Consider the following 144,179-nt stretch of genomic DNA (forward strand, 5'->3'; position numbering starts at 1 on the left):
GTGATTTATATTTTGTGTAACATTTGAGCAGGGTATTATTTTGATCAATAATAAGTAATGAAAAGGAAAAGTTTATGCTATTATGTCCAATATTCTTGATGTATGAGGTGGCTTGGTGATAAACAATCTGCCTGGCAGTGCAGGAGATTTAAGAGACGTGGGTTTGAGCCCTGGGTCAGGAAGACCTCTTAGAGGAGGAAATGGCAACCCATTCCAGTATTCTTGCTTGGAAAATTCCATGGGCAGAGGAGCCTGGCGGGCCACATTCCATGGGGCCACAAAGAGTCGGACACAGCTGAGTGACACTAAGCACAAGCACAATGAGCATTATAATGTATGTACTGGACCAAATGGAATGGGGAAAAAAAATTAGGAGAATAATGGGGAAGTTCAACTGTAAACTGTGGATGTAAAATACAGAGAATATTAAATACCCCTTGAAAAAATTAATAATAAGAATGCTATCAACATGCTAATGTTTTAGAAATTCTTACAATGAATGATCTTTGAGCCTTTACAAGGAAACGTGTGCTTTAGAACTTCAGTGGTTTCCATTGGTTTAAGCGAAGAATATAGAATTCAGAATCTATCATGATTGAGTTCATTCTACAGCCAACGAGAGAAGTCACTAAAACTGCAAATAGGACCAATGCACTTGCAGTAGACCTGTGATGGTTAATTATCTTGACATTATTATGGTCATTATTATAATTGCATATCAATTGTCACTAATCGACTCAGTCAGTCTAATGAAGCAAGAATGTAACTGGGAAGCTGTCAGTCAAAGGCTTTCTCTTGGGACCCAGGCTCTTGGAAGGATCTAGAGATGGTGAGGCCATAATCATCTCAGCATTTGAAATGGCAGTACCGAGATCAGATGCAAATGTGAACAAATCAATAGGATTTCTATTATAATGGCAGGAAAGAGGTTTTGAACAAGTGAGCAATTTAAGTGTAAACAAGTGCTCTGGAGAAGGCACTTAATGTGTAGAATGACTTAATATAAAATTTATCTCACTATGTAGAATAAAGACAAAATAAACAGACTTATGCATATAAAATAAACTGCTACATGACAGAAGAAACAAATGGAGAAAGTGTGGCAGAGTTAATATGCATCATTTGAAAATTGGCAAACAAAATGGAAAATAAAACTAATTTTACCTCAATGATAAAAAAAAAAAAAAAGAAATGGCAGTACCTTCATGGGAGAACTGGAGGCTGAGTACTTCTCAAAGCACCCAGAGAAGGGAAGGGTATTAGCTTAACAGTCTCAGGATTCCCCGAACTTTAACTCAACACTTGACTCTTTACTGCTAAGACCTTCAGATACAGCTTTTATTTTCTTACAACTCAGTATTATTTTAGTAAATTTAAAACTTGTTTGTCACTCCTCTAAGATCTTACAAGACCTCACTATTACCATCATTGTGACATCTACCTGACAAGTCAGATAATGCATTTAGACTTCTCTTATGAAAGTGTCTGGGACACAGTAAACACTCAAGGCACATGAACTATTTTTTCTAACTATTATTGGCCACCATTTGTTGATTGTCTACTATAGGCCAGGCACTTCACCTCCATTTTGAAAATGAGGAAGCAGAGGATCAGAGAGTCTAAGTAACTTACCAAAGCTCACAGAGCTAGTGGTTAGAGGGATTGATGGTTCAAGATTTCTTTTTTAAAAAATATTTATTTATTTGGCTGTGTCCAGTCTTAATTGTGGCATGTGGGATCTTTCCTTGATGCGCATGGCTTAGTAGTTGGAGCAAGCAGGCTTAGTTGCTCTGCCAGCAAGTGGTGTTTCAGGTCACCGATGAGGGATCGAACCTGCACTCCATGCGTTGCAAGGCAGATTCTTATCAACTGGACCACCAGAGAAGTCCCTGGCTCAAGCTTCCTCATACACTATTTCTACTTCTGAATATTATAATCTAGTACTACTTGGCATCGGATATATCATTGTCCACATAAAAGGTAATTTGGTTTTATTCATGTACATGTTTACATAACGTTTTCATTGTTTCTAATTAACTATAAAAGATAAAATGACAGCTATTTATTATCCATTTCGGAATTATTTTGAATGACTGTGTTTCTTTCAATTTTCTACATTTTTCTATTTCAGGAAGTTTTTCTTTCTATTGAGTGTTTTGGATAAATCTTCCTTAATCGTATTTTGACTCATCATGATTATTATCCAAAAGTTAAATTGAGGCACCTGACCTGCCTCTTGAGAAACCTGTATGCAGGTCAGGAAGCAACAGTCAGAACTGGACATGGAACAACCGACTGGTTCCAAATAGGAAAAGGTGTACGTCAAGGTTGTATATTGTCACCTTGCTTATTTAACTTATATGCAGAGTACATCATGAGGAACGCTGGGCTGGAAGAAGCACAAGCTGGAATCAAGATTGCCGGGAGAAATATCAATAACCTCAGATATGCAGATGACACCACCCTTATGGCAGAAAGTGAAGAGGAACTCAAAGGCCTCTTGATGAAAGTGAAAGAGGAGAGTGAAAAGGTTGGCTTGAAGCTCAACATTCAGAAAACAGAGATCATGGCATCTGGTCCCATCACTTCATGGGAAATAGATGGAAAAACAGTGGAAACAGTGTCAGACTTTGTTTTTTTGGGCTCCAAAATCACTGCAGATGCTGATTGCAGCCATGAAATTAAAAGACGCTTGCTCCTTGGAAGGAAAGTTATGACCAACCTTGATAGTATATTAAAAAGCAGAGACATTACTTTGCCAACCAAGGTCCGTCTAGTCAAGGCAATGGTTTTTCCCGTGGTCATGTATGGATGTGAGAGTTGGACTGTGAAGAAAGCTGATCGCCGAAGAATTGATACTTTTGAACTGTGGTGTTGGAGAAGACTCTTGAGAGTCCCTTATACTGCAAGGAGATCCAACCAGTCCATTCTAAAGGAGATCAATCCTGGGTGTTCATTGGAGGGACTGATGGTAAAGCTGAAACTCCAATACTTTGGCCACCTCATGCGACGAGTTGACTCACTGGAAAAGACTCTGATGCTGGGAAAGGTTGGGGGCGGGAGGAGAAGGGGACGACGGAGAATGAGATGGCTGGATGGCATCACCGACTCTGTGGACATGAGTTTGAGTGTACTCCGGGAGTTGGTGATGGACAGGGAGGCCTGGCGTGCTGTGATTCATGGGGTCGCGGAGAGTCGGACACGACTGAGCGACTAAACTGAACTGAACTGAACTGAAATTGAGTTTAAAATGTCCCATTGTTCTTATGTTTCCAGGATAATAGTAGATATTGTTTGAGAGTTACTTTTCCTTTCAAATAATAAATCCTAAATAAGCATTTTATTTTAATAATCATTCCTTTAACAACATTTTTCTTTTACATCTGCAACTGCCACTTCTGTTTTCAGATCAACTAAAATTCTGATGCTTCCATGACTACAATGAATAATTTCACTCCAAACTGCCATATCACATTTTCTGTGTGCCATATGAGAGCTCATAGAAGGCTTCCCAAACTACATCTCCTCAAATCTGACAGAATATATCATGATGACTCTATATGTCCTTTATGAAAAAACAATTCAGATAATGAGTTCTTAGCAAACGAAGATCTGCAAATGTTCTTGCTAGGAAAAAATATTCAAAAAGGAATTTGCATCAAGATATGGAAAATGAGGCTGTGATGACCGTAGCAGTAGGTGGTGCAGGCATTCAGGCTCTCTTTCCTGCCAGCGCATGGTCCATGGTGATTTTAGGACCTTCTTTAAGGACATCCACACAGCTGTATCTCCACCACTGTTATCTAATAGTTAAAATCTCTTCAAAAACTGCCCTTCCATCCACCATTAGGCATGAGTGTGTGTGTATAGTCACGACCAACTCCTTGTGACTCTATGGACTGTAGCCCATCAAGCTTCTCTGTCCATGGGATTTCCCAGGCGAGAATACTGGAGTGGGTTTCCATTTCCTCTTCCAGAGGATCTTCCTGACCCAGGGATCGAACCCATGTCTCCTGCATTGACAGGCGGATTCTTAACCACGGAGTCTCCTGGGGATGACATAGGATGAGATGGTTAGATGGCATCACTGACTCGATGGACATGAGTTTGAGCAACCTCCAGTGTTGGACAGGGAAGTCTGGCATGCTGCAGTCCATGGGGTTGCAAAGAGTCAGACGTGATTGAGCAACTGAACTGAACTGAGCCACCTGCTGCTGCTGCCGTTGCTAAGTCACTTCAGTCGTGTCCGACTCTGTGTGACCCCATAGATGGAAGCCCACCAGGCTCCCCCGTCCCTGGGATTCTCCAGGCAAGAACACTGGAGTGGGTTGCCATTTCCTTCTCCAATGTGTGAAAGTGAAAAGTGAAAGTGAATTCGCTCAGTTGTGTCCAACCCTTAGCCATCTCATGGACTGCAGCCTACCAGGCTCCTCCATCCATGGGATTTTCTAGGCAAGAGTACTGGAGTGGCTTGCCATTGCCTTCTCCTGGGAAGCCCACAATTAGACATACCATGTTTAAAATGTAGGGCTGTTGAAAGAACACTTAGGAGTGAATGAATTTTATTAAAGGTCAATGAGTCCACCTGTCTCCTAGCTTGTGGCAGTCCCGATGAGAGGGAACAGGAAGCAGAGGGATCTTGAGTGGAAGGAGAGAAATTGGGATAAAAGACACAGTAGGAAAATTTGCAGAATTATTACTAGGGTTTTGCCCAGTTTCCTACAATAGGACTAGGGAAAATAGAAGCCATAGGCAGAGCAGAAGAGGAGGGAATTTTTGACATCACCTATGATCACAGATACCTTCACTTTACATAATTTAGATTTTTCTTTTTCTAACACACCTAACTTCTAACAAAAACATCTCTTTTCCAGGGAATTTGTTATTCAATTGATAACTATCTAAGTAAAGACTAACATTTATCTGAGAATGTTAAATATATTTAAGTTAAGATTTTTTATAGCTTGCTGTTTATTTTTCTTAAGTTATCAGAATGCCAGTCTTTAAGTGGATGGCATATCACATAAGTTTTCATGCTCCTGATTATGTTTTTAATTTATTTTGAAATAGTTGCAGATATTATAAAAAAGTTACAAAAATAATACAGAGAATTTCTGTATATTTGCAAAATATCCTAAATGTTAACATTTGTTGCTTTTTCTTTCTCTCTCCCTATCTATGTAGGTTGTATTAATATTAATAATTAATTGACATACATTATATACATACACACCATTTTGAATCATTTTGTTGACAAACCCAAGTTTATGTAACTGATATACAGTGAGGCCAAACAAACCAAAACTGCAAAGGCTGGAGCAGAGAAAAGTTTATTGCAGGGCCATGCAAGGAGGAAAACTGGGTGGGTGGCTCATACTGAAAAACCCAAACTCACTAGTGATTTTCAGGGAATGTGATATTCAGCTCTAGCACTAGCTATGTGGTCTTGTGTAAGCCATTTAAACCCTCCAAAACTCAATTTTCTCAACTGTAATATGGAATAATCACATGAAATTATTTCCAAGTTCTCTTTCAGCTTAAGTATTTTAAGATTCTAAGATCTAAAGAAAAAATAAATAGCACATTCGGAAAAAAGCAAAGATAGTAAGATATTAAAATGTGACTAGATGCAAGAGCTGCTGAGCCAAAAGGAAGATAAAGTTTGAGACATAAAGAATCATCATAATTTTTAACATTTAAAAATTCACTTTAATGAAAACTTTAATGGTATAGAAAAATGGGTAGAATATACAGTTTTGCAATATTTTGGAACAAAGAAAGTAAAATCGAGGTAGTCAGTAAACTAAATATGACTTGCAGTTACTTAATAAATATATCTTGTGCTATGATGTCCATGAGAGGCAATCACAGCTTTGTACAAAGAAAATTCCTAAATTATAGTGCATAAGTCAAAAAAAAAATTAAGTTTAAAAATCTCTATCTACTGAGAGCCAATAAGTCATAGAAAAAGAATAAAGAAAAAAATATAACTAAACAAAGTCAACAACTCTGGAACAAACTCAAACAAAGAATAAGTTGATTATTTTAAATTTAACAGGAAAAAATATTTTCATTCACTGCTTTAAAAAAAAATACAGAAAACACTACTGATCATTATTGCATTTATAACTGGCTTGAATTCAAGCAAACCAGGCTTCGATCCCAGCCCAACCAAAGGACTGTGTGATCTGACCAACCTCTTAAACAGAGCAATAATTCCTTCCTTTGTGGCTTCTTGTCAAGATTGATTGTGATAAGTCATATAAAATATATCTCTTAGTGACTGGCACGTAATAAGGGTTCAAAAAGATGTTAACTGTCACATCAACCTTTCCATCATTCATATTCAGTCTCCTGCTTTGAGGAGGAAAAACAACAGCTTGAGTGGCAGGGATAAGTGAGGATGGGTTTACCAGAAGTCTAGAGAAAGAGCAGAAAAAGTCTGACAGATACTGGGGGTGCTGCTAATCCACCTTCCTGGACTAGTTAACAGGCCCCATTTCTTCAATGCGATTCTTTGAAAGATCACCTGACTTTCTAGCAACTCCCTTTTGGTTCTGTGTTAATAGATTTTTTTTCTTACTTTCAAAAAAAGAAGTTAATTTTTAAAAGAAACATTTACTTTTCTGTAGACCTTAATTTTTAGAGACTGAACAAGAGTCAGCAGTGATGATTAGCTATTAGCCTAAACACTGCTTTGTCATGAATAATACATTCCTTTGCCTTTCTCTTGTTAGGTGAATAAATTTCCTTAAAAGGAAAACTGAAACAAGGGTTTACGGCATACTTTTTTTAGGGATTTTTCTTAGGACCTATGAAATATTGTTTAGTCAGTGTCAGAAGAGCCAGCTTATTGGAAAAGACTCTGATGCTGGGAAAGATTGAAGGAAAAAGGAGAAGGGGGCGGCCGAGAATGCGATAGATGGTTAGATAGCGTTACTGACTCAACGGACATGAACTTGAGCAAACTCTGGGAGGTTGTGAAGGACAGGGGAGGCTGGCGTGCTGCAGTCCACGGGGTCACAAAGAGTCAGACATGACTGAGTGACTGAACAACAGTATCAGAAAAAGAGTCACTCTCATTGATTAAAGCAGAGCTATCATCTACTGAACCTATGCCATGAACTGCATTCATAAAATTACATATATCCTCCTAATGAGTCTATGAAATAGGATTATTATCACATTTTACAGACAGGAGCTCAGAATCAAAATGACTAGTTTTAAGTTCACAGAGACAAAATATGAGAGACTTAGAACCCAAACCTAAATCACCATGAACTCATCCACAGAGCTTCCACTGCCCTGGCTAAAAGGGACATCTGACTGCAGAAGAGAAATGATATGAGATGCAGTTTGCAAACCTAAACCCAGGCAATATTTCATAAACAGATTTTTATTTTGAATTTCCTTGAGACTTATTTTCAGGGTACATAATCAAGGGAATGAAAATAATGAAGGGAAAGGCTTATTTTTCCATTGCCAGATTATATTTGGTCTGGGGTAAAGGTAACACATTTTATTTTCAAGGCCTTGCTGAGAAATAATACACAGTATTTTAACTATATTTTTTATAGAACAAAGAAAATGGACAACATGTTGCCTATTTAATATTCTTGGGCTATTAATCACATGTGATTGATTTAAAGTGAATTTTTAAGAGTTTCTTAAATTTATTATTTACTTTTATTTTTGGTAAAATCCAGTAACCATATTTTCTGTAAAACAACAATCTCTAGCAGTATCTTTCCTTTTGCTATAAAAAACACGCACAAAATAAAATATGCACATCAATTAGACAAGGCAAATTGTGTAGCCTCTTAGAAAGACTTGAGTTAGATTGGACCTTCTTTTGATTAATGGGCATTCTTTAAACGAATTAGCCCAGATTCTGCCCAGGAGCATAGTATGGGCATCCCAGGGGGATGCAGTCGAACAAGTCTGAATGCAGAATATCTGTCTTCATCATCAAATACTGTTCAAAAGCAATTGGTTTTGAAGCACCGTTAAGACAGGGGTCACCAACTCCAGTGCCTCCAGGAGATAGGCAGGTGATACAAATGAGTCAAGTGGGCTGGATGGAAGAAAGCATCTAAAACATTGTGGTGACAAATGGCACCTGACACTTGGCCATGGTGTCAGGGGGGTGACCTGGAGCCACGTGATCATGGCAAACTGGCCATCAAAAGGGGCAGCTGCTTTTCAGTTCTGGCAGACTGAGGCCATCTGGGAATCAAGGGCCAATGCTCTCAGATCATCTGATTTTTAAAGAGAAATTAGAATTTCAAATTTTGATGTATCATCTTCTAATCTTTATGTTGACAATTAATTTTAAAAATGCTATTTGGACCAATTTAAAAAACCACCCATGGACCACATCTGGCCAGCAGGCTACCAGTTTACAGATTTAAGCAAGTAAGATAATAGTAATAGAAATAACACCTGAAAATGATATCATAGTTTTGAATTCTCATATCCATATTAGATTTCATATACACTAAAAATACACTTAAGTTGTACTTTCCCAAAAGAAACAAAAGGATGGTATAAGCCTAGGGTTCTAGGTGAAACCATAACGTGTATTTCTCAGTATGTAAACTATACACTGTCTACTCCAGAATTAACTAAAGAGCTTATTTAAATGTGCATACTGGATTTGCATTAATTAGGTCTCAGGTGGCTTCTAGCAATCTGACTTTGTTCAAGCACCCTAATCCCCAGATGATTCTAATAGTTGTTAATGGAGTTCGTCCCTTGGAGAATTTGCAGGCTATGTGGTCATTTTACTGCCAGTCGTAACTTCTGCATCTTCCCTATTTTCCCAGGCAGAGACAGCTGTGATTTAAAGAGGGTTCGGTTTTGGATCCTTTGGATGCCTGCTTAGTTGGATGATCATAACACATCTGTGCTTTGGGGTCATTCAGTCCCATAGTTACAGGTTGATACCTCATAATGACAAATGTCTACCCCATTAGCCTGCAGTTCATGGTTGCTCAGTTTATGTCTTCATTTAGCTAATGTCTTAGTGGGTTATTTCCTCGTGGCTCCCTACTGAGTTTCAGTGTAATGTACCTGATCAGTGCCCAGTAAGTAATTTTTGATTGACTATTATAATGCATTAATTAGAACATTGTCAACGAGGCCTACCAGATCAACTGTCTGTGACTGAACTGAATAATCATTTACTTTAACCCACCAGGCATTTTAGTTAAGCCAATAATTTGACTAATTTTTAGCTCTCAGAAGATTGTTTGATGACATTTGACCAAATGAACCCATCCCCAAATGATTAATATAACTTCTGACCTTGCCTGCTCATACCTTCACGGAGTAAACATATTATTAGGAGTATGTAACTCACTATGTGCTGTCATACAGGACAAAAATAGTATCATCAAAGTGGTATTGTCACACCATTTCAGACACTGAAAACAATAGCTGTAGAAAATGCTGATAGAATGACATGTTCAATGAGCTCCACATTTTAGCGTGCCTAGGGAAAACCACAATTGAAATGTAAATTGTCATTTTGCTTCAGTGAAAAATCAACCAAAATGCAAATTTTCTTTTAAAAACATTGAGAATGGGGAAAGGTATTAAACCTGTGTTTTCTGTCTCGTGTTCACACCCTGTAAATGACAGCATCTTGGATACAGGGCACAGTTAAAAAGATTATTCATTCCTTAGCCTGGACTATAGGTAGGGACGTTTCTTTATTCCAACATTGTTAAACAAAAGAAACATTCGACCTCCAAGATAACCTTCGCCAGAAGATAAACTGATAATTCCTTGCACAAATTGCCTTTTTTTTCATCATTTCCATTCCAGTCTAGTTAATGCAACCAGTTCTGCAGTTCATAATATTCAAATATGCTACTTGGGCTCTGGACACAGTGATAGGTCTTGAATTCTCCCTTGCAAAGGTGAAGTGACATTGAATCTGTCACAGTCTCGTCTAAGTCAGCAAGATGGCACTGTATAATATCTTTAGAAATACTAAGTTAAGAAGTCCATGGGGAAGAAGGTGAAAAGAAGGTCAGCTACTGACATAAAATCAGACTTCAGATGTGATGACCTTTCATCAGAGGCTTTGTAGCCTGCAAGTCAGCATAACATTATTGAATCCACCTCCTAGCTGAAGCCAGATACGTTGATAAAGACAGCCCAACCTGCACACTAATAGAGAAGCCATCAGCATTACCTCACAAATGAGACACCCAAAGCAGTTCTTTTTGTAAAACAAACAAAACTTAAAGCTATAAATGCCCACTTTTATTTTTACTTCCTTCACTTCAAAGTGTCGACTTTTATTTTAATGTCTGAAGAACCCATGAATGTATTACAACTTAGAGAAAGATAAGAATTAGCCTTTGGTAGCCAGAGTCTTGAAAGTTACACTTTGAAGAATTCCTGGAAAATTCAGTCTTCCAACTGACAAGCAACTGGACTAATAATAACAATAAGCACTTTAGTTTTGCTAGAGACAAATCTAGTGACAACTCTTCAAATAACCCTTTTCCTCCATCAAAAAGAATTAATGAAGTGGAATAGAGATCGCAAGTTTTAATTTTTACTTTTGCCTCATGTCATGTAAGTAGAGTTTATGGTCTTTAGAATCAATTGACCTTGATACACTTCAATTAATACAATATAAAAATTCCCCAAAGATTTCTACGTTACCTAGAGGAATTAAACAGTAAAATATTCAATGCATTTTTAAAGCTCAGATGAAATGTTTCAGTTCAGTTCAGCTCAGTCACTCAGTCGTGAGTGACTCTTTGTGACCCCATGAATCACAGCACGCCTGGCCTCCCTGTCCATCAACAACTCCCGGAGTTCACTCAGACTCATGTCCATCGAGTCGGTGATGCCATCCAGCCATCTCATTCTCTGTCATCCTCTTCTCCTCCTGCCCCCAATCCCTCCCAGTATCAGAGTCTTTTCCAGTGAGTCAACTCTTTGCATGAGGTGGCCAAAGTATTGGAGTTTCAGCTTTAGCATCAGTCCTTCCAATGAACCTCCAGGACTGATCTCCTTTAGAATGGACTGGTTGGATCGCCTTGCAGTCCAAGGGGCTCTCAAGATGAAATGTTTAGTAACTGTATTATCTGATGTGCTGATCCTTATTTTAGAAAAGAATGTCCAAACTAGATGCAAAGAAGGATTCCAAAAGCAGATTCTAGGAAATTGCTCATAACACACCATTATTTTGAGTTATAAAAATAATCTTCACCATGCTTATTGCAGAAATTAGCTTATATAATTACTGATGAGAAATTTCATGACAAAAACCAATGTTACTTACCAACAATTTGAATTAATAATGAATAAAGATTAAGAGAAGAAAAATTAATTAGGTTAGAGTTTGAGCAAAGAAAAGAACTTCAAGCCAGTTTTCCTTAAAACTGATCCAATGAGTACACTTTAAAAAATGGCATTGGGAGGGACATCCCCCGTGGGCCCAAAGCAGTCTCTGAAAATTGTGTCTTAGTGTCCAGCTGGTATACAGATCTGTCTTCTGACGTTGGGCAGTTTCTGTAGCTAATCATATGAGCAGTCAAATAGATCAAGGAGCACAGAGTGACTGCCAGAAACTGCCCACTCCCTGGAGGATGGCAAGGATGCCCACCTGGAGGGTGGCTTTTTTGCTGCTTGTGAGGCCTGTAGCCCTGGACTCCTCTCTATATTCTATGCAAAATTTGTATCAGCCAACTAAGTCACCCTTGTGGGCTTGAGGGATTGCGAACTGGCACAAACATGCTGACTTCCAGCTACTACTTTTTCTGTGCATAATATAGTCTTCCATTTCTTTAAAAAAAAAAAAAATTGTAAAAAGTAGTCAGACGTCCCGCCACCCTCCCAACTGCTAAGGATCAAAATCCCAGTCATCTTTGACTTCTGTCTTACAACTGTTCCAAACAGCTGGCTGTTTTCAAAGTCCAGTATCCCCACCTCTGAGTTGTTTCTCTTTTTTTCCCCCACATATGTTCCTTCCTCCTCATTTCTATCACCATGAACCTAACCCAGGCCCTCATTATCTCATTTGATCTTTTGAAACAGGTTTCTATCTAACCTACCTTGCCCAAGATTTCCATTTTATTCTGTTTTCAGATCTGCTCATGTTAATTCCCCTGTTTATCATAAGTACTCCTTATTATTTGCCAAGTAATTCCAAACTTTTTGATCTGCATTCCAAGTCAGCCGTGTGGGCCCTCGAGGTTAATGTAAAAGCATTCAGTTCTACAATGGGGTACTGAGTGCTTGCTATGAGTGATTCTCAAATGAAGAGGAACCTCTTCTCCTCAAAGAGTTTATAGTCCCTGCTTCTCAAAATGGAACTGTGATGATTATGAGGTGATTAATCCCTTACATGCATGATCTCATTTATAGACAGGCGGTGTATTCCTTTTCTTCCAGTCCACAAAGAATGCCTGCTTTTCTTCATGACTTTCCCACCATTGTTCAAATAGTTATCCATGCCTGGAATGCTCTCTTAAGCCATCTTTATTCAACACATATTTGTCTGGAAATATATTTAACTTGTGCCTTCCCAGGTAGTGGCTAGTGGTAAAGAACCCACCTGCCAATGCAGGAGATGTAAGAGATGTGGGTTCGATCCCTAGGCTGGGAAGATCCCCTGGAGATCTTCAGTATTCTTGCCCAGAGAATCTCATGGACAGAGGAGCCTGGTGGACTATGGTCCACAGTGTCGCAAAGAGTTAGACATGACTGAAGCACACATGCATGCCTATTTAACGTATGTAACTTGTGATACTTAAGAAAAATAAAGTAAGTTAAGGTGAGAGTAGACCTAGCAAACTCTTACCCCTTCTTGAAGGATAAAAGTTCTATGATCCTCACCACTATATGGTAGGCCCCGTTCTGCAAGGGATGAGGGATTAAAGATGAGACAGATGACTGCTGGGAGTAATCCCATTCAAAATACATAGCTAAGACAACAATAATGATGGTGACTAAGATTTATAAAGCATTGATAATATAGGAACTATCTGTTTAAAATCTCACAATGGCCCAATGAGATAACCATTATTATTCCCATGTTTTTAATACTTGAGACATGAGGCAGGTTAGATAAATTATCAACATTTACAATGATGGTAAACGGCAGAGCCAATTGAACAAGACAATTCAGTTCTAAGGAAGGCTTAATTGTCTTCTATGAATTAATCCACAGAGGATCAGGGTGCTCTTGGCACCTGATGAAGAAAGTGAATGCTGTGTAAATGCCTAGTAAATTTCCATGTTGATTACCTCTCTGCCTCCAACCTTTTCTAAGTCCATCCTCCAAAACTACAGAGTGATCTAACTACAAAGTCCAACTTTGTCATTACCCTGATTAAATAATTTAATGGCTCCAAGGCAATGGCACCCCTCTCCAGTACTCTTGCCTGGAAAATCCCATGGACGGAGGAGCCTGGTAGACTGCAGTCCATGGGGTCTCGAAGAGTTGGGACACGACTGAGCAACTTCACTTTCACTTTCATGCATTGGAGAAGGAAATGGCAACCCACTCCAGTGTACTTGCCTGGAGAATCCCAGGGATGGCAGAGCCTGGTAGGAGGCCGTCTATGGAGTCACACAGAGTTGGACACGACTGAAGTGATTTTGCAGCAGCAACTGCCGGATAAACTATTATCATTCATTGCTCTCTAGTGAAATTCACAAAGTTTACCTTAACTCTCAGTTTAAGAAAACCTCTACCCCAAATCTAAGCACAAGGGTAAGCTTATTCTACTTTGTTTTATTAGTCATTATGAAGAAATCCTTCAGTTCAGTTCAGTTCAGTTTAGTTCAGTCGCTCAGTTGTGTCCAACTCTTTGCGACCCCATGAATCACAGCACGCCAGGCCTCCCTGTCCATCACCAACTCCCGGAGTTCACTCAAACTCATGTCCATAGAGTCAGTGATGCCATCCAGCCATCTCATTCTCTGTCGTCCCCTTCTTCTCCCGCCCCCAATCCTTCCCAGCATCAGAGTCTTTTCCAGTGAGTCAACTCGTCGCATGAGGTGGCCAAAGTATTTCAGTTTCAGTTTTAGCATCAGTCCTTCCAATGAACACCCAGGACTGATCTCCTTTAGAATGGACTGGTTGGATCTCCTTGCAATCCAAGGGACTTTCAAGAGTCTTCTCCAGCACCACAGTTCAAAAGCATCAATTCTTCGGTGATCAGCTTTCTTCACAGTCCAACTCTCACATCCATGCATGACCTCTGGAAAAACCATAGCCTTGACTAGACGGACCTTTGTTGGCAAAGTAATGTCTCTGCTTTTTAATATACTATCTAGGTTGGTCATAACTTTCCTTCCAAGGAGTAAGCGTCTTTTAATTTCATGGTTGCAATCAGCATCCGCAGTGATTTTGGAGCCCAAAAAATAAAGTCTGACACTGTTTCCACTGTTTTCCCATCTATTTCCCATGAAGTGATGGGACCAGATGCCATGATCTTTGTTTTCTGAATGTTGAGCTTCAGGCCAACCTTTTCACTCTCCTCTTTCACTTTCATCAAGAGGCTTCTTAGTTCCTCTTCACTTTCTGCCATAAGGGTGGTGTCATCTGCATATCTGAGGTTATTGATATTTCTCCCAGCAATCTTGATTCCAGCTTGTGCTTCTTCTAGCCCAGTGTTCCTCATGATGTACTTTACTAGATGTCATTGATAGACCGTCTACAAGGAAGTTCAGTTTTTTATCCACAGAAATCTGTCCTTGGGTGTATTACAGGAAAGTCAGGAGCAACTCATGGAGGCAAAGGGGTAGAATGGTTAAAGATAAAGCTCTGGAGCCAGGGTTTGGAATCATGGCACTTTGAATTAAGATTCTTTGAGCCTTATTTGCAGCAATGTCAAGTGCAATTTGAGAAACACATTTTTCTTATAGGGTTGCTGTGAGGACTGAATGAGAAAACATATTATAGGGCTTAAAACAATGGCTATATAGAAATTCTGAAGCAAGTGATAACCATTACAAGTTATTAAAGTTCTCCTTGTTCTACACTTGTTATATTAAACATCATGGTTTAATTCCAGTAGTAATACAAGAATGTAGTTGAAAAAACAAACAAGCACTGTAAGAGAACATGGGAAAACAGAGTCCCTTTCCCAGAGAAAACCACTGTTAAGATTTGTTTGCCCTTCGAGAGTTTCTCTATGTATAAACATATACCTGAGATTTTTAAAAAACACAAATGAGAGCATTTATAATACAGTTTTGTACCCTGACTTTTTTTCCTGTGAGAATTGTTTCACAGTGATACAAATAAATTTCCTAAATTATCTTTAATGGCTATGCAGTATTTCAACATGTAAATATGGAATAACTTATTTAATAAGTTCACTATTGATGGACATGTATGTTGTTTTCAGTCACTTTCTATGACAAGACAAATTTCAATGAATATCCATGAATGATTATTTCCATAGAATTCACTCCTGTAAGTGGAATTGCTGGATCAAATGGCATATACATTCAAAATTTGTATAGCTCTTGTTCAACTGCCTTCTGAAGAGCTGAAAGATTAATATACTCTTATTCAGTTCTAGTACAGAGAAGTTATTTAAATACATTCCTTATAAACCACTTCCATTTTCTTAAGCTCATTTCCTCACTGTCCCAGAAAATCCCAAGTTACATTCCTTCTTCCTTGCTATAAACTTGTTTTGCTTCTAGCCTAGAATTACGTTTCTTCTCATTTATCCATCTCATCCTACATACCTGCAGTAGTAGGACACACTCGGTTGCAAGTAACAAAGCTCAAATGAATCCAGCTTATGGAAAGTAAAAGGGGAGAAGAGGAAAACTACTGAAAGGATTCTAGGTAGTTCACAGAACTGAAGGACAAGCTGCAAGTTCCCAGGGCAGTTCCAGAAACAGAAGACTGGAGCCTTCACACACTCCTCTAATTATCCATCCTCAACTTCATGTATCTCTGAATGACTTCATTCTCTTCTACGGTAGACGGGTGAGGCCCATAACTGTCAAAAAAATGTGAAAATTTAAATAAAAGGCTGCACATCATAAACATGAAACTTCAAAAGATGTTTTGCACTGGTAATTTCTGGTTCTGTTGACTTCTGGTGTCTTCTTGTCTTTCATTATATAGAATTCGATGAAGTTTAGAAAACACTGACACAATGTCCAGAAAAATAACTTCTCCCAAATATCAGAGAATCAAGATTCCACTTTTCTTCGTTACAATAATGTCCTTTAAGTGAAAGCTGTCCAGCAACTATTTCAGGAACATCTTTTCCCCACCTGCATGACTAGAATATGTTGGTCGTGCCTCTTCCTCACGCTCTCCGTGGTCCTGAACCATCTGGTGGTGCTTCATTTTAGAGTCAGTTGAAATGTGATAGGAAGGGAATTAGGGAAAAGAGAAATTGAAAAGGCTGTTAGGGAGACAGAAAAGATTTTTGTAAATTTTATTGCCAATAAATAAATCACAATTAACCCTGGCCAAACTGAAAGAGAATAAGCAATTTTGGTGGGAAGCATTGCAATCTGTGCAAATATTCATATGCACAAGCAAGATTGCATGGTGATATTGTCACCGGGCTTATTTAACTTAAATGCAGAGTACATCATAAGAAACGCTGGTATGGATGAAGCACAAGCTGGAATCAAGATTGCTGGGAGAAATATCAACAACTTCAGATATGTAGATGACACCACCCTTATGGCAGAAAGTGAAGAAGAACTCAAAAGCCTCTTGATAAAAGTGAAAGAGGAGAGTGAAAAAGGTGGCTTAAAACTCAATATTCAGAAAACAAAGATCATGGCATCTGGTTCCATCCACTTCATGGGAAATAGATGGAGAAACAGAGGAAACAGTGGCTGACTTTATTTTTGGGGGGGGGCTCCAAAATCACTGAAGATGGTGACTGAAGCCATGAAATTAAAAGATGCTTGCTCCTTGGAAGAAAAGTTATGACCAACCTAGACAGCATATTAAAAAGCAGAGATTGTCTAGTCAAGGCTATGGTTTTTCCAGTAGTCATGTATGGATGTGAGAGTTAGACTATAAAGAAAGTTGAGCACTGAAGAATTGATGCTTTTAAACTGTGGTATTGGAGAAGACTCCTGAGAGTCCCTTGGACTACAAGGAGATCCAACCAGTCAATCGTAAAGGAAATCAGTCCTGAACATTCATTGGAAGAACTGCTGTTGAAGTTGAAACTCCAGTACTTTGGGTACCTGATGTGAAGAGCTGACTCATTTGAAAAGACTCTGATGCTGGGAAAGTTTGAAGGCAGGAGGAGAAGGGGACAACAGAGGATGAGATGGTTGGATGGTATCACCAACTCAACGGGCATGAGTTTGAGTAAGCTCTGGGAGTTGGTGATGGACAGGGAGGCCTGGTATGCTTCGGTCCATGGGGTCGCAGAGTCAGACACGACTGAGTGACTAAACTGAACTGAACAGGCAAGATCTCTGATGCAAGTGGGCAGATCATCACTGAGCAAGGGTGAGATGGCTCAACTGCCATTCTCAGTTGACCCAAAACAAATTATACATGGGTTTTCTTGATTTTTTTACTTTTATATCATGATGAGAAAATTGCAGAACTGAAACAATAGTAAAGTCTTCCAATTCACAGATATATGTGTTTAAGTATATTTAGTAATTCTCTAAATATTCAAGAGTTATGGATTTTACTCACTGGTAAATTGTGTGTCCACCAATGATATAAAGGGCTTCCCTTGTGGCTTAACTGGTAAAGAATCCACCTTCAATGGGGGAGACCTGGGTTTGATCCCTGGGTTGGAAAGATCCCCAGGAGAAGGAAATGGCTACCCACTCCAGTATTCTGGCCTGGAGAATTCCATGGACTGCGTAGTCTGTGGGGTCACAAAGAGTGGGACCCAACTGAGCGACTTTCACCAGTGATATAATCATTTCAGTTTTACATAATTATATTGTTGGGTATTGATTAATTTTACATAAGATTTTGTTTCTTATTTTTCCAGTTTAACATGAAATGCTGATGTTGATATTTGTCCTCTGAACATGCTAAATTATTTTCCATTAATCTTTAAAAGTAATTCAACCTTTTGGCTGGAACTGCCTTCTTCCAGCAATTCACCAAAATGACCAGCACGAAGGGAAAGAGGAGGGCACCCTTCACATGTTCTCTAGGACTTTTGGAGAACTTGGAATTGTTCCTTTGGCTGCTGCTTCTGCTACTGCTACTAAGTCACTTCAGTCATGTCCGACTCTGTGTGACCCCATAGACGGCAGCCCACCAGGCTCCCCTGTCCCTGGGATTCTCCAGGTAAGAATACTAGAGTGGGTTGCCATTTCCTTCTCCAATGTGTGAAAGTGAAGTCGCTCAGTCCTGTCTGACTCTTCGTGACCCCATGGACTGCAGCCTACCAGGCTCCTCCGTCCATGGGATTTTCTAGGCAAGAGTACTGGAGTGGCTTACCATTGCCTTCTCCTTTGGCTACATACATGCAAATCTATAAGAAGGGTGATATGGTAGATATCAAGAGAATGGGTAATGTTCAGAAAGGAATGCCCCAGAAATGTTATCATGGCAAAACTGGGAGAGTCTATATTACCCAGCATGCTGCTGGCATCACTGTAAACAAACAAGTTAAAGGCAAGGTTCTGGTCAATAGAATTAATGTGTGTATCAAGCATATTAAGCCCTCCAAGAGCCGAGATAGTTTCCTGAAATGTGTGAAGGAAAATGATCAGTAAAAGAAGGGGCTTGGGTTCAGCTGAAGCAAGTTTCCTCCACCCAGAGAAGTACACTTTGTGAGGATCAATGTTAAGGAGTTAAAAACAGTTCTAACAGTTGAACTGCTGGAGCCCATTCTCTATAAATTCATGGTATGATGGGTGTAAAAATAAAGACCTGGACTGTATAAATGTTTCTCTTAATTGAGGAGAGGTGTTATGTCCTCTCCCCAAGGAAATACTTAAAGCACATTGTAATTGTGTCCAAATTCAGTGGGTGCCGTCTTCTCACATTTAGTTATTTTCTTCCTGAAAGATATAAAACAGTTTGTTGGTTGGTATGTTCTGTTGGTTAATAAATTGTCAGATAGTATTTATATAAAAAAGTAATTCAAGATAAAGAGGAAAGCTGTTATTTGTTACTGGGAAAATTTTAAATCAGTAAAGTTTAATAAATCTAGAAGTAGATTTCTAGAAGTAAACTGTCATCTGAAACTATTTTTTAAAAGGATAGGTAAAAATGAGGACATATTATTTTGGAAATCTTTTCTATAAATTTCTCTATCCCTCTCTCTTCCCCTCTCCCCTCTCTCAAAACTTTAAGAAATGTCTAGAAGTTTACATTACAGGCACCAGAAGGTTAACAGTCAAACTTTTCACAGTGTAAGTCATGACACCTGAATGTGCTTGGAAATTAATTTAGTAGATCTTATCAAGCTTTGGAGAAGGAAAAGGCAACCCACTCCAGTGTGCTTGCCTGGAGAATCCCAGGGATGGGGGAGCCTGGTGGGCTTCCGTCTATGGGGTCGCACAGAGTTGGGCACGACTGACGCGACTTAGCAGTAGCAGCAGCAAGCTTTGGAAGAAAAAGAGCCATGGGAGCAAGAGATGGGGACAGAAAGAAATTAGAATGATCTGAGTGCATTACAAAGAGTAAGAATAAGTTTGTTTTGGTTAAGCGTACCCGTGGACAGGGCTTGAGGTACATGATTTGTAAATGTATTTTTGCTGTAAAGTGAAAAGTGAAAGTCGCTCAGCCATGTTCGACTCTGCGACCTCACAGGCTACACAGTCCATGGACTTCTCCAGGCCAGAATACGGGAGTGGGTAGCCTTTCCCTTCTCCAGGGGATCCTCCCAACCTAGGGATCAAACCCAGGTCTCCCACATTGCAGGCAAGTTCTTTACCAGTTGAACCACAAGGGAAGTCCTTTTTTCTTTTTTTGCTCTGGGTCATGATCAAAAGTTTTTAAGAAATATGGTAGAGTATTTCTGAATAAAACTGTTGACAGAATGTAGCAATTACTGGAGTTCAATCCATAGGAGTTTCATAATATCCTCATTTAAAATACACAGTCTAGATGCAGGCTAATGAGTAGTGTTCAAATCTTAGCACACATAAAATTCCTGGGAGTAGGGGTAGGAAATGGGGAAGGGCACGTGGACCTACAGAACATCCAATTTTGTGACCCTGTGGGGAGAGGGCTAGCGGGGGGTAGTTAGGGAATATGTAAGCTTTGAGTTTAACAAGCACCCAGGTGATTCTGATGTGGGTGGTCCTCTGCCCATCTGAAGAGCCACATCCTGCAACACCGCTGGTAGCTATGTAATTACCCTGGTGGCTCAGAGGATAAAGCATCTGCCTGCAATGCAGGAGACCCGGGTTCGAGCCCTGTGTCGGGAAGATCCCCTGAAGGAGGAAATAGCAACCCACTCCAGTATTCCACGGACAGAGGAGCCTGGTGGGCTACAGTCCACAGGGTCGCAAAGAGTCGGACGTGACTGAGTGACTTCACTTTCACTTGAGTTCAGATTAACTCCTATCTTCCTAATCCACACATAGCAAATATGTCTAAACTTCTAATCAGCTGGTTTTTGTTTTTTAAAATGAAGGACCTGAAGTCATGAGCCCCAATTTGAAGTTTGAGGAACTATTTTTAAAAAAGAGAGAGAGAAGAAAAAAAGATGGTTTTTAATCTTGCATTTAAGGAGAGAGTGTGAGAAAAGTGAGGGTCATGTGGATCCAGCAATTCTTTGTTAGTAAAACCTATTAGTTTTTACCTCTAGAGTCCTGGGTACGTGGATGTTAAGTCACTTCAGTGGTGTCTGACTCTTTGCGACCCTGTGAACTGTAGCCTGCCAGGCTCCTCTGTCCCTGGGATTCTCCAGGCAAGAATACTGGAGTGGGTTGCCAAGCCCTCTTCCAGGAGATCTTCCTGAACCAGGGATCAAACCCCGTGTCTCTTATGTCTGCTGCACTGGCAGGTGGGTTCTTTACCCTAGTCACCTAACAGAGGCATTGAAAATTCATCACTGCTTCAATTTCTGTTAAGAAACAAATATTATTTTGAAGACATTTTTTAGTTATCATGTTTTATGCTGAGTACACTGCACCAAAAAACAAACAAAAAAATCACAACAACTTTAAGGTGAAAGATAAGGCAAAATCAACAAGAAGTGTTATAAAGTTTACAAACCCTTCTAGGCATGTACTTTTTTTGCATAAAACATATGTCTCTTTAAATACAAGAAACAGCTGAGGATTCTCTCTTTAGATTAACTAACTTATCAACAGATTTGATGGCACTATCTAAGATGACAAATTGCCAGACCTCAATCCTCACCAAAGAATGCAAACGAAAATGAAAACATATCTTTTGGATAAGTGTCAGTTATTAAGGACTAACCTAAAAAAAATCACCAATTGGTAAAATTTGTGAAATGGAAAAATTAAACAGTGGCATAAAGTTTTCACCTCCTCCCTTTTCTTCAACCTCATCCATCTACTTATTTCTGGCTTAGTGCTCAGTCATGTCCGACTTTGTGACCCCACCAATCTTCTCTGTTCACAGGAGTTTTCAGGCAAGAATACTGGAGTGGGTTACCATTTCCTTCTCCAGGGCAGCTTCCTGATGCAGGGATCGAACCCTTGTCTCCTGTGTTGGCAGGCGAATTCTTTACCACTGAGCAAAGCCCCTTATCTCTGGTTTAATTTATATCAAAACCAAAAAACGTCTTAAATTGTCTTTTGAAAGTATTAGTGTCTTTCTGAAATCCTGTTTCCAAAGTATTTAATTTTCCTGTGTGCCTAAACCAGTGATTCTCAAATTTTACTGTAAGTAACATTCTCTGTGGGGCTTCCTCGATGGCTCAGGGGTAAAGAATGTGTCTGCAGTGCAGGAGACTCAGGTTCGATCCCTGAGTGGGTAAGGTCCCCTGGAGGAGGAAATGGCAACTTACTTCAGTAATCTTGCCTGAAAAATCCCATGGACAGAGGAGCCTGGTGAGCTACAGTCCCGTCGTCACAAAGAGCTGGATCATCACTCACAGTGCATTTATAATCACACTTTGGAAAACACTAACACAAATGTTTGAGACAGAATTAACTCTTCCCACTTGTCAGAGAGATTTGATACTTGGGATTGAAAAGAGAGAAACCTCCATGCTGTATTGTCCTAGTTAAGTAGATTTTTTTTTTTTTATTGCTGTTGTTCTTGGTATGCATACAATCCTAAAATATAAGTATCTTGCTTGACTTTCACAGCATCATATTACTGTGCCTTTAACGGAACCATCAGTCACCTAGAACTTCACTACTGAAAGTGCACTGCCCACATCTACCCTCTAGCAGAATCAGCATTACTGGGAGTATGTAAAAAATGCAGACTTCACCCTGCCCTAGACCTTCTAAATCAGAACCTGCATTTTAACAAGATCCTCAGGTTTGAGATGCATTGATCTTGCACATTTTGCAGCTAAATGTGACTTTTCAGCTCACTATTTTAATTTCACTATTTCACATTTTTAATCTAAAAGGATGAAAGATATTAATTACAAGAGAAAATAAGGTTATTAAGGAGAGAGACAACTGAAGGGCCCCAAGCTGACTCTGTGACTTATGACTTTTAAAATCAGAAGGCAGTTGGTTTTTATGGAATCTCACCTGAGATCATGGTGCTCTGTAGATCACAGAGGCCTGAGACCCCAGTGCCCTGAACCGTATTCGTTTGTCTCTCTTCACTGTAAGCTTCTCGTGGGCAGGATCCTCTTAGGGTATTTAAATCTTCCGTGGCCAGCCTAACGCCCAACCCAAGGAGGTGCTCAAAATGCCTGAATGGGAAAAAAAAAATTGCCAATCACTTATGAATTATATTCACCCTTCAGGTTCAAGCTTAAGGTTCCTTTCCTGCAAAATATTTCTTTAGTTATTTTACCTAGCATAATCTCCACCTTCTCTAAGTAAATACCACTTATTTGACATTTAATGCTAGTGGTAAATAACCCACCTGCCAATGTAGGAGATGGAAGAAATGAAGGTTTAGTCCCTGGGTTGGGAACTTCCCCTGAAGGATGACATGGCAACCCATTCTAGTATTCTTGCCTGGAGAATCCCATGGACAGAGGACCCTGGTAGGTTACAGTCCATAGGTCCCAAAGAGTCAGACACGACTGAAGTGACTTAGCATGCTCATGCATGCACACGCGCGCGCGCACATACACACACACTTTAGTTATCAATTATCTTTATTTTATGTCTCTTATTAGCCCACCAAAACTGTAAAAATCTGCTTCTTCTTATACTTTTCATACTGTCTTGCAGAGTAGGCATTCAAATATTGTTTACTACTGAAAGCAATCTTAAAATTTAAAAAAACCACTAAAGTTAGAAAATCTACACAATTTTATTTTCCTCCAGGCATCATTCTAAATTGTCCAAACTAATTCTAGAGTTGGTAATATTCAAACAGCTCCTCCAGTTGTGATCTATTTCACTGAAGTAAAGCATCACTTTGATATAAGAAATTCTCATTTCAGTTATTTTTGCCAGTAACTTATACTTCTGTATGTCGTGGGTTCGATCCCTGGGTTAGGAAGATCCGCTGGAGGAGGAAATGGCAACCCACTTCAGTATGTTTGCTTGGGAAATTCCATAGATGGAGGAGCCTGGCTGGCTAGAGTCCATGGGGTCGCATGTCTCTCAGACATAACTGAGAGACTAATCCTGTCACACTTTAGCCTGTTATGCAAGTGTCCTATAGATGGCAGCATTGAGCAATAGATTAGTATTTGGTAAGGATGCTGTTTTGTTTTCTGGGAATTTTCAGTTGGGAGTCAATTTTTCATACAGTGTATTTCATTATAGTACACCAAAAGACTAATTTAACATAGGCTGGCAGGATAATACTTGTACCTGCTCAAAATTATTTCAGTTAGTTTCCACAAAAGCATCCTTTCTATTCTGTATATAAACCATATATGCATTTCCGGAGTTAGCGCAACCCATTAACAAAAGAAAAAAGTAAAGAAATATGAATTACTACAGTATAATTTTAATTAACTATTAAACACCTTTAACATTGGTAGTAAAACATCAGCAAGTCGGAAGAAAGGACAAGAACATCTTACCATCAGTGATTATCTATGATGGGAAATCCATTGATTTGAAAAAAAGAGTCAACAATCTGACTTATTTCATGATTTCTAATGAATATATTAGCCACTGAAGTTGTGCTTTTAAAGTAGAGATCCTTTCTCACAGTTTTTTTAAAAAAGCTTTTATAATAAAAAAAAAACATTTTTATATGATCAAAATTCTAACCTTTCTGTGAAGATTTTTCTAAAATATTTGCAAATTAAGTTTATCTTTCAGACCTCTCTTTCTCCTAGAAAAGAGTATTTTGTTTCCCATAGAGGTATACTACCTTCATTTAGCTTTATTTTTGAAGGGGGGCATAATTTCTAGAGTAAATGGGTTTGGATTATTTTTCCTACAAAATGTGAAATAGTCCCCACCTCCACCCTGCGCTAAACATCAAACCTGTAAAAAGCCCTTTGGCCTTAGATTACACTGTTACTAGTAAACAACACTTTTACCTTTTTTGCCCTCTCTTTCCAAGGGTAAAACCCCACAATTACTTTACTACTAACTTCAGACTTCCCTATTCGCATTCCCCTCTTCTGCTTCCCATAAAACACGCTCTTCTCCCAGAATCCTGGTCACTGTCATTGCCGCCTAGTTACCGGATTACATCTGCTATTTATAGCTTTGCTGTTGTGGGCACGTGTGCCCACATCACCAAGCTGTCAGAAAGAGAGAAGGGCGGGCTTTCAATTCAACAGCGTGTACACAAATTACAGATGAACGAGGCTCACATGAGGCTGCATGATGGCAGGGAATAAGAAGGTGAGGGAAGAAATGAAAAGCTCCCAGGCTTTGGTGGGGTGTAGCTCCTCTACAGATACCGGCTACCCCAGTTCACGTATCACACGCTGCTGAATGGCGCCTTTGGTTCTTTTTCATTTTTTTTAACTACGCTTTGCAACCTACCTTGGTACCCTCACCCACCCTCCCCACCTCCCCTCCTGCAGTGCAAGGTTTGAAAGACAGGCAGCCCCACCAATCAGCAGGCTATCCTAAGAAACTCTCCCCGCCCCTCAGCCCTGTATTAGGCCCAGGCTGGCTCCTCCGCAGCCCAGCGGGTTCTGCCCAGCGCATGCCCAGCGCCTCCACTGCCGCGAGGATCGGGCAGTGCTTGCGAGCTGGCGACTGCGGAGGGTCTCCTGCGCGGAGGGGGTGGTGGAGACCCCCAAACGGGCCAGGACTGGGGTGGTAAAACAATATAACGTGAAACAGATGAGGAGTCATTTTTTAAAGAGTCCTTAATGACCTGTAGATCACCTTAACAAACAAAAAACTTTGGGGAACGTTTGCTTGTGGTGATTGATACCGCAAGCTAACAGCCTAAGAGTCTCCGCAAGTAGACCCAAGCTGCTGACCTCTGCTACCCACGAAACACCCATTTTCCTGTACAGCTCAGCTGGCACCGTCCTTGTTTTCTCCGATTATCCTTGTAGTCAAGGGTAAAAATTTTATGGGGTGGTTCGATGGGTGTGGAAGCTGTGTGTGAAACAGACACTTCGGCCAATGTTTACCCAGTAGGGTTTTGCCATTACGAACCCTCTGGAGGTCCCTAACATTTTTTCTTTTTTAAAAAATTACAAATAGGTTTCCGAATGTGATAAGGGGCGTCTCATTTTCTCCCCAAGCCTTCACCCCCAAGGTATGACTCCCCGACCGCTCTCTAGGATGAGGCGGGAGTGGGATGGGGTGGGGAGAAGCTGTGATATTTACATTCTCTCCCTGATGGATCAGCAGCTAACCCCACCACTCCGGACACACGACACTTCCCCGGGCTCCCTCTTCTTGTTTGGGAGTGACCATAACCTCCTCCTTCCCTCCCCCAGTCGCTGCCCTTGGGCGTCCCTCTATTCTTTCAGGGTACTTCACTGCAGCAAATTTCGGGGATTCCAAGGTGAAAGGCTGGCCCAGAAGTCCTTTAGTAAAACCTCACGAAAATGCAGATCTCACCATGGCCTATCACACTAAAACTGAAATCCAGCTTTTAGATTTCCTGGGAGGGAAGAAAAAAAAAAGCGTTGACTGGAAACACGCTCTCCGGAGGGGCTGCTCTTACCTGTTAGGTAAGATCCAGCCCAGCTCTCGAGTCCCCTCCTCCCCGGGCCCTCCCACGCAGGGCCCAGTAGCCGCAGTGCCCCCCCGTCGCCCCCACCCTCACTCCTGCGTCTTCCCGGGTTCGCCCCCCTCCCCCGTTTTCCCAGACTCCCCTCGCGCTTTCGGGGAGACACCCAAACACCCCCGCCCGCGCCCGCGGCGGGGATTCCTGCGGGCCGGGGGGCGCCCTGGGTGGCGCGCGAGGAGGCCGGCTCTGAGCCGGGGCGGCCGGCCGCGTAGGGGCGCTGCCCGAGCGCGGTGCCGAGGCCGGGCGCGGGCGCCTCTGCGGCACGGCCGGGGGGCGGAGAGGGGCGGGCGCGGGGCGGGCTCGGCCGGGAATGTAGAGACCCGGGCGGGAGCCTCCCGGCGGCGGCGGCGGCAAGGCTGCGGAGCGCGGAGGCTCCGTCACGTGTTTTTTTCTCCTCCCGAGTGAGACGGCGGCGCGGTCGGCGCGCAGAGCCAGACGCCGCCGCTTGTTTTGGTTGGGGCTCTCGGCAACTCTCGGAGGAGGAGGAGGAGGAGGGAGGAGGGGAGAAGTAGCGGCAGCGCCTCCCGGGGAACAGGCGTCTTCCCCCGACTCCTTCCCCAGCCTCCCCCTCGCACCCCCGATCCCCCCTCCCGCCTTCGCCTCCCGCCCTCGTCCCCTCCCCGCCTCCCCGGCCGACTGGAGCGAGGGGCAGGGATGAGCCTGTCCCTTCGGCGCGCCCCCAGCTCCCCAGCCTGCCTAGTCGCGTTTCGCGTGGAAAAGGCACTTTCTCCGCCCGCCGACATGGGCCCGATCGGGGGCTGCAGAGGACGCGTCCGCGGGCTGCGGCAGCAACAGCAACAGCCGCAGCGTCGCGGTCTCCGCGATTGAACTGGTATTTGGGCGGCTGGTGGCGGCGGGGACGGTCTGGGGGTGGGAGGAGGCGGAGGAAGAGGCGAAGGAGGAGGAGGAGGGAGAACCCCGTGCAACGTTGGGACTTGGCAGCTCGCCTCCCCCTGCCCAAGGATATTTAATTTGCCTCGGGAATCGCTACTTCCAGAGAGGAACTCCGGAGGGAAGGCGCGCGCGCGCGCCTGGAGGGGCCAGGCGAGGACCCCCCACCCCCACGCCGCCCGCCCGGGCGGCCGCCTGCCAGCGCCGGACTCTGGCCCCGGCGGCGAGAGATGCATCTTAGCTTCTTCCCGATCGCGGCGGCTGAGAAGAGACTTGGCTCTCGGGGGATCCGGGCTGCACTCGCGCCGGACGCGTTGCCTCCCCCCCAGGGCATGAAACGCCAGTAAACTCGGGTCAGGGCTATCTCCTTGGCGCAGCTGCTGCGTCCTCCCTCGACCGCCCCTCCCCAGCGCAGAGGGCGGCGTGGATTTCGGAGTCCGGGTTTCTGCCGCCTCCAGCCCTGTTTGCATGTGCGGGGCCGCGGCTAGGAGCCTCCGCCCCCCACCCGGTTGTTTTTCGGCGCCTCCCTCTGCTCGGCGGCGGCGGCAGCATGGCGAGCCCTCCGGAGACGGACGGCTTCTCGGACGTGCGCAAGGTGGGTTACCTGCGCAAACCCAAGAGCATGCACAAGCGATTCTTCGTGCTGCGGGCGGCCAGCGAGGCTGGGGGCCCGGCGCGCCTCGAGTACTACGAGAACGAGAAGAAGTGGCGGCACAAGTCGAGCGCCCCCAAACGCTCGATCCCCCTGGAGAGCTGCTTCAACATCAACAAGCGGGCGGACTCCAAGAACAAGCACCTGGTGGCCCTCTACACCCGGGACGAGCACTTTGCCATCGCGGCAGACAGCGAGGCCGAGCAGGACAGCTGGTACCAGGCCCTCCTGCAGCTGCACAACCGTGCCAAGGGCCACCACGACGGGGCCGCGGCCCCTGGGGCGGGAGGCGGCGGGGGCAGCTGCAGTGGCAGCTCCGGCCTCGGGGAGGCCGGGGAGGACTTGAGCTACGGGGACGTGCCCCCAGGGCCCGCCTTCAAGGAGGTCTGGCAGGTGATCCTGAAACCCAAGGGCCTGGGTCAGACAAAGAACCTGATTGGCATCTACCGCCTCTGCCTGACCAGCAAGACCATCAGCTTCGTGAAGCTGAACTCGGAGGCGGCGGCCGTGGTGCTGCAGCTGATGAACATCAGGCGCTGCGGCCACTCAGAGAACTTCTTCTTCATCGAAGTGGGCCGTTCCGCGGTGACGGGCCCGGGGGAGTTCTGGATGCAGGTGGACGACTCGGTGGTGGCCCAGAACATGCACGAGACAATCCTGGAGGCCATGCGGGCCATGAGCGATGAGTTCCGCCCTCGAAGCAAGAGCCAGTCCTCCTCCAACTGCTCCAACCCCATCAGTGTGCCCCTGCGGAGGCACCACCTCAACAACCCTCCACCCAGCCAGGTGGGGCTGACCCGCCGCTCCCGCACCGAGAGCATCACGGCCACTTCCCCGGCCAGCTTGGTGGGCGGGAAGCAGGGCTCCTTCCGCGTTCGTGCCTCCAGTGATGGTGAAGGCACCATGTCTCGCCCCGCCTCTGTGGACGGCAGTCCTGTGAGTCCTAGCACCAACAGGACCCACGCCCACCGCCACCGAGGCAGCTCCCGGCTGCACCCGCCTCTCAACCACAGCCGCTCCATCCCCATGCCTTCTTCTCGATGCTCGCCTTCCGCCACCAGCCCCGTCAGTCTGTCGTCCAGCAGCACGAGTGGCCACGGCTCCACCTCAGACTGCCTCTTCCCGCGGCGGTCTAGTGCTTCTGTGTCTGGTTCCCCCAGTGATGGCGGCTTCATCTCCTCCGATGAGTATGGCTCCAGTCCCTGCGATTTCCGAAGTTCCTTCCGCAGCGTCACCCCAGATTCCCTGGGCCACACCCCGCCCGCCCGGGGTGAGGAGGAGCTAAGCAACTATATTTGCATGGGAGGCAAGGGGCCCTCCACCCTCACTGCCCCCAACGGTCACTACATTTTGCCCCGGGGTGGCAATGGCCACCGCTACGTGCCAGCTGCCGGCTTGGGCACGAGCCCAGCCCTGCCAGGAGAAGAAGCAGCCGGTGCGGCAGATCTGGATAATCGGTTCCGAAAGCGGACTCACTCTGCGGGCACCTCGCCTACCATTTCTCACCAGAAAACTCCGTCTCAGTCCTCTGTGGCTTCCATCGAGGAATATACCGAAATGATGCCCGCCTACCCACCAGGAGGTGGCAGTGGAGGCCGAGTACCCAGCTACCGGCACTCCGCCTTCGTGCCCACCCACTCCTACCCAGAGGAGGGTCTGGAAATGCACCCCTTGGAGCGGCGTGGGGGCCACCACCGCCCAGACACCTCCAGCCTTCACACCGATGATGGCTACATGCCCATGTCCCCAGGGGTGGCCCCAGTGCCCGGCAGCCGGAAAGGCAGTGGGGACTACATGCCCATGAGCCCCAAGAGCGTGTCTGCCCCGCAGCAGATCATCAACCCCATCAGACGCCATCCCCAGAGAGTGGACCCCAACGGCTACATGATGATGTCCCCAAGCGGCAGCTGCTCTCCTGACATTGGAGGTGGGCCCAGCAGCGGCGGCAGCAGCAGCGGCGCCGCCCCTTCTGGGAGCAGTTTTGGCAAGCTCTGGACAAACGGGGTAGGGGGCCACCACTCTCACGCCCTGCCACACCCCAAACTCCCGGTGGAGAGCGGTAGTGGCAAACTCTTGTCTTGTACAGGTGACTACATGAACATGTCGCCCGTCGGGGACTCCAACACCAGCAGCCCCTCCGACTGCTACTATGGCTCCGAGGAACCCCAGCACAAGCCCGTCCTCTCCTACTACTCATTGCCAAGGTCCTTTAAGCACATCCAGCGCCCTGGGGAGCTGGAGGAGCCCCGGCACCACCAGCACCTCCGCCTTTCCTCAAGTTCCGGTCGACTCCTCTACACTGCGGCCGCAGAAGATTCCTCGTCGTCCACCAGCAGCGACAGCCTGGGCGGGGGATACTGTGGGGCTCGGCCGGAGCCCGGCCTCCCGCATCTCCATCATCAGGTACTGCAGGCCCATCTGCCTCGAAAGGTGGACACAGCTGCCCAGACCAACAACCGGCTGGCTCGGCCCACGAGGCTGTCTCTGGGGGATCCCAAGGCCAGCACCTTACCTCGGGCCCGAGAGCAGCAGCCGCCGCCCCCCTTGCTGCTCCCTCCGGAGCCCAAGAGCCCAGGGGAGTATGTGAATATTGAATTTGGGAGCGATCAGCCAGGCTACTTATCGGGCCCGGTGGCGTCCCACAGCTCGCCTTCCATCAGGTGTCCGTCCCAGCTCCAGCCAGCTCCCAGAGAGGAGGAGACGGGAGCAGAAGAGTATATGAACATGGACCTGGGGCCAGGCCGGAGGGCCACCTGGCAGGAGAGCATGGGGGTTCAGCCAGGCAGGGTGGGCCCGGCGCCCCCTGGAGCTGCTAGCGTGTGCAGGCCGACCAGGGCAGTGCCCAGCAGCCGCGGCGACTACATGACCATGCAGATGGGCGGTCCCCGGCAGAGCTACGTGGACACCTCACCCGTCGCGCCCATCAGCTACGCCGACATGCGGACGGGCGTCGTTGTGGAGGAAGCCAGCCTGCCCGGGGCCACCGCGGCCGCTCCCTCCTCATCCTCGACGGCCTCTGTTTCCTCCACTGTGCCTCCGGGAACAGGGGAGCTGGCGGCCCGTTCGGCCCTGCTGGGGGGCCCGAGCGCCTTCACGCGGGTGAACCTCAGTCCCAACCGCAACCAGAGTGCCAAAGTGATCCGTGCCGACCCGCAAGGGTGCAGGAGGCGGCACAGCTCCGAGACCTTCTCCTCTACGCCCAGTGCCACCCGGGTGGGCAACACGGTGCCCTTCGGAGCCGGGGCTGCCGTCGGGGGCAGCGGTGGCGGCAGCAGCAGCAGCGCCGAGGATGTCAAACGCCACAGCTCTGCTTCCTTCGAGAACGTGTGGCTGAGGCCTGGGGAGCTCGGGGGAGCCCCCAAGGAGCTGGCCCAAGTGTGCGGGGCTGCAGGGGGTTTGGAGAATGGTCTTAACTACATAGACCTGGATTTGGTCAAGGACTTCAAACAGCGCCCTCAAGAGCGCCCACCTCAACCGCAGCCTCCTCCACTACCGGCCCCTCATCAGCCTTTGGGCAGTAGTCAGAGCGGCCCCACCAGCCGCTCCAGCGAGGATCTAAGCGCCTATGCCAGCATCACTTTCCAGAAGCAGCCAGAGGACCTCCAGTAGCTCAACTGGACATCACAGCAGGTGCGTTTCATGGTGACAAAGTCAGAAGACAAAACTGCTTTTAACCTGGTGCTCGAATTCTGTGCCTCTGCCCCAGGGCCCTTCCCTCTCCTCCTCTGCTTTTGTAAGGAGTGCACTCCTGGGAAGGAGAGGTTTGGGCACAGGAGGGGACATGTGCCTGATGGTCAGATAAATCTATAGGAGCAGCCACTCCAGAGGGCTTTTCCCCTTGAGTTTCGCAAGTGAAGTACTTTAGTATTTCCAAGACATATCCTGTTAATACCAGTTCTGAGGTTTGTGAAGTTCGTTTGTAAGAACCTTGCTCTCCTTATGGAAGTTTTCTTTTGACTATATACTGAGGTCAGTCTCTAGAAGGGACAGTTCTACAAAAATATTTGTTAATCCAGGGGCTAAGCCCTGCATTTAAAGGTAATTTCTCAGAGCTCTTAAGGATGATCTTACCAAGTTTCCCTGTGTACTTTAGTTCTGTGATTTCACAATACCAAGGCAAAATAAGTAGCAGTGGGAAACATCAATTTTTATTCCTGTTGCCCTAAAAAGATTCAGAAGAGCTTGCTTTAGACTTACAGATTTAGAGAAATAGCTGTCTATGACTCTCTTTAAAAAGTAATTATTGGTGACATTTTGTTTCTGAATGAAGATTTATGAAATATTACCCACACATGGACCCATCACCTCACAGGCATGGCTGCTTTTACACAGTGAAGTCTGCATGCATCTGGGACCCATTATTGAGTTAAGAGTTATGAAAATTCATCCCACCGTGTCAGCCTTACAGTTGTCTGTTCTTGCAAAGGCCTGTACAGAAACCCTCACATAGATCATATGGGGGCTACTGTACATCTTCTGTAAAATTACTTAACATTTTTACATTGAAAAGAAATATTAAGTCAGGGAGATGGAAGAGTTTGGTTTTCATCTGCATTGAATGTAAGGGCTAAACCTTGTCCTCTTCCTTTGTATATTTACTGTTTGCCTTTTAAGTTCTAGAGTGGATGCCTCACTAAATGTTGAAAGTTGGCTTCGGGTTTTCTGTGGCTAAGGCTGTACTGAAAATGAAAAGCATTTCTAATAGGAAATTAGCCTGCCCTTCATTCTGTTGAGCCTTTTTTCTGGTGGTCATAATTGTGGGAAGAGGAGAAGAGTGTAGTTTGCAAATAATGTGATGAGTTGGCAATGTAGAGTTTCCAGCATTTGGAAACACTTTATTCTGACAAACATTACCTTGTGATAACCTTCTTATATATGTTTCATCAAATGTGCTTTTACATTATTCTTCTTAATATGTGCCCATCCATAAGAAATTCATGAATATATTGGGTTCCTATTCCTATTGATTCTAATATTTGACCCATATCATTTGCTGTTTCCTGGAACAAGGTACAGGTATACAAACATTCAAACTAAGATTTTAGGGGATATATATTATGCAAAACATTTGGTTAGTATTTAGATTTATTTTCATGATTCCTTCTCTAGAAGACAGATTTAATTGTGTGCATCAACAGTAAAATTTTTGGTTGTTTTCAAATGATTTGGGACATGTGGATCCCTCTAACACTTTTAACTGTTTGTGTTGCAAAGTTTCTCATTTATAAAGGAATGGGAATTTGAAGGGGGGATAAATATCCCAGCAGAACCAAGATTTTGGTTTTAAAGAAGAAAGAAGAGGCTAAGAATAAGTTTTCCTCACCTGTCTTCTTAATTTGATCAGGGTTTTTTGTTTTTGTTTTTGAAAGTAGAATAAATAATATTTTGCTTTGAAGGAAGTTGACCAAATAAAAGTTTTCATTTTTCACAATGGCTTTAAAATAAAATCCTCCTTTTGTAGAGGATACATTGAAAACAAACCAACCAAAACAAAACAATCTTCTATTCTTAACTTTCTGAGGGAAAATATAGTATTCTGGAACAACCATATAATCATTCCTTAATAATTTTGGAGCAGCAATAGACCAGCAATGGACAGCACCATGCCAGAAAAATTCTACAATTTGTATTTGTAAGATGTAAATGGAGAGAGGTGAGGGTCTGTGTATTTTAAGTGAGGCAACAAATGCTACTTGGCACATTTACATCCTGAATTCTGCTGGTTTGCCTTTACCCTGTTGCCTTTAAAGATGTAATTTAATAGGTAATTATCATATGAAACTAAAAGAAATCAAGCCTGTCTGTGGCAAACCCCTTTGCCTGGGAGTGAGTATGTTACTTTGTGAAAACGTTGTTTTCCTAACTTCTCAGCAATTGCTATCTTTGCCTGTCTTTCCTATTTCTCAGGTAAAACCTAAAACAGGAAAAGGAATGAGGGGCTTGGAGATGCGTGTGCGCTCTTTGTCTTAACCCCTCATTTTAAACGTCTCTGCTTGTTGAATGTTTTTCACCGTCTGTTACAGGAGAATGTTTCGGAGGCATTGAGCGCAGGTGCCCAGGAGTGTTGGTTGCCCTTGATTCACCTTCTGTCTGATCACCTTTTCTGTTTCTCTTCTCCGTGTCTCTTCTGGGTTCTAACCTGCTGGATTTTTTTTTTCTCCTACCCTCCTCTCCCATCCCCCTTATTTCACACCTCTTATTTCTTGTTCCTGCCATTGTCTTTTTTTTTTCCCTCTCTTTGGCTCCATTTCAGAATTTCGCAGTACTTGTGGCCTACTCTCCCCAGAGAGTTAATGGAGAGCCCCAAAAGCAGGGCAGAAAGGGCACAGCAGCCAGCTATCTTCAACCATTGTTTACCTCAAGTTTGTTTTGTTTGGAAACTGCAGCTGGGCAGGTAGAGCAGGCTTTGGCAAAGACATAGGCTCCTGCCATTTATTTTAGGTTCCTTTTTTTTTTTTTTGTCATTTTGTTCTGTCCCCTTGGAAAAAAAGTCCATTTTTCTTCCTTCCACTGCATTTCCTAGTTGTGATTTCCAGGACTCCTACCTCCAAGTCTGCCTCTCATCTCTCCTTCCCTGTTCCTCCCTCCTGTCACCTCGCTGTGTGGCCTTTTTGTCTGGCACTTTCTCATCTCCACGGTCACCTCTGCTTCTTGCATGCCTCTATTTATTTGGCGCTTGGCTTCCCCTCCCTCCTTCAAGCCCCTTTTGGCCCGGGGTTAGGGGGTTAGTATCGAGGCGGAGGCTGATACTAAGACTCCCACCCGGTCCGTCGCCGGTCGCCCGAGGGCGCGGGGGCGGCCGGGCCCCTTTCCGCGCGCTGCGCATGGTGGGCGGCGGCGGCGGCGGCCGAGCCCTCGGCCCCAGCAGAGCGGGGCAGAGACTGGCCCCGAGTGGGCGGAGCAGCCGGGCGCTGATTGGCCCCCGCTAGAGCCAATCAGCGCGAGCGCAGGCCGTGCTGCAGCAGCGGTGGGGAGGGGCCTCGGGTGAAGGGGGTCGACTGGGGGGCCTTGGACCGGGGTCCGGCCTGGGCTGCGGGCCGGGCATCGGGCTGTAGCCGACCACTCTCCCGCCACCCCTTCCCTCTGGAGCCGGGAGAACGGAGCCAGACACACGCCCCCTCCACCCCCTTCCCGGAGGATGTTGTGCACTCGGCCCTATTAGTGTGCGTCCAGACCAGAATCCTAAGAATGAGAAAGTCCAACCAGCCCACTGACAGAGGCCGGAAACGCACACTTCCTCTTATATTTAATTGAGAAAAATCCAGGCCGTGACCATGTGACGTGCCCCATTTTGTTTCCCTCCTCTCTTTACTACGGTTTACTACTACGCCACGTTCCTGTTCCTGTTCACCTTCCCAGGAAGCTACAGCACGTGCCTTAGGATTGATTGGGTTGGCCCAGGGGTTTTACATCTACTTCTCTTACTATTGGGAGGGAGGAGAGAAAAACAAAACATTGGAGTAGAAAATACAAGTGCTGTGGCAGGCACCGTGTGGGGATCATTCGGAAAACACATTTGGCTTGAATTTGCCTTGGAGTTAACACCTTACTGAGTGCTTGCAGTTTGCAAAGCACGAAGCTAGGTAAGATCAACAAAAACTGACCATCCTAGGCCCTCGGGAGTTCCCGGTGAAATGAAAACATCTGATATATCTTTGCCAGTCGTGAGAATCTAGAGATTCATTATAAGGGCTTGGGTAGGGTTCCTTACTGATCTTGGAGGTAATGCAGCTTGCTTCTAAAAAACCGATTCTTTCTCCCCACCAGTGACAGCTCTAGTGACAGTTCATCAGACTGGCTGGACGAACTGATTTTGAAAGCTTGCTAAATTTATGTTGTGCTCCTTCAACATAACCAAACTTCTGTGCGCTGTATAACCAGATGAGACTGGAAATTTGTTCACATTTGTCTTTTCTACAGTGAAGAGGGAAAATAACAAAGAGAAATTCCAAGGAAGTATTTTCTTCTCTCCATGCCTCTCAAATAAGTATTTCTCAGCAGCCAGCAATCACTGTTGCAGTCGCTGAATCATAAGCCCCAAAGGCAGCATTTTTCCTTAGGTGTCGATTGAAACATCACAGGTGAAAATGTAAGGAAGTAATTCTATGCCCCCTGAGTAATTCTGTACCCCAATACTGTGTCTGAGCAGGTGCGAGCAAGCTTCTCTGTTCCAAAAACTGATCATTTAATAATTTTCATAATTTCTACCAATGTTTGGGTAGCTTTTTATTTAAAAAATAGATCCATAAAAATTTCACATATTGTAGTCATTTATCTGATTGTGCCCCCCACCCCCAAATAAACACTATCTATAAGATTGTCTTAGAGTAAGAGACTTGGAATTCAAAAGGGCATACTTCCCTCCCCTCTCCCTATTCTTTTTTTGTTGTTGTTGTTTATCAAAATTCCTGGAAAATAATTTAACGCCATCTTGAATGATACAATGGAAAAAACAGTTTCTGAGACCCAGAGATCTTGGTTTTTAACACAGCCTGTGTCCTTTGCTAAGCTGGGTGACCTTGAGAAAGTCGCTTAATTTCCCTGGACCTATTTCCTTTTCAGTAACTTGAGAATTTTGTTCTAAATTATTCTAACCTCTTTTGCAGCTCTAAACATAGTGATTTTTTGTAGAAAATGACAGATATTCTTTAATGGGTCAGTTGTAATGAGGGTTCTTTCTGAAGAAGCTGTTGTTGGGGTTGTAATGAAGTGCTTTAGAATGTCTTCTGAATCACTGTTTTGATTTGATTCAGGACTGATTTCAACCTTTCTTATTTGGATGGAGCATTTTCAGGTTTTAACAGACCTTAAGACAGACCTTCCTGACTATACCAGTCTAAATTTTTGGAACCTTCTCTAAACTCAGTTTGGCTCCTCTCCCTCCTCCCCTTTTAAAAATAAAATTTATGTAAGGATGTAAGTTGGAGAAGACTCTTGAGAGTTCCTTGGACTGCAAGGAGATCAAACCAGTCAGTCCTAAAGGAAATCAGTCCTGAATATTCATTGGAAGGACTGATGCTGAAGCTCAGTACTTTGGCCACCGATGTAGAGAACTGACTCATTTGAAAAGACCCTGATGCTGGGAAAGATTGAAGGCAGGAGAAGGGGATGACAGAGGATGAGATGATTGGATGGCATCACTGACTTGATGGACATGGGTTTGAGCACGCTCCAGGAGTTGGTGATGGACAGGGAAGCCTGGCGTTCTGCAGTCCATGGGGTCGCAAAGAGTCAGACATGACTGAACTGAATGAAGGATGTAAGTTACCTGCTGATTCCTTCACTTTAAGGTCAGCTGTTGGAAGTACCCCTCCCTGCCTGACAATATGCTGTTTTTTCGTCACTAAGTCTTGTCCCACTCTTTTTTGCGACCCCATAGACTGTAGTCTCTGGTGGCTCAGTTGGTCAAGAATCCACCTGTAATAAGGAGATCCAGATTCAGTCCTTGGGTGGGGAAGAGCCCCTCTAGAAGGAAATAGTAAACCGCTCCAATATTCTTGCCTCGGAAATTCCATGGACAGAGGAACCTGCTGGGCTACAGTCCATGGGGTCACAGAGTCGGACATGATTTAGGGACTGACTACACCACCCCCAAGACTGTAGCCCGCCGGGTTCCTCTGTCCTTGGGATTTTCCAGGCAAAAGTACTGGAGTGGGTTGCCATTGCCTTCTTCAAGGGATCTTCATGACCTAGACATCAAACCCCTATCTCCTGCATCGTAGGAAGATTCCTTATTGACAGTTTAGGTCAGGCTTTAACAAGTCCATGTCCATGATGTTATTCTGTTGGAACAGAGCTGGTGGTCTGTTTATGGACAATATTTCTCAGTTGTTCCATCAGAATCCTTCAGTGAGGTATCCACTTGAATGAGTGGAGAGGAAATCAGAGAGTCCAGTTGGGAACTCTAGGAAGTCATGCACAATTTTTTGTTTAGTCTTATTTTTCTTTGTTAGGTGTGTGAAAAAGCTCAAAGCTTCTCTTGCTGGTGGAAGTTGGCATTGTCCAGTTTTTGTGCTTCAGATTTTTGATTGGTCATCTGAGCTGTTCAGTGCTTTGCTGACCCAGTGTAACCCTCCCTGACCAGTTGCCAGTGCTTTGAGACGGTCCTAGCCTTTGGGCATTTCCATGTGGATTTCATAAATCATTAGAATAGTCTATTGACTCTTTCATTCAAAACTTCATTGACCTAATGCTTTTCCAGTCCTCCTCCTATGATCAGATATGTTTCTTAGCTGTATTGTATATAAATGATTCCTTTTATTTTGGTGGGTTGGTAGTTTTAGTACAATGGAACGCTTCACCATTTTAAGGTTTTGTTTTGCTTTGTTTTAAAGAAAACCATTTCCTCAATTATTTCCTCATGTTACAGAGTTACTGGAAATTGTATTAAAGGAAAATTGTTTCTGGTGGATTAACTTGAAGTCAGTTTCTCACTAAATATACTGTAACTTTTTTCATACTAGTATTTTTCTTGTATTTAAAATTATAGATACTGTACCGCATTTATAATTATGTAATTGACATTATTTCATTACCTTGAAAGTCTATAGCTATGTGGCAAACTTGAAAAGTTCTCTTAAAAATGTTGTTGAAATAGGCTTAGAAGTTGTAATCACTTTGAACTTGAACAGAATTACGTTTTAATATTAGTATGGTATCACAGTATACTCATTTCAAACTATGGTGAAGTATGGCAATAAATAAGTTGTAAAGCTTTTCAAAATGATAGACAAGTATATCTTTTTTTTTTTTATTTTCTTATCTTCCATTATGAAAATGGTAGTATTTCTCCCATTCTTAATTTAAGGGAATAGGGGGAGAATAGAGCAGATAAGTATAAGGTACTGTCATCTATGGGAAGAGGAATATTTTCCATTTTAATAGTCTTGCTGCAGGCTCTACTGTGTCTGTTTGTTAAAACAAATTTGTTTGGCTAAATGTTATTTGTGCTTCTTCAGTGAGTCAGTGATCTTTGAATAACACACTTTTAAAAATGATGCTTTTCTTTTGCAACCCCCTTTCTGCATTTTTGTTAATGATGGCCATGGAATTGAATATGGGTCAGAGTATAATTTTAATTGTACTTATCTTCAATCAGAGAGGAGAGTTTTGTGATTATTACCCTAGTTTGAATATTTTACTGAGTAAACTGAGTTGCATTCATGGTCTTTGCCATCTTGTCATTTTGTTGTTTTTGTTTTCCATTCTATGTCACCCTGTCCAGCATCACCGTGGCTGTGTTAGAGCCAAATTCACATGATAATTGGTCAGGCTGAAGAAGATGTCTATATAACCCAAGTTGTAGTAAGGGAAAGACTGTAGTAAGGAAAGACTTTGATAAACTACCTTCCCCTCTTTTTTTCTTTTGACCAAAAAATTCTTAAGTGTGAGTTCTCTGATTATCCTTGACATATTTAGGTCATGTAACTGAGCAGTATTAGTTCATCTTGAGAAATTGATAGTTGTGTTATGTTTGTTGAAATGATCAAAGAGGCATTCTTTTTGTTGTTTTCCTTTAAATGTATCTAGTGTGGCAAACAAATTACATTTTGCACAGAATCGTGATTCTTACTTTCAGGAAGATTATGATCTAAATGAGACTGGCAACATTTTTTTAAAAAAGACATTTGCTAAAAATAGAGCAGTTGAAGGTCTCTGAAATATTCAGTAATTACTTTGTTGTTTTGTTGCTGTTTAGCTGCTAAGTCGTGTCCAACTCTTTTGCGACCCCATGGACTATAGCCCGCCAGGGTCTTCTGTCCATGGGATTTCCCAGGCAAGAATACTGGAGTGGGTTGCCATTTCCTTCTGCAGGGGATCTTCCCAATTACTATGTATTTAACTATTATTCAGTATTCTCCAATAAAATAATCTCCATTTTCTTTTTTAAATTACTGAAAGGGCTCTATGGAATGTGAGGAATAATCAAATTTATCCTTGAGTCTAAGGGATTGTGGAAATAATCAGAAGAACTTTCCAAATCTATAGAGGCCACCCACCTCCCTTCCTCAATGTCAGTGATCTTTGGCCAGACAAACCCTAAACTACAATTTCCTGTTGGTTTCCCTCCCCTTTTGCCTCAGTAAGTACCATTGAGCACCTATTGTATTCCAGATAGCACTTGTTTTGCTAAGAGGGTGGGGATGGAGACAAGGAAATGGGGATGAAAATGGGAATGAAAAGAGTTTATCCAGGAACTACCAAATTTCTTCTGGCAGAACTTGGTGGGGCAGGAGGGGGTGCTGGGGAAAGGTAGAAATCAAGATTTAGAAGGTGTGTGTGCATGCACTTGGTCGCTTAGTTGCTCAGTCATGTCGGACTCTTTGCGAACCCATGGACTGTTAAGTCCACCAGACTCTTCTGTCCATGGGGATTCTTCAGGCCAGAATACTGGAGTGGGTTGCCATGCCCTTCTCCAGGGGATCTTTCCAACCCAGGGGCTGAACCCAGGTCTCCCGCATTGCAGGCAGATTCTTTACCGTCTGAGCCACCAGGGAATATTCAGAAGGTGTAATTCATGAAAATTAGCATTTTTTCCTACACTTCAGGTGTGCATCTACTTTAAAGTTTTGTACTTTTCTTAATCATTCTAACCTCAGCTTCCTGCCTTACCATCACACTAGTATATTGAAAGAGTTTATAAAGCTGTTGTAACTCTCCTTTGGAAGAATGGTTCATTTTTGGCTCTTTCGATAGCAAACATAACATTTGCAAGAAGCATGAAAAAGTTATCCTTAGTCTAAGTGAAGTAGCCAGGAGAGGGCTGCAGGTGTTAAATGAGCAGAGGTTTAGTGAGTACTTGTCATGGGTTCTCAAGGCAAGTATACTGAAGTGGTTTGCCATTCCCTTCTCCAGGGGACCACATTCGGCTGTGGTCCATGTGATCAGATCAGCTAGTTTCCTGTGATTATGATTTCAGTGTGTCTGCCCTCTGGTGCCCCCTTGCAATACCTACCGTCTTATTTGGGTTTCTCTTACCTTGGTGGTGGAAAATCTCTTCACAGCCACTCCAGCAAAGTGCACCCGCTGTACCTTACCTTGGACGAGGGGTATCTCCTCAAGGCCGCCCCTCCTGACCTTGAGCACGGAGTAGCTCCTCTCGGCCCTCCTGCGCCCACGCAGCCACCGCCTGTTGGACGTGGGGTAGCTCCTCTGGGCCACCGGCCCTGGCCTCAGGTGTGGGGTAGCTCCTCACGGCCGCACCTCTTTGCGTGGTTCGTTGCGCCCGGGCCGGTGTCTCTTGCGTCGCGTCTGCGCCGCCGGGGCCGGCGTCTCTCGCGTCGCGTCTGCGCCGCCGGGGCCGGCGTCTCTCGCGAAATGCAGTACTTGGATGCAATCTTAAAAATGACAGGATGATTTCTGTTTGTTTCCAAGGCAAACCATTCAATATTACAGTAATCCAGGCCTATGCCCCAACCAGTAATGCTGAAGAAGCCGAAGTTAATCGGTTCTATGAAGACCTACAAGACCTTTTAGAACTAACACCCAAAAAAGATGTCCTTTTCATTCTAGGGGACTGGAATGCAAAAGTAGGAAGTCAAGAAACACCTGGAGTAACTGGCAAATTTGGCCTTGGAGCACGGAATGAAGCAGGGCAAAGGCTAATAGAGTTTTGTCAAGAGAACGCACTGGTCATAGCAAACACCCTCTTCCAACAACACAAGAGAAGACTCTACACATGGACATCACCAGATGGTCAACACCGAAATCAGATTGATTATATTCTTTGCAACCAAAGATGGAGAAGCTGTATACAGTTAGCGAAAACAAGACCAGGAGCTGACTGTGGCTCAGATCATGAACTCCTTATTGCGAAGTTCAGACTTAAATTGAAGAAAGTAGGGAAAACCACTAGACCATTCAGATATGACCTCAATCAAATCCCTTATGATTATACAGTGGAAGTGAGAAATAGATTTAAGGGACTAGATCTGATTGATAGAGTGCCTGATGAACTCTGGACGGAGGTTCGTGACATTGTACAGGAGACAGGGACCAAGACCATCCCCATGGAAAAGAAATGCAAAAGAGTGAAATGGCTGTCTGAGGAGGCCTTACAAATAGCTGTAAAAAGAAGAGAGGCAAAAAGCAAAGGAGAAAAGGAAAGATATAAGCATCTGAATGCAGAGTTCCAAAGAATAGCAAGGAGAGATAAGAAAGCCTTCCTCAGTGATCAATGCAAAGAAATAGAGGAAAACAACAGAATAGGAAAAACAAGAGACCTCTTCAAGAAAATTAGAGATTCCAAGGGAACATTTCATGCAAAGATGGGCGCGATAAAGGACAGAAATGGTATGGACCTAACAGAAGCAGAAGATATTAAGAAGAGGTGGCAGGAATACACAGAAGAACTGTACAAAAAAGATCTTCACGACCAAGATAGTCACGATAATGTGATCACCGACCTAGAGCCAGACATCTTGGAATGTGAAGTCAAGTGGGCCTTAGAAAGCATCACTAAGAACAAAGCTAGTGGAGGTGATGGAATTCCAGTGGAGCTATTTCAAGTCTTGAAAGATGATGCTGTGAAAGTGCTGCACTCAATATGCCAGCAGATTTGGAAAACTCAGCAGTGGCCACAGGACTGGAAGAGGTCAGTCTTCATTCCAATCCCAAAGAAAGGCAATGCCAAAGAATGTTCAAACTACCGCACAATTGCACTCATCTCACACGCTAGTAAAGTCATGCTCAAAATTCTCCAAGCCAGGCTTCAGCAGTATGTAAACCGTGAACTCCCAGATGTTCAAGCAGGTTTTAGAAAAGGCAGAGGCACCAGAGATCAAATTGCCAACATCCGCTGGATCATGGAGAAAGCAAGAGAGTTTCAGAAAAACATCTATTTCTGCTTCATTGACTATGTCAAAGCCTTTGACTGTGTGGATCACAATAAACTGTGGAACATTCTGAAAGAGATGGGAATCCCAGACCACCTGACCTGCCTCTTGAGAAACCTGTATGCAGGTCAGGAAGCAACAGTCAGAACTGGACATGGAACAACCGACTGGTTCCAAATAGGAAAAGGTGTACGTCAAGGTTGTATATTGTCACCTTGCTTATTTAACTTATATGCAGAATACATCATGAGGAACGCTGGGCTGGAAGAAGCACAAGCTGGAATCAAGATTGCCGGGAGAAATATCAATAACCTCAGATATGCAGATGACACCACCCTTATGGCAGAAAGTGAAGAGGAACTCAAAGGCCTCTTGATGAAAGTGAAAGAGGAGAGTGAAAAGGTTGGCTTGAAGCTCAACATTCAGAAAACAAAGATCATGGCATCTGGTCCCATCACTTCATGGGAAATAGATGGAAAAACAGTGGAAACAGTGTCAGACTTTGTTTTTTGGGCTCCAAAATCACTGCAGATGCTGATTGCAGCCATGAAATTAAAAGACGCTTGCTCCTTGGAAGGAAAGTTATGACCAACCTTGATAGTATATTAAAAAGCAGAGACATTACTTTGCCAACCAAGGTCCATCTAGTCAAGGCAATGGTTTTTCCCGTGGTCATGTATGGATGTGAGAGTTGGACTGTGAAGAAAGCTGATCGCCGAAGAATCGATGCTTTTGAACTGTGGTGTTGGAGAAGACTCTTGAGAGTCCCTTATACTGCAAGGAGATCCAACCAGTCCATTCTAAAGGAGATCAATCCTGGGTATTCATTGGAGGGACTGATGCTAAAGCTGAAACTCCAATACTTTGGCCACCTCATGCGACGAGTTGAGTCACTGGAAAAGACTCTGATGCTGGGAAAGGTTGGGGGCGGGAGGAGAAGGGGACGACGGAGAATGAGATGGGTGGATGGCATCACCGACTCTGTGGACATGAGTTTGAGTGTACTCCGGGAGTTGGTGATGGACAGGGAGGCCTGGCGTGCTGTGGTTCATGGGGTCGCGGAGAGTCGGACACGACTGAGCGACTGAACTGAACTGAACTGAACTGAACTGTCATGGGTTGGTCAGTGTTAGAAAACGTGGGGTGAGGATGAGAACTGCAAAAAAAAAAGTGAAATCTCTATTTGGTCTTAGAAGCTCTATTATTCAAGGACATTTCCCCCCTGCCTTTGGGTGGGTGGCTTTTATTTTTAGTAGTGAAAACCTCTAACCCTCTGATCTCTGGTTCCTGAGCTTGCTTCTGGTGGGAAGTAGAATCTCTTTTGAGATTTTGTCATTGCTCTTTTCTCTCTCTTTCTTTGTTTTGATGGTGTGCAGTCATTCCTGTTTTTAAGCTTATAGTAGTTTCTTCGAGAAATATTAAAAAAGCATTTTTAAAAAAATGTCCACCAAGTTTTATGATGGTTTGCTATATCCAAACTTTTTTTTTCTTCTTCACTGTTTTGGTATAGGCAATGTATGTAACGTGCTATAAGTTTCCAGTGGTTTACACATTTTTTAGAGGTATAGAGTGACCGTTAAGGCTTCCTCCCACTCCTGTACCCCAGTCTGTCTTCTCAGAGGTCACCACCAACACTGTTTTTTATCTTTTCAGAGATGAGCTGCTCATAAATCTTGAAACTTAGTTATAGAAAGTTGGTTACATGCCCAACAACTCAGTCTTCCACGGAAGAACACGCTCAGACCTCACATTTCTGCACGAAAGGAACACAACAGACAAGATACCTCTTACAGTGGATTCAATGCTTTGTTCCTGTTAAAGGGGGAAAAAAAAGTATTTTCCATGCCTCCTTTGAATTGCCAGGTTAAAAAAAGCACGTAACCCAGGAAGGAAGAAAAGCATTGGTTAAGAAATGGTCTCTTTTTCTAACTTTGGAGCATTTCTCCTAATTGATGGAGTGGGGAAAGGTATCTAAATTTTCACATACTATCATTTTATTGCTTTCTTTAATTCCCTGGTTCACTTTCATGGTAGTACATTCAAGCATTCAACACCCAGCCCTCAACCTCTCTAAGACTGAATGAATAACTAGTTCTTAATATAGTGTAGTAGGATTAAGTATAAAGGTTAAGGACCTTTCTGAAGAGTTTCTGGACACCAAAGTCTCATAGTTTGAGAGTTCGAAAGAATTAATGCCTCTTGCTAGATGAGTGAAAGCTAGAAGTTCACCTCTGAGAAAAACAAAAAACGTGACTACTGGGGTTTCTCATACCAGGCTGTTGTCTATATTTTTAATGCCATTGGTGATTGGTAAAAATATTCATGGTGTTTTCCTAGACTGGAGAATTTTACTTTCTAATAGTCCCCAGATGGCTCAGATAGGACTGGACATGAAATGTGGTCCTGGAAAGGCATCCAGAGCCCAGGGGGGCTTGAGATATCTTGAACAATCCTTCCTCTACCTCTTCACCAAAACTGCCCTCTCCCCACAGACCCCGGAAGCTGAAGAACTTAAACTTGAGTGGGGAGAGCTGGGGAGCCATGACCGACATAGGGTCAAAGACTTTTAAATGGCTTAAAAGAGGTTTTCCCACCTGAGTAAAAGTCCAGATCTGGGTAACAAGAGTTGCTAATTATCAGAAAGCAAACCCTAAGTGTTGGTAACATCCCACTCAAAGCCAAGGCAGAGTTGTAGCTCTTGGCCCCAGATCTTCTACCAGTCAGCATTTACTCTTTTCTTTTACTAGAATCCCCCTGCCTTAAATGTTCCCAGGGTTGCAGAACAAAACAAAATGTGGCCACTGTAGGAAGTATGTCATGAAGGGGAAGGGGAGGGACTTCCTTAAAGTGTTTTGAGGGCCTGGCTGAGTGGGGTATCTATAACCTACCTTTGGAAACTCCCACCTAACCCCCAAATTCTCCCTTGATCACTGTTTTTTCCCCCTGTCCAATTCCAGTGTACGCTTTAAACCACAGCTAAACAATAACTTGCTTTCAAACCTGATCGCATTCCTCAGGTTAAGAAATATAAATATTGCATTTTTTTTTCAAAAGAGTAGGTAATGACTTAATTTCTGAAAATACTTTACTTCCACTAGTAGCGCACCCTCGATGTCATTGAGATTGTAATTAAGACTTTCCCTTTTGCCTCAACTTTACTCTCTGTGTGTGTGTAGGTGGGGAATGGGGAGGTGAAGCAGAGGGTTATGGAGAGGAAACTACAGTCTGATAAAAAGCGTTCTATTCCTAAAACTGGGCCTTTAAAAATATCTTGCAGGCTTGGTCCCTCACAAGTCCCCGCAAGGGACGACCTTCAGAAAGTGTGCAGGCTTGTTGTTTCTTGGGCCTTTGAACTGGGTAAGGAATGTGTCTCAGGACGGAAAAATGAATGGCTGGTGCTTTTAGCCTCCAGCTTGAAACTCGCTGGAGGAATGTCATTGTGCCTTCAGAGACTGCTTCCCACCCCACTGGGCTCTTGGAAAGTGTCTTTGCAGCATCAAGTACTCAACAAAACCCCATGCCACCCAATTTGATCTAATTCACTAGCTACTTTTTGGTGGATTTTAAATGAATGTCTTTTCTCTAAGAATAGAACACCATTCCATGGTTACTCATGAGATAAAGAAACTTCAGGCTTTTTCTTTTTTTGTCTTGCGGAATATTATTTAAAAAAATAGTGGCAGGAGGTATTTAGGGACATAAATGAAGAATTCTTAGCTCTGATGAGTTTAGAATGGATTTTCACCATCTATAAAATTGCATTTGCAGTGTAAAATAAATTCACTGAATTGATCAAAGGAAATATCTAGAGCCTTTGGTTTCCTGGGTTTCAGTGTACCTAGCATGCTGTCTCTTTCCTTTCTTTCAGAAAGTTTACCCCTTCCTGAGAGATGCTGGAAACCCTTTTCCTAGCTCGAATTACTGGTTTCATGCTCCTCTTTCCTCCTAGAAATTGTAAGCAATTTGAGAGTAGTCTCACTGATTATTTAATGACTCCAATATCAGTGGAGGTGCTCACAAAATGCTTGCCAAATTAAAAATTTGTTTATCAACGGTTAAGGAGAGAGTTGTTGAATCCAGGGAGAGGATAGCTTTAGAAAAATCCTAAATGAAAACAACATTGCGGATCTATTTTGAGGCCCTCAAACCCTATCTATCATTTGCCAAATATTTTAAAAATCAAATTCAGATTTAACAAGATATTTAAAAAATCATCAAACAGAATTACCGGAATCTTTGCAGTCTGATATGACCGGATGTGAAAACTTGGGGAAAATTAATTACAGCTGCATCATTGCTGTGTCTGAAATCCTTGCATACTTCCTCTGCTCCCCCAAACCATTCTTTGAAAGACTGACAGAAATTTTGCTTTGTTTTGACAAGATTTATTTCTCTGCTTCCAACAGTAGTTCATCAACTTTTATTCTACAGAGTTCTTCTGATGTTAATTGTAGCCTACTGATCTAGGTCAAAGCATAGAATTTTTACTGAGGTTTGAAGATATCAAAAGCAATGCAAAAAGTATTTGAAAAATAATTATCGTATCATAGTTACCTCTGTTTTTCAAAAAGAGGCCAGTTATTAAGTATGTGATTCATAGAGGACCCTTCTAATTTGTCCCCATGCTCATCCATTTTTTTCCTCTTGAGTATATTGTTGCTAATTAGCCTTTCTACTAAAATATGAATAAGGTCCAGGAAAAGGAATTAAATTTAAACGAGTCCATTTTGCCAGTGTGGTACTAGTTATTACTCTGCTAAAAAGTTACCTTGGTCTGAACAGTTGACCCTGATTGCCAAGATATGAGACTTTCCTCTTGTATTCTGTTTCTGTACTTGGTTGAAGCTGGGGCAGTTTGATGTCCAAAGGATCAGACTGTATGTTCTAAACTAGCCTATCACCTATTATAGTAATTTTTTCAACATTACTTGAAGTTTTAAGTATTATGCTAACAATTAGCATCCAAGCAATTTTATATATAGCAAACATTTATTGTTTTTAACTAAAACCCTACAAGTCCCCAAGATCTGTAACATAAATATGTTCTATTTTATTTTAAATAGGACTTCAATTTTCTTGGTCCTACATAGTCACGTTGGCATTTATACTGCTTTCTAAAATGTGAAAGTATTTCCAATGGGCATGTGTCTGGTATTGAATTAGGCTATTTTTCTCTCTGCCAGGGTGGTTGACAAGGTTTACAAGCTTAGTGCAATGCCTCTGGCATTTGGTCGACACTATTTGTTGTAGATACTGAATGAATGAATGTGGGACCGTATGTTTTTAAACCACAGTACGGGAAAGGTGCCAACACCTCATTTATCTATAGAACAGAATCATATTCTATTCAGGAGGACAGAGAGTTAGAGTTTTTCTTAGCTACATTACCACTGTCTGACACTTGGTAAGTACTTCTTAAATGTTTCCATTCATTCCAAAATTAAGCTGTTGTAATTACTGAACCTGGAGATTTGAAGAAATCATAACCTGACTTGGAGATAGCTGTGGGGAGGTGCTGAAGACTCAAACATTCTGGTTAATTAATGCAACAAGGAGTTAGTGAGTTTCTCCTGAGTGCCAAGCATATCCCTAAGTTCTTGAATTACAGCTGTAAAGAAAACAGGTGAAAATTTAGGCTCTCATAGAGCCTTTTTTTGTTTAAGGACCCGCTGAAAGAAAGGCTAGAAAGGATCAGCTTCCTTGGGGGACAAATAAGGCCCACTGAGAGAAGGAACAAAAACTGCCAGCCCTTTTCATGGACTTGAAGGGTTCACATTGATTTGTTCCTGTACTTTTACTCATCACATCCTTTTGCCTAGATCTAAGTATGTTTTTTATACTCCTTGCGGCTTTTCAGTTGTGATCAAGGTTACCTTGTGACTCACAAATGAAACAAAGTCACACTTTTCTGACCTCATGGGACAGGATATGAAAGAGAAGGAATTAGACTTGATATTGGTATGTGTCTGCTTGGGAGAGATTGCCTTATGTGAAAGGCAATGTCTGGAACAGATGACACTCAGGGAAGGGGTGTGAGGGGTGAGTGAGATCTCCAGGAGGCCCCAGAAAAGACTGGGACTGTGTGTGGCCACCGCTGTGTGTTGGGCCACGTGTGTATGTTGATGTCCTGAACCTCAGCTTATGTCGTGGTACTGGATGGTAGTAGTTTTCACTGTTTAAGAGGTTTCTTTTGAAGACTATTATGCAAAACTGGTTATGGGTCATACCAATTCTTTTCTGAAGTTTCGTTTGAAAATTCTGATGGAAAATTATTTAATATGTTTACTTTTCTCTGCATCTATTCTTTGTATAAAATGTTTGGGAGGAAAGGCCAGTATCTTGAAACTACTTTTTAAAAAAACACTTTTATTTTTATATTACTGTGTAATTTACTAATAAGGATATTCGGTATGTTCCTGGTATATCCATACATCACAAGAGTAAATTCCACCATTTTGAGATGACTTTTTTAGTGGTTACCAGTTTTTATGGTAAGGAAATGTGAGATTATTTCCCTCACTCTGATTTTAGTAGTGATGACAAGAACCAAGGCCCCTGTCCTTTTTATTTTTAAATTAAAGATTTAAATTATATTTTTATCAGAATATTTAAATTTATATATATATATAAACTTCTGTAAGGTAGAGTAAGGTTCTAAAAAACATTAAAAAATAAAACAATGCATTTAAATATGCAGAATATAAAACAAGAAATCATAACAACATTGCTGTTGTTATTAATCAGTTTACTAAAAGAGGAAATGAGACTGGAAATAAATTGAAACAGAAATTCTTAGAAGACAATAGCCATAAACATGAACTGTTTCATCAGTGAGTAGACAATGTTCATTAAACTGAATATGACTTTCTGGGTTTCAAATATATATTTATTTGCTGACATTTAATTGCAATCAGTTTCCTCTGAAAGAAATTTTGCATCATCCTACTTTTCTATAAAAAAGAATTCATCAAATACAGTTTACCATTTAGGGTTCTTTAAAGTGGCCAGGAAATTTCAAAGTGTTTGAAAACCATTTAGAGAGCAGAACACATGAATATTTTTATAATCACCTAACCTTCTTTTTTCACTCATTTTTAACCCAGTAGGAATGTTTTAAAACATTTCTCTACTTTCTATTGCTATAAGATGCTCCATGATTATCTTATTTATTTCCTGCCCCTCTCCTAATATCATCCATTCCTCTAGGGAGCTCTGATTCCTTTTACTGGAGAATTGTGTTAGAAACCAAGATCTTGGCACTAGATTTGTTTGTTGCTACTGGAATGTTATTTCTTTTTTGCTCTCTTAGCTGTCAGAGCAAGGAAATGTTATGTGTGTATATTAACCTAGATAGATATAATACTATATATATGTTTATATAATAATATATACTATATATAATATATAGTCTCTCTTTCTCTCTCTCTCTCTATATATATATATGTTTACTCAGTCGTGTCTGACTCTTTGTGGCCCCATGGACTCTAGCCTGCCAGGCTCCTCTGTCCATGAAATTTTCCAGGCAGGAATGTTGGAGTGGGCCGCCTTTCCTATTCCAGGGTATCTTCCTGACCCAGGGATTGAACCTGCATCTCCTGCATTGCAGGTAGACTCTTTTACCACTAGCATCACCTGAGAAGCCCATGTGTGTATATATACATTCACATATACATATACATACACATATACCCATATACATATACACACATAAACAGTCAATTGGCAGACTACAATCCAAAGGGTTGCAAAGAGTCAGACACGACTGAGCAACTAAGCACGCACATATATCTATAAAAATTTCTGCATGTAACCATCTGTAAGTAACTTAAGCTAATCGTGGGTTCATACTAATGTCTGAACTTTGATCAATGGCTCATTATTGATCAGATTATTGGTGGATTATTCTAGCCTCTGCCCTTTGCTTATTATCTTTACCTCCCACCCCAACAGGGAGAAACTTGGCTGTCACCATCCTTCATCCATGTACTTACTGGTTCAATTCCACTGTGTACGTGTATGTAGCATTGTTAGAACTGTTAGCATGCCCTATAGGAAATGACTTTATCAACTAGAGTGCAGTTTCTTTTGCCTTTAGTTTTGTAGATTTTTGCCACATTTCCAGAGTAACTTAGGTCAGCACGTCATGTCTCCACCTGCCTCAGGGAGATTGCCTCGTGCATTTGTGATATATCTAGATGCTTCCATCACATTCTGTATTCCACGTGTAATCAATGACCTCTGGAATTTAAAAAAAATTTTTTTTGCATACACTTAAGGTTTATTCTTTTTGCTATAAAGTTCTAGGTTTTGACAAATGCTTGTTGTCTTGTGTTTACCATTACAGTATCATGCAGAATAGTTTCACTCTCCTAAAGATAAGCTGTGCTTCCCTATTTAAACCTTTTCCTAATACCCAGCATCTGGGGGTACAACCACTGATCTGTTTAACATCTCTGTGGTTTTGCCTTTTCCAAAATGTTATATAAGTGGAATCACACAGTACATACATTTATTTGTCAGACTATCTTCTGTTGCTTCGTGGTATGCTCGTTAAGATTTATTCATGTCCTGTTTTGTGGCTTGATAATTCATTTCTTTATGTTGCTGAATAATATTCCATTATATGGATGTACCGTAGTTTGTTTATCTAGCCCACTGACCTCTTATTGGATATTTTCTTACATATGTTTGAAGACCTTTGTGAAGTCAGCTTTTAGTTTTTTCCTTTATATTAACCATTATTAGATTTTAGTTGGCATTCTGGTTTCTCAAACCTTCAGTCAATTTTGTGGTTCGTCCCAAAATCTATAAAATATCCTGCATCTTTTTTCTGCCAAGAATTGGTCAGTATTCTGGAGTAGAGTGTTTCAGAGCAACCCGGCATACAGTTGGAAATTTGCTTCCTGATTTCTCCAGTTCTTTCCATTTTAATCGGCTCTTTGTCAGTGTTTCTTTGTTCAATGAGAGCAGACCATTATAGATTTTTTCCCCCAGACTTTAAGCTTTTTATTTTGTATTGGGCTATAGCCAGTTAACTAAACCCTGAACTGAACTGATAGCCAATAAACAATGTAGTAGATTCAGGTGAACAGCGAAGGATTCAGCAATATATATATGCATGTATCCATTATCCCCAGACTCCCTCCCATCCAGGCTGGCGTATAACATTGAACAGAGTTCCATGTGCTATGCAGTAGATTCTTGTTGGTTATCCATTTTAAATACAGCAGTGTGTACATGACCTTCCCAGAGTTCCTAACTATCCCTTCCCCTTGGCAACAATAAGTTCGTTTTCTGAGTCTCTTTCTGTTTTATAAGTAAGTTCATTTGTGTCATTTCTTTTTAGATTCCACATATAAGGGATGTCATATGATATTTCTCCTATGTCTGACTTACTTCGCTTGGTATGACACTCTCTAGGTCTGTTTTTGTTGCTGCAAGTGGCATTATTTCATTTTTTTAGTGGCTGAGAATTTATTCTGTTGTATATATGTATCACATTTTCTTTATCCATTCTTCTGTCGATGGACATTTGCTTCCATGTACTGGCTATTATAAACAGTGCTGCAATGAACATTGGGGTGCATGTATCCTTTTGGGTTATGTTTTTCTCCAGATATATGCCAAAAAGTGGGATTTCAAGGTGACGGTATCTCTATTTTTAGTTTTTTAAGGAACCTCCATATTGTTCTCCATAGCGGCTATACCAAGTTACGCTAGTACTATCACTGTAGGAGGGTTCCCTTCTCCACACCCTCTTCAGCATTTGTTGTTTGTGGATTTTTTGATGGTAGCCGTTCTGACCAGTGTGAAAGAGGATGTACAGGTGGCCAATAGGCACATGAAAAGATGTTCAGAACCGCTAGTTATTAGAGAAATGCAAATCAGAACATTACAGACTTTTTATCACCTTGGAGCCACTGTGATCACCAGCACCTTCTTGAGCTCTCTTCCTCCAAGGACCTAGTTCCTTGGATTTTTTAAAACAGTAATATGAATCCTTCCACTAGTAATCTTTTAAAGAATATTTTATGATATTGCCTTGCTATAGATATTTTGGTGGTGCTAGTGGTAAAGAGAAGGAAAAGAACCCTCTCCAGTGTTCTTGCCTGGAAAATCCCAGGGACGGGGGAGCCTGTTGGGCTAACATCTATGGGGTCGCACAGAGTCGGACACGACTGAAGCGACTTAGCAGCAGCAGCAGTGGTAAAGAACCAGTTGCCAATGCAGGAGACCTAAGAGACGTGGGTTAGATTGCTGTCGGGAAGATCCTCTGGAAAAGTACATGGCAACCCACTTGAGTATTCTTGCCTGGAGAATCCAATGGACAGAGGAGCCTGGTGGGGGAGGCTATTGTTAGGGTTGCAAAGAGTCTGACACAACTGAAGCAACTTAGCATAGATATTTTAAAAACACATTTTTTTTTCTTACCATAATTCTTTCCCAGGTCTCAAAGAATCGAGTTAATAATCCAGATCATGTGAGCACGGTCATCATCGATTCGGCAGTAGGAATCTGGAACTGGCCAAGTCTGGGTGCAGTGTGGTTCACACAAGATGTGGTTCACACCAGACATGGATTTCACAAGACGGCCACAAAATTCATTGCTGTCTGGACCTGTAGTCTGGGGATAGGACTTTCCTTCCTGGATTGCAGAATTGTTCCTAGACTCATAAAGGGGCCACTCTGTGGGAATCTGTGCTTATCACTTGGGCTTAAAAAAAGGCAGTTACTTAACAAATGTCTGAAAGGGGCTTGAAGAGCATACTGAAGAGTTTTTCAACACTCAACAAAAATTTTTGAGCATTTACTGTGTTCAAGGTGAAATCAATCTTAAGGCTACTCTTGTAGATTGACTTCCATTGAGAACAGTCAAACCCCTTTTTACCCACCTGGGGCGAGTGTGCTGTAGGGCAGGTAATCATAGCACAGAGTGATAAGAGGGCCATAAAGGCGTAGATATTTTGCTCAAATATCTCAAGGACACAAAAGACAAGTGATACAGTCCCAGGCCATTTATGTTATGTGCCATAGTTCCTTTTTTTTTTTGGGAAAACATTGATTTTTTTTTTTTTTCCTCTCTCTCTCTCTGAAATGGTCTCAACTTGCATAATTCTGGCAATAGAATTCCTGACATACTAGATCATAAAGATTATAGCTCAGCATCTTTTTTACTGTGTATGTGTGTGTCTGCATGTATTCTTACCTTGGGTTACATGTGTAATTTTTCAAGCACATTCCCATATAATCAGTTTTGTTGTCTGTACTTGTTGACTAGCAAAGCTTCTGGAAAAGTTGTTTAAAAATATAGGACCCAAGGGTTTCCTTAAACACATCCTTTTCATCAAAATGAGTCTCTGGGCAAAAACTATTTTTAAACTTGTTTAAAAATTAACTGACCTGAAATAAATCTTCGTTCTTTTATGAACCAGATATTAAAAATAGGGATCGGTGTCTGTTAATGGCTTTTGTTTCAAAATTCCAAAAATATCCAAATAGAGGTCCATAGGTCATTGACTGGGGACATTCATGGGATCCTCTGTAGAATTTCTGGGGCTGCTGGATTTTGCACCTTCTCGATTGCCACCAACGTCTAAGAGGAATTGGTGTTACTGGACTATATTTGCATTTAGAGTGTTAGCAAGCCTCCAGAGTACATATGCTGGGCTATTTATGAAACAATTTCAGCTGACAGCTGAAGATCAGAAGCTCCTATTTTGGGACGTGTCCTAAATGTGAGGTTCTGTGGTAAAAAAAAACATTTAGTGTCCTCCAGATAAGAATACTTAAAACAGGAAGCAATGGTAATTTATTGCATCCTGTGTAAGTATGTCCTTATCAGTGAGATAAGCTTTTGGTTTCAGTTCTGCTTTCCTGATTTCTTGTAATCAGCTTCTGTAAGAGGATTTTAGAAAGGGGGGGTAGGGGGGCTTAGGGGTCTGGGGAGAATTTGCCAGCATCATTTTTCCTGTCTTGATAAGATTCTTTCATTTCCTACTACTCAATAGTATTTACTCTGCTAGGAGAAGAACCTTGTACTAATGTTCACTCATCCCACTGGCTCACCTACTGTGTGTGTGCATATAAGGTTGATTCTGTATATGTTTACAGAACAATCTACAAGGCAAGGCCAGGCAGACTATAATACATGAAGGGTTGAATGATATGATAGAACCAGCATGGGCAGGAAATGAGGAGATGTGAATTTTATTCCTGATTCAGCCACTTCCTGGGATCCAACTTTCTTTGACCTAATTTTCTGGTCCATAACATTGGCTATAGTGCTGTTTCCCCAGTCTCACAGTTTTGTTTGAATCAAGTAAAAGTGCAATTGGAAACTATGAATTGCCTTTTGAGCCTAAGATTTGCAGTGGTTTGAGTTTAAATCCCTCCACTTCCCTTTTTCCCTTACAACACAAGGATGCTTTTGGTTTGTTTGTTCCTTATTCAAAATGCTTTTCAAGTTCAGTCAGCTTCCTATACATCTTGACTGGAAAAGTATATTGTGACTGAGTGCCTGAAAAGATACATTAACTCTGACTCTCTAGTTCAGATATTTGTTTCTCAGAGCATGAGTATTTTGTACTGTGAAATTCTAGGAATTATTAGTTTGGCACAGAAGAAACAAAAGTTCTACATGTGGGCTAAATTATTTTAGAAGCTGAAAGTATAAATCAGGATTAAAGACTGCGGTGTATTTGTTAAATTTTAAAAGGAGGTATGTGCATGCATTTTATAGTTCCTGTGGATTTTTTTATACACTAAATATGGAAAATAAAAGTATCGATGGGTGGCACTGAATGTTTCCTTCCACAGAATTCTTGTTGATAAACATCTCTACTCTGGAGTCCCAGCACCCTTTGCCAGAGAAAACTAGTGTTCCTTGCTGTGCTGGGTAGAATGGTGACCATCTTGAGGCCACGGGGAAAGGAAAGTATGACTCACTTACTTAGTGAAGGAACTAGATTAACTCTTTCAAATTGGTCGTAGAATTTGAATGGTGTAGTTTACTATTCCTAAAGGAAGCAAGCTTTGGAACGTGTAAGCTAGCTGGAAGAATGGGATTTACTCTTGCTGGGATAAAATGACCTTGGTAGTGTGGGCTATGTTGTGATTTTGAAGGTTACCCTTTATTTTTCCCCCACAGGGGAGAGTGGGTATTTAGATGTGAGCACATTCTTGGTCCTGACTTGCATTTTTCAAGGTCATGGTTTTTGGGGGAAGCAAAGATCATGGCATCTGGTCCCATCACTTCATGGGAAATAGATGGGAAACAGTGAAAACAGTGTCAGACTTTATATTTTTGGGCTCCAAAATCACTGCGGATGCTGATTGCAACCATGAAATTAAAAGACGCTTACTCCTTGGAAGGAGAGTTATGACCAACCTAGATAGTATATTAAAAAGCAGAGACATTACTTTGCCAACCAAGGTCCATCTAGTCAAGGCTATGGTTTTTCCAGTGGTCATGTATGGATGTGAGAGTTGGACTGTGAAGAAAGCTGATCACCGAAGAATTGATGCTTTTGAACTGTGGTGCTGGAGAAGACTCTTGAGAGTCCCTTGGACTGCAAGGAGATCCAACCAGTCCATTCTAAAGGAGATCAATCCTGGGTGTTCATTGGAAGGACTGATGCTGAAGCTGAAACTGCAATACTTTGGCCACCTCATGCGACGAGTTGACTCACTAGAAAAGAGTCTGATGCTGGGAGGGATTGGGGGTGGGAGGAGAAGGGGATGACAGAGAATGAGGTGGCTGGATGGCATCACTGACTCGATGGACATGAGTTTGAGTGAACTCCGGGAGTTGGTGATGGACAGGGAGGCCTGGTGTGCTGTGATTCATGGGGTCGCAGAGAGTTGGACATGACTGAGCGACTGAACTGAACTGAACTGAACTGAAAGTAGGATAATGACCCCGAATATTCATTGGAAGGACTGAAGCTGAAGCTCCAATGCTTTGGCCACCTGATGAGAAGAGCCAACTCTTTGGAAAAGATCCTGATGCTGGGAAAGATTGAAGGCCAAAAGAGAAGAGCGAGGCAGAGGATGAGATGGTTAGGTAGCATAACCAACCCGGTGGACATTCATTTGGGCAATCTCTGGAAGATAGTTGGAGGAGAGAGGAGCCTGGTGTGCAGCGGTCCATGGGGTCACAGTCAGACATGACTTAGCAACTAAACAGCAGCAACAAAAAATGACAGGAGGCGTTTACGGCAGCCTGCTCCTTCCTTTGCTTAGGTACACAACACTAGTTAGCTATCCAAAACAATAATTTCAAGGGCTCACTAGGTGCATTTGTAGTCCAAAGTTCAGGGCATTCAGCTCCACTGGTCAAGGAAAGAGAAAACGGGAAAGATGAGAACAAAGGAGTAAACTGGAGGATGTGTAAAATTGTGTCACACTTCTGTAGCTAGTCATTGGCCATAGTTACTTAATGATTTATAATTACCCAGAGGTCAGGAGTTAGAATTTTAGTTATTTTGCTATTTTGTTTTCTGTGTAGAGTGGATTATGTAAACCATGTATGAGTCTCTTGAGTTTATTAAGAAGAATATTAGGATGCTGTAGGCATCCTTAAAGATGATAAAGCTTAAAACATTCATTTTATAGATAAATGGCAACCCACTCCAGCATTCTTGCCTGGAGAATTCCATGGATGGAGGAGCCTGGTAGGCTACAGTCCATGGGGTTGCAATGAGTTGGACACGACTGAGCGACTTCACTTTTAAACTTGGGCCCAGAGAAGCTGAATAACTTGCTGAAGATGACACAGCTTTTTTGTGGTAGCATCAGCCAAGAACCCTTATTATCATCCTGAGTGAGTGCTCAGTCACTAAGCCGTGACCAATTCTTTGCGACCCCGTGGACTGTAGCCCACCAGACTTCTCGGGCAAATGGGATTTCCCAGGCAAGAATACTGGAGTGGGTTGCCATTTCCTTCTCTAGGATCATCTGTGACTTAGTCAACCCTAATCATAAAGTTTTAAAAATGCATTTATGACTACTAGAACTTTATTAGTGCTCTTTTTTTCAACTTCCTGTTTTCTTTCTGGGAGATGAGTATATTCCCAGTGACTGTACTTCTCATATAGGAGAGCAATGAAAAGCATGAAGCTCTATTTTACACAACTTGAAAGGGCATGTCTTATATAATAGTAAGGCAATCAATGGTTGATATGTCTTAACTAAGGTAAATGTATGCTTTTTATCCGTGTGACCTGAGTTCATTCAGAAAAGCTGGAAGACTGTTCCATGGGCATATGACTTTTTGTACACACCTGTTTTCCAAGAGTCATAGATGAAAAGTTTTCTAGAGATAATGACCAGAGGAATCATCCTCTTATCTCCCCTTTTACCACTAAAAGAATCACTTTATTAAACAACTTTGATGTTATAATAATGGAATGGTAAGTTGTTGCTTTTCAAATGGAAGTTAAGTCTCTAGCCTCTTGTGGAACTCTTTGGTTCAGATCAGTCCCTCAGTCGTGTCTGACTGTTTGTGACTCCATGGACTGCAGCACACCAGACTTCCCTATCCGTCACCAACTCCCAGAGTTTGCTCAAACTCATATCCATCAAGTCGGTGATGCCATCCAACCATCTTGATCTCTGCCATCCCCTTCTTCTGCCTTCAATCTTTCCCAGCATCAGGGTCTTTTCCAGTGAGTCAGTTATTTGCCTAAGAGTCAGTGAAACTCTTAGGGAGCCTGAAATGACATGTCCCGCATGGCTATGTCTTCCATCCATGGCCTGGTTGGCTGGAAGGCCAGACCCCAAAGTGGTTCCACAGGGTGTTAGAGGCCTGGACTGCTTTGGTCTAATTTTGAACTTCCCAGAGGCACCGTGGGCAGTCTTGATTGAGCTTCTTTTTCCTTGTCAGTCACTGATCATAGGAACCTGGACTGTCCTGATTTTGATGTTTGTGTTCTGCATTTCCAGTGACCATCCTTGGCTGGGCAAGGGCTGATGTCCTCAGTTGACTTCAGTTTCATTGTTTGTTCATAACTCTTTTCTGACTCTGTGCCATTGATTGCAATCTTTGGCATGTCTTCAATGCTTTTAAGAGCATTCTTGTGGTCACAGAGTGATTTGGTGATGGTGGTAGCATTGGATTCAGAGAATTCTAGTACCAGTTTCTAGGTTCTGATTATCTTTTTCAGTTATATAAACAATATTGAGCTATACTGAATACAGTTCCATAAAGTACAGAGTGTGTGTGCATGGTCCTGTCATGCAAATAAGTGTTACAATGCTGTTGGAGAACGGGTCACAGAACATACTATCTATCCTGCTTCAGTCAGCTCTGATGACTTTAAAGAAGAATCAAGAACTTAGTGAACTTTTGAGGGCATCCAAATTGGTAATAGCCAGAGCCTAGTTTCAAGTGGATTTTAAGGTCAGCAAATACAGAGGAGTGCTCCAGGCAGTTTTGCCAGTAAACTCTTGGCATATTCTGCAGTACACAAACACTTTTGCCTTTGATTAGCCCTTTGGCTGTGACTGGGGTTGTTTTCATCTTATCAGTGATTATTTGCTTATTTTCATTATTACGTCATAAAATGTATTTATATCAGTGCAATCGAAATGTGTCCAATTACTTGTTGAGTATCTATTCTGTGCCCAGATATGTTTTTGGAAAATGGAGATTCTCTAGTGAATCAGGCAGAGTGAAAATTTTTTTTGTCCTCATGGAGTATATATGATCGCAGTGGAAGAGACAAATGATAAACAAACAAACAAAAGTCATGTAATTTCAGAGACTAAACATTGCAGAGAATATTAAGTAGTGTATAGTGATGGAGGTGAAGTAGTAGCGTGGGCTGTTTTCCATAAGGGTAGTTAGAAAAGGAGGCAGTGTTGAGCAAACACCTGGATGAGGTGCAGGAGAAAGTCGTGTAAACTGTGCTGGTGACAGCTGTTCTCAGGAGGAGCAGCAGCAGATGGAGTCCTACGATGGAAACGATTCCAGCATGTTCCAATGCTTCCAGAGGAGCAGAGAGAGGGGTGGGAGATGCGCCTGGACTAGTAGTTTAGGGCCAGATCCTGGTGGGTTTGATAGACTGTGGTGAGTCATTTGGATTCATTCTAAGTGTGATGGGAATTCCATTAGGAAGGTTAGCATATGTGCCAGGACCACCCAACATGCCTACCAAGTTTCCTATTGCAGAGACATGGAGTTCTTCTGTATGGAGTTCTTCTTTTGATAGAGCCAATCAGCTGGGATCTCTTAGGTAGGAACTAAAGCCACCTGTGACCTAGATTGGTTTTCCTACATTCATTCCCAGCATCACCCAGGGGTGCATTCAGGAGATTTCCTTTTCAGTCTTGCCATTGCAGCCTACTGCTCAGGCCCCTGGGATGCCCATTGGCCAAACAGGGTCCTTTGAATATTATGACTACAGTTTGGTCTTAGTTCCAGGCCAGTCTGGATGCTCGGCCGCCTACCTGCTGATTGTTAACACATTCCTTGTAAGACATGCCTCTCTAGTTTCTTTAAAGCCAGATCCTAATTCTTCTGTATAGAATGGCATTATTAATGCATATATATATATATGGAATCTAGAAGCCTAGCAGGCTACAGTCTGTGGGGTCACAAAGAGTCGGACATGACTGAGTGACACACACACACACACACACACACACACACAGAATCTAGAAAGATGGTATTGATTAACTTGTTTGCAGGGTAATAATGGAGATGCTTGGGCAAACTCTGGGAGATATTGAGGGACAGGGAGGCCTGGCATGCTGCAGTCGATGGGGTCGCAAAGAGTCAGTCATGGCTGAGGGACTGAACAATAACAACAACAGTGGAGTTGCAGACATAGAAAACAGACTTGTGGACACAGTGGGGGAAGGAGAGAGGGTAGAATGAACTGAGAGGGTAGTGTTGAAACATATACATTACTGTATGTAAAATAGTTAGTAGGAATTTGCTGTATGGCATAGGAAGCTCAAACCCAGTGTTCTGTGATGACCTAGAGGGGTGGGATGGAAAATTAAGAGGGAGAGGACATGTGTATACCTAAGGCTGACTCATGTTGATGTGTGGCAGAAACCAACACAACATTGTAACGCAATTACCCCCCAATTAAAAATAATTAATAAAAAAGTAAAATAAACCAAGAGAGATCATCCAATATCCCCGTTCCCCCCCAAAAAAAAACCAGAATGGCAAAAGCCCTTCCTTCTGGGGTAGGAGCCTTGGTATAAGTCTCCAACAAGCATACCAACTGTAAATAACTAACCCAGGTTTTATATACCTCAATTTGGTTGTTTTTGTTTTGTAATCCATGTCACCTGACATGCCCCATTCCCATATTGGCCCTATTAGTACTTGTACGTATTTCAGCACTCTTTTTATCTTAAGTGGTTTTTAGATTATGAGATCCAAATTTAGACTTGCTGGTATCACTTGGCTGCCAGTTGACTGGCCCTGAGTGGAAATCTGTATGTTTTAGGAAGTGCAGTATTAGTTCATTTTAATCCTTTAATCTTTTGGATGCTAGAGACTAGTCTGCTCCAACACCTACGTTTCAGAGCATTCTTTCTGTGACATTTGAAACCTATCATGGAAACATATGGCACCAGTCAGGTAGCATGAGTTAGCACTGACTTTTATTGCTTTCTTTAAATCAGATTTTACCTACTTCCTGGAAAACGTTGGCCGAGGTAACTTTTCATGATGTTTGGATATGCCATGTGCTTTAAGGTGTTAATTCTGTGATCATTCTTATTTGGAGCTGCTCTGGACAGCTGGCTGTAGTAGTTTCATAGGGACGTGTGAACGGGTTGATGAAACCCTAATAGATGGGTGGCTGGGGTGGGTGCTGGTGGAAGAGTGATCTTCATGATACGAGTTGCTGCAGCTATAAGGATTTAATTGGGAAGTAGAAGCTATAAAAATATCCATTTATGAATGAACCACTTTAAAACTCCCCTTGTGTATTATCTCACTATCATTAATACCAAGTTTCCCTAATGGTTCAGTGATATAAAGAATCCATTGCCAATACAGGAGAGGTGGGTTCAATCCCTGGGTCGGGAAGATTCCTTGGAGAAGGAAATAGCAACCCACTCCAGTATTTTTGCCTGGGAAAACCCATGGACAGAGGAGCCTGGTGGGCTAGAGTCCATCAGGTTGCAGGGAGTCGGACGTGACTGAAGCGACTAAACAACAACATAGTTAAATGAATTTTTTCTCTCTCTAAATGGATTTTTAGAAGTCTGAGTTATAATCATATTACAAATAACTAAAGAAGGGAGACTGGTAGAGTCCATATAGAGTCAGACACAATTTAGTGACTGAACAACAATGATCATTAAACCGGGACTGTGCCTTCATCATTATATTCAACATTGAAAACGTACACATTGCAAAAGGTGCAGGATTTCATGAAGTCAATGAAAGTGGTTAAAGAAGGGCTAGGATTCACGAGTAGTCAATGATAAGATCTAGCAGAATTAGATGAGTCAATGGTTGAAGAAACAAATCAAAGATAATTATTTTCTTAGTACTTTTAATGCACATGGTAAAGCTATCAGATTAAGAGAGGCCCTTGGGGAAACTAGTGAAGCCTTTGACTATTTTTATAGAAATGATCCTTTATATGATTGTTCTATGAAAACCAAACAAGAAATCAAAGATGAAACATGAAGGATAAATAATCGAAAAAATGAACACTCAATCACAGTCTGTTCGTTCTGAGACTTTGCTAGTAGATGCAACTGAGGCTTTTTTGATAAGCATAGAATAAAAGAGCTCTTTCTCATATATTTTAGTTTGAATATGTCCAATATTTTAGTTTTCTGTTATAAAATTCCATTCAACCTCTCCCTCACCTTTTTTTTTTTTTACTTTGAAAATCAGGTCCCTGTGTTAAATAGATTTTACTTTTAAAAATGACCTTATTCTGGTACCAGTTAGATTCAGCTGATAATGGCATCATACATATTCCTTTTCAGGGTGTGGTAGAAGACAGTCATAGGAAGCGCATTTTTTTGCTCCCCACATTTTGCTCAGTAGAAACTGGAGTTTCTTATTGTTTCAGAGTTGCGAGGCCAGTTGTTAAACAAGCAGGTGGCAAAGCTCCAGGGATATTTCACTCCTGTGGGCCCAAGAAAGGCCATTGGTGCTCATGGGTTGTTTTCAAGAACTCACTGGAACAGTGATGCTAGCCAACACTGTAGCAAACACAAGTAAGTTGCCGATTTCTCATGGGGCCCCCATCAAAATTCCTCCTGGCCCTGAGCGCTGGATATGAACCAGTCCTGAAGACAGCTGCATCAAGAGGACCCTCCAAAGTAGTCTGTCTGACAACAAGTAGCTATTCATGAGGAGCTTGCTGCTTACTAGTCAATAACATTTTAGATCGTAAAGGGATTCAGTTCAGTTCAGTTCAGTCGCTCAGTCATGACCGACCCCATGAATCACAGCACGCCAGGCCTCCCTGTCCATCACCAACTCCCAGAGTTCACCCAAACTCATGTCCATCGAGTTGGTGATGCCATCCAGCCATCTCATTCTCTGCCCTCCCCGTCTCCTCCCGCCCCCAATCCCTCCCAGCATCAGATTCTTTTCCAGTGAGTCAACTCGTCGCATGAGGTGGCCAAGGTATTGGAGTTTCAGCTTTAGCATCAGTCCTTCCAATGAACCTCCAGGACTGATCTCCTTTAGAATGGACTGGTTGGATCTCCTTGCAGTCCAAGGGACTCTCAATCTCATGTCAAATTCCCATATCAGTTCAACTGGGTGTTTCCTGAAGGAGGAGAGTTTGAGCAGACTTTTTTTTTCCTAAGAAAGAAATATGAATTGATGAAGTGCTAGCATGAGATTGAGGTAGATAGGGATATAATCCAAGGGGAAGGAAATGGAAATATAAGCGAATTTGAAGAGAATTATCAGGAATCAAAATTTGGGCGGTAGAGTTCGAAGCTTTATAGTGATGGCATTTCTGTAACCATCATGTCAGTGTGATTGTGCCCCATTAGGTCTTTATTTTTTTAATTAATTTTTTTGTTGACATATAGTTGCTATACAATATTAAGTTATAGATGTACAAGATTCATAATTTTTGAAGGTTATACTCCATTTATAGTTATTATAAAATATTGGCTATGTTCCCCGTGTGGTATAATATATCCGTGCAGCTTGTTTTTTACCTAGTAGTTTGTACCTCTTACTATCCTACCCTTTCCCTTCCCCTCTTCCCTGTCCCCACTGGTAACCACTAGTTTGTTCTCTAGATCTGTGAGTCTGCTTTATTTTTGCTATATTCACGAGTTGGTTACATTTTTAAGATTTTTAGGGAGCACTTCGTTAGTAGCATGTGGGGCATAATCTTGTAGGAAAACCAGTTAGGCGGGTGATCTGGTTCTGATCTGCTCACATATGTATGCAGGGGTGCTACTTTGTGTCCAGCTCTTTGCGACCCTATAAATCATAGATTGCTAGGCTTTTCTGTCCGTGGAATTTTCCAGGCAAGAATACTGGAGTGGGTTGCCTTTTCCTACTTCAGGGGATCTTCCTGGCCCAGGGATCAAACCCGAGTCTCCTGCATTAGCAGAAAGATTCTTCAGACAACTGAGCCATCAAGGTTTCCCTCACATATGTACAGATGAGCATAAGAACTTGATGACTCCAACACTGAGCTTATACCATTTATATCTTAAAACACTTATAACACTGAACTTATGAGTTATAACACTGAACTTATAACAGTTATAACACTTAATTTATAAGTTGACTTATAAGTAGATCATTCTCACACAGAGATGATGATGCCATGATGCCAACACCATGATCTGCTGCCTCAACTCCTTTTCTGGATTCATAACATCCTCATTTGTTCTCTCTTTTCCCCAGCCTTTATGTGTCTTATGTGTTAGGTTTGTGGAGTCCAATTTTAAAAATCCGTATTTTAAAATTTGAATCTTTGTCACATTTCTTTAGTGATCCCTTGTTATCACCAAAGGTGCACACACTTTAATAGTGCAATAAAAGCAAAAGCAAAATATTATTTAGAAAATCTGGTGTGGGGAAAAATCATAAAACTTATTTTTAAATGGGGTAAAAATGATACTGGATTGTACACTGTTAAAAGTTATGCATGCTTCCTTTGCAAAGTTATGTCAAGGGTTTTCATCTTAGTACTGATATTTGTGGTTTATATATTGTACGACATTGATATAAATGAGTTTTGAAGCTCTGACTGCTAAGTTACTGGTTCAAAGATTTTTATATTAAGCAGGATATCTTAAATGTCCTGAGGTTCATTGTTGGTATTGCCAAAGAAGAAAAGAATAGTTTTGGTATTACTAAAGAGAAATTCAATTCAGAAGTCATTGTTTTACATGGGGGATTCATGTAAGGTCCTTTTTGATGACATTTAAAATTGATTTGAAATTATTGTGAGGATAATGAATAATTCCAAATGGAATATAACTTATAGAAAGCAAGAGAGAAAGACCACAAAAATGTTGATACCTTGGCCATCGGAAATCAAATGTACTGTAATGTTTTGGATCATTGGTGCTAGAGAGGGAGAGAAAGCAGATGGTATCTTTTGAAAGCCATGCTCTCTGAATGGCTCATTTCATTGTCATGCTAGCATTCAAATGGGGGAACCACCAGAATCTGAGATGTGACATCTTTGGCACTTCTCATGGATTTTGTTTGTCATATTTTTGTCATAAATGTGCATCGTAGCCTTCCCAGAGAACCTTCATACAGAACCTTGCATAATTTCAGGACTGAAGAAACCACAATATGGTATAAAAAGAAAAACCCTAAAAATGTAGTCATTTGAATAAAAAGGAGCTGAAAATAGACTGGTATGGGGACTATTTAGAGAATGGTGAATTTAAAACTAACAAGACCCTCCAGTGTAAGCGCCTCAGCCATGTGGTCTTTGAGCTTCTTTATTCCTTACACTATCTTCATCCCTTGCCTTTGAAGATATTGTCTCTTTCCCCCTTTTATCTTTCCATTCAGAAAATTTCTGTGCCTTCTTTACTACAAAAGCATTTAAAGGAAGATAAAGACACAGAATGTTCTGAAGGTAGTCTTGTTCTCTTCTGGGTGATCAAAATAGCATTATAATATTCCATAAGAATAAAAATAACCTATTTATATTTGGGCAGACCACTTGTTAACTATTTTCCTTACCTGATTCCTTGCATTTGAAAGGTGCTTTCGGTTTGTAGGGTTGTTACTCTGAGCTGATTTTTTTTTTTTTAATTTTATTGAAGAATAGTTGATTGGCAAGGTTGTGGTAATTTCTACTGTACAGCAAAGTGATTCAGTTTACACACACACACACACACATTCTTTTCCTTTTTTTTCTGGTCACACTGCACGACTTTCAGGGTCTTTCCTGACCAGGGATCAAACCTAGGCCCCCTGCAGTGGAAGAATGGAGTCCTAACCACTGGACTACCAGGGAATTCCCTATATATATTTTTTTCCATTATGGTTTATCACGGGATATCAAATATAGTTCCCTGTGCTAAATAGCAGGACCTTGTTTATCCATTCTGTATATAGTAGTTTGCATCTGCTAATCTCTAACTCCTGATCCATCCCTCCCTCACCCCCCAGTTTGGCTTTTATGTGCAGTCCCTTTTGTATTCTTAAAAGCTTCCCACATAGCTCATCGGTAAAGCATCTGACTGATCTGACTGCAGTGCGGAAGAACTGGGTTCAATTCCTGGATTGGGAAGTTCCCCTGGAGAAGGAAATGGCACTCCACTCCAGTATTCTTGCCTGGAGAATCCCATGGACATAGGAACCTGGTGGACTACAGTTCCTGGTATCACAAGAGTTGGCCATGACTTAGCACTATCTTTCTTTCTTTTGTATTCTTATTCCTGATTTACAGTGAAATAGATGTTCAAGCTGGTTTTAGAAAAGGCAGAGGAACCAGAGATCAAATTGCCAACATCCGCTGGATCATTGAAAAAGCAAGAGAGTTCCAGAAAAACATCTATTTCTGCTTTACTGACTATGCCAAAACCTTTGACTGTGTGGATCACAATAAACTGTGGAAAATTCTGAAAGACATGGGAATACCAGACCACCTGACCTGCCTCTTGAGAAACCTATATGCAGATCAGGAAGCAACAGTTAAAACTGGACGTGGAACAACAGACTGGTTCCAATTAGGAAAAGGAATATGTCAAGGCTGTATATTGTCACCCTGCATATTTAACTTATATGCAGAGTACATCGTGAGAAACGCTGGGCTGGAAGAAGCACAAGCTGGAATCAAGATTGCTGGGAGAAATATCAATAACCTCAGATATGCAGATGACACCACCCTTATGGCAGAAAGTGAAGAGGAACTAAAAAGCCTCTTGATGAAACTGAAAGAGGAGAGTGAAAAAGTTGGCTTAAAGCTTAACATTCAGAAAACCAAGATCATGGCATCTGATCCCATCACTTCATGGGAAATACATGGAGAACAGTGGAAGTAGTGTCAGACTTTATTTTTGGGGGCTCCAAAATCATTGCAGATGCTGATTGTAGCCATGAAATTAAAAGACGCTTACTCCTTGGAAGGAAAGTTATGACCAACCTAGATAGCATATTAGAAAGCAGAGACATTACTTTGCCAACCAAGGTCCGTCTAGTCAAGGCTATGGTTTTTCCAATGGTCATGTATGGATGTGAGAGTTGGACTGTGAAGAGGGCTGATCGCCGAAGAATTGATGCTTTTGAGCTGTGGTGTTGGAGAAGACTCTTAAGAGTCCCTTGGACTGCAAGGAGATCCAACCAGTCCATCCTAAAGGAGATCAGTCCTGGATATTCATTGGAAGGACTGATGCTGAAGCTGAAACTCCAATACTTTGGCCACCTCATGAGAAGAGTTGACTCATTGGAAAAGACTCTGATGCTGGGAGGGATTGGGGGCAGGAGGAGAAGGGGATGACAGAGAATGAGATGCCTGATGGCATCACCGACTCGATGGACATGAGTTTGAGTGAACTCCGGGAGTTGGTGATGGACAGGGAGGCCTGGTGTGCTGTGATTCATGGGGTCGCAAAGACTGAGCAACTGAACTGAACTGAACTGATGTGGTTTTACTGACTTCACACTAGATTGAGTCAACAAATTAGTCTTAGAGCCTAAAATCTGACCATCGCTTGTTTCTGTCATTTTACGGGGCACAGCTAAACCCATGTATGTATTGTGTTGCTTTCCAGCTGTAGCAACAGAGTTGAGTTCTTGCAACAGAAATTGTAGGTAGACCTGGTAGGTAAAGTTTACATTGTAATGTTTTGCTCTTTATCTTGTTTTTACATTTCTATGGTCTCATGCCTTTTTAGATGGTTATATCACAGGAGACATGAGTTATGTGTCTTCAGTTATTAGTACACTATGACAGACATAATGGCTTCCCAAAGAATTCTGGGCATTGATTCTGAGTCAGGATGCTACATTCAGATGGTAATAGTGCCTTTTTCTACCATGAAGAGCAAGGTTTTTAAAAATTTTGCTAATCAATCAAACCAAAGTTAAACCTGTGTTCTGGAAAATGATTCACGGTTGTTGGAAGAGCATGAGCCTTAGGGAGCCTTCTAATTGTATTGAGAGTGCTTCTGTAGTAAGCAAGAATTATATGGATTTAGGACTATGAATCAGCCCTATATACAGATCAGTCATTTTTGCCCTCCCTTACATGCTTTTTGGATAATCAGAATGAAGCGCCTGTACAAGCCAGTAATCAGGGGTCTTTGCTTAAACTAATGATAAACCTTAATATTCCTGTAGTTTACGAAGGAAAGCAATGTCACCTGGCAACCTCTCTTATTTGTGACCATGTTTATGGCTCTATCATCATTTCCAAGTTATGTTAATGAAAAAGTTATTTAAGTTCCAAGGCTTACAACTTAGAACTTCACTAGATCAAACACCATTTCCTTGGGCAAATTCCTTGGCTTGGGAGAATTTCAGATTTAATGAAATACCTGTAAAATCTTAGTTCTGTTCAAATTTTAGAACTTGTTATCATCTGCAATTTAGGATTCTTGGTGGGAAGAAGGAGGCTCTTTGAAACCTCAACTGACCTTTATTTAGTGTAAATTTAGATAAGAAGCAAAATTTTATCACTGTAATTGACAGTTGACCAGTGTGGAGAAAGTGGCTGGGAAGAATTAAATAAACATAGTATCAGAGATAAAATGGATAATTTCCAAGTATACTTCTGGGTAGACTTAATAAAACCCACAACCACCTGATCACCACTCCTTGGGACTGTTTCATACAGATGATGGTGTAAATAGCACCCCCTGTGGTTGTACTGTCAAAACCTCAGGTTCAACAAAAGCTAAATTTAATACCCAGCATTCATGTGTACTAAGTCACTTCCATCCTGTCTGACTTTTTTGCGACCCTATGGACTGTAGCCCACCAGGCTTCGAAAGCATTCCAAAGCAATTATGCTGTTGTAGTTAACTACTCTGGAGAGTTGGGTTTGATTGCCCTGCTTTGCTCGTTAAAACCAATAGTTAATTGGAATTGTCTGTACGTTTGCATTCCTGCCTACAGCCAGTGAGATGTTGTAGCTTGATAGAGAGCGCAGCTTGATGTCTAAGTTTAGCTTCACATCGCGAGCCAGCAGTGAAACCTAGAAGTGTTGGTTTTCATGGAAGCAGCGTGGAAAACCTCAGCAATTCCCGAATCTCCACTGCAAGGCGCATGTGTGAGTCTACTGCTGGGAGGTGGGCAGAGGTGCAGGATTAGATTTCACAATGTTACTTTCACAAGACTGGCCTTAACCTTGTGTACATTTGCTTCCAAGGTTTCTAATGACGGTTAACACCCTGGACTTCAGACAGCTTCGATGATGAGTTTTCAGGCTTTGTTCTTGGCAATATCTTTTCAACAAAAGAATTGTTAGGTGTCTGATAATAATACAGAATTCAGTGATTAAAAAAACAGTTCCTCGCTGGCTTCATCGGAAGGTGGGAAGAAGAGGGTATATGCGGGATTAACCATTGAGCCATGTGGATGTAGGCACTTAAGCGGAGTTCCTTCCTACGTGCCCAGATCTCTACCAGCTGTGTACTTGTTCATCTTTCACAGGGGGGTGAGGGTTTTCCTCTGACGTAGAGACATTCCAGATGGATAAGAGTGTAAATGCCAGGTTACATTTTTAGGGGCTTACTAATGGAGCCACAGCAGATTAAGAAGGGAAAAAAAGGATGACTGCTTATCTTTGTAGGGAAGTGTGGACCGGACACCGTTAGATTTGCTGTTCCTGAGATTCTCTGCTACTGACATTTTATAAACTAACTGGGTATTTCAACTTGCTCCAAGGAATAGAGAGATTCTAAATGCTACCTTTTGTTGAAATAATATTTCAGACAAAATTTCTTAAAGCCACTTATGGAATCTTGGTTTTAAAGTTAACTTTTAATTTTGTCTTTAGGGCACAAGACAACAAAACAGACAATGTAAAAATAAAACAAGCAAAATGAACTCCAAATTTAATTTATGCACCTAAAGGAGAAGACTTTTGTTTGGAGAGTGGGCTTATTCTGTGAGTGACTTTTCTCTTGTCTAAGCCTGTGTATGAGTTCTAACAGAGCCCTAGAAGACAAAACATCTCAGTGTGTTTTCATGGCTTCATGATTCATGGCATATTTACACTTTATTGTGACGTTCGAGTCTCTAGAGTTTTCACTAGCGTAAAGAAAATGGCATGTTTTAAATTAGATTTTTTAAATGGTTTTTTTTTTTTGCCTTCACATGAATTTTGAAAATTGTTTAAGTTTTGGTGTTATTTTTCATTCACTTTTAAAATACATAAGAAAATTTCTCTCTGCTCTGTTTTTAATGAGCTCTTCTCTGCTCACATGATCTTCATTCAGCCTTAGTAGAGGAAATAAATTTCCCTGCACATCAGCATTTTACTACATTATAAGAAGAGGTTGTAGAGTTTTGGAATGCAGCTTGCTTCAGCTGCTGTTTGGTGGGTTAATGGTTCGGAATGTTTGCCAGCTGCCATGCTTTGCTGGCGATGTCAAAACCTTTGTAATTTCAGACTCAAGAACCCAGTGCTCATTTGCCCCTTTATTACATGCAGGTACCATGTTCAGAAGTTCATTTGTTCAAGACCTCCGTAAAACTTTGCTCTGAACAAGGTGTTTTGCTTTGTGGAAAGAACTTTTCCATTTACCAGCATTTCATTTGTAAAACTACAACTTTATTTCACATTTATAAATGAGCATTTGGATTTCAATACTACATGAGTGCCTAATGAATATTACTTACTAGTTGTGACTTTGTGCTTCTTCCCCTGAAACAGGCAGTTTTGGATATTAGGGCTTATTTTTACATGATCCCCCACTGGGCCTCTATGAGTCATCTTCTGGGTACAAACAGAAGTGAATATATAATTGCACAGCCTCTCTTATTCTGCAGTTATTGGCTACAATAATTTGTATGTTGAGCATTTTTGCTACAGGGATTTATAAAAACGTCTTCAAGATAATCTCTGTGTCTATCAGAAGAGTTGCAGAAATTCCACTTCCTTGGACATTTTAAGTATCTTCAATTGGACTGTGTCCTCTCTGGCTGTGTCCTCAACAGCCCTTGTGGAGCTGTTGCCATTTCCGTCTGGTGCTTTAACTTCCCTTCCCTGCCACCATTGCCTTTTTGATTACTCCTATAAAATGTTATGCTCTTTCTGTTTCATTTCCATATTTCTGGGAGTTTATAACTTATATACATAAAGATATCTTAGAAAATATGCATATCATCACAGCCATTTGGAAGCCAAGAAAGGGATCAAAGTCATAGTCTGAGTCATTGTAATTATTTCTATATTAATCAAGGTTTAACCTCATAAGGTGAAATTTCTGCCCATCTAAATATTCACATTTAAACCTGCAGACTTCACATTTTTCCAGTATACCCAGCAGTATCTTGAAAAACTATTTAGGCTAAAAATAATATATTCTGTTTAATATTTTGAAATAATATATGATATTGTCATTAATTTTCTTTTTAAATTTTAAATGTACTCATCCTGGGTGGTTGGTCATAGTGGTAGACTAATGGTAGAGTTGGTGGCTGGATGGCATCACCGACTCTATGGAGGTGAGTTTGAGTAAACTCTGGGAGTTGGTGATGGACGGGGAGGCCTGGCGTGCTGTGATTCACGGGGTCGCAAAGAGTCGGACACGACTGAGTGAACTGAACTGAAAATATTTTTACTTCTGTCTGTATTTCTTCAATTATTATTTAAAACTATTTGTGGAGTTGGTGATGGACAGGGAGGCCTGGCGTGCTGTGATTCATGGGGTCGCGGAGAGTCAGACACGACTGAGCGACTGAACTGAACTGAAACCATTTCATTTATATGACCTTTATCCACCAATGTCATGAAGGTAAAAATAAAACACCTTCATACATGAACCAGGAAAAGTAAAGGATGGTTTTTCTGACGTCAAATCAAGTCTATAAATGGTTAGGGAAGGAAGTTTGCTCTCTCCACTCTTCAGTTCATTTTATCTCTGTATATTCATTTTCTTTCAAAAATCAAAGCAGCAAATAATACTTTTGACATATGGCATGCCACATTGTAAATATTGACTACAAATGATATTCAGTTCAGTTCAGTTCAGTCGCTCAGTTGTGTCCGACTCTTTGCGACCCCATGAACCACAGCACGCCAGGCCTCCCTGTCCATCACCAACTCCCGGAGCTCACTCAAACTCATGTCCATCGAGTCGGTGATGCCATCCAGCCATCTCATTCTCTGTCATTCCGTCTCCTCCTGCCCCCAATCCCTCCAGCATCAGAGTCTTTTCCAGTGAGTCAACTCTTTGCATGAGGTGGCCAAAGTATTGCAGTTTCAGCTTTAGCATCAGTCCTTCCAATGAACACCCAGGACTGATCTCCTTTAGAATGGACTAGTTGGATCTCCTTGCAGTCCAAGGGACTCTCAAGAGTCTTCTCCAGCACCACAGTTCGAAAGCATCAATTCTTTGGCGATCAGCTTTCTTCACAGTCCAACTCTCACATCCATACATGACTACGGGAAAAACCATAGCCTTGACTAGACGGACCTTGGTTGGCAAAGTAATGTCTCTGCTTTTTAATATGCTATCTAGGCTGGTCATAACTTTCCTTCCAAGGAGTAAGCGTCTTTTAATTTCATGGCTGCAATCAGCATCCGCAGTGACTTTGGAGCCCCCCAAAATAAAGTGTGACACTGTTTCCACTGTTTCCCCATCTATTTCCCATGAAGTGATGGGACCAGATGCCATGATCTTTGTTTTCTGAATGTTGAGCTTCAAGCCAACCTTTTCACTCTCCTCTTTCACTTTCATCAAGAGGCCTTTGAGTTCCTCTTCACTTTCTGCCGTAAGGGTGGTGTCATCTGCATATCTGAGGTTATTGATATTTCTCCCGGCAAGAATAAAAAACAGATATGATACTCTCAAAGTATATTTTTGTGTTCAATTAATTTTTTATCAACTTTTCCATCCCCCAATATACTTCTTTAGTTTATTTCTGTATATTTTTTGTCTGATATGTCATCATAATATTTTTTGAATAGCAAAGTTCAGGGGCAAATGCTTTTTTGCGAGGGGTCGGGGCGGCGGGTGGGGTGTGGAATTTTTAACATAGTCTTTTCCAAAGTGTGTTTCACAGGATGTTAGAGTCATTAGTGTGAAATAAAATCTACATATTTTTTGATCAGAAGTTTAGGAAACACATGGTTAAACAAAATGTGAAGGTTCTAATGTCAAGAGGGAGATACTGCTTAAGTGTCATTGACCACAGAACCTTCTTTCTCTTGAAGCTCCTATTCTGTAGAACACGTTTTGGCTTTTTGAATATTCAGGACTAGGTCTGCAGAAGTGGTGCTAATCACTCTGTATATTGTAGGTCCCCAAATGTTGTGTTACTTGGGGTCATTGTCATGACCAATTCATTGTAACACTTTATAAACAATCAAATTTGTACTTCTTATACCTGCCTTTCTTCATTGAAAATAAGGATACAGTCCTCCAGACCAGTGTTTGGCTACATGTGGTTTCCTTCTCTGAAGACTGTTAAGGAGAGAAACCATCATATCTTTTTTCTTTTAAAATATTTATTATTTTTTGGTCACACTGTATGGGGTATGTGGCATCTTTGTTTCCCAACCAGGGGTAGAACCCATGCCCCCTGCAGTAGAAACATAAAATCTTAACCACTGAACCACCAGGGAAGTCCCGATATCTTTTTTTAAAGATTTTAACATTTTTTGATTAGAAGAGTTCTGTTCCAGAGCATTGAAGCTTCTACAGACATTTTCGCTTCCCTGATTAGCAAACTTATATCCATAAGCCAACCCTTTTAATGATGAATCTGGGCAGCAAAAATCAATAAAAAGCCTTCTCAGAACCATTATATCTTAAAGGAGTCAGTTTGGTGCTTCCTTGTAATTCTATTGGCGTTGTGGTTTGGACCATTGAGTCTGAATTCACATTGCTATTGTAATGTATCAGTAAAGGTATAATTGATCAATAAAGTCATCTGATTTCAAAACTACCTTTTTTCACTAATATTCTAAAGGTGGAATATGTTGTTTTGTTTATTCATCATGAAACCTCTAGGTGTGAAACACTTGGAGCCACCTTTTTGGATGTCAAGACCTTGACCTTGTTGTAGGGTTACTGTTTACAAACAGTCCTTGGAAACTTTTGGGCAACCATGATTCACTGACAAGGAATGCATATTCAGGGCTGTTTCACCACCTTCCATGGAGCATGTGTTTTGATTTCATTGAGGTCATCAGTGCCAGATTTTAATATCAGAAGTTTCTCAGAAAGATGAGACTGGTGATTCACCTTGGCTTGTACCTGAGACACGTGGGTATAGGATAAATTATTTCTTAATGATAGTTCAGGACAGCCAAATCTTTTAGCTACCTGAATTTTTTTATTGGCTCTCATTAATTGGCTGCTTCTGATGGAGTGGGCTTGTGTTCAGTTAAAGCTGGAACATTTTAGAATGAAGTCTCTCCTTTGATATGGACAGTTCAAGGTAAACGCCACGAGGTCTGTGAATGGATGGTGTGTTTTAAAGAGGTTTTGCCAACTGCTGTTGTCTTGAGAATGTAACAAGCTAGACTTTTAGAGATTGAAGTCCTCCCTTCTCCACTTCCAGGTGCATAGGTGATGATGGGATGGGGAGATCCATGCCCTTAGGGTTCGTTACTTGTGGATTCGTGTTGTAATTCTCAAAGGCAAGAATCTGAACAGTGTTCATTGGTATGGGGCCAGTAATAGTGATGAGTATCAATATCGATGCTGAGAAGTATTTATGGGTGGCTCTGAGTGATAGATAGGTAGAAGGGATTAGGGGAAAGGGCAGGGGGGAAGTTGGGAGGAGGAGGGGAGAATGTTGGGAGTTGGAGGGAAGAAAGTATGGGAAATGAAGGGACAGAGTGCCCGCAGTAACTGCATTCAGCGTCATCCAGGGCTTGTGCTACCCAAGTTCAATTTGAGAAGGCTTTTTGGATTATTTTGATTGGTGAAACCAGTAGTATCCTATACTGTAAATGGGGAACATACACTCAAGCTAGAGAATTGTAAAGGTCACCTTTGTATTTTAGAGTTTTCTGTAGACAGATAATTAACACAATGATAGCTCTCTATTTGAGCCCTTCAGATCTGTTCTCAACAACCAGAATAAGGCACATAAACTCAGTTCTGTTTATATGTAAACTGTGTAATATCTTAAAGCTAACATCATTGTTTGCCCCTTCTCAAAGTACAGCCTGTTTTGATCTACGTAGGGAACATTTTTGAAAAGTGGATGTCTAAGAATGTAAACAATTGGGAGGGGAGATGCAGCTGTTTATGATTTAGTTTTTCATCTTCTGTTGTTTTGTGGCTTTTTATGTCACAGGACTTCTCTTTACCTATTCTAGTGTATGGCTTATGGCTCTATAAGTATACTTTTTTTGGTTTTTATTTTGGCTTTCTAAATAAAGGATGGAAGGGACTGAAGGAAAAGTTGTCAGATAAAAATAGCCCTGAGCCCACTAGATCTTGAGCTGCAAGCACTGGGCCAGAAGAGCTATAGTCCTAGAGTGAAAAGGGTTTCTGTTTTATGGGGCCAGTAAATGTCAGGCCTCACTCTTTACCTTAGGGCTCTGTTTGTGTTTGTTTGTCAGAATCTATTAGTCACACCCAGTTGCTTGCATCTACCACTGTCTAGACTCTCCAGGGAATGAGAGAGTTCATATTTACTGTTTTTCTAGGAGGGCATGAATTAAGGGATGAAGAGGTGCTTTTATGATGACAATCTCTCTTGCAAGCTGTTTTCCAGAAGTGAAGGCACTTCCGATATCCAGGTGCCTATTATGTGAAATGTTGTTCTAGCTGATTTCATATAGATTTATCAGAATGGCATTTCACTATGTAATTTCTCATTACCCTTTGTAAACACGAAGATTACTCTTCATTTCCTTTTATAAAAATAACTGTATGTTCTAGTGGCTTCTATTTAGATGAGAGGTTTGACAGCACTTCCACCCATTCTTTTTATAGCATTGTCTATACATTCATGATCAAGAGCATGGCTTTGAATCCAAATTGCCTCACTTACTAGCAATGAGATCTGAAGGAATTTACTCATTCTCTTTGAACATCGGTTTACTCATTTTTAAACAGGGATAGTAGAACAATCTTAGGGTGGCTGTGAGGATTAAATGAAATAATGCATATTAAAACCCCTAATATAGTGCCTGACATGGAGCAAATGCTGGCTATGTTGTTAATGAAGACTTTAAATTACTGTGATGTGTTCATGGGTGTTAGAGGATTTGGTAATTTTATGTACCATGTCTTTACCCTAGGAATGGTTTGCTGAAATATTTGAGGAGGAAGGAGAAGACAAGAGTTTGTATTATTTGAAATCAGTTATAATCGAGATTAAAATTTCTTTATTTTCTTAGCCATATTTAACTTGTAGCATTAAAAAATTGGTTGAGATTTTTATTTTATTTAGCAAAAGAGGATAATACTTCTAAAAGGTTTACAAGCCCTGACTTTACTCACTGCCAAATGTGAGGCAAATCTCAGAAAACTTAATAACCCATTTCTTCTTTGGCTGAAATTTCCCTTAATTAAGTCTTTGGGACCTTAGAATATATGTATGAGTACTTATGATGTTCCTACAGATACTTTTTTAGATAATACAGTTATTGAGTGCCAATTATGTATTAAACACTGATAAATCAAGCTGAGAGTTGCAGAGAAGAAACCTCAACAACTATTAGGGAAAACATATTAGTCAGTCAAATGAAGCTTTTTCACAGTCTTAGGAAATTAAACTTCATGGAACATATGGAACATGGTGTGAACTTACCATGCATAGATACAGTTTTTCCTTTCAGCTAGTAAAGCGTGAAGTGCTTTGTACTCACTGAGGACAATCAATTTTAATAATGGATCAACTTTTAAACTGTAAATTCAAAACCACATAGGAAGTGCCTTCATATCCAGTGTTAAAAGAGCTGTAACTCGGGAAATATTCCTAATTTGAGACCAGTGGTGTCATATGATGAGTGTAAATGTTGGAGTTTCCATGACAACAGTTTTTGAGATATTCCCGTCTGCAAACATGTCTGCAGCATGACCAAGAGCAGAGAGCTTCCATGTCATTTACTTTCTTTCCCCTTTCATTCCTCTTCTGTCCCCCTCCCATTATGGTTTCTGGTGGCTTCTAGCTACTGGGTAGAATGAATGAATTGTTCTGTAATTGGCTCAATTGTCAGAGTCTGTGTCACGTGTTTTATAGTCACCCTCTCATTTAAGCCTTGCTACAGGCTAGTGACTTAGGTGCTTTTAATGGCATTTTACCAGAAACTCACTGATGTTGTTCGAGGTTGTTCAAGTGCCTGCGTCCCCGATAGGTAGCACTGGGGGCGCTAAAGTCTTCCGCGGTGCGGTGTCCACGTGGGTCCAATGACAGTTTCCCTTCCTGTTGTCTCCCAGAGATATTGGCGAAGTACGTTCTCTGTCCCAAATGGTTGGGGTAACAACTTGTGTGAAAGGCACAGCATGTGAACTGCCGTGCCCAGTGGAATTAACTCTTGGAGACTATCTCTGGCCACCTCATCATTTTCCTGCTGGTTCCTCAAGCCACTAGAAATCTATGCTTGCCTTGCTTCGGCTTCTGTTCCAGACCAGTAAACATGTACCTCCTGGTCAGAGCACAGGGTCCAGCCCAGGGAATGAAGCTGCCATCTAATAATGAAGGCTTTGCATTCCTGTGAAACTTCATGGATAGGGAAATGGAATCTGATAACTGACTACCTGATAAATCAGACTGATGGCCTTGTTCTTGACTCAGGGCTTTTTGCCTTCCTGTAGAAATGGGGATCAATTTCCTACTGCCTGTTGACCTGAATGGAAATTATTAGCACACACAGACTATCTTTTTGTGCTTATTTTCCAGTTTTTCCCAAATGTTGATTCCTTTATGTCATGATGACTTTGCCTTGTCCCCTGATACTATCCAATGTGCTGCTTCTGGGTCTTCCTCTGCACACATTGATGGTTCTGCAGATGAGATGCCAGCACATGGGATCATCCTTGTTCTTCAGAGAGATTTTGGAGGATGAATTAATACTCACGGGGAAGTTCAGTTCAGTTCAGTCTCTCAGTTGTGTCTGACTCTTTGCAACCCCATGAATCGCAGCACGCCAGGCCTCCCTGTCCGTCTCCAGCTCCTGGAGTTTACCTAAACTCATGTCCATTGAGTCGGTGATGCAATCCAGCCATCTCATCCTCTGTCATCCCCTTCTCCTCCTGACCCCAATCCCTCCCAGCATCAGACTCTTTTCCAGTGAGTCAACTCTTCTCATGAGGTGGCCAAAGTATTGGAGTTTCAGCTTTAGCATCAGTCCTTCCAATGAACATCCAGGACTGATCTCCTGCACTCCAAGGGACTCTCAAGAGTCTTCTCCAACACCACAGTTCAAAAGCATCAATTCCTCGGCGCTCAGCTTTCTTCACAGTCCAATCTCACATCCATACATGACCATTGGAAAAACCAAAGCCTTGACTAGACAGACCTTTGTTTGCAAAGTAATGTCTCTGTTTTTTAATATGCTATCTAGGTTGGTCATAACTTTCCTTCCAAGGAGTAACCATCTTTTAATTTCATGGCTGCAATCAGCATCCGCAGTGATTTTTGGAGCCCCCCAAAATAAAGTGTGACACTGTTTCCACTGTTTCCCCATCTATTTCCCACGAAGTGATGGGATCAGATGCCATGATCTTAGTTTTCTGAATGTTGAGCTTTAAGCCAACTTTTTCACTCTCCTCTTTCACTTTCATCAAGAGGCTTTTTAGTTCCTCTTCACTTTCTGCCATAAGGGTGGTGTCATCTGCATGTCTGAGGTTATTGATATTTCTCCCGGCAATCTTGATTCCAGCTTGTTCTTCTTCCAGCCCAGCGTTTCTCATGATGTACTCTGCATATAAGTTAAATATGCAGGGTGACAGTATACAGCCTTGGCATATTCGTTTTCCTATTTGGAACCAGTCTGTTGTTCCATGTCCAGTTCTAACTGTTGCTTCCTGAGCTGCATACAGGTTTCTTAAGAGGCAGGTCAGGTGGTCTGGTATTCCCATGTCTTTCAGAATTTTCCACAGTTTATTGTGATCCACACAGTCAAAAGCTTTGGCATAGTCAGTAAAGCAGAAATAGATGTTTTTCTGGAACTCTCTTGCTTTTTCCATGATCCAGCGGGTATTGGCAGTTTAATCTCTGGTTCCTCTGCCTTTTCTAAGACCAGCTTGAACATCTGGAAGTTCACGGTTCACATATTGCTGAAGCCTGGCTTGGAGAATTTTGAGCATGACTTTACTAGCGTGTGAGATGAGTGCAATTGTGTGGTAGTTTGCGCATTCTTTGGCATTGCCTTTTTTGTGATTGGAATGAAAACTGATCTTTTCCAGTCCTGTGATCACTGCTGAGTTTTCCAAATTTGCTGGCAGCATATTGAGTGCAGCACTTTCACAGCATCATCTTTCAGGATTTGAAATAGCTCAACTGGAATTCCATCACCTCCACTAGCTTTGTTAGTAGTGATGCTTTCTAAGGCCCACTTGACTTCACATTCCAGGATGTCTGGCTCTAGGTGAGTGATCACACCATTGTGATTATCTTGGTCGTGAAGATCTTTTTTGTACAGTTTTCTGTGTATTCCTGCCACCTCGTCTTAATAACTTCTGCTTCTGTTACATCCATACCATTTCTGTCCTTTATTCAGTCCATCTTTGCATGAAATGCTCCCTTGATTTCTCTAATTTTCTCACGGGGAAAATGGAAGCATATTTTGATTCAGTGTGTAATCCTTGATGGCTCAGTGGTAAAGACTCCACTTGCCAATGTAGGAGATGGGGGTTCGATTCCTGCGTCGAGAAGATCCCCTGGAGAAGCAAATGGCAGCTCATTCCAGTATTCTTGCCTAGGGAATCCTGTGGACAGAGGAACCTGGTGGGCTACAGTCCATGGGTTCACAAAAGAGTGAGACACAACTTAACAACTATACCACTATCACCACTCCTTTGCCTCTTGAAGTGTGGTCCTCTAATCAGTGGCCCTGGCATCACTTGGGAGCTGGTTAGGAATGCAGAATCTGGGGCCTGCCCCACTCCAAACCTAGAGATTCAGAATCTGCATTGTTAACCAGATCTTCAGGAGACCCTAAGCACGTTAAAGTGAGACGAGCACTGCTTTATTTTCTCTCTTTGTGATTTATTTTTTCTGTACTTTGCTCTAGTATGCCTTCACAGTGGAGGCCAAAGCCAGGCATGGTACTGCAAAAGCGGAAATATTTTTAGCAAGTATTCTTCTATCTCAGTTCCTGTTCATACCCATGATGTTAAAAGATTTCAAACTGAATTACTGTGTAATCTTCAGTTACAACACATGTATAGTCTTCAGAGGCTTTAGAGGACATCTTTTTTTTGCTCCGTATTGACGTCCATCACCTAAAGAAACCCCCTGCTTGTAGCTGAGTGACTGGGCTGCCACGGAGTTTGTTTTGCATGTATATATACGGAATACTATCCTATCTTTCTATTTTGCTTTTTTAAAGAGTTGGGCTATTGAGAGTTCAGTAACTCTGGGTAGAAAGACTGTGGGTGGAGAGACTCCATCTTACTCCATGCTACCACTAACCAGTTTTGTGAGCTCAGGCAACTCATTTAGTGATCATTTTAACTCTTAACTAACCGCATGGTCAAGGTACCACTGTGCTCAATTGTTCAGTTGTGTCTGACTCTTTGCAGTCCTTTGGACTGTAGCCCACCAGGCTCCTCTATCCATGGAATTTTCCTGGCAAGAATACTGGAGTGGGTTGCCATTCCTCCTCCAAGGGATCTTCCCCATCCAGGGATTGAACTCATGTCTCTTTCATCTCCTACATGGGCAGGTGGATTCTTATCTGCTGAGCCATCGGGGAAGTCCCCATAATACCAGGCCTGGGACTGCTTTGACTGTTCTGTTCCTATTAATCCATGAGACCTTTATACAATGACTTGATCATGCAGTGAAAGTTGCCTATAGCAATAGGAATGGGGTGTCTAAAACAAAACTTGGGATAATTGTCATCCATATGTGTATTTTGCTTAGTCATTGTAACATCCTCCTTACCACTTTGATAGAACTCTCAGGTGGGAAAAACTTGCTAAGTGGACTTTTTAAAAATTGAGGTATAATTGATTTATAATATTGTGTTAGTTTCTGGTGTACAGCAAAGTGATTATAGATATATTCTTTTTCATATTCTTTTTCATTATGGTGTATTTCAGGATATTGAATATAGTTCTCTGTGCTATACAGTGGGACCTTGCTGTTGATCTATTTTACAACAATAAAATATTTGTATCTGCAAATCCCAAACTCCTAATTATCTCTCCCCTGCTTTCTCCTTTGTTAACCATGAGTTGGTTTTCTAAGTCAATGAACCTGATTCTCTTATGTAAATAAGTTCATTTGTATCATATTTTAGATTCCACGTATAAGTGATATTGTATGAGTTCACTTTTTGTTGAGTTTTTCTTATATTTCCTGGCTCCGTCTCTGGAACAAGTGCTAATAAACCACTGAATGGCCAAAGGCAGGGGCAGAAGGCCACCGTGGAAAAGGGTTCCAGCTTATTTACTCATGTGCAGTAGTTCTCAAGTCACTTTCCTATTGACTTTCTCCAGCTAATTCCTGTAGAATGGGAATTAGCAAGGATCTGGGTGTTCCCAGTGCTTGCACCTCTGTTGAAAGACTCTGCAAGGGCTTTTATTTCTACTAGAAGTTCTCTAGGGAGGTTCCAAGAAGACACGATTTGTGTTAAGTCAGTGGCTGTGTTAGGGTCTCTGTTAGGAACTGCTGATGGTTGGGAGTGAGGAGAGCTGAAAGTCAAAAAAACGAGCATCTCTGAAGAATACGTCTTGGTCTGGACCTCAACCTAGTCCTGTTCTTCTTTAACTGATTGTTGAGGAAGGAAAGCGTGGAGAAGCAAAGTAAACAGGTAGGCCATTGTCCACTGGTGACTTGGTTTTATGGAAAAAATGTAAGGCAATTTTTGAGCAGAATTCAGCAGAGCTCATCATAGAGCTGTTAATTAAGTGTTAATTATAGCCTGTCGCTGGTGGATAGTAATGGTGAAATTGTGTGGTTCGGTTTTATTTTGAAGGCATTTTGTCAGCAGCTCAGACTACAGTCAAGAAAGAATAGAAGCTATTGTTTTCTTTGTGTATCTTAGGACCGTAGCAGCTTCTGAGGCCAGTATTGAAAAGAGAATGTTCTTATTACTATCATGAAGTTTTATCAGGAAAAAATCTGTATTTAACTACCTGGAAATCAATTTGTTCTTTCTGCGCATGGTCTCGATTTTAGAATTTTGAACACTGAATTCTCTTACTGATGATGGTACATGTGCCCTGCCCCCTTCCTCCACCTCCTCTGTTATTTTTCTCCAAGTTTAAGTTGAGGGAAAACAGACCTAAAAGTGTCTTCCTGGGAACACATCTTATATTTAGAAATTCCAGTTGCTGTTTCTATCTCAGTCTTGTACTTTGACTATTTTTCTTTTTGTAATAAATCATCTTCCAAGGTGGATATTTATTTCATAAAGTGAAAACAACGTGTGGGAAAGTTTTGTGACTTAGGAGTTGCCCCTTAGAGAGCAAAGTTAGTGGATTTATTTTAAAAGTTGACTAACTCTGGAATAGAGGGGACCTAATCCTTAATTTTTTTTTTCCCCTCCCAGATATTTAAAGGGCAGTGAGCAGGACTAATGTCAGAAGCTACATAAGGACACTGTCTTCTGCTTCACAATGTCTTTCTCTTGTTATCTAGTGGAGTTTTGCAAGTGATTGTGAAAACGAGGTGTTTTCTCCACTTCATTGTACTATGGAGGTAAAATGAGATCGAATGACTCATCCAAGACCAGACAGAAGGTCCTGGCTCGGCTGGGTGGAGACACAGACCTGGGAGTGTTCAGATGTACTCCTTGTGGGGTTGATCTCTCTCCTGTGGGTCAGAATAAGAGGAGCATCATCGCACCGTGATAGTCTTCCCCTTCGTCTGTTGCTTTGGCCTCAGCAATCCTGCTAATCTCCCCTCTTCAATCAGCTTCGTTCGTTGCATCCAGAAGATTCCTGTTTTCCTTTGGAGCAGGGACATAGGCAAACATGGGGTAGGACTGGTTAATCAGATTAACTAGATGTCTTCTAGGTCATGAGGCAGCAGGACACTGTAGAGGTAGCTTCCCATCAGTGATAGATTGGGAGGCACCTTTGGGACTCAGGTCACGGTGTGACAGTCAGAAATAAAGCCTCAGAACCAAGAGCACTTCTTCCCTCTGATTCTTTCCTTAAAACTGGTGGGAATTCCAGAAACAGCTGATAAGCATGTGTGTGTCTTCCTCCATTTCCTCAGCTACAGCAATAACTTCAGAACAGGGTTCTTCAGGCTCAGTTCAACTGACATTTGGGGCCCGGTGATTCTTTGCTGTGGGCTTCCCAGGTGACTCAGTGGTAAAGAACCCGCCTGCCAATGCAAGAGATGCAGGTTTGATTCCTGGGTCAGGAGGATCTCCTGGAGAAGGAAATGGCAACTCACTCCAGTGTTCTTGCCTGGAGAATCCGATGGACAGAGGGGCGTGGTGGACTACAGTTGCAAAGAGTCAGACGCAACTGAGTAACAGTAATGACCATTCTTTATCGCAGGTGGCCTGTGCACCGCAGGATATTTGCTATATTCCTGGTCTCCATTTGGGCTTCGCTGGTGGCTGAGATGGTAAAAAATCTGCCCACAGTGTGGGAGATTGGGCTTTGATCCCTGGAGAAGGGAGTGGGTAACCCTTCCAGTATTCTTGTCTGGAAAATTCCATGGACAGTGGAGCCTGGCAGGCTACAGTCCATAGGATTGCGAAGAGTCGGACACAACTGAGAGACTAACACTTTTTGCTTCTGGTCTCTACTTAGTAAATACCAACAGCTTCTCTCTTATTTGAACTCCAACTGTGACAACCAAAAGTGTTTCCAGGCATTGTTAAGTGTCCCTTGAGGGGGGAAATTATCCCTACCCATTCAAGTTGAGAATTATTGCTCTAGAGACTTCATGGAATACATGAAGGTTAGAAGGTCTCACGGAGAAGGCAATGGCAAGCCACTCCAGTACTATTGCCTAGAAAATCCCATGGATGGAGGAGCCTGGTAGGCTGCAGTCCGTGGGGTCGCTAAGGGTCGGACACGACTGAGCGACTTCACTTTCACTTTTCACTTTCACACATTGGAGAAGGAAATGGCAACCCACTCCAGTGTTCTTGCCTGGAGAATCCCAGGGATGGGGGAGCCTGGTGGGCTTCCGTCTATGGGGTCACACAGAGTCGGACATGACTGAAGTGACTTAACAGCAGCAGAAGGTCTCAGGTATGAGAAGTGGGCTTAGCCCCAGAAGCACCTTTTAGCTAAAGTCCAGGTGACTTTTGCCTGGTACTCCAGTGGGCCTGGGGATCACCTTCACAGACCCCATTTATTTCCTTTGGGACTGTGATTACCTCAGAGCCCCCAATAAATATTCATAAGGATTCCTTAAGAGTTGTCACTACATCTTCATTAAGAACTTGGCCCAACTGTCTTCAGAATGCTTCTAGTTCAGCCCTGAACTGGCATGAAGCACTTAATTCAGCATGCTGGTAGGAAATTTTCAGCAAATATAATTTTCCAAGTCAAAAATGACAAGGCTGAGATGTCCGATAATGGAAGAAAAGAGGGAAGAATGGGCACAGTGGTGGTGAGACTTGAAAGTGGAGGACCAGGAGCTTGGGGTCAGCGTGTGAAAGGTCAGCCCCCCTTTTCCACTGGAAGAGTTTTGCCTCCTTATCCAAGACAATAAAGAAGTGTTCACAGTTGGTTAGAAATCTGCATCATTGTCTGCTTCAAAGACCTTAGAGATGCGAGTGATGCGTCCATTATCAGTTATTCCAGATCATCTTTCTGATGTCTTCCCTTCCTTTTCCAGCTGCCAACAATTAGACATGTGCATCTGGCAGCAGTTTCAGTTTTCCGTCAAGTTCCTCAAGCAGCATTGGCCTCACTCTCCTGTTCAGTTGAGAGATTGGGGAAAAGATTTCAGAAACAAAAGCCACCCAGTTCCTTCCCCAACAATTAGAAACATGCTTTAGCACCTGGAGATAGTGCATAAGAATCCCAGTGAACATCCATTTAAGCCTATTCATGAGAACTCTTTGTAAATTCTTTCATGTATGAGTCTTTTCGTTAGCTGACTTAGATAGGTCGGGGATCTTCTAATTTCTTCCTGGCAAGCAGCAGAAGTGGCCTTTCTGTGACATTTCTGTAGATGGTATCTATTGAAGAGCTGCTCAAAGACCTGTTGATACTGTTTATCCCAGTGTTCAACTGGAGCTGTTCCCTTTGTATTCAGTAGGTAAGCAGGTCTTTGTCTTGTCTGAAGATAAGACTTTGTCTAAAGACCAAGGACTTCATCTCACAATGTCCTATTTTTAGCGTTTTACTACTGCTACTTCTACTACCTTTATGTTTTGTTCTGGCCTTTCCCCCATACCCACCCCCTCTCTGAAGTAACTTTTCTCTCTTCCCAAGACACCTCCTAATCTTGACTTCAGGTTTGGTTCTTGGCTGCCATCTGCTTGGCTTCCCTGCTGCTTCCTTCTCCTACCGGGACATTTTTGGCTGCTATGTATTCAGGTTATCAGGAGGGGATATGAGATCCAAGGATTTCTAGTTCTTCCTGAGAATAGTACCAGTAAGAGTTAATGTCTTAGGGCTTCTTATGTGTGAGGCACAGTGATGAGAACTTTTCATGTATTATCTCGTTGAACCTCAAGTGATGACCCTATAGAATGGACACTGTTAGCCCATGTTATGGGTGACAACACTGAGGTTTACAAGGGTTCGTAACTTGCCCAAAATTACGGAGGGAAGAGAAGCAGGAGAAGAGAGAAGGTACATTCTTAGTCTTTTTTTTTTTTTTTTTTTAAGTTTAACTTGGAAAGAAGTCCTGAGTTTAAATTGATCAGTCTTTAAAAAAATGCAACAACCATGGAATGGCTCTATCTTCATTCTCAAAATAACCTTTCTGGATGGAGTGTCCTAAACTACATTTTGGAACTCAAGATTGCTTACAGGTTATTTGCATATCCCTCTGGTAGCGGCACCTCAAGGGAAACAGTTGGTTTCAGAGTGTTCTTTCATTATTTAGCCTGCTTAGGGGGAAAAAGAAAAACAGCTCATTTAACTACGTGGTGCAGTAGTAAAGAATCTGCCTGCCAATGTAGGAGATGCCGGAGAGGCAAGTTCCGTCCCTATGTTGGGAAGAAGGAAATGCAACCCACTCCAGTATTCTTGCCTGGGAAATCCCATGGGGAAAGGGATCTGGCGGGCTCCAGTCCCTGGGGTCACAGAGAGTCAGACATGACTAACTGAGCGTGCACATGCATACTTAACTGCCAAAAATCCCAGATGAATTCTCCCCAACACTTCCCCTTGATATACTCAAAGCAAGAAGGAAGACAAAGGCTAAATCCTTTTTATTTGTGATTTACAATGATGTGTTTCAGGAGATGTTAATCAGATGCATGTAGTAGAGAAAGTCCTCTACTGAGTTTGACCTTCCTAGGACCAGCTGGCAATGGCCCTGTTCTCTGCTAGGCCAGTTTAATGACCAAAGCACCTACAGGAGGGAGATCAGGGCCACATGGCTGCGGTACCTCGTGGTTTCTTTGAAAGATGCTTGTTCAATTCAGTACATTTTTCTTGCATTACCAAGTTCTTCCATAAAGTCAACCGCAACCCATATTATCGGGGACTCCGACTAAAACTTGTGGTGAGTAGGAAATAGATTAAACACAGGTTTTCCCTTTTCTCTGGCTGCCAAAAGTGATGTCAGTGGCGTTAATGATCCTTGCCTCAGCCCTCTGCAGACCTAGGGCCGTCTGTGCGAATGCTTGTTCTATACTCTTGTTCCTGGGCTGTTATAGAAAAGCTGATGATGGCTGATAGGAAACAACTGAGCAGCCAGACAGTTACTTGAAGATACACTCAGGCACTTGCTTTCTTTCAGTTTATGAGAAGACTCTAGGGAGTAGGCAAAGACTGTGATGTCTATTTAGTGTTTAACAGAAAAAAATAAAGGCAAGGGGATGAGGTTTGCCTGCTTTCCTTTTGCCTAATTAATAGAAACGGTCTTGCAAACACTTTTTACTCTCTCTACACCGCATTGTAAACGAAGTGATTGTCATTTAAGTCTACAGATTTGTATCAGAGCCAAATAAAAGCTATGTCCCATACTTCTGAACATGACACAAACAAACAAAACTGGTATAAAATTACAATATAAACCTCTCAGAGGTGCAATTCTAATTCCTGTTGGGGAGAATATACTGCAGAAAGACATCCCATGAAAGCGGAAGAAAGCAACTTTTATGACCTTCTTCCTCAGGTAGGGAAGATGAGATCATATTATTTTCATGTCTTCAAGTAACAGGTTTATTTTAGTTGAGCTCTGTGAAAATGAAAGCTTCCTGTCCCCCAGCGCACATGATCTGACTTGAAATGTTAAAGGGATTGTATCTCTGACTTCCTCTGCCTTGATTTTCATGTATTAATACATGGGGACAGATTAGAATTTTGGCAGAAGAGAGATTCGAGGCATTTGGGTTCACATTTGTGGGGACAGGGGAGACTATTAGGGTGTCGACACCCCCTTTGCTTTATGTTTTAATTACCTTTGGCTTTATCAGCATGCTCCATCTTTAAGAAAAACATGGGTAGTAACTGAAGTGATTAGTCTTTGGCTTCAAAGATTTCTGAATATTTATTCAGATTTCTTTAGTAGATCATTGATGGAATACTTTTTATGGCTGAGGACCGTATGTTGTCGTTGTTTAAATCGTCTTCTCCATAAATCCCTAGTCTTCTTGAGAAGTTTCCAGCCCCTTCCGTCTTCTGCCCCTTTGTTGCTGGGGAAGGAGAAATCTACGCTGCTGACAGCATCACCTGGCGGGACCACAGCGGGAGCCCACAGGCGTGATGGGCAGTGCCTCCGTCCCTCCCTCTCCTGTGCATAATATGTGTGCCTGTCTTCATTGGTGGTCTCCTGAATTCACCAGCCCTGCCAGAAGGTCTTTCCCTGGGACAAAAGGGAAGCTGGAGCGAGATGGCCTCTCACATGTTGGCAGCTCTCCCTGAATTTCTTTCCTTGGCAACTCTGTGCCATGGAAGGGCTGGCCAGCAACCGTGTTATTTTCACCAGCCCTCCCCCATGTGACTCGCACTGGGCAAAACTGCTATTTAAGCAGCTCCATTAAAGCACTGGCTTGGCCGGTCAGTTACCCTTTGCCATTTAAGACCATGAAACCAAGTCTTTCCAGCTCACTTCTGGCCTATTTTGAAAGATGTTGGTTGCCTTTCTTTAGCTAAAATGGCTGTCTCCTTTCAACATAAAGTAGCAAATACCTTGGGTCTTACCTCCGACTTGACTTCTTGAGTTCAATCCTCACTTGATTCTTTTTTTTTCTTTTTGGTGATTATGGTCTAAATAAAGGCTTTAAAAGAGAATGTTTTTTCACTATTTAGATCTGTCTTTCCCCAAAGTCTCAGGTTGCCCGCACACTTCCAGTAATACTTGTGAAAAGCAGAGAGGCAGTCCCCCTGGCCCAAACTTGAAGCTGTCTGGATTTAATTCTCTGTTCCTTGGGTAGCTGGGCTGGTAACTCTGCTTCTGCCTTAGATGCTACCAGCAAGCGCACATGGTACAAACCAAACTCTGAGCCAGGAAATTCCTTGCATGAGGGCTTTCACACAGTCCATCAGACAGACCCTTGCTCTTGCTTATCCTTCTGAGATGACATTACACTACCAGGACTATAAATGTATTTGATACTGATGATTTAAAAAAGAATTACTGGGCCTGTTTTTCAGGTTTCAGCTACACTTAGAAACAGTAATTTTGCAGTGTTTTCTAAGGTGTTTTATTATACAGAAGCGTTCTAGAAGGCTTGGTCAGCTTTAAATTGGCCATGTGTTGTGGTTCAGTTGTGTCCCACTCTTTGTGACCCCATGTGACCCCATGGAAGCATGCCAGGCTTCCCTGCCCTTTACCATCTCCTGGCGTTTGCTCTAACTCATGTCCATTGAGTTGGTGATGCCATCCAACCGTCTCATCCTCTCTCGCCCCCTTGTCCTCCTGGCCTCAGCCTTTCCCAGCATCAGGGTCTTTTCCAGTGAGTTGGTTCTTTTGCATCAGGTGGCCAAAGTATTGGAGCTTCAGCTTCAGTCCTTCCAATGAATATTCAGGGTTGGTTTCCTGTAGAGTTGACTGGTTTGTTCTGTTTGCAGTCCACGGGACTCTCGAGAGTCTTCTCCAGCACCACACTTCAAAAGCATCAGTTCTTCGGTGCTCAGCCTTCTTTATGGTCCAACTCTCATATCCATGCGTGACTGTGAATTAATTGCATTAGCATCAGTGGGGTGGCTGAAAAATTAACTGTGGTCATGGTTAGTGGTACACAGTTGAATATAACTGTGTGAAAAAGAAATGAACAAACCTGGGAAGACAGGGTATAGAGAGGTGTCACTGGTGCCGTGTTCAGCATCCTGCAAGGCACAGAGCTCCCTACCAGCCTCTCTGCTATCACATCCCTTCCACCTTCTTTCTTTTTCTAATCTCAATCAAAGGTAATCTTCTCCTCTGAAAGGAGTCCTCCTATGCCCCCACCAATTTTTCTAAATACTTTGCCTGTGCTATGTCCTTAAGGACTGAGGCATTTGGAAAACAAACCCAAGAAGCCAGAGGGTTTTTTGTTTTTTCTGCTTTTAAATTATCATACTTCTCCCCATACACAATGAATTGGGAGGATGGGAAAGGGGTTAAAATACCAAGAAGGTTTAAAAAGTTGGTTAACATTTTATTTTATCACAAATTTTTCAGAATGGGAAAGATCTAAATATTAAATCTATTAAAGCAGTATCTTCCTCACTACTTAAACATCTTTGACATTAGATATAGAATATTAAAAGTTCAAAAATTTTAATAGTGAAACCAGAACCATAGCTAAATAGTAGTTTTCCTTAGGTGACAGGAATTATAATGATTATAATGAATTATGTTTATTCCTTCCTTACATTTACTGTCTCTTATAAATTTTCTTTATTATGCTGAAGTTTTTTTTTTTTGTCCAGTCATAGCTGTTTATGTTAAGCGAAAGAGAAATATGCTATTTGACATATTTCTTCAAGCGGAGGAATTTATTTATATGAATTTTTCTAGTTGAGTCTACAGTGTAAGATCTCAAACAATGATCTCCATTGAAGAAAAGTCATTGCTATAGTCTTTTTTTTTTCCAGCCATGGTTGGATGAGGAAGAGTTTCTTTCTGGCTACATTTTAGTGCATGACAACAGCCAAGCAACTTACAATATTTTTACTTCTGTTTTCTTAGTAAAGTAGAAAGTGATGTTCTAACCAGGTATTTCAACTATGTTGCCAGGAAGTTAACAAGTTGGCAGGAAGTTTCAAGGTGTTTAAATATAAGATAAAAACTTTTAGACAGTGGGTTTGACTAAAAATGCATTGCTGAAAAGGAGCAGATTCTTCTTTTGTACTTATATCATAACCGTATGCTGTTTCAGCGGCTCACCCAGTGGAGACTAATCAATAGGTTGAGACAGTGTGAAAGGAAGCAGAAGCTTTATTTGTTTTTCAGCTCTAGCCAGCAGAGTTTAAGTGGGTCGAGTCCAGGAGATGTAAATTCCTACTGGATACAATAATGCAGTAATCCATAGGTCTCAAGTAGCATAGTCAAGTGTTGACTTATTTGATAATGCTTTAAAAATTACATTTTTCATTACTGGCAACAGGATTAGGCGGATTTTATCCTGTGAGAAGACACATGCCGACCATAGATGCTGATGTGGTGATGAAATTTTTGTCAAAATGTAATTTCCTGCTACTAAATCTTGTGACAGGTGCATCGTATTTCTGGGTTCAAAAGTTATTCCCCAGTGATGTAACTTGAGAGAATATATCACAGGAACATCACCATTTGATATTTGCACAGTTCTTCTCCAAGGATATGTTTTGCTTTTTCTTGTTTCCAGTTTATGAGTGCTACAAATGAGTTTTTGTAAAACATCCTAGCAATGTTTGCCTTGTGTGGTTGATTGGGAGTCTTGAAACTGTATATATAAAGTGCATTAAACACACATTACCCATGTCTTCTTTTTCAGTATGTACTACAGTCTTTGCCATTGTATTTGTGTCACTCAACAGATGTTTATTGCATTTAATGACTGTGGGAGCTTAGAATGGATGGGTGTATTTCCAAGATGCAAAAATGTATGAATATACATTCATAGATGTCTATTCTTGTCATTTAGTCACTACGTCATGCCATGCATGCGAACAAATTTACATGGGTGCCCTTCTTCAAGTGGGTTGCTTTATTCAAGCTCAGCCCTTACGGATTGCAAGTATTTAGTGGTAGGTACATAAACAGATAAACTGAAGTCCCATGAGGCATCTGCTAAGGTCTGTCTACAAAGTTAGAACAGTTCCTTTCCAACAAAACTCTCCAGTGATGTTTTTGGAACTTTAGTTTTGGAGTTCTTTAGCTTCAGATAATGGTTCTCACTGGGAACCATGACCCAGCTTAATCAGCTCTTTTATTCACCATATTTGGGTCTCAAAGCTTTTTGACTGTCTCCAAAGATCAGATGTGCCCTCCAAGGGCTAAACTGGCTGCTATAGAGACCATTCAAAAGGGTATGCCCAAAGCTGAGAAGGCAGTTGCAAGAAAGAAAGGGGACTTGAAGAAGGCATTCCAAAAATGCTTTGAACAATGCTGCATGCTTGGAATAAGTATGCAGATCTGAGGTGGCTGTGTGCAAGAGTCCTCACTGAGGATCTTTGTGAAAAATCTGTCTTGTTTACTCAGTAGCTAAACTTTATGTACAGACACATACCCCCCCTTGCACAGACATAAACAGTGGGCAAACTTCAGACTGTCCCTTTAAATTTTCCTCTCTTGCTTATTGATCGCTTCTGCTTCTGTCCCCTGCATGTCAGCCTTACCTACCACTTTCTCACTTACCTTATTCCTAGACCAGCTGGCACTGGTAGGTAGCATTAGTGACTGAGGCCTGTGTTGATCAAGATTTACGATAAAGGCTTTGAAAAGCAGTATGCTGAAATTTTTTGGAGGGGATGGTATATGATGGAATTGATATAACCTTTGATTTCCTGCCCTTTGAACATACTACTTGTGGAAAATTACCAGGATGGTTTCAAGGGTGCAAGGCTATGTGTGTGTGGTCCAAAGCAATAGATTTCAGCCTCCAGGGACCATATACTTTTCTTTTCCTCTCCTCGAAGGGGCCCCAATTTCCGCCCTTGTGTATCCATGCAGGTTGGCACGTGTGATGACACAACTGGTTATAGTTTGTTCCTGTGCTAAGCTGTTCATTCAGCTCTTCTGGATAAGAGCCAGATGTAAAATCAAAAGCATACCCTTGACTTTTTAAATTGGCCGTATGTTTGTCTCAAGCCTTTTAATAAAAGATGGCCTTCTTACCTATCTTTAGGATGTATGAAACTGTGTTAAGCTGTACGTAGATATCCTGGTAGGAACATTTTGATAGATTGCAATATGGGTTCAGAAGAAACTTGAAAGTAAGTAAGATCTCTGGGGTTTTGGAAAGGCTAGGTTATTGTTTCACTTGCAGCAACAACATGAAGTAAATCCTGTCTCCTGTTTGTTTTTACCTTGATGTCTCCATGTCAAGTCTTTATTTGTAAGTAGAAACATAGACTTTATCTGTCATTTAGGGCTGAAATGAATACTGTGAAATGAACAGAAATTTCTTAGTAAAACGTGAATTCTCATCTGGTAAATTTCAGCTTAGCTGAAAGCGGTTCTGTAGACGATCAATGCTGGTGGGTCCCAGCCATATTCTCCTGCAAAGAGGAGAGCGAGAGGCAGAGAAAAAAAAATTGTATTGGTCAACATTTACCTTGTGTGGACTTTCAGGTCTGTTGCTGTCCTTGTCGTGGACATGGATCATTACTGCTGTGTGCTGATCATATCACAAAACATGTCCTTGTGGTCCCTTCACTTTTTAAAAGACGTCTTGGTCTGTCATTCGCGGTTCCTCACCATCTACACAACCTGCGTTTGTAGACGTTTCTCCTCTTTCCCCTTTGCAGATACCCTGTGTTCTGACAAAACTACCTTCCTCCCTTGGCCTAACCAGGGCTGTGTGCGCGTCCCCCCGGGGGCTTATTTTGTTCTGTGCCCTCCGTGGGAAGTGTACCTTGTCTTTCTCATTCCTTCCGCTCGTATTTAGTGAGTTCCTGCTGTGTGCCAGCACTGAAACACCATTTCCACCTCTCCAGACTCTTCCATGGCTTCCAAACCAAGCCAAGTGTGTCAGTGAGGTGCTTCCTTTACACTCCCAGCTAGAAATGTTCTTCCCTCCTCTGTACATCTAGGACAGGAGTCCCTAACCCCTGGACCACGGACTGTTACTGGTCTGTAGACTATTAGGAACTGGAACACATATCAGGCGGTGAGTGATGGATGAGCGAGACAGGGAAGCTTAATCTGTATTTACAGCTGCTCCCCATTGCTGGCATTACCACCTGAGCTCTGCCTCCCATCAGATCAGTGGCAGCATTAGATCCTCATAGGAGTGTGAACCCTACTGTGAACTGTGCATGCAAGGGATCTAGGTTGCATGCTCCTTATGAGAATCACTTCAGAAGCATCCTTTCTCTACAGGCCTGGAAAAAATTGTTTTCCATGAAACTGGTCTCTGGTGCCAAAAAGATTGGGGACCACTGATAAACAGCTTTTTGCCTATTGCACCTTTTGTGGAATTCATCCTGTTTCAACTTTGCATTCTATTTGTGAATGAAGCTTACCTTCCTTGCTAGAATTTCGGGAAAGCAGAGCCTATAGCAGAATTCACCATTGTAGCCTCAATAGTACTGAATGCAACCATTTACTTATTTGACAGGTATTTATTGATTAGCTCTGCTGTGCCACCTCCTGCTCAGGACATCCTATAAATATTGATGTTTCTATAGATACCTTTTGGATGTGTGAAAAATAAGGCCCTCAGAAGGACTTCTAATGTTAAGACTTGAGAGCAAATGAGACTTTATAAGGCTGAGAAGGGGTCTCCTCCTGAGGGGAATGGGTAACACTCATTGTGATCTGACTTTTAAACTGCATAGAAGAAATGTTGTGTTTCTGCCAGAATAACTTATCTGTTAGACCTAAATTAGAACCCCCTTTTTAAATTTAATGATTAACTAGGTCTCTTTTGCTTAGACATTCTTTTGCATCTAGAATTTTCCTATCAACCAGTGTCAACTTAAAAACCAATTTCAGATTTTATAATGGGAAAACCCTGCAACGTCAAATTCTAAAATCTCCAGTTGACTTTTAATCAAAAGAAGATTAAGCATAGCCTGACGGTAACCTGCTTACCATATTTTGTAGTTGTTTTACACGAAAGCTGCAGTGGACGTTTTTATTTTGATCATAAGAACATCAAAGTGTTCTGTGTTTTTGTGTTGCTAAACCTCTGAAACCTCCAAAGCACATCGATTGGTTTGCTGACTTAATATTGACTATTGTGACTTTGTGATTGCTTTAGACTCTTGCATTTTGAAAGAAAAAAAGAAGTTAAATACAGTTTGTTTATTTTTTGGAAGTACTCAGTACTGCTTGTGCCCGTGACTTCAGTTTATCCCATTAAAGAAAAACCCTAAAGAAGTGATTGAATGTGTGATTTGAGATGCTGATGATGACGGATTCTTTCCTTTTTCTTTGCAGAATGAAGACCTAAATGACCTCAGCAAATCCTCCTTTAACTCATGGGTACCCAGACTCTAAATATTTCATGATTCACAACCAGGACCTCACATCTTCCTCCTCAGTAGATGGTACGATGCACCCATTTCAGTTTGTTTACTTTACACAATCCTCAGGAGTTTGTTGACTGAACTGCACGTCCTATATCGTGCCAAGAAAAAAAGCACTGTGACACCAGAACAATGAGTCTGCATAAACTTCATCTTCAACCTTAAGGACTTAGCTGGCCACATGAGCTGATGGGCCACCGTGCCACGAGAGAATGAGTTTACGCTCATTGCATTTACAAGACACATTTCATCTGCTGCTGAAACCGCGTACGACAGAGCATCATTGTAAATTATTTCCTATGGAACTGTTGCGTTGGGTGGAGAGAGTATTAAATATTTAACATAGGTTTTTGATTTATATGTGTAATTTTTTTAATTAAAATGTAACTTTTCTTACAGCACATCTTTTTTTGGGGGGATGTGGAACTGAGGTATACAGTGTTCTATTGTAAAGAGTGGAGCAAATGCTTAAAACAAGGCTAACAAGAGTAGAATAGGGTACAATCCTTGTTTTAAGATTGTAATTCAGAAAAGTAATATAATAAGAATCATAGTGCCATAGATTTTGGTTCTCAATTGTATAGTTCTATTTGCTGATACTATCTCTTGTAATATAGCCTTGATGTCGAGCGGAGATCCTTACGAGAATTGATCTTAATTTTGTATTTTTTTTTTTTTTCTGTAAGGCAATAGGCCATGTTAATGAAACTGAAGAAGGATATATTCTGCTGGGTATTTTCAAGTGTCAGCTTAAAATTGGCAATTGAATGGAAGCAAAATTACAAGAAAAGGCAATCAGTGTCTTCCTTTGTATATACTATAAAGAGGAGGAGACATGGGTGATCCCTTCGAATCAAAAGCTCTCCTTGGAATGAATAATGTGGGTGTTTGTAAATTCTGGAAATTTCTTTCTATTCATAATAAACTAGAGACTGTTGATCTTTTCTTCTCCCCCTTCCCCCACTTCTGTAAGCTTCCTGTTCCATTGCCACCAAATTTTTTTTTTCCTGTTGCACACGTTAGGATCTTTCACTTCCTGCATTGTCTTAAGAAAGATGTAAGACAAGTGAGTACTTGTCTTTCATTTCTAACCAGAAATTAAAATTCCAGAACATGTTTTTTACAATGACCAGGGCTACATGTCACTTTTCCTTGAGACTCTTATCTCATGTTTTCTGAGAATGTCCAGCATTACATTATTTAACTGAACGTAATTTGGTCCATTCGCCCTGGTGGCTACTGGCCTGTGTGTGATTAGTTAATAAAACCCAGGGTGCAGAGAGCACATCAAAGCATAATGACCTGCTAGGGAAACATCTAGCCAGCAGTGAAAATGTTAATCCTTTTCTTGTTTGGAAAGTACACACATCTTGGAATTTTTCCTTGTGAAAGAGAAATGGCAATGAACGTACTAAAAGAAATTGCCTAGAGTTTTGAATCTTTTGATCAGGAAACTTCCTAAAAGTTCAGTGAATTAAGTCTAGTATCAGGCTCCCCTGGAGTCTGTGTGAACGCTCTATCAGGAATCCCCAGCCCTGTTGAGAGGAGCAAGATTTTCTTTCACTGATGCGTTGAGCTCCCTGGTTGGGGGAGGGGTTGCCAGGAAGGGGCCAGGGTTGGGGGGCCATTGCAGTGGCTGCTCATCAACGGGTCAGGGACCCCCACCCCCACCCGCCACTCTACTCAAAAGGGAGTAGAGATCAGTGGACCCCTTCCCCTGCTGAGGCCCGTGTTACTGTTAATTCAGCCAGATGACATGTACCTCACAGACTCTTGTACAATGTTCACCATTGCAGATTCTAAGCATTTGCATGCTCATCAATTTCTAAGATAAATAGGTCTGTAGTCATAAGAACCCATTGTTTTCAAGGAACTTGCTGAATGACATCATTTCCTATTAGGAGAGAACACCACCGATTTTTAAAATCTGATATGAAAGTGTTTTGTTTTTTTACCCTTTCATAAAAAAGACTTTCTCAGTCAAGCTCTTATTTTTCAAGTATTCTGACTCATACTCTCGCTTGTGTAGGAAGGAAGCAAGCTGTCCCGTTCTCTTCCCTTGAGGACATAAGTAGTCAGTGAACAAAGTCAGCCCCACCCACTTTCCTGTAAAGGTGGTTATTTCTCAAGGAACCTAAACTTTGAATATGTATTACCAAGATACCTCTGCATGTGGGATTATTAACATATTTTGGGTGCGAACAAGAAATGAACCGGACGGGGGAAAAACATCTCTTGGTTTCTCTTCCTCTCATCTGTTTTGTTGAGTCATGTAGTATAAAGGTAAGACACTCCTATTTACTGTTTCTAGTGGTCCCTGAGCTGGGTGTGCTGGTAGTTTCAAACTTCACCTGTTTAAAACTGGAAGTTGTTGGTATTTAAGGCAAAAACTCATTCTCTGTCTCCGTGAGGGGTTGACCTTCAGCTGCTAAGTCCTTGTGTTCAGTTCTTATTTGGGAGACTTGGCTTTTATCCGTTTCAAAGTATTTGTAGGCCGGCCAAGGGCTTACATTAATGAGACTTCTAGTGGCCTCTGGTTAACCTATAAGTTAGTGGCTTTTTCTTCATGAGACCAACCTTTCACAGTTCTTTCTTAGAGACTTTAGGCCGAGTTTTAAAATTCTCCTTTGTGGAAAGAACAAATATGTTCCATGACTTTGATGATATCTTTATCCTGGGGGGACAAAAAAGGTCCTAGAACCAGCTAAAAGTGAAGAGAATCCATTAATGATCAACCACCTGAGTCAATAATGACAATTCAGTACTGATGTTACATTTGTGGCTATTTCTTGCTAACTTTCAAAGGTCAGGGACTCTCTTGACGAACTGATGTTGACTGCAAAAAATGAATTTTCCAAAAATCATCTAGCCGAAAGTAGAGATTTTAAACTTTTCTTTCCCTGATGCTTGCCTCCTAGCTGTCTTTTAAATCTGAGATCTTTAAAGTGTTAAACAGTTTTACTAAACGCAAGAAACGGTATTTGACAATGCTGAAGCCCTGTTTTGTTCAGTCCTGCATCTTGAATGCAATATGCCGTGTAGTTGAAAACTGATTTTTATTTCCTACAGGTGGCTTCAAAATGGGGGGAGGAAGGTCATCATCCACTGATGACAGAGCCACAAAAAGTGAGATAATGTACAGTGTTCCAGCTGCTTTGGCACAGCTGTATGGGTTGGTCTGTCATACAGGGAGGCACGGAAACTAGAAACACTTCACGGATTGAGACCGTCTGACTGGGGAAAGATGAGACCCTCTGGAAGGCACGGGAAGGCGAATGGATGGAGGCCAGATAGAGACTCGATCCTTTGCGATGACTTGACAGGAGAGTTAGCGTTTCTAGGACCTTGTATGTGTTCATTGGAGGTAACGCTGCATTTATATAGGTTGCTGAGAAATTCGTCAGGAAGAAGCATATGCTTCTCGGGATGTGAGGAAATTAGGACCTTGCCAACAGTAAGAGAAAAGACTTTCATTCTGTAAGCTTAGTCATGGAGGGCAAATAGAGCCTTGTAATCAGTAGACCATCAACAGGTTAAGCACTTGGTGCCATTGGTCATTTCTAAAGCCAAGCCAGAGAGGATCATGAGGGTCCCTCCACAGCTCTATAAATCAGTCTCCTAAGGCTGGACAGGCAAAGTATGGGTCAGATGGCATATTAGATTTCTTCCCTTCTTGTAACCAGAACATCAAATTAGATGCTGGGAGGAGGTGGAATGATATTGGAAGTGTTTGACCCTACCTCTAATGAATTTATCAGTAATCCAGAGCTTAGAATTAGCTAATATTAGAAAAACATAAGGCATGGCTGGAGAGGTGTCTTCCTAGTTTGTTGATGGCATCTGTGATGGGTGCACCAAGAGATCTTGGTATTATAGACTTTGGCTATTCACCTCTCTCTTCTTTGTTTTTTTGTTAATTTCCTCTGTGTTAATCAAGATGCCATGTGATAGGACAAATTCAGTAAACAGAAAAATTTGTCTGTATGGACATCTTTAGTGCTTTTTTCTTTTCTTGTTAGAATTTTGCTGTTGGCTTAAGAATGTAGTTCCCAGAACCATTTTTCTTACAAAGTTCTTTCCTTACACCTCTTGGCGACAGGGTGGGCCAAATTAAATACATATATATTTTTTCATTTGATGTGTGTGCAGTTAGGTTTATCATCTTAGATGGTGGCGCTGCTTCTGGTGCTACTTCATCTGTGTTCAAAAGGACCAATGCATGGTCTGTATTGCTACCAAAACATTTACTGTATATATGTGTATAACATATGTGTGACGTATATATGTAATGGGTACCAGACCAGGTCTATATTTTTATTTAGGTTCACTTTTTCCAAGTTTAGAGTGTTATGCTTATTTTTCAGTTTTTCTTTCCCCCCTGATTCTGTCTGGTACTTAGAACTGTAGTGTCTTCATCGTTAATTAAAGAAAACTGTCTAAATGAATTCACGGATGTGAATGCTAGTGATCCTTCATGTTTTCGATTATGGGACATGAAACAAACTGCCAATTAAAGTTTTCCGGGCCACTTGATTGGGTAAGAGCAGTGTACACTGTTCAAATGCTTTAATAAATGATTTTTGAATGGATAGGTTTACCGCACCCTGTCCCTCTTCACCTGGCTTCCAATGGCCAAGAGGATAAAGAAAAAGACCTCTGAAAAGACAGACTGAGTTGCTTTTGGTGGTGGTGAAGTAATGGAAAGAGAGGAGCAAAAATCCATCCTTCCTGGGGAAGAACGATATGTTCCGTTGCTGTGCTGAGTTGCATCAACTCTTTGAGACCCCATGGACTATAGCCCACAGACTCCTCTGTCCCGGGGATTCTTCAGGCACGAACGCTGGAGTGGGTTGCCGTGCCCTCCTCCAGGGGATCTTCCCAACTCAGGGATCAAACCCAGGTCTCCCCGCATTGCAGGCAGATTCTTTACTGTCTAAGCTACCAGGGAAGCCCAAGAATACTGGAGTGGGTAGCCTATCCCTTCTCCAGCAGATCTTCCCCACCCAAGAATTGAACTGGGGTCTCTTGCATTACAGGTGGATTCTTTACCAGCTGAGCTGTTCTGTTGAGAGCTGCTATAATAGAACAGCTTTGTTGATCTTCAACAAAGCTCTTTTTCTGATGCAGATCTGGGTAGATTTTGAAAAACAAAAATGACCAGGCCACCTCCAGTGAAGCTGATGCACTTTGTCTGGGGTGGGGCTGGGTGTCAGTTGCTTTCCTTTTTTTAAATTTGTTTTGAATTGGAGGATAATTGCTTCTCAATGTTGTGCTGATATTTGCCATACAACAGCATAAATCAGCCATATGTCCCCTCTCTCTTGCACCTCCCTCCCACCCCCCACCACCCCACCCATCTTGGTTGTCACAGAGGAGCAGATTGAGCTCCCTGTGTTATACAGCAACTTCCCATTAGGTATCATTTTACATATGGTAATGGATAGGTTTCGCTGCTCCTCTCTCAGTTCTCTGCACCTTCAGTTGCTTTTTATATTCTCTAGGAGACTCCAGTACAGGTCAGGGCTGAGAATGGGTATGGGAAGTATTGCTGAAGCTTATCTGATGACTGGAGTCACTTATTCAAAATTCTGATCCCCTGGAGTTGCCTGGGAATGTGTATTTAAATAGGTGACCCTGTGGTTGGCACGTTTGGAAAATCCTGATTTCTGTACAAGTGGAGTCTTGGATTGTTTCACTATAAGGAGGGATAGAACTCCCATGGACAGAGGAGCCTGGTAGGCTGCAGTCCATGGGGTCGCTAAGGGTCAGACACGACTGAGCGACTTCACTTTCACTTTTCACTTTTATCCACTGGAGAAGGAAATGGCAACCCACTCCAGTGTTCTTGCCTGGAGAATCCCAGGGATGGGGAGCTTGGTGGGCTACCGTCTATGGGGTCACACAGAGTCGGATATGATTGAAGTGACTTAGCAGCAGTTAGCAGCAGCAAGGAGGGATAGAACATCAATGATTTTGAAAATAATAAACTATGTGGCCAGTATATAAACAACCAACTCCCCAGGTCCTCCCAAATTGAGCTTTCTTGCTTAAACAAACAGATGATGGACGTGTCTCATGTTGTTAGGGTAGACCCAAAGTATTGACCACTTTGGAAACAGATTTGAGATATAATTTTCTAAATTAATTTTTGTTTAATGAGCATGATGCTCCACTGAGAGTAAAAAGACTGACATTTCTGTCTTTCCTATCCGCACTTGGTACACCAGGTCAGAGACTCTTCCTTCTGCCTGGCATGCAGTGTAAATGACATTTTTATTGTTAAGAAGTTGCGCACAACGTGATTGAATCAATGCTTGAAGTCATTATTTCCTCTTCACTTTATATTGGCTTCCTTCATTTATTCTTTTATAAAGCATGATTTTTCACCCTCCCAGTGGTATTGCAAAGCAACCAGCACTCTAACTTCTACTGAAATTACCAGTAAACATCACTAATTAGTATTAATTTTAGGGAAGCCTAGTTGGAGTGAATTAATGGTCCAATTTATAGCAATAATTGTCTTATTACCTTTATACATATGCTGCAACAGAGTATAGCAAGTAAGATGTTGTCAATAAGATGCCTGTGAGAATGAACAGGAAAGGAGAATATGTAATTACCTCACTGATTCTATTATAAACAATAGCAGCATTTACTCTGCATTCATAGTTGCCACGATGTACAACAGTTATCTCATTTTATCCTTTTAGCAACCAGAAGTAGATACTATCTTGATCCTTATTTCCCAGACAGGCAAGCAGAAGAGAGAAGGTGCGTGATGTGGTCCAGGGATATTATGGGATGGCCAGCCTCTCGATCATGGACCAAGAGATGGCAAAGTTTGTATTCCCATCTTCACCACTGCAAGTTTCTGGTTTCCAAGTACTTAAATTAAATTCTGTACATTAAAAATACTATCATCCACCTTCCTTGTATTACTAATGTACTGAGCAAATATGCTTTCACAGGAGCCAGAAAGAAAAACTCTCTCCAACTTATAGCTTTTACCCTACAAAGTAATAGACCCTTTTTACATTTATTTCAGTTCTTTATCTTTGTGTCTAGTGTGAAAAATCTTCTTCTGATTCTGTACTGGTTTGCTTAAGAAGTTCACCCCTGGGACTTCCCTAGGGGTCCAGTAGTTAAGACTCTGCACTTCCACTGCAGGGAGCACAGGGTTTGATCCCTGGTGGGGAACTAAGATCCTGAAAGCTGTGTGGCATGGCCAAAAATAAGCAAACAAAAGTTTGCCCTTTTTCAGCAAAGGACTGTTTGAGACCCCAGGGACTGTAACCCGCCAGGCTCCTCTGTCCATGGGGTTTCCCAGGCAAGAATACTGGAGTGGGTTGCTATTTCCTTCTCCAGGGAATCTTCCCTACCCAGAGACTGAACCCCCATCTCCTGCCTCTCCTGCATTGGAAGGTGGATTCTTTACCACTTGAGCCACCTACATAGTCCCCAGCAACAGAACAGAGATGATTTTATTTCACGAACATATCAGGACAGTAGGTGAGATGTGAAAGCCACAAAAAAATTCAGATACCTGTGTGTGGTGTGTGTTTTGGCATCAGGTTTTACATATTGCCTCCTTAAACCCTTTAAATCAGAGCTCCTTACATTCTCTGGTAGGGAGACTGATGGTTAGATCAATGACCAAGATTGGAGACAGGAAAAACTGGGGTCATCTGAGCTAGAGAGGCTCCTGACTTGAAGTGATAGAACGGTCAAAGCTGCCTCAGTACAGGAATCCCCTCTCTCACATGCCCTATCGGGCAGGAAAAGGTTTTCCTTGACTCTCTCCAAGTCCCTGGCTTGGACTGAAAATTAAAGACAAACTGACAAGAGAAAAACCTATAAATTGAGATGTATGAATTTTTACATGACATGGGAGCCTTCCTAAGGATCTGAAGAACAGCTGAGTGTTTTTGTGCTGCATTTGATGAGTGTAGACCCTCATGGAGGAATAGGTAAGGAATAGGATAAAGAGTGTGTACACCAAACCGGGGAAACTTAGCAAGTCCTGTCTATTTGCATTCTTCTTGGCATCTCTTTGTCTTTGGGGATAAGGATGTTCCTCTGCTCTGAGTATAGGGAGGGCACCTCTCACATGAGGGTTTTATGACCTGTTTCAGGGGAGAAGGGCAGGAGAAGGTCAGAGTGACCTTTCTGCTGCTGCTGCTTTCTCAGACTCATTTAGCTTAAAATATTCAGTGGCCAAAGGGCTGTATTTGTGGGTGGTGTGTCCTGAACCCCATGAACCCACAGTTCTTCTCAAAACTTGGACTGTATACTACCTACAGAATTTCCTGACAATATAAGGATTTTTAACAGGGGCCTCAGGAAGCTATATTAGTGACAAGTTGTTTCCCCAACGTGCACACACACACACACACAGACATACTCCTCTCTGGGGCTGTTCACCCTGACCTTGGTGGAATGTGCTATTGGCAGTCACTAGGCAGTATCCTTTCTGCTCCCTTCTCTGTATAAGTTTCTCCAAATCTCAAGTCCCACAGCCTCTAACTCTAACTGTGAGAGAAATGGTGACATTGCTGGAGTTTCTCGTGGCTCCTGAAAAAGCACAATCTATAAAGTAGAAATGTAAAGCTTAGTATAAAAATACAAGAACTAGGTAAATTTGCAATAAATACAGCGTTATCCTGATTCTGTAAAACAAAATCCCAAACAGAAATCTCAAAATATTACAAGTGGTGGCATGTTTGATGGCATTATGGATGAATTTTAAATTTTATGGGTTTTTTGATCATGTCTGATTTTCGTAATGAGAAATAAAAAATATTCCATAAAACACAAAGGGAGCTGGATGAGAATCTTAGTGAATCCCCAAGTACTGGTTTTTACCATTCATCACAACACTCCGTGATCAGTCAATCAAGGGTTTGCCAGCTATGGTCCAGGAGCCAAATACAGCCCAGGAGCCTGTTTCTGTAAATAAAGTTTTATTGAAACATAGGTCTGCTCATTCATTTACATATTGCCTATGACACCACAATGGCAGAGTTGAGTAACTGTGACAAAGATCAAACAGCCCCCCAAGTAGCACACTTACCATCTGGTCTTTATGAAAAAAGGTTGTCCAGCCTTATAATCTCTGCTTTTTAAGAGAGAGAGTTGGGATGAGACAGAGACCCTTTCCCTGAGCTTCTGAAATTCTCTGGGACCTGTTCAAGGAGCTTTTTGGATCTGTGACACAATTACAGTGCTGTTGGACAGACTGTAGCCTACCAAGCTCCTCTGTCCATGGAGTTTTTCCAGGTAAGAATACTGGAGTGGGTTGCCATTTCCTACTCCAGTGGATCTTCTCAACACAGGGCTCAACCTGTGCAGTTGATTATTGAAGTGCTAAACGGACTTCTTTAAGTTTTGCCTACAAATACTGAAATAATTTTACAATTAGGCACGTGGAACTGAATTAGAGTAAATTTAGAATGGTACTTTGTCCTTGGTGCCTCAGTTTTTCTAGGTCAACAGCCAAAAAATAAAAATAAAAAAGCACAAATCATCAATTAAAAGTTATTACTTTTAAACAGAGGATTTCCTCAAGAGATTCTAAAGGAGGTTCAAAATAGACTATGGTCTCCAGAATAGCAGGACTTCAACCAATGGGAGAGACAGTAAACAGGCATCCTTTCCCAGTCTCTTTTCCCAACTTGTCATCAACTGCAGTGCTGAGAATGAAAACAGTGCCAAGAGCATGGATTCTGGTCAGGAAGATAATACCTGATAACCTCTGAGATGAAGATTATTGGATTAAAAAAAGAACCATTGTTATAAGTTATTAGGCTGGAAAGCAACTCCTTGGTATTTTAAAATTATAAAATCCCACAATTTATTCCTTCATCACATCCATGATATTGTTGAGGAACTATTATGTGCTATGGAGAGGAAATAGCAACCCATTCCTGTATTCTCACCTGGAAAAATTCCATGGACAGAGGAGCCTGGTGGGCTACAGTCCATGCATGGGTTCATAAAGAGTCGGACATGACTGAGTGACTGAGCTCATATGCACTATGTACTGTGATGTGGCAGAGTAGAGAGACTGTGCTCAGTCCTGTCTGACTCTTTGCAACTCCACGGATGGACTGTAGCCCACCGGGCTCCTCTGTCCAAGGAATTTTTCCAGGTAAGAATACTGGAGTGGGTTTCCATTTCCTACTCCAGTGGATCTTCTGGACCCAGGGATCAACCCATGTCTCCTGCATCCGCTGCCCCAGTTCTTGTTCCCATGGTGCTCTCATATTTGTTCTGCAAGTGATCTATGTCTGGACCACTTGTTTTGTGGGTAAGAAAATTGAATTTCTGTTCCACTGCTATTTAACATGACTTCATTTTAAAATTGTATCTGTACCAGGTTGATTAAAGCAGATCCTAAAAGGGCTTTAACGCCCTTTTAGCACCTTTTGCGGTGCTCTCATGGCCCTGTCTGCAGCAGCAGCATGGCCCTGTCTGCAGTGTATGAAGTGGGTGCACAGGCTGGGAAGTCCTGTCCTGGAGGGTGGCTGAGGTCGACCCGTAGAGTCAGTGAGGTGGGGAGTTTGGGACAGCGAAAGCATTGAAATGGAACAGCTATAAGGACCAGGAATCAGAGCAACCAGGTGGAAAGGCTCCTGTAACCAGCTTTCAAAGAGACCAGAAGGCATCAGAGAATCTGAAAGGGTTAAATCCTTTACACATCAATGGTACAACTCCTTGTTCCTAGGTAAAGTCAGGGATCTAAGGGCCCCAGTCTCCTGCCCATGAATTCAGAACTCCTTCTGGATCAGATATAGTGAAAACCTGAGGAACACGCTTGGCTCACATTTTCAAGCATTTTGCTATGTGCCTGTCACTGTTCGTGGATCAGCTCCTATGCCTTCATCCCAAATGTTTGTAGATATTGCATATAACCCCATTTTGAAGAGTAAAATAAACTAAGATCTAGAAGGGAACCTGTCTAAGTTCATTTGATGGTAAGTGTAGCACTGGCCTTCCCACTTAGTCCCATCTAACTGCAGAGTTTCAACAACTGAAAGACATGGAACCCAGAAAAAAGAAGTGTTCGCTGAAATCCTGATACACATTTCTGGCACAAGGTTGTCAGAAAATGCCTTGTGGAAAATTCTCTCTCTCTTTATTTTGTTTGCTTCATTTTCTTTTAAACTTTGTTGCTGTTCAGTGGCTCAGTCATGTCTGACTCTTTGTGACCCAATGGATTACAGCACGCCAGGCTTCCCTGTCCCTCACAATCTCCAGGAGTTTGCTCAAACTCATGTCTGTTTAATCAAAGATGCCATCCAAACCATCTCATCCTCTGTTGCCCTCTTTTCTCCCTGCCCTCAATCTTGGCCAGTATCAAGGTCTTTTCCAATGAGTCAGCTCTTCGCATCAGGTGGCCAAAGTATTGGAGTTTCAGCTTCAGCATCAGTTCTTCCAGTGAAAATTCAGGGTTGATTTCCTTTAGGATGGACTGGTTGGATCTGCTGACTTACTTTATTTGTTCTTCAGGTGCTAATATACGGACAATAAATCTATTTTAAAATATATATTTTTACTTCCACGTATTCTTTACTATTAATTGTTTACTTATGCAACCATGGGAAGAGTTCTTGATTCACACTCCCATTGCTGGACACAACATGGACCCTTCCCCCACTCCCACCTCCCAAGTCTAACCTTCTTGACGATTCTGGGGGCTCTTGTTAGGTTGAGGTGCAAGTGCTCCTCAGCTGTCTCTCTTTAACCTCTTGAAGCTCAATTAAGTACAACTTAACATTTGCTTTTCACAGAAGATGGCAGCCAAAACGCACACACACCCTCCACAGCACATCTCACACACACATGCACCATATCACACCACTGATACACACACACACACACACACACACACACACACACACACATGCACACTGCAGCCCCCTTTCCTTCTCCACCCCATCATAAAACTCTAGGAGGAAATATTAATGATGCATCTAAAATGGCTAAATTGTTTTTTACATCAGCAGCAAGTTTCTGGTTTAAATTCAAATTGTTCCTTTAATTTTACATACCACTTTCATCACTACCACATACCAATACTCCAGTTAGCAGGGTCTCATGCCCCATATGTAAAAATGTATTAGATTTCTGAATCTGGTTTACTTCATCTGTTGAAAAAGAAAATAAGGTTGGCTGAGCTAAACAAATTTCTTCCTGAATAGAGTAACCCTGCTGTTTGTGTTTGCTGAAATGTTTGACAGATGAGACTCTGATGGGGGTATTCCTTTTAGTGCTGTGCAACACTTCAGCTCTCATCTTTGCTTTGCTGCTGAGTGACTTGGAGCAAAGCACTCCTCTCTGGCTCTTTCCTTCATTGTTTATAAAATATGAAGTTTATCTGATCTTAACCTGAGATCCAGAAATTTGTCTACACTCTAAAAGCAAATGTAGTGTTTTTCCTGGGTATGACTCTGTGCATTTTTTATTCCTGGGCATGGCGTCTGTGACTTCTAGTACAGTCATTAAGATTCAAAACAGAGAGATGGCTTCTTAGAATCAGAAAATTTCATGGTTTTTACGGTGTGCTAGGAAATTTTTATAGAACTTAGGGGCTGGCCTATGGCAAAATATTAGATCAGTGAAAGCTGTCCCCACCACTTTCTCCCGTCAGCTCTACAGATGGGTTGAGGTTGGGTATTCTCCCTTCACAAAATGATGTTTTGGAACCCAAGGTCCTTCTGGAGCGACAAAAACACTTCTGATAAACTGGGCTTTTCCCCCCAGAATACACAGAAGAACTATACAAAAAAGATCTTCATGACCCAGATAACCACGATGGTGTGATCACTCTCCTAGAGCCAGACATCCTAGAATTCAAAGTCAAGTGGGCCTATGAACAAAGCTAGTAGAAGTCATGGAATTCCAGTTGAACTGTTTCAAACCTTAAAAGACAATGCTGTGAAAGTGCTGCACTCAATATACCAGCAAATTTGGAAAACTCAGCAGTGGCCACAGGACTGGAAAAGGTCAGTTTTCATTCCAATCCCAAAGAAAGGCAATGCCAAAGAATGTTCAAACTACTGAACAATTGCACTCATCTCACACGCTAGCAAAGTAATGCTCAAAATTTTCCAAGCCATGCTTCAATTGTACATGAACCGAGAACTTCCAGATGTTCAAGCTGAATTTAGAAAAGGCAGAGGAACCAGAGATCATATTGCCAACATCTGTTAGATCATCAAAAAAGCAAGAGAGTTCCAGAAAAACATCTACTTCTGCTTTATTGACTATGCCAAAGCCTTTGACTGTGTGGATCACAACAAACTGGAAAATTCTTAAAGAGATGGGAATACCAGACCACCTTATCTGCCCCCTGAGAAATCTGTATGCAGCTCAAGAAGCAACAATTACAACTGGACTTGGAACAACAGACTGTTTCCAGATCAGGAAAGTAGTACATCAAGGCTGTATTTTGTCACCTTGCTTGCTGCTGCTACTGCTAGGTCACTTCAGTCATGTCTGACTCTGTGCGACCCTATGGACAGCAGCCCACCAGGCTCCTCTGTCCACAGGATTCTCTAGGCAAGAATACTGGAGTGGGTTGCCATTTGCTTCTCCATGCGTATTTAACTTATATGCAGAGTACATCATGTGAATGCCAGGCTGGATGAAGCATAAACTGGAATCAAGATTGCTGGGAGAAATGTCAATAAACTTAGATATGCAGATGACACCACCCTTATTGCAGAACTATCTTTAGGCTCTTGCCTTTCGATGAAAGTGAAAAAGGAGAGTGAAAAATTTGGCTTAAAACTCAACCTTCAGAAAACCAAGGTCATGGCATTGGGTCCCATCACTTCATGGCAAATAGATGGGGAAACAATGGAAACAGTGACAGAATTTATTTTGGGTGGTTCCAAAATCACTGCAGATGGTACTGCAACTATGAAATTAAAATACTCTTGCGCCTTGGAAGAAAATCTGTGAACAACCTAGACAGGATATTAAAAAGCAGCAACATGGCTTTGCCGACAAAGATCTGTCTAGTCAAACCTATGGTTTTTCTAGTAGTCATGCATGGATGTGAGAATTGGATTATGAAGAAAGCTGAGCGCCGAAGAATGGATGCTTTTTAACTGTGGTGTTGGAGAAGACTCTTGAGAGTCCCTTGGACTGCAAGGAGATCCAACCAGTCCATCCTAAAGGAGATCAGTCCTGGGTGTTCATTGGAAGGACTGATGCTAAAGCTGAAGCTCCAGTACTTTGGCCACCTCGTGGGAAGAGTTGACTCACTGGAAAAGACTCTGATCCTGGGTGGGATTGTGGGCAGGAGGAGAAGGGACAACAGAGAATTTGGACATGACTAAGCGACTGAACTGAACTGAACTGAACTCAGGAAGAAGAGTCAAACACAACTGAGCAACTAAACTGAACTGAGCCCAGAAAGAAGAGAACATTTTGGCAAATGAGAGCCAATTGCTAATAGTGGAATTTTTGGAATCCATCTGAAGAGAAATTCAGTAGTGGGGAGTGGGGGGTGTTTAGTTTTGTTGGAGCAGATTTAGTGCTGTACAGACACTGAGTCTTGAGAAGGAATCCGGTGAGGTGGTCCTTTTTCTCTTTTTAAATTAAAATAAAATTTTGCTGTGACAATGACCTAAAACTTGAACGTTTGCAATCAAGAAACTTTACTTCTAGATTTTCTGAACAATTTTAATTCTGGATATAGTCATCAAAGCTAAATGTTTTCTCTTTTGTTTTTAGTGAATGGGGTCCCTGCTAGGCTGTTGCTCTCAAGTCTTGCCTGGGATCAGCTCTCCTATCCTCACAACTCTGAAGTCATCTTTTGTGGATAACCACCTATTCTGTCTATCACTGTGGATGGTAACAGAGCCGTGATATTAAAAGATGCTTACTTCTTAGAAGAAAAGCTATGACAAACCTAGATAGTGCATTAAAAAGCAGAGACATTACTTTGCTGACAAAGGTCTGTATGGTCAAAGCTATGGTTTTTCCAGTAGTCATGTATGGATGTGAGAGTTGGGTTATAAAGAAGGCTGAGCACTGAAGAAGTGACGCTTTTGAACTGTGATGCTGGAGAGTCCCTTGGACTGCAAGGAGATCAAACCAGTCAATCCTGAAGGAAATCAACTCTGAATATTCATTGGAGGGACTGATGCTGAGGCTGAAGCTCCAATACTTTGGCCACCTGATGTGAAGTATTGAATCCTTGGAAAAAACCCTGATCCTGGGAAAGATTGGAGGGAGGAGCAGAAGGGGATGACAGAGGATGAGTTGATTGGATGGCATCACTAACTGAATGGACGTGAGTTTGAGCAAACTCTAGAAGATAGTGAAGGACAGGGAAACCTGTTGTGCTACAGTCCATGGGGTCGCAAAGAGTTAGACACAAATGAATGACTGAACAACAACCTTTTCTACCAGTACATGAAATTGGCTCTGACTCACCCTCTGATGAACATCGCTTAGTTGCTGGCAGAAAAAGAGCTAAAGCAGGAAAAGAATGAAATTTCCTTCTGGCTGACAAACAACTCCTACTTAGTTGTTACTAATGGGAAATCTATTTTTACTCTTTGGTGCCCCGGCAATGGAGTTGATCCTCATGACACAAGGAAAACGCCAGCCAAAAATTTACAAAGACCATTTCTCTTTGGAGATTATAAACTCAAAGTATCTTCTCTAGGAAACTACAATATGGTGTTTCAGGTAAGAAGACTATATCCGCTGTGTGTATTGCATTATAATGTTCAGCCTCCAATGAAAACATAATCCTTTATCAAAGATTTTCACCAAAGATGACTGTGCAGATGAAATCTGCCCTTTAATTTCTTCTCTTTTGTCAATGCCATTTAATTTTTCTATGTAGCTGTGGAGTGATGAGTTTTTGTTCCAGAAAAGGGCTGTAGTGTTAGAATTAGTCGGAGAAGGCAATGGCAAGCCACTCCAGTACTCTTGCCTAGAAAATCCCATGGATGGAGGAGCCTGGTAGGCTGCAGTCCGTGGGGTCGCTAAGGGTCGGACACGACTGAGCGACTTCAGTTTCACTTTTCACTTTCACACGTTGGAGAAGGAAATGGCAACCCACTCCAGTGTTCTTGCCTGGAGAATCCCAGGGAAGGGGGAGCCTGGTGGGCTTCCATCTATGGGGTCACACAGAGTCGGACACGATTGAAGTAACTCAGCAGCAGCAGCAGGCCACCCTGGAAATCCCATTTATTAGCTGGGGGACTGTCTGAAAATGACTCAGCTACTTGGAGCCATAGCTTTACCTTCTGGAACACAGGGCTGATGACATTTACTCTGCAGAGGTTTGGAGAGCATTCAAGGCATTCTCACCACATGCAGAGCGCTTGATACAATGCTTCGCCCTTAGCTGGTGCCCCACACAGTGTAGACCTCGCAGAATAATTTAAATTCTAAACATCTTTACAACTTTTGGACAAAATCTCTTCCTTCACACCAGAACGGTTGGGTCTACCTTTTTATAACTGTGAAGTTTAAAAGGCCTTAGACACGAGAAGTCTTCCTTGTTGGAAGTCTGGAGTCTATCTTTCTGGTGGGAAAGGCCTGTGGTCCAAGGAAGGTTATGACGAAACTGTAGATGGAATTTTGTAACCGTGGCACCCCTTCTAGGAGATGCACTCATGCAGTTTCTGAGCATAAAAGTGGCACCGATGAGGAAACTGGACATGACAAATGACAAACATATGGGCTAGTTCGGCCTTTAATTCTGATTATTGCTTTCCTTTCTTCAAGATCTGACCTGAAGATCTCATCCTTTCCATGCATGCTCACCTATAAGTTGGATTCCGATATGGGCCCCAGGTTTCCCACTCTCATAAGTGAGTGAAAGTGAAGTCGCTTGGTTGTGTCCGACTGTTTGCGACCCCATGGACCGTAGCCCACCAGGCTCCTCCGTCCATGGGATTCTCCAGGCAAGAATACTGAAGTGGGTTGCCATTTCCTTCTCCAGGGTATCTTCCCGACCCAGGGATCAAACCCAGGTCTCCCGCATTGCAGGCATACACTTTAACCCTGAGCCACCAGGGAAGCCCCCACTCTTCTTGCTTATCCACAAGCTGCTGTTTTGTTCCGATCCATAAGCCTTCTTGGAGAGAGGTTTGTCTCTTAGCAAATATCCCCTGCACCATTTGACCCCTGGGGTTGAGTTCACTTCTTTTTAGATTTGGGACCTAAATTAATGAAGAAATATCTTTGAGATGAGGCTGTTGTGTCTGCTTCATCAATAGTCTAGATTCTCCCCCACCAGAGTGTTCTTACAGAGGAGGGTGTCCAGAGGGCACGTGCCACTGAGACTGTGAAGGGAGCACTCTCTGAAAGACAAAAGGGCCAGGCTCTGGCCCCCTTGCCCTGTCTCGTTTCTCATCTTCCCCTACTGCCTATCTTCTCTCTTTCCCTTCATTTCTGGGCTGGCCCAACCTCTCACGGCATTATTTTCAGTTCTCCTGCGACAACACGGACTTGTTCCTCTTGTGGTTTCTTTTTCCCTTTACCAGGGATGTGTGATGATTTTTCTCCTTGCGCGTTCAAGGGCGTTAGGAACACTGTGTGCTCGTGTTTAACCCGTTGCATTTCCCGGAGGTCCTTTGTTCAGTTGCTCACGAACTCTTAATTTTTTCCAGGCTGGTGTGTTCTGTCCAGACTGCAGCTTTCCTGGAGCTTGGCTGGCCTCTTTGTTTTGGGGAAGCTTATTGCTTCATAGGGAGACCATCTGACAGTCGTTATCTGTGACCTGAGAGACAGAACGGCCAGCAATGGGAGTCAGGGGCAGTGATGAGCGGTCCTCCTCACTGATCTCCAGGCTCCTCACCCCCCAACACCATCTAGGACCATGCTAGGAAAGGGACCAGGGTGACACCAAATGTTCACAGGAGGATGGAAGGTTTCCCCACCCACTAGCGCTGGCCTTGGTGTTTCCTTGAGCCCCTGACAATGGAGAGAAGCATTGAATCGCACGTATGGATGGTTGGCTGTGTGGATGTCTGTACTCTGATCCTCCTCCTTCCTTCCCTCCAGCTCTCTCTCCTTTCTCCTCTCCCATCCTCCTTCCTTCCCTTCATCTCTACCTTTCACAGCAATCTGCAGCCTTACATCCTAGGCAGCATCTCTCCAGGAGGCGAACACGATGGCAGACAGAATGCCGAGTACAAGCCAATGGATCATGTCTTCAAGAAGCTGACCAGCCACAGTGAGAATAAAATCCGGGCTCTTTCCCACCGACACCACCCTTTCTCCACACCCTCTCCAGCCTTTATTGTTTGTAGATTTCTTTTTGTGGATGATGGCCATTCTTTCAGGTATGAGGTGATTGTAGTTTTGATTTGCATTTCTCTAATAATGAACCTGTGGAGCATCTTCTCATGTGCCTGTTTTTTTTTTATAGTTGCTTTGCAATATTGTGTTATTTTCTGCTGTGTAATGGAGTGAATCAGCTATTTGTATACATGTATCTCCTTCCTCTCCCACCACTCCACCACCATCCCATCCCTCTAGGTCATCACAGAGCATTAAGCTGAGCTCCCTGTGCTATATAGCAGCTTCCCACTAGCCATTCATTTTACTCATGGTAGTGTATATATTCAGAGAAGGCAATGGCAAGCCACTCCAGTACTCTTGCCTGGAAAATCCCACGGACGGAGGAGCCTAGTAGGCTGCAGTCCGTGGGGTCGCTAAGGGTCGGACACGACTGAGCGACTTCACTTTCACTTTTCACTTTCACACATTGGAGAAGGAAATGGCAACCCACTCCAGTGTTCTTGCCTGGAGAATCCCAGGGATGGGGGAGCCTGGTGGGCTTCCGTCTATGGGGTCACACAGAGTCGGACATGACTGAAGTGACTTAGCAGCAGCAGCAGCAGTGTATATATTAGGGCCTTCCCTGGTGGCTCAGATGGTAAAGAATCTGCCCACAAGGGAGGAGACCCTGGTTCCATCCCTGGGTTGGGAAGATCCCCTGGAGAGTGGAATGGCTACCCACTCTGGTATTCCTGCCTGGAGAATTCCTTGGACAGAGGAGCCTGACGGGCTGTCAATCTCAGTCTCCGAATTTATCCCACCCGCCGTTCCCTGCCCTCACCTTGTGTCCGCAGGCCCATTTTCTACCAGCATGTCTCTATTCCTGCCCAGAAAATAGGTTTGTCTGTACCATTTTTCTTGAGTCCACATATATGCTTTAATATACGAAATTTGTTTTTCTCTTTCTGACTAAAACAAAGCAGTTCACAAAGTGGACCAATAGTGCAAAGATTAAAAAGGACATACTGAAGAAAACAAAACCCATGCACAAAATCAGAGTCCCTGCGGGGCTCGCCATCACTTTCCACCCCCAGCCTCGCCTTCCTTCCTGATACTGCTGTCAGCTCACTCCTCACTCAGCTTCCTCACTGAGGTCTCCTTCTGGAATGCTCTGGTTTCTGAACTTCTCGTAGGTGCTGACCTCTTATCCTGATTTTAACCCCGATTCTCCATTCCCAGAGACACCTTTCCTCTTTCCCCCAACCTCTGACGCTCCCTATTGCATGTTCTGTTTTAGTTTCTTCACAGCATTGCTCTTCATCTGAAACTCTCTCTGTGTTGGCTTGCTTGTTTACTTCCTGCCTTTGTGCTCAGTCACTCAATCATGTCCGACTCTTTGCCACCCTATGGACTATAGTCCGCCGGGCTCCTCTGTCGTGGAATTCTCCAGGAAGACTACGGACTGTCTTTTTCTCCATGCGGTCCCCAGTGCTTGTTATGTTAGTCTTCAATAAATGTCTGTTGAATGAATGGATGGATAGATTCTCTCATGGGGGCATAAGAAATACAAAAATAACATCGTAAATAATGATAATAATAATGACTGACTTTTTTGGTATGTTACTGAGCACTGTGTTTTATGTATACTATCTCCCATCTTCAAAACCATCATGAGAGAGTATTACTTTTATATTTTGCCAAAAAAAAGGAGGCCCTCAAGAGTTGGTATTTTCCCAAGGCCACCCACCTTGTGAGGGAAGGACCTGGGATCCATCCCCAGACAGGTCTGACTCTCAAGCCCACAGCAGTTCCTTTCTCTGGGCCGTGGTGTCTCATACGTGTAAACAACTATGATACAAGCCAGAAAGAGATAAGCTCCATGAGAGGTACAGATAAAATATCATGAGAATTCAGAGAAGGAAGACGTGGCTTCTGGATGATGGCAACAGGAAAGAGTTGTGACAAGGTGATTTTGTGTTCCTGGATCTCAGCCCTTGAAGATTCCAGGGTGGAGGGAGGTGGGAGGTTCTGGACATTTGGAAATGGAATATGAAATCTCAGGGTGTGTTGTGTGTGTGTGTGTTTTATAGTAGAGAATAGAAAGGTGAGAATGACTATGAGTTTAAATTCTGTTCTGAGAAAGCTTGTAAGTAGCTGTGGGAGAGTATATTTCCTTCTTTTATCCAGCTTTGTCTTTCATTCTTTCAAGACAAAACTACACATCTGTATCTATTAGAGTAAGAGATTCGTATAAACATCTATAATCCTGCATTTCTGTTTTAGCAGACCTTGCTATTTATCTACCCCCAAAAATGTATTTTCCTACTGAGTCACATTTTAATGTCAGATGTAAGCTAAATGTTCCCAGGCCTATCTAGCCGGGGGGTGGGGGTGGGGGGCGGAGGGAGGTGGTTACATGTGACCACTTTACCACTTAAACCCAGATTTTCATGATTCAGTGTCTCCATCTTCTCAAGCAGGATTTATGTCCTCCACCAAGCCTCTGCCCAGATTATCCTTGAGTCCCAGGAAGGCACATCGGCTGCGTTCACACAAGGCCTCCTCACTGGCATGGCTTTGCCTTCTTTCTGCTGTGGGACTTGGCCTTCTCCACAGGCTCTTGGATTCTGTGTTTTTTACTAAGCCTCCTGCCTAGGGTTCCAAACCCAGAGTCACTAGTTTCCAAATTGGCTACTTTTCTTTCAGCCCTCCCAGAAGTGAAGCCTCACAGGACAGGGACAAAACCTCCTCTCTTCTGAGGGCTAGGACCTGTGGGGGATGCTGGGAGCCAGAATCGAAAGCTGGGAGCCAGCATCATAATGGATTCCATTTAGACTTATACTGATATGTTGTGATGGAACTGAATGTGAGAATATTATCAGTCCTGATGATGTTGAAGTGACTGTGATGGAGAATGAGATGGAGGTCATGAATATACACTGATTTCCTGATCTTTCAGTAAAGACACAAAACATAATTTATAAGCAAAAATAAATATCAATAAATGAATAAAGCAAAGGGTAGAAGTAAAGTATATTTAAAATAAAACTATAAGATAAATATAAAATTGAATAATGGGGAGAAAGCAACTATAATAATTGTGATCTACTGTGATCTAGTTGCCTTTATAACTACAACCATATCACAGTTTAACATGACAAAGAGCCATTAGGAGTGAAGATCTAACAGTTTCAAGCCTTGTTGTCATTTAGTGGCTAAGCTGTGTCCAACTTTTTTGTGACTCCATAGACTGTAGCCCACCAGGATCCTCTGTTCATGGGATTTCCAAGGCAAGAATACTGGAGAGGGTTGTCATTTCCTTCTTCAAAGGATCTTCCCAATCCAGGGATTGAACCTGCATCTTCTGCTTTGGCAGGTGAATTCTTTACCACTGAGCCACTGGGGAAGCCCAGATCCATTCCAGGCATCTCAAATAAAGGTGAATATTAAATGAGTTTAATGAGATAATTAAATTTCAAAGAGAAATTTAATAGAAAAAAATACAGGACACTTTTTGTTACCTAGAACAGAGAAATATTTTAAAAATAAACTGTCAAAAGCAAGAGAATAAAAACCTGAGGCATTTGATTACATCTGAATAAAGGATTTTTATTCAACAAACATCATAATGACTAAAATGGATAAATGACTAAAATGGATAAATTAGTGATAGAATGAGGGAAGGTATTTTCCACATCCAAGCCAAAGACTAATATTTAGATTAATCAAGAAACTTTTGAAAACCAAAAATAAAAATACAGCAAGACCAATTAGAAAGTGAGCAAAGGATATGAATAGGCAAGATACTGATGAGGACACTTGGAAAGCTAATCAGTGTTTGAAGAGAAAAAAATCAAAATTAAAGTAACCAGGGTATATGGTAAACACCCATTGGACTGACGACAGAAAACTAATCAGTGGGGTTCAGGGCATAGAAATCCTTACACACTGCTAGTGGGAGTATAGGCTGGTCAGCCATTGTGGTCAGATTAAACAGCCATGTATCCTGTGATCTGGACATGGCTGAGCGACTAAGCACAGCCCAGCACCTTATAATTAGGAAGTCCAGCAGATGAGTTATGACACCATTAGGTTCCTAAAGGACTTGAGAGTCCCTTGGACTGTAAGGAGATCAAACCAGTCAATCCTAAAGGAAATCAACCTTGAATATTCATTGGAAGGACTGATGCTGAAGCTGAAGTTCCAGTCCTTCGGCCACCTAATGTGATGAGTTGACTCATTGGAAAAATCCTTGATGCTTGGAACGATTGAGGTCAAGAGGAGAAAGAAGTGACAGAGGATGAGATGATTAGATGGCATCACTGACTCAATGGACATGAATTTGAGCAAATTCTGGGAGATTTGAAGGGCAGGGAAGCCTGGCGTGCTGCTCTCCATGAGGGTGCAAAGAGTCAGACAAAACTGAGCTACTGAAAAACAGCAACAAAAGAACTAGGTACAAGGATATTAGTTACAGAGGCATGTGTGGTATCAGGGGACCTGGTGCTCACCGCCGGAAGGGCAGAGATGTATAATTAAGTGGGTGTTCATCTTGGAGTTCATCACACCAGTTAGAACCTGTGGGTTCCATGTTTGCACAATGATACGGATGGGTCTTAAACACAGTACTTGAGGAAAAGAGGTAACAAATATTAATAGAATAAGATGTACTAGTCAAGTCTCTGTATCCACGAGTCCTGCACCCGTGGATGTGCAAGGCCAACTGTACTGTGCTGTTTTATACGAAGGACTTGGGCATCTTCGGATCTTGGTCCCCATGTGTGTGCTCAGTTGCTCAATTGTGAGCATACTTTGTGACTCTTTGTGACCCCGTGGATTGCAGCCTGCCAGGTTCCTCTGCCCATGGAATTTTCTAGGCAAGAACGCTGGGGCATGTTGCCATTTCCTTCTCCAGGGGTCTTCCCAACCCAAGGATCGAACCCCCATCTCCTGCATTGGCAGCTGAACTCTTTACCACTGTGCCACTTGGGAAACCCCATTGGTATCCATGGAGGTCCTGAAACCAATTACCCCATGATCCAGTGGGGCCACTGTAGTACACTCTAGCATTTATGTCAAAGAATGCAGGCACACACAAAAACAGTGCACAGTTTGCAAGGACATTACTTTTTAGATAGACATACATGAAACAGAATGGTTGCCTCTTTGAGGGGAAGGGTCGGGGAGGAAGCGTGGGAATATAAAGGAAAAGATACTTTGAAAGAATAAATAAGAGGGGCCTTGTGTAACCAATGGTAACAATGTGCCATGAATTGAAGCGTCTGATAAATCTAACCTTCTGTTCCCGAAGCTTAAAAAACAAAACAAAACTGAAATATAAACTAGACAAATAATATAAACAAAATAGAGAAGTTTGTGAAAGCGAAACCTTGGAAAGTCCCAGGCCCAGATGGCTTTTCAGGGAGGTTCTACCAAATCGTTAAAGGACAGATAACTCCAGGGCCACGCAGGCTGTTTCAGAGCAGAAAAGGGGGAAGCTTCGAAATGAGTTTTTTGATGTTAGTATCCTTCACAATGCAACAAAGATAGCATAAAAAAAAGAAAGCCATAAACAATATGACACTGTTAGACAAAAAGCCTAAATAAAATATTGGTAGATAGATTTCAACAACACATTAAAAAAAATAACACACCCCAATGAAGCGTTTATTTTAGGTCCATTAGGCTGATTTTCAAATAGGAATTTTAACTTGATTTAGCAAATCAGTAAACGAAGCTATTAATATATAAAGGTCATTTGCCCTAATATATGAGGAAAAGCATTTGATCATATTTAATACTGATTTTTAAAATTGAAACAGGTCCCTTAACAAAATATTAGTAACTCAAAACATTGATAACGTGAAAAAGAAATAAATACTAAATAAAAAGAAGAAATGCTAAAGCTAACATTTATTGGGTCCTCTTTATAAGAAAGGAACTGAGTTGTAGCCTACCTGCAGTAATACATTCAATCTTCATAGCAGTCCTATGAGACAGATAGTATCATGAAACCCATTTCACAGAGGAAGAAACAGGCTTAACAGAGGCTAATTCACTCAAGTTCACACAGCTGGTCAGTAGTAGAACTGAGTTGCAGACGTAGGAAATCTAACACCAAAATTATATATCCTTCATTGCTTTTCGGGTACCTCCGTCGTAAGTTCTTTAAAAAATTACTTCATTTTTGGCTGCACTGGGTCTTTGTAGCTGTGCGAGGGCTTTCTCTAGCTGTGGCTCTCGAGCACAGACTCAGAAGTTGAGGTGCACAGTCTCAGTTGCCCTGTTGCATGAGAGATCTTAGTTCCAGACCAGGGATCGAAACTGTGTCCACTGCATTGGCAGGTGGATTCTTAACACTGGACCACCAGGGAGGTCCCTTGTCATAAGCTTTGTTTTAAAAAATATATCTCTGTCTCTAGTTTCCGTCCCTATTTTTTCCTCTCACATCCACTGAGTTAGATGTCTTCTACTTAACGTTTTCATGAATTTCTTGAATGCATTGAGTTCCAATGGCAGTCTACCAACAGTTCTGTTTGTCAGCATTTCATCTTATCCAAGACTTCATTTAAGAAGAAATAGAGTGTTACAAGTTTATTTCTCTTTGTCAGGCACCTACACTTTGGCAAGAATAATTTTGAATGATAACATTTGTTAACATGTGCCTAATTTAGATTGTAGCCATAAGGATAATATGTTAATTTGTAGTTTTTTTCCTTAAAGAAATTAGCTATTGAGTGTTAAAATAAGTTAAATGCATTAAAAGGTATGCATTATGACTTTTAAAGAAATGCTGTTTGCATTGTTTTTAAGTAAAAATACTAAGTCAAATAAAGTCAATAATCTATTGCCCAATAAATATCTTAGGGGGTCTCTTCTAATATATAAGGATGACTTATAATGCACACACCAGTAACTGCTTTAATTTTTATAACAAATAAATATTTTAATGTGCTTGAAATATTTTTCTTTAATGGCTTAGATATTTTCAGCCTCTTCTACTTACAAAAATATAATTGATTTACTTAATGCTCAGCAGGATGCTGAGTTGGAGGATTTAACATAGTGTCAAGATATAACAAACGCTCATACTACATACAAAAATCAACACAAAATGGACCAAAAACCTTAATGTAAGAGATAAAATAGTAAAACTCAATTCCTAGCAGTTAATTTAGAGCAGTCAAGGCAAGGCAGTGATGTAATACAGAAGAAAGAGCAATTGTGTGAATAGAACAGGAAGGAAGTGGCGCCATGTGCAGACCTATGCTGCTGCTGCTGTTGCTAAGTCGCTTCAGTCGTGTCCGACTCTGTGCGACCCCATAGACGGCAGCCCACCAGGCTCCCCCTTCCCTGGGATTCTCCAGGCAAGAACACTGGAGTGGGTTGCCATTTCCTTCTCCAATGGATGAAAGTGAAAAGTGAAAGTGAAGGCGCTCAGTCGTGTCCGACTCTTTGCGACCCCATGGACTGCAGCCTACCAGGCTCCTCCGTCCATGGGATTTTCCAGGCAAGAGTACTGGAGTGGGGTGCCATTGCCTTCTCCGGTGCAGACCTATAGAATCCCTCTAATCTCCACATTTTCCTGGAAAGGCTCATCTGTGCAGAGTGTCTATCCTACCTTCCAGCTCTGCCTCCCAGCAAGATCAACACTTCCCTGTACAAAGGTGAGAGAAAAAGAGGAAGCCCTTGCACAGTAAATAACACAGAACTAACAACCTGAGGAGCTGCAAGTGCATTTTCTTAAGTTTGGGACTGTGGAAAAATATTCACCGATAAGCACCACCTACGGCACTTATAGTACTGCATGTGTTAATTTTTTTAATGATCAGCACTTTCTACAGAGTGTCTTGATTTTAGAGACTTCATAGGTTTATTTCAAAAGGTGCTTCACGAAAAGGTATATGTTGTGGTGGCTTCTACAAGTTTATATCATTCATTAAAGTTTGGCAAACATCTGGCAGTGTGGACACATGTTACACCCAAGGTCGAGTGAGAGGCTTTGAAATATGATATTTGGGTGAATGCTTGGTGAGTTAGCAGAGGACTTCACTATCACAAATAAGACAGTTATAGTTCCAACTGGTATTATTTTGATTCCTCTCTCAAAATACTGTCTTCAAAAAATAGTCATCTCTACTGAGAATCTAAAAAGAATGCTGTTCATTCTACATAGTTTTATCTGTAAAAGGAAAAATAATCTTCATTGCATATAGATTCTAAAAAAGACTTTCTCAGCTACACATTGAGCAATGATATTTAAGCTATTTTGACAATGCAGACCAATGAAATCAGTAGATAAGAGATTCTGGTGTGCAAACCCTGATCTAAGCCAAACCTTGAATCTGACAGATGAGTACACTGGGGCTCAGATGTAAACTGTCAAAGGTGAGTTTGACTTATTCTAAGGGCTTCCCTGGTGACTCGGTGGTAAAGAATCTGCCTGCAGTGCAGGAGACTTGAAGGAGACATGGGTTTGATCAGGAAGGTCCCCTGGAGAAGGAAATGGCAACCCACTCTAGTATTTTTGTCTGGAGAATCCAATGGACAGAGGAGCTTGGCGTACTGCAGTCCAGGGGTTTGCAAAGAGTCAGACACGACTGAACGACCAAACAACAACAAAAACCTGTCTACTGTCTACCACCCAATGCTGACAGAAGATTGGAATGTGGCCAGAACTATCAAATGTCTTGAACAACTTCCTCAAAGCTCATATTCAAAGTCAGCTTGGCCCAGAAAATAGGAACTGAGTTACAGTGGCTAAGTCCATTTTGTCCCTTGGCTTTGTTCCTTCCTTTTGAGGAAAAGAGGGAAGAACTTTTTTATTTTGCCCTTAATCTGTAGGCGTCAATGCTGACACTGTGGTTTCAGTCTCTCTACTCCTACGTGGGTTGAAGTTGCAGAGAAGCAGTGGTCTGGGGCTGTGCTATCAGGCTGATAGCTGTGAATTTGCAATGTTTTACTGTGCTACTTGATGAGGAACAACAGATGATCTTAATGGACTTTGAGATGCACGGATCCTATTGAAGCCTGCCCCATACTTGCGTGCTCTGTCCCTAAGTACATGGGATCCTCATTGTGGTGGCTTCTCTGGTTATGGAACACAGGCTCTAGGCACATGGGCTCAGCAATTGTGGACCATGGGCTCTAGAGCATGGGCTCAGTAGTTGTGGTACATGGGCTTAGTTGCCCTGTGGCACATAGGATCTTTCCAGACCGGGAATGAACCCATGTCTTTTACATTTGAAGGCAGATTCCTATCCACTGTGCTGCCAGGGAAGTCCCTGCCACCAAGACTTTATATTCAATCTGTACTGCTCTCTGGAAGAGATCATGGTAGCCTGAGTTTGTGCAGACAAGGATTATTCCTTTCCCTTCTTGTGCTCTTCACCCCTCCAAATGTAAGTCGCATCACTGCACAGGAGCACTAATTGGAAATCCTACTGGCTCAGATCTTTCTGGACCTCAGTGGGGTCTGGAGGGATCCTGTGTAAAGCTCTGAGCTTGGCTGCCTTCCACTCCCCGGTTGCGAGCCCCACCTATGATACTGGCCAGTGAATTCCCTCTTATCCTTTTGATTTAACCTGTGCGTGCCTGTAATGTCTGGTGCTATGATGCTGTCAATGGAGAAGGGGAGGATGAGTCTTCTTGCTGGATAGGATGATCCATATAATGTCAGGAGAAGAATATGCCTTGAGATTGAAGGGCCCAGGATCTAGAGTTAAATTGACAGAAACTGAATTTAGTCTGTATCATCCTGGGTAGGTTGAGAAGCCTTAGGGAGCTTTGGTTTCTTAACCTGTAAAATGGGGGATCATGGCAATTCTTAGCTTCCTGGTTTCTACAAAGACTGAATGTTACAACCTTGAGTCAGACTCTTAGCTGCATACTAGGCATCTGGAGGAGAAGGCAATGAAAACCCACTCCGGTACTCTTGCCTGGAAAATCCCTATGGACAAGCCTGGTAGGCTGCAGGCCATGGGGTTGCTAAGAATCGGACACGACTGAGCAATTTCCCTTTCACTTTTCACTTTCATGCATTGGAGAAGGAAATGGCAACCCACTCCAGTGTTCTTGCCTGGAGAATCCCAGGGACGGGGGAGCCCGGCGGGCTTCTGTCTATGGGGTCGCACAGAGTCAGACACAACTGAAGCAATTTAGCAGCAGCAGCAGCAGACATCTGGAAGTACTCAATCCGTGGACACACTTGCGAATGATGTGTCACGCCATGGGGACTCTATGAACATGGGTTTGATGGGTCAATTAATCAAGATTATGCTGAATCTATGTTTGTGTGTGTTGTAGGGGGGAATGTACTGGACCCCAAGTCTCATCTTTAGTCGTATTTATGGAGATTCTTGACAGTGCTGTGGGGAAGAACAATGGAATATTACTCAGCCATTAATAGAAATAAAATTATTCCATCTGCAGAGATATGGATGGACCTAGACACTGTCATGCAGAATGAAGTCAGAAAGAGAAAGACAAGTATTGTATATTAACATATGTATGTAGAATCTAGAAAAATGGTATAGATGAACCTATTTGCAAAGACACAGACATAGAAAACAAATGTATGAACACCAAGGCGGGAAAGGGTGTGTGGGCTGAATTGGGAGATTGGGATTGACATATACACTATTGATAGTATGTGTAAAATAGATAACTAATGAGAACCTACTTACAACATAGGGAACTCTACTCAATGTCCTATGGTGACCTAAATGGGAAATAAATCTGAAAAAGAGTGGATATATGTATACGTATAGCCTATTCACTTTGCTGTACAGCAGAAACGAACATAACATTGTAAAGCAACTATTTGCCAATAAAATTTTTTTAAATATATAGAGCTCAGTGTCTGGAAGAGAGAGGAAACTAGATAATAAAATTCTTGTAAATGCCACAGGACTAAGGCAGCTAGTCATACCCTAGGAATCCAGAGCAAGATAGAGGGATCTGGGGCTATGGAAAGGAGGGCCGGCTTCCTCAAGAATGTGGGGCTCCACTGACTTGCAAATCTCTGCATACCAGGCTCTTAATTCTCTGAATTCGTTTCCATTTATGATAATTTGGTGTCCATTTATAGTTAAGAGAGTGGCATGGAAACATGACCGAGCGTTGTGTCTGCATGGGGAAGCTGGCTGATTTGCCAGCCTCACAAAAGGGAGTGCCGTAGGGCTACTAACCAGGACAGTCAGCTTCTCCAGAGGCATCTCTTCCCATCTCCTGCTCATGCTTGGGAGGGCTGGGTGTGGAAACCCAGAAACTGAGTTCTGGAGCTGAGTGGACAAAGGATGCTGATGGACTCATCCTTTACCACTGAGTTTGAACAAACTCCGGGAGATAGTGAAGGACAGAGAAGCCTGGTGTGCTGCAATCCACCAGGTCACAACGAGTTAGACACAGCGTAGAGACTGAACAGAGACTGATAAAGCCAGGACAACGCACTGCTGTCTTAAACCCCCGGCAGCCTCTTCGAAGTAGGGTGACGGTATAACCTGCCTGGGGCTGCTGTCTTGAAGTACCGCGAAACAGGTGGCTTAGAAGAACAGAAACTTATTTTCTCACAGTTCTGGAGGCTAACATTTTAAATCAAGATGTCGGCAGGGTGAGTTCCCTCTGGAGGGGTAAGGCAGTCCATGCTTCTCTCTAGGTTTCTAGCGGCTGCTGGCCGTCCCTGACGTCTTTTGACTTGGGGCAGCATGGTCTCCATTTCCTGCCTCAGTTGTCACAAGACCCTCCACACTGTGCCTCTATATTCCCTTTCTGTCTTGTGTAAGGGCTCTTTTTGTGGGATTGAGGGCCACCTTAATTCAAGATGATCTCCCTTCGAGTTTCTTATCTTCGCTGTGTCTGCAAAGATCGTTCCAGATAAGGGCATATTCTGAGTTTCCAAGTAGATATTTTTTGGGTGACACAATTCTATCCAGTACAGTGACCACATATTTTTTGTTCAGACTGAGACACTTTGCCATTGACAATGCTAAGCTGGACAGAAACCAGTCAAGCATCTTGGCTTGGGCACTTCCTTGGATACGAGGACTGGTTCTACATTCATCTCTAGGTAACCACCTACCTTCTCTCTTGTGAGGAGCAGCTCCGGGCTGTGGGCTGGGAAGATGGAGTGTGAAGATTGAACGTTTCCTAATACCGACTTCTGAATGTTTCTGATATCCTCTTACAAATATTCACTCGCTCCTTGACTAGTCCTCTCCTTTGGGGACAATGAAGTTGAAATATAAGTCTCTTCTTTCGTCCAAATGTTTTGACACTCTCTTTTGCTATTCTTCCCTCTCCTGTTTTTATTAACCATCAACCACAAGTGGGAAAAATGACAGTGAAGGAAATACTTCCACAGGCATTGGGAAGGAGTGGAGATAAATGTCCCTGTCTGCTTTCGTGTAAAAGAATGTGTATTAGAGGGGCTTTTCTGGTGTTCCAGTGGTTAAGACTTTGCCTTCCAAGGCAGGGGGTGCAGCTTCAATCTTTGGTTGGAGAACTAAGATCCCATATGCCTCATGGCCAGAAAACTAAGCTTAAAACAGAAGCAATATCGTAACAAATTCAATAAAGATTTTAAAGTGGTCCACAACAAAACATTTTATAAAAAGAATGTGTGTAAGGGAAAATTGTACTTGTTTTACTTTTATGTTATAACATAAGACATGAATACTTGTAAGAGAAACCTCACCAATAATTTAAAAAATTGCAGCTGAAACTGCAGTATAACACTTACACATAAATAAACCCAACAGATTCTTTTCACTGTAATATTTAATGTGACTGAGGATGCAGGGTGAATGGAAAGGCTCATAGGCTGCTGATAAAATACAGAGCCAGTAGACTTTTCTGGAGGACAGTTCGACATCAGATATCAAATGCCTGAAAGATATACACAGCCATTCGCCTAGTTTCACTTCAAGAAACCTATCTGGAAGAAAAAGAAAAAAGAGATTTGTTACAGTCCTATGTGTGAGGGTACAAATTTTCTTTTCTTGGGCTCAAAATCAGTGATAGTGACTGCAATCATGAAATTAATTTCATGAATAAATCATGAAATTAAAAGACGCTTGCTGCTTGGAGGAAAAGCTATGACAAACCTAGGCAGTGTTTTAAAAAACAGAGACATCACTTTGCTGACAAAGGTCTATATAGTCAAAGCTATGGTTTTTCCGGAGTCATGTACGGATATGAGAGTTGGACCATAAAGAAGACTGAGTGCCAAAGAACTGATGCTTTTGAACTGTGATGTTGGAGAAGACTCTTGAGTAACTTGGACAGCAAGGAGATCAAACCAGTCAGTCCTAAAGGAGATCAACCCTGAATATCCATCGGAAGGACTGATGCTGAAGCTGCAGCTCCATTACTTTGGCTACCTGATGCAAAGACTCACTGGAAAAGACCCTGATGCTGGTAAAGAATGAAGGCAAAAGGAGAAAGGGTGGCAGAGGATGAGATGGTTAGATGGCATCACCAACTCAATGGGCATGAGTTTCAGCAAACTCTGGGAGATGATGAAAGACAGGGAAGCCTGGGGTGCTTCAGTCCATGGGTCACCAAACGTTGGACGTGACTTAGCAACTGAATAACAGCGACACATCACATACTACGTGTAGGTCAGAAGCCTGAAATCTGAGTGTGGTCATAGTTGGCTAAATGAGAAGGCATTCTGTGACAGCATGGCACACAGCCAGCCAGTAAAAACCATGTTTTAGGGACTTCCCTGGCAGTCCAGTGGTTGAGACTCTGTGTAACCACTGTAGGAGGCCTGGTTCAATCCCTGGTCAGGGAACTAAAATCCTGGATGCTGCACAGTGTGGCCAAAAACAAAACAAAACAACAAAAAAATCATATTTTAGAAGAAATATTTAATGGCATTGCCAGATGATGAGGATTTTATTTAAAATTTAAGAGGCGGGTTACAAAGCAGTATATTCACAATAATTTCCAATTTAAAAAAAGAAACAAGCAAACTTTATTCATTGAGAAAAAAATGACAGCTGGATGGGTACATGTCAGAATGTTCAAGTTGAGTATCTCTGAAGGATGAGCTTACAGGTGGTATTTACTTCTATTTTTGTGTTATTATGCATCTTTGCATTTTCTACAATAAACATATGTTAATCTGTATTGCTGTTATGTTAAGGAATACACCCAATAAAGCAAAAAGGAAAGATGAACACAATAGGAAAAAAATAATCGGAGTCCCTGTCCTTTGCTCTTCCTCTTCTCACTGTGTTCCTTTCATAGTACAAGGTCAAGCTATTTAGGGACTGGAATCTATATATACTCCCCAGTGACTGCCACCCCCTTCTCCCCCACCTGTGTACTCACAGTCAAGCCCTTGGTGGCATGCCTTTACCGGCTCTCTGACCCTGACAATGTTTCTCTAAGCCTGGCTTGTTCATATGTCATATACCTTAGTAATTCTTTGAACCTCTGGGATGAAAAAGATTGGGCTTCCTAGGTGGCTCAGTGAGTAAAGAATCTGCCTGCAATGCAGGAGTTGAGAATTTAATCCCTGGGTCAGGAAGATCCCCTGAAGGAGGGCATAGCAACCGACTCCAGTATTCTTACCTGGAGAATCTCAAGAACAGAGAAGCCTGGTGGGCAACGGGCCACGGGGTTGCAAAGAGTTGGACACGACTGAAGCGATTTAGCATGCACACATGCACAATGAAAAGGATTGCTTTTCTTTTAGCTGTCACTTTCCTGTCCTCCCATAGTGACTCCTGCTTCTAGCCACCCTGTTGGGAGGGCAGTACACATTGTCAGCACTCACCGAAAAACTACTTAGACCCACTGCAGTGAGTCAAATCTGCCATTCTAGCCTTTCATGTTGTCATGAGCTTTGCTCTGAAAGCAAGTCTTTTGGTTTATGAGATTTGCCCCAAAAGCAAATCTTTTGTTTAGACAGATAATCTTTTTTAAAATTTTTATTAGAGTATAATTGATTTACAATGTTGTGTTAGTTTCATACGGACAGTAAAGTGAATCAGTTATACATATACATATGTCTAGTCTTTTTTAGATTCTTTCCCCATGCAGGTCATTACAGAGTATTGAATAGAGTTCCTTGTACTATACAGTATAGTTATCTACTTTAGATAACTAAAAACAGTCACCTATTTTATATATAGTAGTGTGTATTTTGGACTTCTCTGGTGACTCAGCAGTAAAGAATCTGTCTGCAATTCAGGAGACGTGGGTTCGATTCCTTGGTCGGGAAAATCTCCTGGAAGAGAACACGGCAACCCACTCTATTATTTTTCCTAGGTGAATCCCATGAACTGAGGAGCCTGGGGGCTACAGTTCATGGGGTCTCAAAGAGTTGGACACGAGTGAAGCGACTTAATACACACACATGTACATACAATGTGTATATTAGATAATCTTTAACTTATTCTATTTTCAGGGTTAATCAAGTATTTGGGTTTTTTTCTTCAAAGCTGCTCATTGACCGGTTCTATATATTAAAAAAAAATTCCATACCCACACTCTATTCTGTACCTGCCTCCTCTCTCACTCACCAGAGCTGAGATGTTACAATTTCTTATCTTTTATATCATTGTTGCTATTGCTCATTTTCACCTGACTTCTTATGCCTTCCAGGCACCTTCTTCATGCTCAGCTTAGTTTCTCAACTTCACTTGTGTGTGTGTGTTTTTAAGATAAGTAGATATATGGGAAAATTACAGTAGAGTAACTGGCTACATTTGTATGCGCTAGTGGTAAAGAACCCGCCTGCCAATTCAGGAGATATAAGAGATGCGGGTTTGATCCCTGGGTTGGGAAGATCCCCTGGAGGAGGGCATAGCAATGCACTCCAGTATTCTTGCCTGGAGAATCCCTTGGACAGCGGAGCCTGGTGGGCTATAGTCCATAGGGTTCACAAAGAGCTGGACTTGACTAGACAACAACATCAACGAACATTTATATACCATTGCTTTGTTTAAATGACCCTAGATTCTAAATCCAAAATTACAACACGTGGTATTTTTTCCCCTAGTGTTTAAATATCTATTTGGTTGAAGTCTCACAAAGGGATAAAAATGAAAGAATGTTTACTTTAAATGGTAAAATAAATATACTGTGTTGGTAATAAGAAAGTTCAATGATATTAGGATTGTTTTAGAAAATCTCTGTCACCTGGCTATCATTGTTTTTTTATCCTTTGGGGTGTATGTGTAAATGTGTGCGTGTGTGTATATCATGCTCACAGATGCTCAATCTACATTGTATACAAGTAGCATTATATGAATAATTCCATGGCTATTAAAATATGTGATATCTCAAAATGCAGTTTACATTGACCCATCAACTCGTTAACTTATCAGCCTCAGACACATTTAACACCGAGCCGCAATTGTTCATGGTAGGTTATTGCTCACTTTTCTCAGCTAACAGATATAAGAAATGCTGAAAAGAGCTTTGTAGATTGGGAAATTTATACTTTAAAAAAGTGATATTACTTATGAGGAACACAGAGTAGGAGTTTTTAGGATGAAAGTTCCAGATTTCCATGGCTTAGATGGGGGTATTACTCACTGTCTTACCTGTTCTACTGTTTATCTGTTTGACAGATAAGTTGTTTACTGAAAATAATTTTAAAAATACTGAAGTATAAAAAAGCATAATGAAAAATAACAATAACAATTTCAACACTCTAGAGACAACTTCTATGAAGGATTTAAGTTTTAAAGGAATTATCTGTGACTATAGGAATATATCGGAGAAAGCAATGGCAAGCCACTCCAGTACTCTTGCCTAGAAAATCCCATGGATGGAGGAGCCTGGTAGGCTGCAGTCCGTGGGGTCGCTAAGGGTCGGACACGACTGAGCGACTTCACTTTCACTTTTCACTTTCACACATTGGAGAAGGAAATGGCAACCCACTCCAGTGTTCTTGCCTGGAGAATCCCAGGGACGGGGGAGCCTGGTGGGCTTCCGTCTATGGGGTCACACAGAGTCGGACACGACTGAAGTGACTTAGCAGCAGCAGCAGCAGCAGCATAGGAATATATGGGGCTCTCCCAATAGCTCAGTGGGTAAAGAATCCTCCTGCAGGACAGGAGACACGGGTTCGATCTCTGGGTCAGGAAGACCCATGGAAAAGGAAACGGCAACCCACTCCAGTATTCTTGCCTGGAGAATCCCATGGACCGAGGAGCCTGGTGGGCTACAGTCCACAGGGTCGCAAAGAGTCAGACACCACTAAGCAACTAACACTTTCACAGGAATATACAAAGATCCTGCTGAATATATAATTTTGTACCTTGCTTTTTTTTTTTTAACTTCACATCATATGTTAAGCTTTGCCTATACAATTAAAGGCTCTTAAAAGCATAAAGAAAAAAGATTTATTTATTTGGCTGTACCAGGTCTTAGTTGCAGCAGGCAGGATCTTCAATCTCTGTTGCAGCATGCTAGATCTTTAGTTGTGGCATGCAGACTCTTAGTTGCAGCATGTGGGATCTAGGTTCCCTGATCAGGGATTGAACACAGGACCCATACATTGGGAATACAGAGTCTTAGCCACTGACCACCAGGAAAGTCCTGAAAACATAATTTTTTAATGATTCAAACTCCATTATTACAGAGATCTTTGTCTGTTTTCCTAATTGATGTTCATCAGGTGCTGAGGACAGTGCCTGGACAGGTGAGCACTTAACAGTTAATGAAAGGTTTTATGTATTAGAACCATTCAAACGTGGTCCACTGGAGAAGGGAATGGCAAACCATTCCAGTATTCTTGCCTCAAGAACCCCATGAACAGCATGAAAAAGATGACACTGGAAGATGAGCTCACCACGTTGGTAGGTTTTCAATGTGCTATGGGGAAACAATGGAGAAATGACTCCAAAAAGAATGAAGAGGCTGGGCCAAAGCAAATGACACTCAGTTGTGGAGGCTTCTGCTGGTGACAGCAAAGTCTAATGCTGTAAAGAACAATATTGCATAGGAACCTGGAATATTATGTCAATGAATCAAAGTAAACTGAAGGTAGTCAAGCAGGAGATGGCAAGAATAAGCATCAACATTTTAGGAATCAATGAGCTAAAATGGATGGGAACAGGCAAATTTAATTCAAATGACCATTATATCTATGACTGTGGACAAGAATCTCTTAGAAGAAATGGAGTGGCTCTCATAGTCAACAAAAGGGTCTGAAATGCAGTTTTTGGATGCAATCTCAAAAATGAAAGAATGATCTTGCTTTGCTTCCAAGGCAAGCCATTCATCTTCACAGGAATCCAAATCTAAGCCCAAACCACTAATGCTGAAGAAGCTGAAGTTGAATGGCTCTATGAAGACCTACAAGACCTCCTAGAACAAACACCAAAACAGATGTCCTTTTCATTATAGGAGATTGGAATGAAAAAGTGAAAAATCAAGAGACCCCTGGAGTAACAGGCAAGTTTGACCTTGGAGTACAAAATGAAGCAGGGCAAAGGCTAACAGTTTTGCCAAGAGAAAACACAGATCACAGCAAACACTCTTCCAATAACACAAGAGACAACTCTACACATGGACATCACCAGATGGTCAAGACTGAAATCAGATTGATTATATTCTTTGCACCTGAAGATGGAGAAGCCCTATGCTGCTGCTGTTGCTGCTAAGTCACTTCAGTCGTGTCTGACTCTGTGCGACCCCATAGATGGCAACCCACCAGGCTCCCCCATCCCTGGGATTCTCCAGGCAAGAACACTGGAGTGGGTTGCCATTTCCTTCTCCAACGCACGAAAGTGAAAAGTGAAAGTGAAGTCGCTCAGTCATGTCCGACCCTTAGCGACCCCATGGACTGCAGCCCACCAGGCTCCTCTGCCCATGGGATTTTCCAGGCAAGAGTACTAGAGTGGGGTGCCATTGCCTTCTCTGGAAGAAGCCCTATACAGTTAGCAAAAACAAGACCAGAGCTAACTGTGACTCAGATCATCAGCTCCATATTGCAAAATTCAGGCTTAAATTGAAGACAGTAAAGAAAACCACTAGGCTATTCAGGTATGACCTAAGTCAAATCTCTTATGATTATACAGTGGAAGTGAGAAATAGATTCAAGGGATTAGATCTGGTTTGACAGAGTGCCTGATGAACTATGGATGGAGGGTTGTACCACTGTACAGGATGTGGTGACCAAAACCATTTCCAAGAAAAAGAAATGCAAAAAGGCAAGAAGGCAAAGTGGTTGTCTGAGGAGGTCTTACAAATAGTTGGGAAAAGAAGAGAAGCAAAAGGCAAAGGAGAAAAGGAAAGATATACCCATTTGAACGTGGAGTTCCGGAGAATAGCAAGGAGAGATAAGAAAGCTTACTAAGGGAACACACAGAAAAAAAAAAAAAAATAGAGGAAAACAATAGAATGATTAAGACTAGAGATCTTCTTAAGAAAATCAGGGATACCAAGGGAACATTTCATGCAAATATGGTCACAATAAAGGACAGTAATGGTAAGGACCAAACAGAAGCAGAAGAGAATAAGAAGAGGTGGTGAGAATACAAAGAAGATCTATACAGAAAAGGTCTTAACGACCCAGACAACCACAGTAGTGTGTAACTCGCCTAGAGTCAGACATTCTGGAGTGTGAAGGCAAGTAGGCCTTAGGGAGCATCACTATGAAAGCTAGTGGAGGTGATGGAATTCCAGCTGAGCTATTTTAAATCCTGAAAGATGATGCTGTGAAAGTGCTGCACTCAGTATGCTAGCAAATTTGGAAAATTTAGCAGTGGCCACAGGACTGGAAAAGATCAGTTTTCATTCCAATCCCAAAGAAAGGAAATGCCAAAGAATGTTCAAACTCCCATACATTGTGCTCATTTCACATGCTAGCAAAGGTAATGCTCAAAATCCTTCTAGCTAGGCTTCAGCAGTATGTGAACTGAGAACTTCCAGATGGATTTAAAAAATGCTGAAGAACCAGAGATCACATTGCCAACATCCATTGGATCATAGAAAAAGCAAGGGAATTTCATAAAAACATCTACTTCTGCTTCATTGACTATACTAACGCCTTTGACTGTGTGGATCACAACAAACTGTGGAAAATTCTTCAAGAGATGGGAATACCAGGCCACCTTACTTGTCTCCTGAGAAACCTGTATGCAGATCAAGAAGCAACAGTTAGAACTGGACACGGAACAATGGACTTGTTCAAAATTGGGAAAGGAGTATGTCAAAGCTATACATTGTCATTCTGCTTATTTAACTTCTATGCAGAGTACTTCATGCAAAATGCCAGGCTGGCTGAATCACAAGCTGGAATTAAGATTGCTGGAAGTAATATCAATAATCTCACATATGCCGATGATATCACCCTTATAGCATAAAGTGAAGAGGAACTAAAGAGTCTCTTGATGAAGGTGAAAGAAGAGAGTGAAAAAGTTGGTTTAAAACTCAGCATTCCAAAAACTGAGATCATGGCATCAGTCCCATCAATTCATGGCAAATAGGTGGGGGAAAAGTAGAAACAGTGACAGATTTTATTTTCTTGTACACCAGAATCTCTGCAGACAGTGACTGCAGCCATAAAATTAATAGACCCTTGTTCCTTGGAAGAAAAGCTAGGACAATCTTAGCTTTTTAAAAAGGAGAGACATTGCTTTGTCGACAAAGGTCCATGTAGTCAAAGCTGTGGTTTTTCCAGTAGTCATGTATGGATGTGAGAATTGGACCATAAAGAAGGCTGAGCACCAAAGAATTTATGCTCTTGAACTGTGGTGCTGGAGATAACTCTTGAGAGTCCTTTAGACTGCCAGGAGATCAAACCAGTCAATCTTAAAGGAAATCAGTCCTGAATATACATTGGAAGGACTGATGCTGAAGCTGAAGCTCCAATATTTTGTCTCACCTGATGAAAAGAACCCATTTATAGGAAAATACTCTGATTCGGGGAAAGATGGAGGGCAGGAGGAGAAAGAGACAACAGAGGATGAGATGGTTGGATGGCATCACTGACTCAATGGACATGAGTTGTGCAAACTCCAGGAGATGAAAGACAGGGAAGCCTGGCATGTGGCAGTCCATGGGTCCCAAAGAGCAACTGCTGAGTGAGTAACACTTTCACTTTTCTGCATATCTGAGGGAATCTCTAAGCTATCCTATAATATTCACTGCCCCATAAAGGCATAAAGGCAGAACTTGGGTTTACAGACAAGCAGAAGGCTTAGGAAGCTTCCTAAGGTAGTTCATGATTAGCTTAAAAAAACACACCTTTATAATAAAACTGACAAAATCAAGCTTGCTTTCACCTTTTGCACACTCATCTGGACACCACGTCTTTTTCTTGCTGATGTGTTGGTATGTGCAGAGACCAGAGTGTCTAAGAGCACCATATTGATTCCCTTTACACAATTTCTAGGTTTACAGTCTGCCCTAAGATGATAAGATGTGAGATTTATATTGTTGCACAGATACTGAGTACAATCCTTTTATTGCATTTATTTTAACTTTTTGGTGTGGGGTCATGGATGAGCACCCATCTACATTCTCTTAGATGAGCAGTAGCTTGGGATACTTACTACATGGTACTGAAAGGGCCAGCGGTGACCTTCGGTGCTGATGCTGAGTCTCTGAAAGAATAGCCCGAGAGGCAGCATCTGGGGCAGAAACAAGCAAACAAAAATCAGGTAAAACCATCCAGCCAGGGTCCTCCTTGTGGCTCAGTGGTAAAGAATCTGCCTGTGGATGCAGGAGACACAGGTTTGATCCCTGGTACAGGATAATCAATATGCCAGCAAATTTGGAAAACTCAGCAGTGGCCACAGGACTGGAAAAGGTCAGTCTTCATTCCAATCCCAAAGAAAGGCAATGCCAAAGAATGCTCAAACTACCGCACAATTGCACTCATCTCACACGCTAGTAAAGTCGTGCTCAAAATTCTCCAAGCCAGGCTTCAGCAATACATGAACCGTGAACTTCCAGATGTTCAAGCTGGTTTTAGAAAAGGCAGAGGCACCAGAGATCAAATTGCCAACATCCGCTGGATCATGGAAAAAGCAAGAGAGTTCCAGAAAAACATCTATTTCTGCTTGATTGACTATGCCAAAGCTTTTGACTGTGTGGATCACAATAAACTGTGGAAAATTCTGAAAGAGATGGGAGTACCAGAGCACCAGACCTGCCTCTTGAGAAGCCTATATGCAGGTCAGGAAGCAACAGTTAGTACTGGACATGGAACAACAGACTGGTTCCAAATAGGAAAAGTGCATCAAGGCTGTTTACTGTCACCCTGCTTATTCAACTTATATGGAGAGTACATCATGAGGAACGCTGGGCTGGAAGAAGAACAAGCTGGAATCAAGATTGCTGGGAGAAATATCAATAACCTCAGATATGCAGATGACACCACCCTTATGGCAGAAAGTGAAGAGGAACTAAAAAGCCTCTTGATGAAAGTGAAAGAGGAGAGTGAAAAAGTTGGCTTGATTCTCAGCATTCAGAAAACTAAGATCATGGCATCTGGTCTTATCACTTCATGGGACATAGATGGGGAAACAGTGGAAACAGTGAGAGACTTTATTTTTGGGGGCTCCAAAATCACTGCAGATGTTGATTGCAGTCATGAAATTAAAAGACGCTTACTCCTTGGAAGGAAAATTATGACCAACCTAGATAGCATATTAAAAAGCAGAGACATTACTTTGCCAACAAAGGTCTGTCTAGTCAAGGCTATGGTTTTTCCAGTGGTCATGTATGGATGTGAGGGTTGGACTGTGAAGAAAGCTGAGTGCCAAAGAATTGATGCTTTTGAACTGTGGTGTTGGAGAAGACTCTTGAGAGTCCCTTGGACTGCAAGGAGATCCAACCAGCCCATCCTAAAGGAGATCAATCCTGGGTGTTCTTTGGAAGGACTGATGCTAAAGCTAAAACTCCAATCCTTTGGCCACCTCATGCGACGAGTTGACTCACTGGAAGAGACTGATGCTGCAAGGGATTGGGGGTGGGAAGAGAAGGGGACGACAGAGAATGAGATGGCTGGATGGCATCACCGACTCGATGGACATGAGTTTGGGTGAACTCCGGGAGTTGGTGATGGACAGGGAGGCCTGGCGTGCTGTGATTCGTGGGGTCCCAAAGAGTCGGACACGACTGAGCTGAACTGAACTGAAAGGATAATCCCACATGCCTCGGGGCAACTAGGCTCATGTGTCATAACTCCTGAGTCTGCTCTAGAGCCCAGGAACCACAACAAGTGAAGCGCTCCTGCCCATGCTCCGAAGCAAGAGAAACCACCGCAATTCAAAGCCAGTGCGCTGCAACTAGAGAGTAGCCCCCAAACTAGAGAAAACTCTGTGAGGCAACGAAGACCCAGCACAGCCAAAAAATAAATAAAAATTTTTAAAAAGCGTGCAGATAAGATCTCAATCTGAAGGACATATGCAGAGAAAGAGAGTTCAATTAATGGGAGAGAAACCAAATAAGTCAAGAGAGTTGGAAGTGACGGAGCCCGAGCTGGGAGAGTGACTGTAAGCAGTTTATATAGGCACCTTGTTACCTCTAGGGATGGCAGAGCTTTAGCGTGACAAGTAAAAGCTGGAGCTGGCCAACAATTCAAAGACCAGAACAGTAGCTGTAAATAGGCTCCTGGCTGGCTGGAAGCCAGGAGCAGATTTTACTGGAACTGCCACAGCAGCTCAGAGCCAAGGAGCATATGGCAAGACCCCTGAGTCATCTGCGTTCTCTCTAAGCACTTTGAGAGATGCAGTGGAATGCTCACCTTTGTGTACTGAGTGATACCAAATGACTTTGTATCACCTGGAATTATAATACATTGTATTTGCCTGGGATGAACTGCCTCATGATACTTTGTTGCCAGGGAGCTCAGCAAATGAGAGTGACGCCAACCTTCAGGGCTACTCAGTAGACAGCCTTTCTCAGGTAAAGAGCACTTTTGGACAGATGGCTAGATGACAGAGTGCTGGGTTTCTCTGCCCCAGGGGATCAAACACTCAAAAAACAGTTTAAAAACAGTTAAAAAAGAAAGAAAACCTGCTCCACCAGGTATAGATGATGATGAAGAGGAAACTGGCGTTCCTTGTTTTTTCAGGTCAGTTCAGTTGCTCAGTCATGTATGACTCTTTGCGACCCCATGGACTGCAGCAATCCAGGTCTACCTGTCCATCACCAACTCCCGGAGCTTACTCAAACTCATGTCCATAGAGTCAGTGATGTCACCCAACCATCTCATACTCTGTCGTTCCCTTTTCCTCCAGCCTTCAATCTTTCCCAGCATTAGGGTCTCTTTCAGTGAGTCAGTTCTTCATATCAGGTGGCCAAAGAATTGGAGTTTCAGCTTCAACATCAGTCCTTCCAATGAATATTCAGGACTGATTGCCTTTAGGATGCACTGGTTGGACCTCCTTGCAGTCCAAGGGACTCTCAGGAGTTATCTCCAACACCACAATTCAAAAGCATCAATTCTTTGGTGCTCAGCTTTCTTCATAGTCCAACTCTCACATCCATACATGACCACTAGAAAAACCATAGCTTTGACTTCAGTTCAGTTCAGTCGCTCAGTCGTGTCCGACTCTTTGCGACCCCATGAACAGACCTTTGTTGGCAAAGCAATGTTGCTGCTTTTTAATATCCTGTGTAGGTTGGTCACAGCTTTTCTTCCAAGGAGCAAGAGTCTTTTAATTTCATGGTTGCAGTCACCATCTGCAGTGATTTTGGAGCCCCTGAAAATAGTCAGCCACTGTTTCCCCATCTATTTGCATGAAGTGATGGGGCTGCAGGCCATGATCTTAGTTTTCTGAATGTTAAGCTTTAAGCCAACTTTTCCACTCTTTTTTCATTTTAATCAAGAGGCTCTTTAGTTCTTCTTCACTTTCTGCCATAAGGGTGGTGTCATCTGCATTTCTGAGGTTACTGATATTTCTCCTGGCAATCTTGATTCCAGCTTATGCTTCATCCAGCCTGGCATTTTGCATGATGTACTCTGCACATAAGTTAAATAAGCAGGGTGATAAAATATGGCCTTGATGTACTCCTTTCCCGATTTGGAAATAGTCTATTGTTCCATGTCCAGTTCTAACTATTGCTTCCTGACCTGCATACAGATTTCTCAGGAGTCAGGTCAGGTGGTCTGGTATTCCCATCTCTTGAAGAATTTTCCACAGTTTGTTATGATCCACACAGTCATAAGCTTTGATGTAGTCAATAAAGCAGATGTTTTTCTGGAACTCTTTTGCTTTTTCGATGATCCGACGGATGTTGGCAATTTGCTTTCTGGTTCCTATACCTTTTCTAAATAGAGCTTGAACACCTGCAAGTTTACAGTTCATCTACTGTTGAAGCCTGGCTTGGAGAATTTTGAGCATTACTTTGCTAGTAATGTTAAGTAATGTGTGAGATGAGTACAATTGTGTGGTAGTTTGAGCATTCTTTGGCATTTCCTTTCTTTGGGATTGGAAGGAAAACTGACTTTTCCAGTCCTGTGGCCACTGCTGAATTTGCCAGATTTGCTGGCATCCTGAGTGCAGTGTTTTCACAACATCATCTTTTAGGATTTGAAATAGCTCAACTGGAATTCCATCACGTCCACTGGCTTTGTTTGTAGTGATGCTTCCTAAGGCCCGCTTGACTTCACATTCCAGAATGTCTGGCTCTAGGTGAGTGATCACACCATCGTGGTTATCTGGGTCTTGAAAGTCTTTTTTATATAGTTCTTCTGTGTATTCTTGCCACCTCTTTTTAATATCTTCTACTTCTGTTAGGTCCATACCATTTCTGTCCTTTATTTTGCCCATCTTTGCATGAAATGTTCCCTTGGTATCCCTAATTTTCTTGAAGAGATTTCTAGTCTTTCCCATTCTGTTGTTTTCCTCTATTTCTTTGCATTGATCGCTGAGGAAGGCTTTCTTATCTCTCCTTGCTATTCTCTGGAACTCTGCATTCAAATGAATATATCTTTCCTTTTCTCCTTTGCCTTTCTCGTCTCTTCTTTTCTCAGCAATTTGTAAGGCCTCCTCAGACAACCATTTTGCCTTTTTTGCATTTCTTTTTCTTGGGGATGGTCTTGATCACTGCCTCGTGGACAATGTCATGAACAATGTCCATAGTTCTTCAGGCACTCTTTCTATCAGATCTAATCCTTTGAAGCCATTTGTCACTTCCCCTGTATATTCGTAAGGGATTTGATTTAGGTCATGCCTGAATGGTCTAGTGGTTTTCTCTACTTTCTTCAATTTAAGTATGAATTTGGCAATAAAGAGTTTATGATCTGAGCCACAGTCAGCTCCTAGTTTGGTTTTTGCTGACTGTATAGAGCTTCTCCATCTTTGGCTGCAAAGAATATAATCAATCTGATTTTGATATCGACCATCTGATGCTGTCTGTGTGTAGTCTTCTCTTGTGTTGTTGGAAGAGGTGTTTGCTGTGACCAGTGCATTCTCTTGGTGAAATGCTGTTAGCCTTTGCCTGCTTCGTTTTGTGCTGCAAGGCCAAACTTGCCTGTTACTCCAGGTATCTCTTAACTTCCTACTTTTGCATTCCAGTCCCCTATGATGAAAAGGACATCTTTTTTGGGTGTTAGTTCTAGAAGGTCTTGTAGGTCTTCATAGAACCGTTCAACTTCAGCTTCTTCAGCATTACTGGTTGGGGCATATTCTTGGATTAATGTGATGTTGAATGGTTTGCCTTGGAAATGAACAGAGATCATTTTGTCATTTTTGAGATTGCATCCAAGCACTGCATTTCGGACTCTTTTGTTGACCATGATGGCTACTCCATTTCTTCTAAGGGATTCCTGCCCACAGTGGTAGATATAATGGTCATCTGAGTTAAATTCACCCACTCCAGTCCATTTTAGTTCACTGATTCCTAGAATGTCAACGTTCCCTCTTGCCATCTCCTGTTTGACCACTTCCAATTTACCTTGATTCATGGACCTAACATTCCAGGTTCCTATGCAATATTGCTCTTTACAGCACCGGACCTTACTTCCATCACCAGTCACATCCACGACTGGGTGTTGTTTTTGCTTTGGCTCCGTCTCTTCATTCTCTCTGGTGTTATTTCTCCACTGATCTCCAGTAAGCATATTGGGCACCTAGTGACCTGGAAGTTCATCTTTCAGTGTCCTATCTTTTTGCCTTTTCTTACTCTTCATGGGGTTCTCAGGCAAGAATACTGAAAGGGTTTGCCATTCCCTTCTCCAGTGGACCACGTTTTGTCAGAACTCTCTCCCATGACGTGTCTGTCTTGGGTGGCCCTACACTGCATGGCTCATAGTTTCATGGAGTTAAACAAGGCTGTGGTCCATGTGATCAAACTGGTTAGTTTTCTGTGATTGTGGTTTTCAGTCTGTCTTCCCTCTGATGGAGTAGGATAAGAAGCTTATGGAAGCTTCCTGATGGGAGAGACTGACTGAGGGGGAAAGTGGGTCTTTCTCTGATGGGCAGGGCCATGCTCAGTAAATCTTTAATCCAACTTTCTGTTGATGGGCAGGGCTGTGTTTCCTCCCTGTTGTTTGACCTGAAGCCACACTATGGTGGAGGTGATGAAGATAATGGGGACCTCCTTCAAAAGGTCCCACGCACACACTGCTGCACTCAGTGCCCCCAACCCTGCGGCAGGCCACCTCTGACCCAGGCCTCTGCCAGAGACTCCTGGACACTCACAGTCTAGTCTGGGTCAGTCTCTTGTGGGGTCACTGCTCCTTTCTCCTGGGCCCAGGTAGCACAAGGTTTGTTTGTGCCCTCCAAGAGTCTGTTTCCCCAGTCCTGTGTAAGTTCTTGTGGCTCTATGGTGGGGTTAATGGCAACCTCCTCCAAAAGGGCTTATGCCACACCCAGGTCTGCTGCACCCAGAGCCCCTGCCCCTGTAGCAGGCCACTGCTGACCTGTACCTCCTCAGGAGACGCTCACACTCAGCTCTGGCTCAGTCTCAGTGGGGTATCTGGGTCCTGGTGACACAGGGGTTTTTTGAGCCCTCTGAGCAGCTCTGGCGGGTATGGGGTTTGATTCTAAAGGCAATTCTGCCCTTTCTACCATCTTGCTGGGGCTTCTCCTTTGCCCTTGGACGTGGGATATCTCTTTTTGGTGGGATCCAACATTCTCCTGTCGACGGTTGTTCAGCAGCAAGTTGTAATTTTGGATTTCTCGCAGAAGAAGATGAGCACACATCCTTCTACTCCACCATCTTGTAATTTTCTACCCGCCAATTTAAAAGCTGGCCAGATAGTTACATCTCTATACAACTATGATTACGCCAAGGAAACTGTGTAGTCATCTCATTTGTCCTCGAGTGTTCGGAAGACTTGAACTTTACTCTTTCCTCATTTTAATATCTCTAAGGGCCAAATTAGTACTGAGTGTACTAGTTTAAAATTTTCCTCTGGGAACCTGCACCATCTCTTCTTGTACCAGCTGTTCCTCCTTTATTGAACGGTAGCAAGTGTGCTACCCAGTTTTAAGTCCATATTTAGCAAGATCTCCATGGTCCAGACAGAAGTGCCAAAACAGGAGATGGGGTCAGCTTTACTTGACTTTTTATAAGAGATTTAATTCTTCATTTCAAAAGCAGTCTGTCAAGTGTTTACGTTAAAAACAAACATATCTGCACAAACACTATTTGACTCAAATTAGGATAGGCTATGCTTTGAATTCAGATGTGATGAACTGTTTGGCTGAATGAAGATTTATTCAGTATTCAACAAACATTTATTGATTTCTCACTGTTGGCCAGGAATTGTGCTAAATAGTATAAGGTCTGCATTGATAAATGAGATAATCCTTGTCTTCTAATCACTCATAGTTTCTTAAGGGAGACACCTAATGAAAGATTAATGACATGTTGTGATTAATATTTAGGTGTAAGTAAGTACAGGAGGCTTTGAGAGAATTTGGGGGGCTCCAGATAGGAACTATCAGGCTCCAATGATCACCAAAGACTCCCACAACTACAAATATGGATTCTTATTTCTTTGAATATCTCAAATGCTCTCTACATGTTACAAGGTTTGGTGTCCCATTCTTTTTGGGACATTTCAATGTCACTTTCCTACTGAGGTCATCCCTGAGCATCCTATTTTAAATTATAACTTCTGTCTATACATCACCAGTATTCCCTGCTTTTCTTCCATACTTTATTTCTTTTTCTCTAGCAACTTCCACCATCTGATATAATATATTCATTTTCATTTGTTACTATTATTGCTAGTCATCTATCTCCCCTCTCCCCTTACTGGAAATGGGAGCTCAATTTTCATGCTGTTGTATTCTCAGCACTGAGAATTGTGGCTTTCAGATAGGAGGTGCTTAGTACGTAGTTGTGGGCCAAAAGAAAGGTTGAAAAGTTTTATTATTTGTACAAAGTTAAGAATGCATCTAGTGGCTTGGGCATTTTACTTTTATGCTTTACATAACCAAACAATTTTGAATTGTGGTGCTGAAGAAGACTCTTGAGAGTCCCTTAGACTGCAAGGAGATCAAACCAGTTAATCCTAAAGGAAATCAACCTGAGTGTTTGTTGGAAGGACTGATGCTGAAGCTGAAGCTCCAATACTTTGGCCATCTGATGTGAAGAGCCTACTCATTGGAAAAGACACTGATGCTGGCAAAGATAAAAGGCAAAAGGTGAAGGGGCTGGCAGAGGATGAGATGGTTAGATAGCATCACTGACTCAATGGATATGAATTTGAGCAACTCCTGGGAGATAGTGAAAGATAGAGGAGCCTGGCATGTTGCAGTCCATGGGGTCGCAGAGAGTCAGACATGACTTAGCAGCTGAACAACAACAAAAGCCAAAAAATTTTAAGGAGAAAATGTTAGATAAAAGTGGGATAGAAAAAGGATCAGATTGTTTAATTTTATTGAGGGCCTATGACCAACCTAGATAGCATATTAAAAAGCAGAGACATTACTTTGCCAACCAAAGTCCATCTAGTCAAGGCTATGGTTTTTCCCAAGGTCATATATGGATGTGAGAGTTGGACTGTGAAGAAAGCTGATCGCCGAAGAATTGATGCTTTTGAACTGTGGTGTTGGAGAAGACTCTTGAGAGTTCTTTGGACTGCAAGGAGATCCAATCAGTCCATTCTAAAGGAGATCAGTCCTGGGTGTTCATTGGAAGGACTGATACTAAAGCAGAAACTGCAATACTTTGGCCACCTCATGCGACGAGTTGACTCACTGGAAAAGACTCTGATGCTGGGAGGGATTGGGGGTGGGAGGAAACAGGGACGACAGAGAATGAGATGGCTGGATGGCATCACCGACTCGATGGACATGAGTTTGGGTGAACTCCGGGAGTTGGTGATGGACAGGGAGGCCTGGTGTGCTGTGAGTCATGGGGTTGCAAAGAGTCGGACACGACTGAGCAACTGAACTGAACTGATGACATCCTAGGCATAGCACTGGATGATATGACAAAGACAGTGAAGGTCAAGAGAGATCTTTGCCTTCAAATAGCTTATAATTTAATTGATGGGGGAGATATGAAGCTATATACTGAAAGACAACACACAGAAAAATAACACGATATCTCAAACAGACAAAGAAGAAAAAAAAACCTAAAGAAATGTGCAAGCAATCTTGGCTGAGGGTAAGCTGGTTTGTCAGGAAAAGTTTCCTGGAAAATGTAGAACTTGACTTTGGGTACAGGATTTAAGAAGAAAGAATTGAAACCTATGGGACAGGGATGATGGTGGTAGAGAAATGTAGATTGCAGGGCATATCACTTATGGAGAAGATTGAAAAACCATGACATTGGGAGGTACACTATAACATGATATTTAGATATTTATGTGATAACTTTAGAGAAATTATCTTGGGAACCAATAAACTTTCAATAATAATACCTCTGCTGA

General features: G+C 42.2%; 1 protein-coding gene and 1 long non-coding RNA gene across 3 annotated transcripts; one reads left to right on the forward strand and one right to left on the reverse strand.

Moving 5' to 3' along the window:
• Window positions 1-13,063: 13,063 nt before the first annotated feature.
• Window positions 13,064-24,098, reverse strand: LOC129538348 (uncharacterized). Of its 2 annotated transcripts, XR_008682204.2 has the most exons (4): window positions 22,642-24,098; window positions 20,760-21,023; window positions 16,273-19,008; window positions 13,064-15,992 (listed from the first exon to the last, which is right to left on the reverse strand). It is a non-coding gene; the product is annotated as an uncharacterized LOC129538348 (long non-coding RNA). The 2 variants fall into 2 exon arrangements; XR_008682203.2 differs by having other exon boundaries at window positions 13,064-19,008.
• Window positions 24,099-26,585: 2,487 nt separating this feature from the next.
• On the forward strand, window positions 26,586-99,558 carry IRS1 (insulin receptor substrate 1). Its single transcript, XM_055396904.2, has 2 exons — window positions 26,586-31,412; window positions 95,025-99,558. Exon 1 carries the CDS (start codon window positions 27,681-27,683, stop codon window positions 31,389-31,391), a length of 3,711 nt encoding a protein of 1,236 aa, XP_055252879.2. The 5' UTR covers window positions 26,586-27,680; the 3' UTR covers window positions 31,392-31,412; window positions 95,025-99,558.
• Window positions 99,559-144,179: the final 44,621 nt, after the last annotated feature.

Source organism: Moschus berezovskii, chromosome 2 (assembly GCF_049115385.1).
Source record: "Moschus berezovskii isolate FMDL1 chromosome 2, NW_MosBer_1.0, whole genome shotgun sequence".
Taxonomy (NCBI): Eukaryota; Metazoa; Chordata; class Mammalia; order Artiodactyla; family Moschidae; genus Moschus; species Moschus berezovskii.

Bases quoted from the DNA above. Each gene is read 5' to 3' on its own strand.
- IRS1 (XM_055396904.2), top strand. From the start codon at position 27,681: ATGGCGAGCCCTCCGGAGACGGACGGCTTCTCGGACGTGCGCAAGGTG.